Source organism: Peromyscus californicus, unplaced genomic scaffold (genome assembly GCF_007827085.1).
Source record: "Peromyscus californicus insignis strain IS unplaced genomic scaffold, ASM782708v3 Scaffold_4__1_contigs__length_199733344, whole genome shotgun sequence".
Taxonomy (NCBI): Eukaryota; Metazoa; Chordata; class Mammalia; order Rodentia; family Cricetidae; genus Peromyscus; species Peromyscus californicus.
In genome coordinates this window covers 199,056,781-199,192,950 of record NW_026294562.1, presented here as the reverse complement: position 1 = coordinate 199,192,950, position 136,170 = coordinate 199,056,781, and the positions used below count along the sequence as shown (strand labels likewise).

At 40.5% G+C, this 136,170-nt stretch overlaps 1 protein-coding gene and 2 long non-coding RNA genes across 4 annotated transcripts; 1 reads left to right on the top strand and 2 right to left on the bottom strand.

The window, feature by feature from the left end:
* Nucleotides 1-6,480: 6,480 nt before the first annotated feature.
* On the bottom strand, nucleotides 6,481-50,161 carry LOC128094448 (uncharacterized). Its single transcript, XR_008212965.1, has 5 exons — nucleotides 50,030-50,161; nucleotides 46,446-46,529; nucleotides 14,833-14,943; nucleotides 7,796-8,001; nucleotides 6,481-7,453 (listed from the first exon to the last, which is right to left on the bottom strand). It is a non-coding gene; the product is annotated as an uncharacterized LOC128094448 (long non-coding RNA).
* Nucleotides 50,162-52,351: 2,190 nt separating this feature from the next.
* LOC128094444 (zinc finger protein 120-like) lies at nucleotides 52,352-71,330 on the top strand. 2 transcript variants are annotated; one of them, XM_052712839.1, is made up of 5 exons: nucleotides 52,402-52,475; nucleotides 54,949-55,258; nucleotides 63,472-63,598; nucleotides 63,799-63,859; nucleotides 64,990-71,330. In XM_052712839.1, the coding sequence occupies exons 3-5, from the start codon at nucleotides 63,565-63,567 to the stop codon at nucleotides 65,945-65,947; spliced, it is 1,053 nt and encodes a 350-aa protein (XP_052568799.1). In that variant the 5' UTR covers nucleotides 52,402-52,475; nucleotides 54,949-55,258; nucleotides 63,472-63,564; the 3' UTR covers nucleotides 65,948-71,330. The 2 variants fall into 2 exon arrangements, with proteins under 2 accessions (XP_052568798.1, XP_052568799.1); XM_052712838.1 differs by lacking the exon at nucleotides 54,949-55,258 and having other exon boundaries at nucleotides 52,352-52,475.
* On the bottom strand, nucleotides 69,748-105,312 carry LOC128094449 (uncharacterized). The gene is made up of 3 exons (XR_008212966.1): nucleotides 97,261-105,312; nucleotides 95,854-96,102; nucleotides 69,748-79,708 (listed from the first exon to the last, which is right to left on the bottom strand). It is a non-coding gene; the product is annotated as an uncharacterized LOC128094449 (long non-coding RNA).
* Between the last annotated feature and the right edge of the window lie 30,858 nt (nucleotides 105,313-136,170).

Below are 136,170 nucleotides of genomic sequence, written 5' to 3'. Positions count from 1 at the left end.
GTTTTAAAAACACAAAACAAATATTTTAACCCCATCAATCACTTAAGCAGCAAAAACCGAAAACATGAAGATAGCAGCAGCAACGTGGAAACACAAATATGTCAAGAAATGAGAAGTGACCCTCTAAGATCAAGAAGGGAAATCTAAAACGGTCTCTCCACAGAAACTTCCCCAACCAACAAAAGCTAAAGGAACTCATAAAATTATACAGTAAATTTTCAGGCTCTAGACAGATAGTTCAGTCTCAATTTGCTATGTATAAGTGTTGTAGGTTGTTTTGCTTATTTGGGGGGGCCCAACTCCCATCTCCCAAATATATCACACATGAAGGTTTAACGTAATTATAAACGTCCGTCCTTAGTTTGGTTTGTTTCCTACCAGCTTTTCTTAACTTATCCCTTCTACCTTTTGCCTTTGTGCTTTAACCTTTCTCTTTCTCCTGTAAATTTTACTTTCACTCTTATTCCTTGGCTGGCTGTGTGGCTGTGTGACTGGCACCTACCATACTCCTCAACTTGTTCTCTTATTGTTTCTCCTTTTCCTTGCAGATTTTTCCTTTCATTTTTTCTCTCTGCCTACCAGCACTGTCTATCCTTTCTCCTGTCTTGCTCTTGGAGACTTGTGTCCTTATTAGACCATAATGTCTTTTAGACAAGCAAAGTATCACAGCTTCACATAAACAAATGCAACATAGAAGAATGCAACACATCTTTGCATCACTAAACAAGTGTTCCACAGCATAAACAAAAGTAAGTACCCTAAAGTAATATTCTACAATGAGCGAGGAAATGAAAACTTTTCCAAACCAAATGCAAAATAACAGATTTTTAAAGAAGCAGTATGTGATTTGTTTTATGCACTTAAAGCTCTAATTGCTTTAATGAGTCACAAGTTTATCCCCAGATTCTGTATGTGTTTGTGGGTGAGAGACAATGTCTTCCCTGTATATACAAGTGACATAGAAGAAAAGAGGGGGTCAGATCCCCTGGATCTGGAGTACCAGGTGGATATGAGCCTCCCAACTTGGATATTGGGATATGGACTCAAGTTATCCCAAAGAAGAATACATGCTGTGACAACTGCCCAGCCACAGTGTACTTTTTATGCAATACAATAAAAGTCTTTCATGGATTAACAACAAAACCCAGATAAGCCAAGAAGTAAATAAATAATCCATGGAAACATGATGCATCAATATTAAGAGGTTATGTATGGTAAATTTACAGCATGAATTGAATACAATTCAAAGAAAATTCTCAATTTATCATAGCATTCCTGATTCCAATGCCATATGCAAAGTAGAAACACTTAGAATGCACAGTAGGATTATGAAAAAATAATACACATAGTGATACCATGTGACTTTTATAGGAAAAGTGTGATCTTGACCAATGTTACCCAACTACCTATAATTCTATGTGTATAGAAATTAACATAGACTAACACATAACACAAAATTAACTCCAAGTGACCCTTAAACTGTTATGTTCTGGACAATCCAGCTACTGATATTTCTTTCAAACATAGAGCCACCAAATGATAGAGGTCTCTTGGCAAGTGGAGGCAATATCATACTATGGCTGTGCAAACTCTCATGTCCTCTTGTGGGTATCAGGCAAACAAAGTGCCACTGATGCCAAATCACAAAACAGTGTAGAAGAACAATTCAGTGTCTATTTCCTGGCACATGATGTGGAATCTGCCCTATTCACCTGCCCAACACCATGCAAACTTGAAATATCTCTACAAGTCAGAAACTGCTTTTGTCCCCTGGAACTGGAATACCCTGAATCATGTAGTGACTGGTATCAGAAAATTTAAAACATTCTAATCACATACTGCTGAAGGATGATCCTCAACACTTCTTTCTACCAGTTGTTAAATCATCTGTAATTTTTATAAGACAAACATGAAAGTTGAGTGCAATGCTCAGAACTTGGAGAAAACAAGACCTTCAGTTTTCCAATCTGACTTTCCACTACACACTAAAAGCAAAGTCGATATGTGCACACGAGACATATACATTACAAATATCAGTTTCCCATAGGCAGGGTGGTAGAGCCTACCCTCCCCATAGAATCTACATTCAGGGAGTCTCAGAGAAGGGCCACTGCCCAGTCACCATATGGACCAACAGAATCACAATCTGGCTAATGGCCCATCCCACTCATAGAAGCTCTGACAGCTCAGCAGAACTGCTCCTCTTGGTCTGGGGTCAGTGTTTCCCACAATCACCATGACATGGCTTGTGGTCTCCCTCATAGGTCCTTAAAGCAGAGCCAGAAGAGAGTTCTAGAAAGAATTTGCAAGCTACCTCTCACTGGTATTCCTAATTGCTAAGCCTTGCCAAGTTCCCACATTAGCTAAGGCCACCCAGCTGGGACTCAGAACAGTAGCAACTCCCCAATTGGGTAATCAAAGATCAAATGACACAGACATCAGAGGCCCTCGCAGCTCTGCCCTTCCACCCTAGGGACAAGACAGGACCCTAATCTGGGAAATTTGTCTTTTAGTAGAAATTCTTCCAGTCTCTCAGAGCAATTTCTGTTCCTCTCCCAAGGCACCCAGTTTTTTCTGCAGAAATTCCAATACACACTGACTGTCCAGTGGAGCCAACCCTTTGCTTCATAGCTCAAAGTCCTGTGGCCAAACATAGGTCTCATTCAAAAAATAACAATTCTTACTGTGTAACTGCTGTTAAGGAAAAACAGGCCAGGAATTACAAAACAATGAGTTATCAATAGTAGGGCTTGTAGGAAGGAAGGAGACTGTCGGCATGATATAGTCATAAACTGAACGAATTATTTTGAAAACTTGAAACAGATTCAATGGCCATGTGTCCCAGGACTAGGGATTAGTATGAGATCCACACAAAGATTACACGCATCTTTTATTTTTCCCTGAGGCTATACATCTTAAACAAGGAAAATAACTGTCTGTTAGGCAGGGCCACAATATTTTACTCAGGTCTTCTTCTTTTTTTTTTTTTTTTTTTTTTTTTTTAAGATTTATTTATTATGTATACAGCATGTGTGCTTGCAGGCCAGAAGAGGGCACCAGATCTTGTTACAGATGGTTGTGAGCCACCATGTGGTTGCTGGGAATTGAACTCAGGACCTCTGGAAGAGCAGTCAGTGCTCTTAACCTCTGAGCTATCTCCCCAGCCCCGCTACTCAGGTCTTCTATACTGGTTGAAACACTGGAACTACAGCAATTTCATTTCATGGTAAGGTCAATCCTTTATCCAGATTATTGAATGCTCTGGTCTATGGTCCCCAAGAAATGGCCAGTGAGGACATTTATGAATCATCTAAAATTGATTGTATGACTCCACATTGATAATCTCAACTACTGTTGAAGCAGGAAAGCTCTCACCTGTCCTTCCCCTGCATTTCTACACTTTCACTACATCAGTTTTAAAGTTTATGAGTGAACTCAATTCTTTTTTTTTTTTTGGTTTTTCGAGACAGGTTTCTCTGTGTAGCTTTGCGGCTTTCCTGGAACTCACTTTGGAGACCAGGCTGGCCTCAAACTCACAGAGATCCGCCTGCCTCTGCCTCCCGAGTGCTGGGATTAAAGGCATGCATCACCACCACCCAGCCATGAACTCAATTCTTGCACAGGTCCATCTTCATTTGTTATGTCCCCCAAAAAAGATGGAGAGACTGGTGGACATTTATTAATCACCTGGACCATTTTTACTTCCCACTGGGCTGATGAGGCCCAGCCTGGAAGGAGTTGCAGGATGGTTCTTCCAGCACTGGGCAGCAGAGGCAGGATTAAGTGTTCAATGAAATTCATAATTGCATAACATGAGTCAAGCATATACTACAGGAGACATTCTTCTAGAGAGAACTCAATAATCAATAACACTTAAAAGAAAAGGAGCAAAACTACTAATGACCTAGAATCATTAGAGAACAGAAACAAGTAGAGATAAGAGCAGTAATGCACTTGAAGAAAATGTTAAAAAAAATAATATTACCATTGGGCAGTGGTGGTGCACACCTTTAATCCCAGCACTTGAGAGGCAGAGCCAGGTGGATCTCTGTGAGTTTGAGGCCAGCCTGGTCTAAAGAGTGAGATCCAGGACAAGCACCAAAAACTACACAGAGAAACCCTGTCTTGAAAATAACAAAAAAGAAACCAAAACAAAAAATAATAATAAGTGATATTTTAAAATGATAAAAATAATGTATTTTTAAGATAAAAAATTTAGCTACATTGACTTCAAAAATAGTAGGACCTTCTCTAGTAGAGGGAATGTCATTTATAAGAGATAGATTGATTGATTTTGCACACATTCACTTGTGAGCTGCTGAGATCTATAACCTGACACACAGTTACAGTCAATGGCCTTTTCCTCAAACCTCTGAGCTGACATAACTGTGTCAAGCAGGATTGAACATATCTGCATAGCAGAGTTTGCCTAATTGAAAAAATCAATTTGAGAAGTTTACCTTCCCTAATTGTACACAAAAAAATCTGGTCTGTCTTCATTCACAAGTCATCAATTGGTACATGCTGGGAAATTACAAAATCACTCCCCCTGCTACAATCAGGTTCATTTTCGTAGTGGTGACTCCAGCAACTCATTGCCTACCATATTTCCTTCTATTCTGGTCTTAAGGTAGAAACCATGCTCTACATGCAGATCCATTTTCTTTTACTGCAATGGATATTCAATTCCATGACTCAAATGGATAACTTTGAAACCCCAGAGGTGATACAATCATTTGATTTAAGATTTTGGAGGTCTGCATCTGGCTACTCACTCCCACGCAGCCTGGGGAGGACTCACTACACTGGCCACCTTGGCTCAACAGGCAGTTCCTCCAAAGTCTGGGGAGAGGGGGACCTCACTCACCATGGCCATTCACTGCTTCCCATCTGGGGACAGCAGCCCTTTGCTTACCATGGACGGCACATTCTCTACCAACAGCAGAGGCCATGGCCAAGTGTACACAAGCCCCCTTCCAACTTCCTCAGCAGAGGAGCTGAGCCAGAAGCCTGGTGTAGCTGGAGAGTTTCTCTTCAGGTCCCGCCAAGCCCCCATAGTCCCACAGTCCACTTATAAAATAAACACACAGATGCTTATATTATTTAAACTGTTTGGCCTAATGGCTCAGGCTTCTAGCTAGTTGTTCTTATATCTTAAATTAACCCATTTCTATTAATCTATAAATTGCCACATGGCTTATGGCTACCTGTATCTTAACATTTTCTCATGGCAGCAGCTGGCAGCATCTCTGCCTCAGCCTTCCACTTCCCAGACTTCTCTCTCTTTGTCCCACCTATACTTCCTGCCTGGATACTGGCCAATTAGTGTTTTACTTATCAATCAATCATCCACAGCAGCCTGGTACTGGAAGAACCCTCCCATCTGACTGATGGGTTCTCTTGAGTCCTGATTGGCTATTGAGACCTGAATGACAGGCCCTGGTGAGCTGAAGGAACACAGCAGAGTGCTTCCAAGCCCTGGCTTCCACCAGAAGCACAGATCTATCCCAAATGGGCTGAAGATATGTGTCAAATTCAACAGCAAGTCTCTTGCTAATGTAAACCAATGGATTTGGTTTTCAAAGGACAAATGCAAATTCAGAAGGAGGCTAATTGGACAATGATGCATAAGAGGAACATAGGATAACTTGAGAACATTATAAACTGTAGCTAGAATTTTCCTGACTTGCCCACAGTCAGGACAAATCTCTCTCACCTGCCAGTCCCACTGCCGCTCATACCCAACCAAGAAAACACAGAGACTTATATTGCTTACAAACTGTATGGCCATGGCAGGCTTCTTGCTAACTGTTCTTATATCTTAAATTAATCCATTTCTATAAATCTATACCTTGCCATGTGGCTCGAGGCTTACCAGCATCTTCACATGCTGCTTGTCATAGTGGTGGCTGGCAGTGACTCCTTCACTCAGCCTTCCACTTCCCAGAATTCTCCTTTCTCCTTGTCCCATCTACTTCCTGCCTGGCCACTGGCCAATCAGTGTTTTATTTATTGACCAATCAGAGCAATTTGACATACAGACCATACCACAGCAATAAACAAAGTCACTTTGTAGACCAGGCTGGCCTCAAAGTCACAGAGATTCACCTGCCTCTGCCTCTTGGGTCATGGGATCAAAGGCATGCGCCACCATCACCCAGCCAGACCTGACATTTCAATGGGGACATGTCAATCTTCTGGCCAAGGAACCTGGTCTATGGAACCCAAGAAATGGCCACTCAGGACATTTATACATCACCTATAACTAATTTACTGATTGCATATTGGTAATCCAAACTGCAGAGAAAACTAGAAAATTTTAATGCTCCTTACTGTTCCTCAATTTCTGTACTGTGACCAGCTTGTAATGTGGGGACAATGAATTCACATTCTTATAGCAATAACGCCCATGCTACCACCACCCGTTCACCATGTCCAAGCGAGGGGCTGTGGATCAAAAAAACAGAGACAAAGACAGCGTGTCATTCGCCACAGCAGAATGCTGAATGCCGTTTATTGAAAGATGAGGAAACCTTAAATACAGGCTTACAGCACAATGGGAGAACCCCAGAGGGCAGAAATTCGCTACCAAATGTTCTACATTCTTGCATCTAAGCTGTTAACACCCAATATGCAGGATACACAAACAAGGAACTTCACTCAAGCATTCAGGAGGGTGGATACCGGCAGGGAATTAGCATAGGGAGGACATCTGGTCAAGGCCGGCAAGCAGGCAAACAGTTTACTCAAATATGGGGAGCCAGGGCCCTACAGGTCCCCCCTTTTTACTAAAAAAATGAGCTTCTGATTTAGATTGTGTGGGACGTCAGCAGGTCACCTTACCTGTAATGGAGACACCTGCCCAGGCCACACAGGTGCTCTGGGTTATGTTGATGATGCCCCCCAAGCATTACTAGTCTCTGAATACTCATTATCATACAGACTCAACCATGTGAGCTGTAGAGTAACTGTTGCCAAAGATCTCAAAGTGGCGCTGGGCTTGCAATCTGTTCGACACAGAAAAGACCAATAGAAGTCCTAACTCACCCATAGCCAGGAGACGAAAGGCAATTGAGCCATTCCCTTCCTTTGAGCCTTATGCAAATTGGAGTCCTCATAAGATGGTATCCCAAAAGCAAATGGAACTTGAGTTTTATAAATTTTACAACTTACAAAGCCAATTCAAATGTATATAACTGTTGAATTAAATTTATCATGCCCAATAGAATGAAAGATTAACTAACTGCGGTAGCTACTTTTGCTGCCAGGGTCTCCATTGTGCTAGCTGTAGTAATCAATTATGAAATAGCAATCCCAGAAACAAAAGCAGCAGTGGCAACAGCGATGTCAGATTCTCTTCTGGATCGTGTGGGCATCCACTGGCATGGACTCCAGGAACAGGAACCACCAAGGCCCATTTTTCTTGATCCCAGCACGACTTAAGCTGGCAGCTCTGTAAAAGAACAACTAAGAACCATAAAGGAAAAACAAACAGCACACAAGGAGCAGAACTAATGGTCTCAATAATGGCTACATTCAGGCTCACAAATTTTAAAGGTATCATCAAAGGAGGCTAGATGAATTTCAGGAGGCCAATAAATGTTTCACAAAGCCACTCCTGAAAAGTAGGGGTACTACACCAGCTTGAAGAGGATTGCAAAATGTGAAAAAAGCTTAGCTGGCATGCTAGTGTTAACAAATAGAGGTCAGTGACCTTCATGGTTGTCCTTAAACTCCAAGGTGTCTGGGTGACACGTTCTTAAACATGCTTGAAAGAGCAGTTACTATACATTACCTTCTGGAGAATCCAACCGCATGGCTACAGTTCCTAGGCTTACATTAATGCTTGCCAAGGCTGGCCATATTGGGCTCTCAATACCCATTGGCATCAGAAGGGGAAAGTTCTTCACAAAGGCCCAATAGGTCTCTGCCATGTTGGGATTCAGCAGCAGCCACAGGGCACATGCAGTGCTCAGGAACCCAAAGAGGGACCTCATTGTCCTGTGGAAAGACCAAAACAGATCCCTGGGCCCACACCAACACTGGATCGGGTCACCTCCAAGTGCCAGTAGAAAGATCCTTCCATCGCACCAGAGGATGATTTGCAACAGGAGCCCTCCAGTGCTTATATGTAGCAGATACACCAGTAGAGTCCACTGATAAAAAATTTAAATATATAAAACAAGGGAAAGAGTAGAATATGGAGAGATGAGCCCCTAGCTCCCCCTTTTTACTTTAGCAATATATGTTTTTAAGGTACGATGGCAGCGTTCTACTATAGCCTGTCTGCTAGCTAGAGTTTTCCTGCCTGGCCCACAGTCAGGGAAAATCTCTCTCACCTGCCAGTCCCACAGCCGCTCAGACCCAACCAAGTAAACACAGAGACTTATATTGCTTACAAACTGTATGGCCATGGCAGGCTTCTTGCTAACTGTTCTTATAGCTTAAATTAATCCATTTCTATAAATCTATACTTGGCCACATGGCTCGTGGCTTACCGGCATCTTCACATGCTGCTTGTCATAGTGGCGGCTGGCAGTGACTCCTTCCCTCAGCCTTCCACTTCCCAGCTTTATTCTCCTCCTTTTCCCACCTATACTTCCTGCCTAGCCAATGGCCAATGGTGTTTTATTTATGTACCAATCAGCAACACATTTGCCATATAGAACATCCCACAGCACTTCCCCCCTTTTTTTTTTCAAAAAAGGAAGGTTTTAACCTTAACAAAGTAAAATTACATATAATTTGGGAATTTGGGCATAGATTCTCTTACTACTTCCTGCTGGAGGGGGGCGCTGTATCTTATAGGGACACAACGAAAATTTTAGGATTATGGAATAGTCCATGAGGCCGTATTGTCTAAGCCAGTTGCCTTCAAAACATTCTGGATGTTGGATCATCTGGGCCATGGTGCCATCGGAGACCTTTCAGGGGGTCTTGGCTGGTCAAACCTGATGTATCTTAATCTGGAACAAATCCATAGCCCCTGGCTGTCTGTGGGAACAAAAGCAGAGTCTCCTTTCCAAAGCAACACATCCTTACATCCAAATTTTGAAGTCAAGGTATCTTTAAAATATACATATTGATTTAACTCAACATCTTTTACAATCAAATGTTTTTCTGCAGTTAAAAATCCCAAAGACAACACAATCCAGATTCTCTGTGTAATATTCATCTTTGCATGGCTTATTTTTTATATTAACTTTACTGTCTCTTTAAAGACTTTATTTTTCAAAACTATGTATTTGTTTATATAACTGTGTTTATCACCTTTTTTGTCTCTTTCAAGCCTACATATATTTTAAACACATTGTAAACTATTACATCTGAATCTGTCTTATTGTGAATCTATTGCTTTAAACTGCAGCAGTTGTGGCTGCTGGCTCCGCCCACCTCAGCTTCCCAACATGGCGGTGGTTTACCGCCAGCTCTGGGAGCTATCATGGGTCTCTATGCTTTTATCCAAGCAGCATGTAGCTCAGAAACCTCTTTTTTTGTTTTGTACTAGCAAAGGCTAAATCCACCACACAGCTTAATGTGCCACTTGCAGAGGCCTCATTCCCACCATACTGCAGGTCGAGAGAGCGTGCACACTAGGAACCCACCAGTAGCTCAAACCAGCAGCTGCCGCTCATTTGAGAAAGACAATTAGGATGCTGTTTTTAGCTCCGTTTTAGAATCTTTTCTCAGGTTTTAGGTGGAAGCTCTTGCCAACATGTTGGGCGCCATTTGTAGCTAGAGTTTTCCTGCCTGGCCCACAGTCAGGGAAAATCTCTCTCACCTGCCAGTCCCACAGCCGCTCAGACCCAACCAAGTAAACACAGAGACTTATATTGCTTACAAACTGTATGGCCATGGCAGGCTTCTTGCTAACTGTTCTTATAGCTTAAATTAATCCATTTCTATAAATCTATACTTTGCCACATGGCTCGTGGCTTACCGGCATCTTCACATGCTGCTTGTCATAGTGGCGGCTGGCAGTGTCTCTGACTCAGCCTTCTACTTCCCAACTTTATTCTCCTCCTTTTCCCACCTATACTTCCTGCCTAGCCAATGGCCAATCAGTGTTTTATTTATGTACCAATCAGCAACACATTTGCCATATAGAACATCCCACAGCACCTGTCCTTGAGGATTATAAGGAATACCAGTCTTATTAATGATAGAAAAATCTTGGCAGAATTTTGAAAATCCTGTACTGCTGTAGGCGGGACCATTATCAGTTTTTATGCATTTTGGCACTCCCATGTAAGCAAAAGCATGAAGACAGTGATTCTTTACATCTTTAACCTTTTCCCCTGAATGGGCAGAATCAAAAATTAGGGAGGAATATGTATCAATAGACACATGGACATATTGTAATTTTCCAAAGGAAGGCACATGTGTGATGTCCATTTTCCACACATGATTAGGTAAAAGTCCTCGGGGATTAACTCCTAAATGAGGAACAGGTAAAAACTCAGCACAAATAGGACATGATTTAACTATCTGGATGGCTTGTTCCCGGGTTATGCCCATATGATGATGAAGAGATCCAGCATTAAGATGATAATGTTGATGCAACTGAGTAGCCTTATCAAAGCAGAATAAACTAATGTGACAGCCATACGAGTAATGGCGTCAGCCCTCTGATTACTTTCACTTAGAGGTCCAGGCAATTGAGTATGAGCTCTAATATGGCCCACATAAAGGTTATGTGAGTGGGACCATATAAGCCCTTGCACTTGCAGTAAATATTCATGAATGGGAGAAATGGATGGTATGTAGGCTGCTGTCTCCAAAGGCATAACTGCATGTGCCACATATTGGCTATCAGTATAAATATTTAGAAGCTCATCAGAAAACATCTGTAAAGCAAGCAACAGTGCCTCCATACCTCTGCCATCTGGGCAGAAATGCCCTAAACTTTCATTCTCTTCACTATGTTACCAGAAACTACCACAGCAAAACCATGTGAAGGCCATACCACATGGGCCTGAGGAATAGGACTCATCTGTACTATTTTGGGAAATATAACAGGATGCAATTTTAAGAACTGACACACATCATTGGAGGGGTAGTGAGTATCAAACCGACCCTGCATGGAGCATGTCAATATGGTCCAATCATTATCATTAGCTTGCAACCATGCTATTTGAGATTGGGTGTATGGGGTCACCACAGTATCTGGCTCCTTACCAAAAGTTTGAACAATGATCTTGAGTCCCTTAAATATAATCTGAGCAACAGCCTGAGGATAAGGAGTAATGGTTTTTGCTGGAGAAGCTGGGGAATGTACCCATAGTATAGGACCTGTTTGCCAAAACACTCCAGTAGGAGAATGGGAAAAACAAAATATCAAATACAATAAGGGAGAAGAAAGATCTATATATTGCATGTGAGCCTGATCCAGGGCCTCTTGCACACATTGTAGGGCTGTACGCCCTTCAACTGTTAATTCATGGGGAGATAAAGGGTCAGGGTTGCCCTTTAAGACATCATACAAAGGACAAAGTTGACCTGTTGGAATCTTTAAAGTGGACTGAAGCAATTAAATATCTCCCAGAAAGGTTTGGAAATCATTAAGTGTGCGTAGCTGATCCATATTCAGAGTAATCTTTTGTGGACGTATGCCTGTGCCCAACAATTCATGACCTAAAAAATGATAGGGAAAGGATACCTGTACCTTTTCTGGGGTTATTTGTAAATTAACCAGGCTAAGAAACTCTTGTAATTTAGAAAAGGCATCAAAAACAATTTTTTTATTTAGCAGCTGATAACATATCATCCATAAAGTGAATTATATAAACATCTGGAAAATCTTTTCGAACTGGAGCTATGGCCAAAGACACATAAATTTGACATATGGTAGGGCTATTGGCCATTCCTTGGGGCAAGACCACCCACTGATATCTCTGATAAGGTTCTTTGAGATTTTCAGATGGAATACTAAATGCAAAGCGAGGACTGTCCCCGGGATGCAAAGGAATGGTGAAGAAACAATCTCTCAAGTCAGCCACAATTAAATGCCAATGTTTAGGAATTGCCACAGGGGCAGGCAAGCCAGGCTTTGTTGCTCCCATGAGAAGCATGGTTTTATTTACAGCTCTAAGATCCTGTAATAGCCTCCATTTTCCTGACTTTTTAATAAAAAATATAGGTGTGTTCCAAGGTGAAGTGGAAGGAATGATATGTCCAGCATCTAACTGTTCTTTAACTAATGCATTTGCAGCCTCCGACTTTTCTTTAGTAAGGGGCCACTGTTCCACCCATACAGGGTCATCACTTTTCCAAGTGATTTTTATTGGTTGTATAATCGAAGGCTGCTGTATAGTGACCCCTATGGAAAAGACCCTAATCCTCTAGTATCTGCAGAACATCTAGTAATACAGCTTTTGTCTGCCACAGGTAGTGGATCTCCTTGCAAATTTTCCCTAAACCTCTGCCCGGGCAGTAGCCCTGATTCTTCAGCATCTGTTGTACAGGCTGTGTAATAAGCACTGCTCCCATACTGTCTAACACATCCCATCCCCACAAGTTCACTGGAATGTCAGGTAACACAAAGGGTTGAAAAGTTCCTGCATGACCTTCCTCATTCTTCCAATTTAAGAGTAGCCTGCTCTGTAATGGCATCTGAGCTGTGCCAATACCTTGTAGGTTAGAGGTGGAATTTTTAAGGGGCCAACCTTTGGGCCAATGTTTTATAGAGATAACTGAAGTGTCAGCATCAGTATCTAAAAGACCCTGAAAATTACGATCATTAATTTTTAAATTTAGCATGGGTCTTTGTTCTAATGTGGAAACCCAGCAGGCTAGAGGGCCTGTAGAGCCAAACCCACCCTCACCTCTATGTGGTTTAAGAAAAGGATTATTAGTTTGGAAGCGAGGCATCAAAAACAATTGTGCTATGCAAGCACCCTGGGGAATAATTGTCACCCCCTTACCAGCCTCAACCATGATTCTAATTTCACCTTCAGAGTCTTCATCTATCACTCCTGGAATTACTCTAATACCTTGCATAAGAGCACTGCTCCTGCCCAAAATCAGGCCTAAAGACCCTGCAGGTAGTGGGCCCATGACTCCAGTACCGAGATCCTGGGGGCCCATCTGAGGTGTTAATACTGCGCTGGCAGAGGCGCAGAGGTCCAATCCTGCGCTTCCAGGGGTGCCTCTGAGAAGGTCTTGGAAAGAAAGGGATTCCTTCAAGGAATGAACTGAATGGGATGGTGGGAAACTGAAGTTGGGACAGGTGTATCCAGGGCTCTGTACACCTGGCTGTGGGGGGTCCAGAGGGGACCCCGCTGCCCATTTCCCAAAGGTGGTAATGGATTTCCCTGAGCATCGACCTTAGATCAGCACTCCTTACTCCAGTGACAGCCCTTTTGACATCGGGGGCAAAGTCCCCGTGTCTTTGCCACTGCTTGGGCTTGAGGACAATTTTTCTTAACATGACCTTGCTGGCCGTATCCAAAACAGGTTTTTTGGTGGGCTCCTGCAGAATTATTGCCCCTTATGGCTGAAGCCATTACCTATCCCATGATGTTAAACCTGTCTATATTTCTATGTAACTTAAGATAATCATTTAAGCTCTTATTTTTATGAGGCCTAATGGCCTCCTTACAATATTTATTGGCATTTTCAAAGGCCAATTGCTTTACTATTGGCATGGCTTGATCAACATCCCCAAATACTCTCCCTGCTAATTGAAGCAGGCGATCTACAAATTCTGCAAGTGGTTCTGATGACCCCTGAATGACTTTAGACAGTTGTTCACCAGCAGGTTTATTAGGCAGCCCTTTCCATGCTCTGGTAGCAGCTACGCTAATCTGTGAATAAATTGCAGGATCATACAAAATCTGTACTTGTACAGTGGCATACTGCCCTGTACCTGTGAACATCTCAAGATTACGAGCCGGAAAGCCTGCAGCGGCATTTCTATTAGCTGCAGTTTGGCAATGTTCTTGAAACTCACTCCTCCAAATTAAATAATCCCCCCCAGAGAAAGCAGCATGACACAACTGCATCCAATCGCTAGGGGTACAATTTAAGGCAGAAAAAGATTCAAGTATAGCGGTGGTAAAAGAAGCATATGGCCCATATGACATTACAGCTTCCTTAAGCTGTTTGATGCTTTTAAAATCTAGAGGATTGTGTTCCCTTTGAATCTGACCTTCAGCATTTTAAGTCTCTATAACTGGGTAAGCAACTCCCCCCGGAAACCCCTCTATGGGTGCAGAAGGAAGGACCTCCTTGTTGCAGAAGTTAGGGTTACGGGCTGGAGGTCTATCCTTGTAAGAATTTTTCTGTGATTTCCCTCTTAATCATCTAGTATTTTTTTTCTAATCTGACTTCTACATCATCACCCTCTGAAGATGACTCTGCAGAATCAGAAGACAACTCTGCAGAATCAGAAGACGACTCTGCTGAATCAGAAACATTGGAAGTTTGAAGGGATCTGAGAGCCTCCTCTATCTGAGACTCCTCCAACACAGCTTTAGCTTTAGTTAATTATTCTTGAACTTTAATATCACCACTAAGCAATGCATCTTTAACCAAGCACCACAAAGAAAAAGTAGCTAAGATATGGAATCAGGCCCTTCTCTATGCAGATATTTTTGTAAGTCAATCTTAACCTGTTCCCAATCTGATATATTAAATCCTCCAGAGACCAGAAACCAAGTACTGACATTCTGGAGGATTTGAACAAAATCTTTAGCTGTCTTGCCCTTAATGATTGTGCCTTGCTGCCTCAGCAGTCCAATTAATTGTTCCAGAAGTGACTGCGAGCTAGCTGCACCCATTTCAATTCACCCTTATCTTTTCTTTTTTCTTTAAATTGCTGGCCAGCCTTACCTTTCAGGTGTCCATCAGCTTGTCCCTTCTTTCTCGGACCTTGGTGTGACCTCCATTTGTAGCGATAATGCCCACGCTACCACCACCCATTCACCATGTCTGAACAAGGGGCTGTGGATCGAAAAGACAGAGACAAAGACAGCGAGTCATTCACCAGAGCAGAATGCCAAATGCTGTTTACTGAAAGAGGGAGGAAACTGTAGTGGGTAGCCATTCCAGCTTTGATCTGGAAGTTCCAACCCCCATTGAGACTTCGGCAACTGTCGTGCCTACAAGGTGGGGCCAAGGGAGGCGCCTGGAGACCTGAGATCTGGATGGGCCTGCGCTCTCTCTCTCGGTTCTGGGACCCTGGACAGTGGAGGTGGTCCAAGCAGAGCTCCAGAGAGCACTGCTGGACTGCAATACACCTTCCCCAGACCCCACAACCTACCTATCCCTTAACTTGTAAGTTACACCATTAAATAAATCTCCTTTTAGCTATGTGGAGTGGCCTTAATAATTTCACCAATATCTGGCACTCACGTGGGGCAAATTCCAAAGGCCTGGGTGGCTCCCACCCTCAGCCTCCTCCCCGGCTAGCGAGTACCTAAACCTGCCTGCAAAATTCCATATAATCAAGGAACGCCTACACGGTTCCATTCCTGAAAAAGGGAGCAGCCAGTCTGGTCTCAGTTCCCTAGTTAGCCCCAAGACCAGCGAAAGAGGCACTCCCCCGCTTCCTGAGTGCCAGCTCCAGCTCCCGCCATCTTGACTCCAGCAAGCTGCAGTCAGCCAAGATCACCAGCAGGCCCTGCTTTGGAGTTGTACCAATGCCACCTGCTGGCTGAAAAGTGCTACTACACCCCCCCAAAACACGAAAGGTAAGCATACTGTTTCAAGTAAAAGTACTTGATAATTTTACACCTTAAAATTGACTAACAAATTTTGAGTAATTCTTGTAATATGGCCGACAACATTACCTCACAAGAATTTGAAAACCTTTTTGCCTGTATGATGATGACATCTTCCTGGAAATATATGACCTTCCTAAGGCATATCTGGCCTGTACCATTTTGGCATTCATCGTAATAATTCACACAGTGTTCAAACACTGTTTTAATAACAAGAACAAAGATGAGTCATTATTGGGACTGATACAGGCTTTAAAAAATAGCAATGAAAGCTTACAAAAAAAGATTCTCTCTCTGGAATCTGCTAACCAGGATTTACAGGCTTTAAAAGATAGCAATGAAAGCTTACAGAAAAGATTCTCTCTCGGGAATCTGCTAACCAGGATTTACAGGCTTTAAAAGATAGCAATGAAAACTTACAGAAAAGATTCTCGGGAATCTGCTAACCAGGATTTACAGGCTTTCAAAAATAGCAATGAAGGCTTACAGAAAAAGATTCTCTCTCTGGAATCTGCTTTAAAAGATAGCAATGAAGAATTACAGAAAAAGATTCTTTCTCTGGAATCTGCTTGTACCAAAAATTGATCTTATTGAAAATAAATGTGAATATTTCATGGACAGAACACTAACTCTCCGGACACTATATAAGGAAGAAAAATTATCATTAATTGATAAGATAAGGTCCATGGATTCATGTGTTTCTGAGGAACATAAAAACTTGTATGATTCCATGAGAAATCTGGAGTCCCTTGCCAGAGAGGAGGTTCACTCCCTAGAACAGACCCTAGGTGCTCATTTGCAAGCCTTAGAAGAAACTCTCAGTAAACATGACAAGGGACCTAATAAGCAATGCACCTCTAAGCCAAGCTGAAATGTGCTTTTTAAATGATCTATGTGTAAAACAGAGAATTAAAAGATAATAAAATTTCATAAGAAATCATAAATGTTCTGATGCACAGTAATACCTTTTGAAATTCTGTAATAATAATGTAAACTGGCAAATCATTTCATATATTCTCAATAACTGGGTTATTTACTTTGTTAATTTCACCCATTTAAAATTATTTGAACTATGTTTGTTTGTATATACCTGTGCCATCACGTGTGTGTGGCAGTGAGAGGACAACGTAAAGATGTCTTATCTACTTCCCTTATTTGAGTTCTAGAGATAACACCCAGGTAGTCATCTGGCTGCAAGTGACCTCAATGACACTTATTTGGGTTTAAAATTATTTATGTATGTGCCAGGGTGAGAGTGTGCATATGCCACAGCCTGAGTGTAGAAATAAGTGAAATATTTGTAGGAGTAATTTGAGTCTTCCAGGGATTGAATTAAGGTCATTAGGTTTAACAGCCACCAACTTCACCCACTGAAACAATTCTATGGCAATAGATTGTGGTTCTGAGAAAGTGTTAGGAACTTTCTCAGTGTTTAAGATTAAAGTGTTTAATCCGCAGAATCATATGGTAATATTTTATTTGTACTGAAATGTGATTTTATTTGTATGTTAATAAATAAAGTTGCCTGGGGGGTCAGAGCTAATAGTAAGCCATAGTGGAGCTGGGTGTTCGTGGTGCATGCCTTTAATCCCAGCACTTGGTAGGCAAAGCTAGGTAGATCTCTGTATGGTCAAGGATACAGCCAGCATTGTAGACACATGCCTTTAATCTCAATACCAACCATAGAAGACCTGGAGATCTGTGACGAGGCGGTCATGTGTTTGGGTTTACAACCAATGAGAAGGCAGAACAGAAAGTCTTTATAAAGAAAAACACACAGGAAGTAGGTCTCTCTTGGCTGAAGAGGATCGCTGAAGCAGGAAGTGTAGATGTAACCAACTGTCTTTTTAAATAAGAAACACAGAACCAATGCAAAGAAGAAAGCCAAGAGGTCAGAGCAAAGAGCTAAAACCTTACCCTTCCTCCTGCGGTGGTCCTACCTCTGAACCAGAGCTACGTTCTGTTTTAAAGTCTTTATATATAGTTTCTGTTCTGCCTTCTCATTGGTTGTTAACCCAACCACATGACCGCCTCGTCATGGCCTGTCTGTAAAGGCCTCCAGGTTTTCTATGATTGGTATTGAGATTAAAGGCATGTGTATCCAATACTGGCTGTATCCCTGAACACACAGAGACTTACCTAGCTCTGCCTACCAAGTGCTGGGATTACAAGTGTACACCACCACTGCTGCTTTCCTATGGCTTGCTAATAGCTCTGACCTTGGGCAACTTTATTTATTAACATACAAATAACATTTTAGTACAAATAAAATATCACCATAAGGAAGGGTAAGGCTCTTAGCTCTGACCTCTTGGGCTTTTATCTTTACATTGGCTCTGTGTTTCTAATTTAATAAGACGGTTACTTCTTCAGAAACAATTAACACAATCTAAAGAAAAAGAAAACAAGAGATAGCAGTATATCATTTCCATTTGCAAATAGGCTCTATTAATTCAAATTGTCCTGTTTTCCTCTATCATGAGATGACAACATGTTTATAATCTGAAAAGAAGGCAACATTTTACCAATGTAGTATTTCAACTAATTTTGTTTGAGGACCACTGAGACAGCTAAGTGAGAAATGTCTGTGCAAGGGTGTGACTTGACATTGATAACCATATAAAGAGGACCACAAGTAGACCCCACAAAGATACCTTTTGGTCTCCACATGTCTGTCATGGCCTAAAAACCCAAAATCACATCACACACACACACACACACACACACACACACACACCCCAGAAATTGGTTTTGTTTGTTTTGTTTTCTTTTGTTGTTAATAAATCTCAATGCCATTACATTATCTGGCATCTCTGGATAATCCCCTGGAAGGCAGTACTTCAAGATGAAGTGCCAAATGGGAAATAAATGCAGACATGAAGAAGCATGGAACTTCAAATAATATATACATATCAATATAACACCAAGCTATGTTATGAAATATTGGTGTAGACCACATGGTGACCATAGCTGCTTGACAAATTTCCAGCATTTCAATATTACAGACAGATTATACTTTTCCAGCACTGTTTTACTTTCATTTTTTAATGATTCTCACTATTAATGACTTTCCCTTTGGGAAATTTTGTGCAGGTTTTGGTAAAGGATAAAAATGTATACAATGATATACTCTGTAAACAAATAATTCTTTAGAAAAAATCCCTGTCACAATGGACAGAGCAATTCCATAGTGCCCTTCTAATTACACCAAGAACAGGATAGGTAGAGATATACTAGGCACACCTGATCCTAATGATAAAAAGCTTACTATTCAGATCCAGAGCCTGATGCAATTAAGGGCAAGAGTTCAGTTAATAAATATAGAGAAATTAGAATGGTATGGTATAATGTGAAAATAATAAGACATTATGATCTTCCCTTTAGGGAGTATTATAAGGGGAATAGGCCCATATAGTAAGAAAAAGAAATTGTAGTAGTTCTGCTCCCCAGAAATAGTCATTTTCCCAAGGTCAGGTATTTGGTTAAGGGTCGCCATTCCCTCAGGGGCTTGAGGAAAGTTCCCAGTTGCTAAAGCACTCATTCTCCCTATCTGTGGCAGGAAACACTTTTGGTCCCTTGTTTAACATATGGCTGGTGCCTATGGTCAAGGTTAAGGCTAGCTTCCTTAACCCATGATGATTTCAAGCCACACACAAGCTCACAAGCCCTCTTCTCTCCTGTTGAATCCTAAATGCAACTATAGAGTACAAAAAGTGTCTTCTTTCAATTAAATGCAGCCATCTGTTCACCCTCACATCATGTCAGTCTCCTCCTTCTCTCTCACCCCTGCTGACTCCACATATTGTCTTTGGGACCTGAACACCCTCGCCCCAAGCTGGTCTCCAGCAAAATATACAATTCATTGCTGGTTATCCTACATTATTACATATCTACCAGACAGATAAAAATGATGCTTTGGATACACACATGTGGTATTTAATGTTTCTTATATTTTATTCTATTAGGAATTTTAACACTAACATGGTTCAAGCATGTTGAAAAAACAGCACACATTGGGGGTACATCATCTACCCTAGGACTTGTACTCAGGAGGCTGAGACATAAGGACCATGGGTTCAAATGTATCCCTGACTAAATATGGATATCCAAGCCAGACTAACAAACAAATAACCTCTCAAGGGAATTTGTGAAATGATGAAAACCAAAACCAGCAACAATCTCTTACAGACATAGCCGGGTTTTTTTTTTGGTTATTGTGCATAAAGATTCTATGAACATAGTTGAGTAAGTGTTCTTGGGGCCGGATAGAGTAGCATCTTTTGGGTATATGCCCAAAAGGATGGAATATGAGATAGATCAATTCCCAATTCTCTCAGGAACCACCATATTGATTTCAAAGCTGTACAAGTTTGCACTCCCACCAGGAATGGAGGAGTGTTCCCCTTACTGCACTCCACATCCATTTCAGCATGATGCATTTCTTGTGTTATTGATGTTAGCTATTATGACAGGTATAAGAAAAATCTCAAAACAGTTTTTATTTGCACATCCCTGATGGCTAAGCATGTTGAAAATTTCTTTAAGTGTTTCTCTGCCATTTTAGATTCCTCTGTTAAGAATTCTGTGATTAGATCTGTACCCCACTTATATTGGGTTATTTGGCTTGTTCATGTCTAGATTCCTGAGTTCTTTATTATCCTGAGTGAAGCAACTGAGCACCACATAGACAGACATGAAATGTACTCACTAATAAGTGGATATTAGCTGTTAAGTAAAGAATAATTACAGTATAACCCACAATCCCACAAAGGATAAGTAACAAGGGCAGCTGTAGGGAGGGATACACAGATCTCCCTAGAAAGAGGGAATAGAATTGATTTTGTGGGTGGATGGGGGGCAGAACCAGGTCTTATCACATAAGGAAGGGATTAACAGAGGGAGAGAATACAGGGAGACTTGATTGCAAGAGGGGAGATTTTAGGAAGCAATGTGGAAAACTAATGCAGTAGAAACTTCCTGGAAGTCTTGGGTGTGACTGAATGAGTACTCCAAGAAAGTGAGAATACAGCACCTATATTGGCCATCTTCTTTAGCCACACAAGGATGGATCCCAGTGGTAGGACTGGGACACCAACCCAGTCACACAATCATTGACCAGTAGCTGCATTCCTGCTGAGCCACACCTGGCCTAGCTCTAGAACATAGCACTTAGCCCTAATCCATCCTTTAATCATTACCTGTTGTTTCTCTAGCTGCCCTATGTGATTCTTGTATGAGAGTCTCCTAAGGATACAAAGCCTATGCAAAACTTGGATCAGGAAACCTCGAAAACCATGGTACCTGAGAAATCAAGGAATTTGCACTTGGCATTGTATCTTTGGGAGCTCCTTTCAGATTATTTTGAGCATATGGAAATTAACTGGCTAAACTGTAATAGAGAGAAATAAAAATACCCAGGGTGAAAGGAAAATACCTCAGTCCGTCCAGGCTGGATCTCCCCTGCAGCCATGAAAGGCTAGATTCATTCTTAAGATGCCTCTGGGTCTTCTTTCCATGGATCCGAGTGAACCCACACTCCTGTGCCGCAAGAAACAGTGACATTGACCCACAGTGGTGTGTCTGCAAGGTATGCTGGGGCAATAGCAGTTTAAAGCTTGTATAATTGCCAATGAATGACTGGTGTAAATTGAGGACTAGCCACAAGAGGGAGCCCATGCCTAACACTGCCTGGATAGACAGGAACTGGATGTTGAATGGCTCAGTGAATTAGGGAAAACCATATACAATCTACCAAAAAGAAAAATAGTCAATGAAATGATTCCTAACTATATTCTAGAATAATCAGAGAATGGTGCCTAGCCAAACTGTTATCAGAGGGGATTCTTCCAGCAGCTGATTGAAGCAGATGAAAATATCCTCATAAAACAGTAGCTGGTGTTGCTAGAGTTTTCCTGCCTGGCCCACAGTCAGGATAAATCTCTCTCACCTGCCAGTCCCACAGCCGCTCAGACCCAACCAAGTAAACACAGAGACTTATACTGGTTGCAAACTGTATGGCCGTGGCAGGCTTCTTGCTAACTGTTCTTACAGCTTAAATTAATCCATTTCCATTAATCTATACCTTGCCACATGGCTCGTGGCTTACCGGCATCTTCACATGCTGTTTCTCATCGTGGCGGCTGGCAGTGTCTCTCTGACTCAGCCTTCCACTTCCTAGCTTTATTCTCCTCCTTGTCCCGCCTACACTTCCTGCCTAGCCAATGGCCAGTGTTTTATTTATTGACTAATTAGCAACACATTTGCCATACAGAACATCCCACAGCAAGCTGGAGCTCTGGGAACCCTGCTGAAGATGGGAGGAGGAGGCACTGTAGGAGCCCGAAGGGTCAAGGACACAGGAGAACATAGCCCAGAGAATCAACTCTAAGCAGGAATCACAGTAGCTCTCAGAACATGAAGCAGCAATCGTGGTGCCTCCATGGATCTATGGCAGGTCTTATGCATATATGCTATGGTTGTTTAGATTGGTGTTGTTTAGGACTCCGAACAATGTGTGTGTGTGTGTGTGTGTGTGTGTGTGTGTGTGTGTGTGTGTGTGTCTGACTCTTTTCTTTGCTCTTGGGACACTTTTCTGAGAGGATGACAGGGTTTTAACCATCTTAGAGAAGGGTCAGACAGGGGGCAGCAGGCCCTGGGAAACCCACCAGAGGATGTGATGCCCCTAGACCCAGACAATTAAGAGACACATAAAAAATGACTTACAGACATTTCTTGACACAAACTAAAATATATGATAGATTACTTACTGTAGCTGTTAGAGGGAACAAGTTTCCTACAGAGAAGAAATGGAATGTCTAATTGTCAGAGAAAATGCGTCTGCCCAACACCAGCACACTTGAAGTATCTTGGCAGCTCAGAACTTTTCTCTCCTGGAACTAAACTTCCTTGAAATCCAGTAAACTGTATATCAGAAATTTAAAAACATTCCAATCACATATTTCTGAAGGATGATCCCAACCATTTCCTTTCTACCAGTTTCTAAATTATTTGTCACATTTTTAAGACAAACTTGAAAGTGGAAAGCAATGCTCAGAACTTCTGGAAACCAGAAGCATCAGTTTTCAAATCTGTCTTCCCATTGCACATTAAAATAAACGCCTATGTGTGCACATTGGACACATATATTTCAAGCATTATGCTCTTTCATAACCAGGGTGACAGCATCCCCTCCTCTCCAGGGAATACACATCCAAGAATGCTCAGAAGAGAAAGATTATTGCCTAGTTCACCAAATGGACCAAGAGAACCAACCACATTCTGACTCACATTACTTCCCATTCCCAGCAGCTCTGACAGGTCAATAGAAGCGCTCCTCCAGGATTAGAGTCAGTGGCCTCTACATTCCCCATGATAAGGCTTCTGGTTTCCCTCACAGCTACTTACATCAGAACCAGAGGAGAATCCTGGAAAGAACCTGCAGCTTACCTCCCACTGCTACTACTAATTGCAAGGCCTTCCCAGAGCCACACATTATCTAAACTCACCCAGCAGGGCCTCAGGACATTAGCAGCTCCCCTACTAGGTGATCAAAGGACTCAGATATCACAGGCCTTCCCAGCTCTGCCCTTCTACCCTATGGACAAACAGGGTCCTAATCTGGGGAATTTCTATTTTAGAAGAAATTGTTCCAGTCTCCCAGAGCACTTTCTGTTTCTCTTGCAAAGGAACAGAACCTTTAGGTGAACATCCCGCTACACACTCAATGTCCAGTGCAGCCACCCATTGCCTCATAGCTGGGAAGTCCTGTAGCCAAACATAGGTCACATTCAAACAGTAACTGTTGTTAAAGCAAAAAGAGCCCATCAATTAGAAAACAATGAGGGATCAAGAAAGGGCCTGTAGGCAGGAAAGACACTGTGGACATGATGTAGTTATAATGTCAAAGAATCCTTTTGAAAAGTTGAAACAGGCTTCATGGCCATGTGCTCCAGGGATTTGTTTGAGAGGATTTCTCATACCTTTCCTCTCAGGCTGGACATCTTAAATCAGGAAAATCCAGTCCTGTTAGTCAGGGCCACAACATTTTACCCAGACCTCCAATTTTGGTTGAACTAGTGTAAGGGCAGTGATTTGGTTTCACAATAAGGTCAGTCCTTTATCCAAATTCTTTATTGCCCTGGTCTGTGGGTCCCAACACATGACCAGTCAGACACTTATGATCACCTAAAATTGATGACGTGACTCCCAATTGCTAATCTCCACTGCTGTCACATCAGGAAAGCCCTCACCCTCCTGGCTGCTCCTCCCTGTCTGCACTGTCACTGCACCTGCTTCAGTGTTGTCAGGGAACTCAGTCCTTGCTCAGGTCCCTCTCTTCATCTGTAACTGCCTAGTAAAGGCCAGAGATAGTGGAGGACACTCATTCACTGGTCTAATTTTCCTTCTCATGGACTAGTCAAGGACCAGCAATGAAGATTTCTTTCATCCTTCTTTCTGCCTCTCCATTTCTGCACTGTCACACTACACCAGATTCAAAGTTGTTTGATTACCTCAATTTTTGCAAAGGTCCCTCTTCTTTTGTATGAGCCCAATAAAAGCCAGAGTGATTGGAGGACACCCATTAGCTCATAAAGTCCCAGCCTGGAAGTCACATGACTGTCTTCTCAGCACTGGACAGCAGAGGCAGGATTAGGTGTTCAAAGCAATTCTCAATTTTATACCAGGAGGCAAGCCGAAGCTACAGAAGACATTACTCGACACAGATATAAATAATCAACAACACTAGAGAATGGAAACAATGATATTATTGACTGAGAAATATTGGAGAAAAGAAACAAACAGAAAATAGAACAGCAATGCATTTAAAAAAATGAAATTTTAAAAAGTGATAACAATAATTGACTTTATAAAATGATAAATATAATTTATTGTAGCTAGAGTTTTCCTGTCTGGCCCACAGTCAGGACAAATCTCTCTCACCTGCCAGTCCCACAGCCGCGCAGACCCGACCAAATAAACACAGAGACTTATATTGCTTACAAACTGTATGGCCGTGGCAGGCTTCTTGCTAACTGTTCTTACAGCTTAAGTTAATCCATTTCTATAAATCTATACTTTGCCACATGGCTCGTGGCTTACCGGCATCTTCACATGCTGTTTGTCATCATGGCGGCTGGCAGTGTCTCTCTCTGACTCAGCCCTCCACTTTCCAGCTTTATTCTCCTCCTTGTCCTTCCTATACTTCCTGCCTGGCCACTGGCCAATCAGTGATTTATTTATTGACCAATCAGCAACACACTTGACATACAGACCACCCCACAGCAATTTATTCTTAAAATAAAAAACTTACCTATATTGTCATTGGAAAAGACTAGGTCCTAACATAGTAGAGGAAATGCCATTAATAAGAGGTAGACTGACCTTTCCCATAGGCACATGTTGGCTGCTGAGATCAGTAATCAGATACAAAAAAAGTTACAATCGAATGGACTGTTTCTCAGTCCTTTTTTGCTGACTTAACTGTGTCAAACAGGGTTGAACATATCTGCATTGGAGAGTTCCCTGTTGTGAAATTCAATATTCTTTGGCTCAAATTAATAATCACAAACTGTACCTCACCGATCTGGTGTTCATTCACATGATATGGATTAAAAAGGCTGGGAAATTATAAAATCACTCCTCCTTACACAATCAGGACCTTATTCATAATGGTGACTCCAGCAGTTGATCACCTGCCCTATTTCAACATAAACTAGTTACAACATAAACTATTCCTCTTCATCTGATCTGAAGGCAGAAGCCTAGCTCCACATGCAAATCCTTTTCCTGTGACGGTAATGGAGAGTCGATTACATGACTTAAATGGATAATTTTAAAACTCTGAGGTGGTACAGTTATTTAATTTAAGAATGTTGAAGGTGTAATATAGAGGACAGCAAGGACTATGGTGATATTTTATTTGTATTAAAATGTTATTTGTATGTTAATAAATAAAGTTGCCCAGGGTCAGAGCTATTAGCAAGCCATAGCAAAGCAGGGCAGTGGTGACATACGCTTGTAATCCCAGCACTTGGTAGACAGAGGTAGGTAAGTCTCTGTGTGTTCAGGGATACAGCCAGTATTGGATACACATGCCTTTAATCTCAATACCAATCATAGAAAACCTGGAGGCCTATACAGACAGGCCGTGACGAGGCAGTCATATGGTTGGGTTTACAACCAATGAGAAGGCAGAACAGGAACTCTATATAAAGACTTTAACACAAAAAGTGGTTCTGGTTAGGAGAGGTAGGACCACCGCAGAAGGAAGGGTAAGGTTTTAGCTCTTAGCTCGGACCTCTAGGCTTTCTTCTTTGCATTGGTTCTGTGTTTCTTATTTAAAAAGACGGTTGGTTACATCTACATTTGGCACCCAACGTAACAAGAATCCATTAAAAACCTCTTGGCTTGTAGGGCGGTGGTGGCGCACGCCTTTAATTCCAGCACTCGGGAGGCAGAGCCAGGTGGATCTCTGTGAGTTCGAGGCCAGCCTGGGCTACCAAGTGAGTTCCAGGAAAGGTGCAAAGCTACACAGAGAAACCCTGTCTCGAAAGAAAAAAAAAAAAGAAAGAAAGAAAAACAACAACAACAAAAACCTCTTGGCTTGGCTTGGCGGCAGGTCCTGTTTCTGGCCTGGGCAGCCCAGCTGCCTAGCTCGGGTCCAGGTCTGACTGACCTGCAGCTGGAGCTACTTGCAACTGCTACAAACAATTCAGGCCTGCCCTGTGGAACAGGGCCCCTGCCTGTAAAGCCAAGGCTTGACTCAGCTCAAGCGGCTATGCTTTCTCTCTCTCTCTCTCTGGATTCACACCTCGAACACCAGGTGGCTGTTTTGAAATTCCCTCGTATTCTACTGTTCTACGCAGACTTGGTAAGTCAATTAACATATCTATTTAAAACAGATTTTTTTTCTACATTAAAAAAATGGGCTTTATGTGTACATTGGAAGAAAATTGGGCTTTGAAATTTTAGGCACTCTGACAATGGAACAACTGTATGAGATGATTAATATTGATCAAATTATTCAGTTCATTACTCTTCTTGTCCTCGACCTGCAGTATGGCGGGAATGAGGCCTCTGCAAGTGGCACATTAAGCTGCATGGTGGATTTAGCCTTTGCTAGTACAAAACAAAAAAAGAGGTTTCTGGGCTACACACTGCTTGGATAAAAGCATAGAGACCCATGATAGCTCCCAGAGCTGGTGGTAAATGTACCACCGCCATGTTGGGAAGCTGAGGTGGGCGGAACCAGCAGCCACAGCTGCTGCAGTTTAAAGCAATAGATTCACAATACGAGATTCAGATGTAATAGTTTACAATGTGTGTAAAATATACGTAGGCTTGAAAGAGACAAAAAAGGTGATATATGGTGATATATATAGTTATATAAACAAATACATAGTTTTAAAAAGTAAAGTCTTTAAAGAGACAGTAAAATTAATATAAAAAATAAGCCACGTAAAGATGAATATTACACAGAGAATCTGGATTGTGTTGTCTTTGGGATTCTTAACTGCAGAGAGAGATTTGATTGTAAAGGAAGCTGAATTAAACCAATACACATATTTTAAAGATATCTTGACTTCAAAATTTGGATGTAAGGATATGTTGCTTTGGAAAGGAGACTCTGCTTTTGTTCCCACAGAAAGCCAAAGGCTATGGATTTGTTCCAGATTAAGATACATCAGGTTTGACCCTCCAAGACCCCCTGAAAGGTCTCTGATGACACCATGGCCCAGATGATCCAACATCCAGAACGGTTTGAAGGCAACTAACTGGCTCACACAATACAGCCTCATGGAGTATTTTCTTTGTGTCCCCATAAGATACAGTGCCCCGCTCCAGCAGGAAGTAGTAAGAGAAGCTACGCACAAATTCCCAAAATGTAATTTTACTTTTTTAAAGTTAAAACTTTCCTTTTTGAAAAAAAAGAAAGAAAAGGGGAAGTGCTGAGGAATGGTCTGTATGTCAAGTGTGTTGCTGATTGGTTGGTAAATAAATCACTGATTGGCCAGTGGCCAGGCAGGAAGCATAGGTGGGACAAGGAGGAGAATAAAGCTTGAAAGTGGAAGGCTGAGTCAGAGAGACACTGCCAGTCGCCTTGATGACAAACAGCATATGAAGATGCCAGTAAGCTATGAGCCACGTGGCAAGGTATAGATTTATAGAAATGGATTAATTTAAGCTGTAAGAACAGTTAGGAAGAAGCCTGCCACGGCCATACAGTTTGTAAGCAATATAAGTCTCTGTGTTTACTTGGTTGTGTCTGAGTGGCTGTGGGACTAGCGGGTGAGAGAGATTTGTCCTGACTATGGGCCAGGCAGGAAAACTCTAGCTACAAAATACTCCCTGTTTTTATTTTTGTTAGCTAATATATATTTCCTTTTTGGGTCTCTGAGGGAGTTGAAGATTAGTTAGTTATAGTTGAAGATTAGTTAGGATAGAAGTGAATTAGATACAATAGGATAGATAATGAAATTATTTTCTCTGAATTTGTCAAATACAAATGAACTAGACATTGTTTAGGTATTTATTACTTGTATATATTGTATATAGTTATTGTACTTTTGTATATAGTTTTCTTATGTTAGTTATAAGCTTTTTCCTTTTTTCTTTTTATTAAAATAGAAAAGGGGAAATATGGTGATATTTTATTTGTACTAAAAAGTTATTGGTATGTTAATAAATAAATTGCCCAGGGTTATAGCTATTAGCAAGTCATAGGAAAGCAGAGCAGTGGTGGCGTACACTTGTAATCCCAGCACTTGGCCAGCAGAGCTAGTTTCTGTGTGTTCAGGGATACAGCCAGTATTGGATACACATGCCTTTAATCTCAATACCAATCATAGAAAACCTGGAGGCCTATACAGACAGGCCGTGATGAGGCAGTCATATGGTTGAGTTTACAACCAATGAGAAGGCAGAACAGGAACTCTATATAAAGACTTTAACACAGAAAGTGGTTCTGGTTTGGAGAGGTAGGACCACCGCAGGAGGAAGGGTAAGGTTTTAGCTCTTAGCTCTGACCTCTTGGCTTTCTTCTTTGCATTGGATCTGTGTTTCTTCTTTAAAAAGACGGTTGGTTACATCTATAAAGGACATTGCCCAGGAGAGCAACAGGCTGGAGTCAAGGCCACCTGAGTCAACATAGGAGAGCTTATCTCAGAAACATTTTTTCTAAAAGGCTGAAAATGTAGCTGTTCTAGATTTAATATGCCACCCAACTGAGAAATTATTCTACACACTTACAAGATTAACAAAGAATCAAAGAATCACTTTATTGATACTATGCATGACTAATGTTCAAAGGGAAGCCAGCCTAGACAGACTTTGCATTTCACATATACTGTCATCCTTACTTTCTTTTGGGTTCATTGTTGCAAGTCACCAGAAAGTGTAATGGAATTCGGCTACTATGAGAAACGCGATTACTTGGAAAGGTCAAGGACTTTTCCAAAGGTCAAGTCATGGCTTAAGAGGTCTTGGTGATATTTTACCTTTTGTATATATATTAGCCAGTTCCTACAATGATTTTCTTGTATGTTATGTGTGCTTCCAAAAACTTCTTTGCCTAGCATCCTAGGCATAGTCTTGTTTCTTGTGCAAATGAACACAGACCCTCCTTTCTATCACAGCCCAAATGGCATTCCTGAGCAATTGACTCAGAACAAAGGGATTTTTGCATACCAGGTGCAAAGTAGCTTTGAGACAGATTTCCTGGCTCCCACCAAAGTTACCCCACCCTGTCAGCATATGGCGACACAGGAAAATAGAGGGAGTTTTATTTGAGTAATTTACAGAGTTGTTTACCTAACCACCTGTAAGACTGTAGAGTTTGAGCACATTTATGATAGACTTATATGAATATATTATGAGTACATAAATTCCCTTTCTGACTTATTCCAGGCCTTATCTGACACCACCACCTCCTCTATTCACTCCTCTTTTGGGTTGCAAATGAAGCTGGCTATCATGGCTCTGGTAGGGAGCTTGGAAGCTTTTGCTTTGGATTGTAAGATCAGGCTGCTGATAGAGAGAGACCAGCTGGATCAGCAGCAGTGTCTACCTTGCTCTGTGTTGTGAGTGTACTTTATAGATCTCAGTCCATAGTAAATATTACCTGGCCTCTTGCCTCAGTGTCCCACATTATAGTTGCCTTGGCCCTTCATAGTCTCACCTGTTCCTGAAGACCTGCCTCCATAACCCTTTGTACACTTAGTCCTTGGATGATGTTGAAACCCTTAAAACTCCATCCTCTGCCTTGGATGTTCTGTGATCAGAGGGTTGGGACACCATGACTGGCTTGGGTGACTTCTTATTCAACATTACAGAGTATCATGGTATGAACATGTAGACACACAAAAGGTAAAATTTTAAAAGTGAGTAAAAAGAAGGTTTATAAAAGCAACCACAGTGGCAGGTAATGGTGGTTGATCACACTGTATCCTCAGTCAGGATCCAGAGTGATAAATGTTAGTCATTATTACATAATACAGTAACAAAACCATGGAATGAATTGGTGATATCATTTCTGGAAGGAGAGGAGGCTTCACATCTCAATGAACTTAATATACAAACTAATCTTTCATATGCACACCCTAGAGAATAACATCATCTAGATAAGCCTGGGGAGAGAGAGCCGTGGAAGGGCATGCCCGCTTTTTAGGCTGGGACACCATCGCAGGCTGGTGACATAATAAGAACATAATGCTTACAGGTGACCCTGAAGAAGTTTCACTTGGCTGATTCTAGATCTTTTCAGGTTGAAAATCAGTATTAACCATCACACAAAACTAATAAAATTTCCTGTGTAGATAGAGAAAATGTTCCTTTTTTAGTGGTATATCAAGTATCAATGAACCATGTTGGAGGCCAAAGTATATAAAACCTTTTGAGTATGGACTTATTCCTTCCCCAGATGTAAGCAACAATTTTCTGAGGATTGCCAGGGCAGAATTATGAACCTCATGTAGAGTAAGGCACCGTGCAGAACTCTTCTGACCCATGCTTTTACCTTATTAAATCAGAACCCCACACAAGCCTCCTCAGGAACTGACTGATAAATCTTGTTACCAAAGAAAAAGAGAGAAAGAAAGACAGAGAGACACTGAGAAGAGAGATACACACAAACATAAGGAGAGAGGGGCTGCCTAAATATTCACTGAAATGGAACTTACAGAGTAACCAAAACTGGAAAAAGGCCCTGTATCAATTCTTAAGTGTGGCTCTCCTTCACAAGACTACACTTTCCCACAGTTCTTTCTTTCTACTAATATCTGTGCTAAATCTATGATAAACATCTCCTTTTATCTAGGTATGGTCACAAGAGGCAGAGGCAGATAGATCTCTGCAAGAACCAGGCCTAGCCTATTTACCACATAGTAAGTTCCAAGCCAGAAAGGATTAGAAAGTGAGACTGTGACTTAAAACAGACTCAGTCCAAAAAGCTCTACTTAATAAACTTTAGGGCTGTGAAAATGATATAACAGACAAAGTAATAGCCATGCAACTAGCTATCCCTTTAGTTCTACATTATAAAGATAGTTGCCAGGCAGTGGTGGTGCATGCCTTTAATCCCAGCCCTTGGGAGGTAGAGGCAGGTGGATGTCTGTGAATTTGAGGTCAGCCTGGGCTACAGAGTGAGTTCCAGGAAAGGCACAAAGCTACACACAAAGAAACCTCATCTCAAAACAAACAAACAATCCCAAAAAGAACTGAAAACTCAAACAAACAAACAAACAAATAAACAAAGACAGTTGCAACCATGCATGCCTATAATCCAATGCTTTTAATTCAAAATAAAAGGTAGACAGAAGAAATCCTGCAAGCCTGTTTACATGTGATAGCAAACTAGAGACCCTGTCTCAAATACTCTGAAGGGAAATGACCAACACCCAAAATTGTTCTCTGACTTCTACACCCAAGCCATGACACACACACACCTTCCCACAAATAAGTGAGCACATATATACAAACAGTCATAAGTAAATAAATAATATTTATTTATTTATTATTATTATCATTATCCAATTATTACAATTGAATGATATGGCACACACCTTTTATTCCAATTCTTGGTTGGCAGAGGCCGGCAGCATTCTGGGAATTTGGGGCCAACCTTGTCCACATTCTGAGTTCAAGGACAATTAGAGATACATAGAGAGAGCCTGTCTCAAAATAAAATTGCAACTCTGATTTGTATTGACTCATCCTGAAATCCTTTTTGAAATACACTCAAGTGTCCCAGCTTAAACCTGAGCAGAGTCCTGAGTTTCAAGACAATATTTCTTAGTTTCAGGGATGAGCCACTGCTCTTTGTGAAATCATTCACAGAAATGGATATAGCAAAGTAGGATAACCAGGCAGACCTCCTTGAATTCAAGTCAGATTTGTCTATGTAGGGAATATGACAGTAATACATTTCTCAATAAAACACACACACACACACACACACACACACACACACACACACTCACAAATAAAGTTGAATACAGTTTTGTTTTTTGTTTAACACATTAGAAATCTCCAGTTGGCCTAAAACTCACAGTCTATAGTATAATGAAAAATATATGCTGAATATTTTGTAATAATTCCAGTAAACATTTTATTCTATATCATGCACTAAATATTCCAAGCAGGACAATTTTCTATATAAGAGGGAGCTTCCAAACAATTTTCTTTATATTTATATAAATTTCAAGAGAACTGGAAGTGGGAAAACTTTTATATTGTTTACATTCCCATGTGGTTTTCCTCCACCCAATTATTCTCTGAAATCAATATCTATTTTTCTTAAACTCTTTCTAATTACAAACATTTTAACTGCTTTATTTGTAAATTGAGATATTTGTTTGTTTGTTTGGTTGGTTTTGGTTTTTTGAGGCAGGGTTTCTCTGCGTAGTTTTGGTGCCTGTCCTTGATCTTGCTATATAGACCAGACTGGCCTCGAACTCACAGAGATCCACCTGGCTCTGCCTCCCAAGTGCTGGGATTAAAAGTGTGTCCACTACTGCCCGACTGGGCAGTTTGTTTTAATGCTAAGCCTCCAACTGTGGAAGCTGTAACAATACTCTTTAAAGCAAATATTCAAGCTACCAGTTACCCAATGAAATTTTAAGAATGTCTTTCAAAAACATTTAGAAAATTTCCAAGTATTGTATTGAATTTTTTGGAATACCACTTTATTTTTAATTTTACTGGGGTCAAAAAATAAAAGGAGGTTGTTGACACACAATTATGCTATTATTTATTGTGCTATTAGCACAAGGAGTGAAGTAGCTGTTATTGTATGTTACAGGAAATAAAGAATGACCATAGTGGATTACTAGAATTTTGACTAATACCACATGAGCAATACACAAGCCTATGCATAATGTGATTCTATCAAAAGTAAAATTAGCAGTGTTTCTTATAATATTTCCTCTCTAAAGGGTAATGAATCATGTGCTGCCTTAGTTAGGGTTTCTATTTTTGTGAAGAGACACCTGGACCATGGCAATATTAATAAAGAAAAAACATTTAATTGAGGTGGCTTACATTTTCAGAGGTTTTGTCCATTATCATCATGGTGCAACATGGGAGTATGCAAGCAGAAATGGTGCTGGAGAAGGAGCAGGGCATTATATATCTTCACATGCAGGCAATAGGGAATGGACTTGGACACTGGACATGGTTTGAGACCACAAAGCCCAACCCTGCAGTGACACACCACCTCCTGTAGCTAGAGTTTTCCTGCCTGGCCCACAGTCAGGACAAATCTCTCTCACCTGCCAGTCCCACAGCTGCTCAGACCCAACCAAGTAAACGCAGAGACTTATATTGCTTACAAACTGTATGGCCGTGGCAGGCTTCTTCCTAACTGTTCTTACAGCTTAAATTAATCCATTTCTATAAATCTATACCTTGCCACGTGGCTCATGGCTTACCGGCATCTTCATATGCTGTTTGTCATCGTGGCGGCTGGCAGTGTCTCTCTGACTCAGCCTTCCACTTCCCAGCTTTATTCTCCTCCTTGTCCCACCTATACTTCCTGCCTGGCCACTGGCCAATCAGTGATTTATTTATTGACCAATCAGCAACACACTTGACATACAGACCATCCCACAGGACTTCCCCTTTTCTTTTTTTTCCCCTTTTTTTTTCAAAAAGGAAGGTTTTAACCTTATCAAAGTAAAATTACATATAATTTGGGAATTTGGGCATAGCTTCTCTTACTACTTCCTGCTGGAGAGGGGCACTGTATCTTATGGGGCCACAAAGAAAATTTTAGAATTATGGAATATTCCATGAGGCTGTATTGTCTGAGCCAGATGCCTTCAAACCATTCTGAATGTTGGATCATCTGGGCCATGGTGTCATCTGAGACCTTTCAGGGGGTCTTGGTTGGTCAAACTTGATGTATATTAATATGGAACAAATCCATAGCCTTTGCCTATCTGTGGGAACAAAAGCAGAGTCTTCTTTCCAAAGCAACACATCCTTACATCCAAATTTTGAAGTCAAGGTATCTTTAAAATATACATATTGGTTTAACTCAACATCTTTTAGGATCAAATGTTTTTTTGCAGTTAAAAATCCCAAAGACAACACAATCCAGATTCTCTGTGTAATATTCATCTTTATGTGGCATATTTTTTATATTAATTTTACTGTCTCTTTAAACACTTTACTTTTTAAAACTATGTATTTGTTTATATAACTATATATATCACCATATATCACCTTTTTTGTCTCTTTCAAGCCTACATGTATTTTACACACATTGTAAACTATTACATCTGAATCTGTATTATTGTGAATCTATTGCTTTAAACTGCAGCAGCTGTGGCTGCTGGCTCCACCCACCTCAGCTTCCCAACATGGCGGTGGTACGTTTTCCACCAGCTCTGGGAGCTATCGTGGGTCTCTATGCTTTTATCCAAGCAGCATGTAGCTCATAAACCTCTTTTTTTGTTTTGTACTAGCAAAGGCTAAATCCACCATGCAGCTTAATGTGCCACTTGCAGAGGCCTCATTCCCTCCATACTGCAGGTCAAGAGAGCGTGCACGCTAGGACCCACCAGTAGCTCAAACCAGCAGCTGCCGCTTATTTGATAGAGACAATTAGGAAGGTGTTTTTAGCTCCGTTTAAGAATCTTTTCTCAGGTTTTAGGTGGAAACTCTTGCCAACTTGTTGGGCGCCATTTGTAGCTAGAGTTGTCCTGATTGTGGGCCAGGCAGGAAAATTCTAGCTACAGCCTCCAACAAGGACATACCTATTGCAAACACAGCTACACCTCATAACAGTGCTACTCCCTATAAGCTTATGAGTGGTCAATTACATTCAGACTACCACAGGTACTAAGTATTACTCTTCACAAGAAAGTATTTTATGTCCTCCTCTGTGAGGAAACAGTGAACCCATACTGTTGAGAAAGACTAAATGTAAGGTGGTATTGTGTTCCCCAAAATATTGTGTACCCTAATTAATTTATCTGGGGTCAGAGAACAGACAGCCACTAGATACAGAGGCTAGAAAATGGTGGCACTCACGCCTTTAATCTGAGCATTCCAGAGGGAGAAATCCATCTGGGATCTCTGTGAGTTCAAGGCCACATTGGAAAGAGCCAGGCATGGTGATACATGCCTTTAATCCCAGGGAGTGAGTCTTTAATCTCAGGGAGTGATGGTAGAAGGCAGAAAGATATATAAGGCATGACGACCAGAAACTAGAAGCATTTGGCTGGTTAAGCATTTGGCTGGTTAAGCATTTGGCTGGTTAAGCTTTTAAGTTTTGAGCAGCACAGTTCAGCTAAAAGCCATTTGGATATGAGGACACAGAGGCTTCCAGTCTGAGGAAACAAGATCAGCTGAGAAGTTGGCCAGGTGAGGTTAGCTGTGGCTTGTTCTGGTTCTCTGATCTTCCAGTTCACCCCAATACCTGGCTCAGGTTTGATTTTATTAATAAGAACTTTTAAGATTCCTGCTACATAAATGTATAAGCTTGTTTCTACACCATAATTTATTAGACCATGAAATATTTGGTGGGGCCCACCTAAGGCCCCATGATAGATTACATGAGGTATTCTGCTTCCATTAACCCAATGTGTGAATAATGACAAAGTTGCTCTTTGTACTTGAATTGAACAGGAAGGCTAGTGAGGCACTTCTTAAATACAAGGCTTATTTTCTGAGATGCCTGTTCTAATAACTTTGCTTCTAATAACTTGTACAGGTTAAATTTTATTTTATCCATTTTTTTCAGGTGCCTAATGAAAAGCCATATCATTACTAATTCCAAGGCGTCTTGGTGTCTTATTTGTTATCCATGGTCAAACGCATATGTGAACCAGAAGCTTAATTATATAGAGCATAGTCCTCACTGAAAGGGTATCAGCTGAACTGCTCTAATTCTTGTTTCCTCGTGCCTTATATATCATTCTCCACCTAGCCATGTCACTTCCTGGGATTAAATGCATGTTAGCTTCCTAGTACTGGGATTAAAGTTGTGTGCCTTCATGGCCTGGCTCTGTTTCCAGTGTAGCCTTGGACTAAGAGAGAACCATAAGGATCTCTGCCTCTGGAGTCATAGGACTAAGGGTGTGCCACTACTGTCTGGTCTCTGTATCTAATCTAGAGGCTGGCTCTGTCCTCTAATACCCAGACAAGTTAATTAGGGTACACAATATATCACTACATTTCCCCATTTCTCTTTATTATTTCTAGAATGTTGAAAGTTGCTTACTGTGAGACCAAAATGAGCCATCTTAGAAATAAGACCAAAATGCTTTCACCCAAAAACTAAGGCCTAAGATTTCTCCTTCTAGGAATAGGCCAATAGTTACTGAAACAAGTCAGTCCAGATTCCAGAAACCAAGAATTGTAAAAGTACAGAGTCACAAGGTAGTCATGGGGTAATGACTGCTAGACTATAGAATGTTCCAACCCTGGTTTCCAGGGTAACTGACCATAAAAATGTCCCCACCTGAGGGCAGCCAATGAGCAATGGTGGCGGGCAACCACCCCCTTAGAAGGTAGATTAAGCCATGATTTCTAGAAAGCCCCTAGAAGTGAGCCAATCAGAATTGTACCCGTACTAGCACCCCTAAATGATGTAACCTTGTGATTTTTCCCTTTAAAAACTGAGCTTACAGACAGGCGGGCACTTTCTCCAGCCTCCACTGCATTGGATGTATTGGACAAAGTCCATGCCTAGGCTTGTATTGCTTTTGGATAACCAGAATTAAACCTTGCTTTTGCATTCCGGTATGCTCATCTTTGGTGGTCTCTCTGGGGGTCACGATCTGGGCACAACACTTACAATGCATTTCTTGTTTACTTAGGTAATATTATATCCTTCTGGGGTATTTGATAGAGTTGAAGATTAGATAGTTGTAATTTTCCTTAATTAATGATAAAAGATAAATTACATATGAAACTTAGACTCACAAAAATAGGATCGATAGAATATTTTCTTTAATTTTGAAAATATGAATGGACTAGTCATTGTAACTGTGATTCTTGCTTGATAACTGTATGCTGTATGTAATTTTCAATTGTTAAAGTTAAAGTTTACTGTGGTACAACCTTCCTTTTTGGTTAGACAGGAAAAAGGAAGTGCTGTGGGATGGTCTTTATGTATGCTGTGAATATGTGTTACTATGATTGGTTAATAAAGAAGCTGCTCTGGCCCATGATGAGTCAGGTTATAGACAAGTGGAAAATCCAAGACAGAGACAGGAAGAAGAAAGGCAGAGGTCGGGGAGACACCATCCTGCTGTCCAGGGAACAACATGAAATGGAACACAGGTAAAGCCATGAAATACAAGGTGACATACAGATTAATAGAAATGGGCAGAGTTAGTTAGCAAGAAGCTTGAGCCATTGGCCATAGCCACACAGTTTGTTATTAATATAAGCCTCTGAGTGATTACTTTATAAGTGGCTGCAGGACCTTGGGCCAGGTTGGACAGGACAAAGGAAGACTTCCTGCTACAATAGCCTTAGACACCCATGCAAATTAACCCTGACAAATAACTGTTATTCAAAATATGAGGACTAAGGAGTTGCCTCAGACAATAAAGGCTGTTTCAACTAATATGGTGATATTTTATTTGTATTAAAATGTTATTTTTATGTTAATAAATAAAGTTGACCGGGGGTCAGAGCTACTAGCAAGCCATAGGAAAGCAGGGCAGTGGTGGCGTACGCTTGTAATTCTAGCACTTGGTAGGCAGAGCTGGGTAAGTCTCTGTGTGTTCAGGGATACAGCCATTATTGGATACACATGCCTTTAATCTTAATACCAATCATGGAAAACCTGGAGGCTTATACAGACAGGCCGTGAGGTGGCAGTCATGTGGTTGGGTTAACAACCAATGAGAAGGCAGGACAGGAACTCTATATAAAGACTTTAACACAGGGGTAGCTCTGGTTCGGAGAGGTAGGACCACCGCAGGAGGAAGGGTAAGGTTTTAGCTCTTAGCTCTGACCTCTTGGCTTTCTTCTTTGCATTGGTTCTGTTTCTTACTTAATAAGAAGGTTGGTTAAATCTACATTTGGCCCCCAACGTGACAAGAATTCATTAAAAACCGATTGGCTTGGCTTGGCGGCAGGTCCGGTTTCCGGCCTGGGCGGCCCGGCTGCCTAGCTCGGGCCCAGGCCTGACTGACCCACAGCTGGAGCTACTTGCAACTGCTACAAACAACTAAGGCCTGCCCTGCCAAATAGGGCCCCAGCCTGTAAAGCCAAGGCTTGACTCGGCTCAAACGGCTACGCTTTCTCTCTCTCTCTCTCTCTCTCTCTCTCTCTCTCTCTCTCTCTCTCTCTCTCTGTATTCACACCTTGAACACCAGGTGGCTGTTTTGAAATTCCATCAGATTTCTACTGTTCTACCCAGACTTGGTAAGTCAATTAACATATCTATTTAAAAGAGAATTTTTTTCTACATTTAAAAAAAAATGGGCTTTATGTGTACATTGGAAGAAAATTGGGCTTTGTTTGAAATTTTAGGCACTCTGACAATGGAACAACTATATGAAAAGATTAATATTGATCGAATTATTCAGTTTATTACTTTTCTTATCCTCATTTTACTATTTAAAAAGATAGTCAACTTAAGTGCCAGGATAACAGTCTTAGAAAAATCTGTTAAACCTGTAAAAATGAATTATAGAAAAATTCAAATTCAGACAGAAGAAATAAATAGTGAAGTTGTTTCAAAATTGGATCATAAGGTTACAGAAAGAAAGCCAGTTTTCACACAATTACCCTTAATTTATCCAGTAGCCGTACAACAGCTACCTGATGAAGAGAATGAACAAAATACTTGGGTTCCAGTTAAAATGTTAGACTTACGAAGATTTAAGGAGGCAATAGCATCTTATGGCATGCACTCCCCATATGTAAAGCAAATGTTAAACACCTGGTCAACTTGTAATAGGATTATACCAAAGGACTGGCGGGAATTGGCACAGGCTGTTCTTGAACCCTGACAAAATCTCCAGTGGAAAATGTGGTTCAATAATGAGGCTAAAAATATAGAAAGACAATGGAGGGATAGCGGAATACAAGTCTGCCAGGATCAGCTTATTGGAGAAGGCCAATATGCTTCAGTACAAACACAATGTTCATATGATGTCCAAACCCTAATTCTATGTCGAATGGCAGCTTTGAATGCATGGGACAGAGTTGAAGAACCAGGAAAAAAAAACTGAGTCATTTACAAAGGTTATACAGGGTCCCAAAGAATCTCTCACAGATTTCTTACAAAGATTGACTTCAGCAGTACAAAAAATTGTCCTGAATTCAGAGGCTAGTCAGATAACAATTGAATCTTTAGCCTTTGAGAATGCAAATGCAGCGTGCAAAAGAATAATCAGGTCGTTAAAGGCAAGATCTGCACCTTTGGAAGATTGGATTAGAGATACAGTTAATGTAGAGGCTTATGACCATGATGATATGTGGGTAGGAAAAGCAATTTCAAAAGGTTTGAGCAATGTTAGATGTTTTGGATGTGGAAAGCAAGGACATTTGAAAAGGGATTGTAAACAGGCCATTCCTAGAAATAATGTTTCTTTAAGGAACACTGGCAACAGAATGCCCCTTTCTTCTGGAGTATGCAGAAGGTGTGGTAAGGGAAAACACTGGACCAACGAATGTAGATCAACAAGGGACAGACAGGGTAACCCTCTGCCTCGAGCATCGGGCAACTCCCAGAGGGGCCTCAGGCAGGCCCCCACAGTAAATCCAGTTCAAATCTTTCCTGCAGTTGTAGAGGAAACCCCTATTCAAAGCAACTAAATAACCAAATGTCAATTGGAATAAATCATGTTAGTCGAGATGATGAAACAGAGAAAATAGGAAATACAGGAAAAAACATAAAAAAAAATTTTGGCAAACTTCTATTAATGAACAAAGACCAAAACTAACAACAAAAATAAATGGTGTTTTGTTGTCTGGTCTGGTAGACACAGGTGCTGACATTTCAATAATTGCACCAGAATTTTGGCATTCAACTTGGCCTCTTCAGGAGGTAAACATTCAACTCTTAGGAATTGGGACATTATCTCGAGTGAAACAAAGTGCAAGACGGCTTGAATGTATAGGTCCAGAAGGACAGAAAGGAAAATTAAAACCATATATGGCTAACATAGCTATGAACCTGTGGGGTCGAGACTTGTTACAACAATGGAATACTCAGATTAAAATCCCTCCAATCTCAGAAACAAATCATAAATTAGTACATGTTTCTGAAAGAAATATTAAAAGATATTATTCTAATGAGTGCTCACCAATCATCCATGTCATACAAGAACAGGACACAACAACTGATAATTTTCCAAAAACACTAACAGCTCTACCTTTAAAATGGTCAACAGACAAGCCTGTATGGGTTCAGCAATGGCCTTTAACAACAGAGAAACTCCAGGCTGTATAAGAGCTGGTGGAAGAACAGTTAAATGCTCATCATATTGAAGAATCAACCAGCCCTTGGAATTCTCCTGTATTTGTTATTAAAAAAAAAATCTGGAAAATGGAGAATGGTAACAGACCTTAGAGCAATTAACAAAGTAATTCAGCCAATGGGCTCTTTACAATCTGGAATTCCTTTGCCTACTCTGTTAACAAAAGGATGGCCTCTCATAGTTATTGATTTAAAAGACTGTTTCTTTTCAATACCCTTACAAGAAAAAGACAGAGAAAGATTTGCTTTCACAGTGCCTACTTATAATAATTCTCAACCGGTTAAAAGATTTCAATGGAGGGTTCTCCCACAGGGAATGTTGAATAGCCCAACTTTGTGCCAATATTTTGTAAAACAGCCATTAGAAGTGGTACGTAAAAACTTTCCTAAATATGTAATTTATCATTATATGGATGATATTTTATTAGCTGATTCAAATGCAGATACTTTAGAAAGAATGTTTGAAACAGTAAAGAAAATTTTGCCTTGCTGGGGATTACAAATTGCTTCAGAAAAGATACAAAGAGGACATTCTATTAATTATTTAGGATATAAAATAGAACTTCAAAAAATTAGACCTCAAAAAAGTGCAAATTAGGAGAGATCGACTACAGACTCTTAATGACTTTCAAAGATTATTTGGAGACATTTCTCATCTAAGAACTATTGTTGGGGTAAAAAATGATGAACTGAATAATTTGTTTAAAACCTTAGAAGGTGATAAGGACTTGAATAGTCCAAGAGAATTATCACCTGAAGCTGAGAAAGAATTGGCCTTGGTAGAAAAGAAAATACATGAAGGGCACGAAGATCGTATTGATCCAAAGTTGGATTGCATTTTGGTTATTTTACCTTCTAGGCATTCCCCAACAGGAATATTAATGCAAAGGGAAGCTATTATATTGGAATGGATATTTTTACCAAATAAACGAAATAAAAAATTAAAAACTTATGGGGAAAAAATCTCTGACTTGATTTGGAAAGGAAAATTGAGACTTCGTCAATTAGCAGGAATAGACCCAGCAGAAATTGTCATACCTTTAACTAAGGAGGACATTGAAAAATTATGGATAGAAAAGGAAGCTTGGCAAAAAGCTTGTAGTAATTTTTTGGGAGAAATTAACAGCAAATATCCCAAAAGCAGTAAAATTGATCTTATAAAGAGAGCTGATTGGATCTTGCCTCGAATTGTGAGGAAAAAAACCCATATCTGGAGTTCGTACATTTTATATAGATGCCAACAAACAAGGAAAGGCAGGTTACAAATCAGAAAATTTAAGTAAAGTGGTTCAAAGTCCTTATAATTCAGTTCAAAAATCAGAATTGTATGCTATTCTGTTGGTATTAATGGAATTTTCAGAACCTCTCAATATAGTAAATGACTCTCACTATGCTGAAAGAGTAGTATTACATATTGAGACTGCAGAATTTATCCACGATGCTTCAGAATTAACTTCATTATTTATTCAATTGCAAGATACAATCAGAAAAAGGAGTCATCCTTTATATATAACTCACATCCGATCCCATACTGGTCTGCCAGGCCCTCTAGCACAAGGCAATGATGAGATTCATAAATTATTGATAGGAAATGTGCTGGAGGCCTCAGAATTTCATAAAAAACATCATGTCAATAGTAAAGGTTTAAAAAAGGAATTTTCCATAACCTGGCAACAAGCCAAAGAAATAGTAAAGAAATGTCCTACTTGTTCCTTCTACAATCAAACGCCATTACCAGCAGAATGTAACCCAAAGGGTACTCAGAGGAATGAAATCTGGCAGATGGATGTGTTCCACTTTGCAGAATTTGGAAAACTGAAATATGTACACCACACTATCGATACTTATTCAGGATTTCAATGGGCAACTTCTTTGAGTTCTGAAAAAGCTGATTCTGTAATCACTCATTTGCTAGAAGTTATGGCCATTATGGGTATACCTGCACAAATCAAAACTGATAATGCTCCATCATATGTCTCTGTTAAAATGAAACAGTTTTTTTGCTTATTATAATATAAACCATGTTACAGGTATATCACATAATCCTACAGGTCAAGCAGTTATAGAAAGATCAAACAGAACTCTAAAGGATATGCTAAATAAACAAAAAGGAGTAACAAAAACCCCCAGAAATAGACTACATAATGCTCTATTAACTTTGAATTTTCTCAATGCCAATGAGAAAGGAACAACAGCTGCAGAGAGATATTGGATAATAGAAAAAACTACAGAATTAAATCAACCTATATACTTTAAGGATGTGCTGATCTCAGAATGGAAACCAGGATATGTGTTACATTGGGGATGAGGTTTTGCTTTTATTTCTACAGGAGAAGATAAGCTGTGGGTACCATCAAAATTGATAAAGGTTCAATTTGAACAAGAGAGACCTCTTAATTAGAGGAGGTGATAGTTCATCAACTATCGTAAACATCCAATTTAAACTAACTTACACCAGTAACACATGCCTTTTCATTTAATCAAATAACTTGTCGAAAAGGAACATCCCCAAAAAACCTTGGGGAAAGGTTTTTGTTTTTATCTTTTAGGAGAATGAAGGTTAAGGAATTTGAAGAACACTGGACAAATGAGACAACTGAATAAAAGGGACAAATCATCTATCCTAAAAAACAGAGTGAAATGGCGTATAGGTATGTTATCTAAAAAAAAATTTATGTCTTCCTAAATGTTTGTTCTGCTTTTCTTTAAAGATTTAACACTATTAAACTTCTAATAGTCCCAGTTCAATTAAAATTTAAAGCTGACTTTGGAGTTGGAGAATGGCTCTCTCCTTCTTTAAACTCAAGCATGTTGTTAAAAGGAAAATGCAAACTCCCTGTATCATGCCAGAAGAAAAGAGCCATCTTCTGCTATGGGACAGGAGAAAAGCCAAATTCATTAAGGGACTATTCTATTACTAATCTCAACTCTTTGATTCTATTCTGATTCTTTAAATTTTTCTTAAAGTATGAATTTTATATTTATAAAATTTACAAGATTAATATATATAGATATATATATACATTTTAAACTTTGTTAAGATATAAATGGTCATATAGAGTACTAACTAATTCTAAAAAGTTGCATATATAGTCTTTGTGTTCGAGTCTCTTATCAGTTTTTTGCAGGAAATCACGGTCAGGCCTAACATCAACTGAAGTCTCCAGGAAGAAGATGGGGCCCCACAACAACAACAATTCCACGTGGATAATAATAACATCACTAAGCTGACAAACATCATCTACAGATCAGCTTTGAACTACAAAGTGCTCAGAGCAATTTTCAGAGAGCTAGCTGAGATGATCCAGTCTCAAAGACTACTTGAATAAGGATTTGAGATAAACCCTGAATTTTGGCATTATACACAGACTGGATAATGAAGGATATATTTACCTTTCCTAGAATTTGACAATTAACCTAAAATTTTTTCTTTCAGGATAAAGATACCTTCGCCCATACCCAGCAGGAAGCAATTTCAAGAATACGACGCCCACATTCCCAAAGAGGTGGTGTGGGGTGGTTGGTTTTTTTGATCTTTTAATGGGTTTTGGGTCTGGGATAATTTTCATTGATTAGGGGGGTTGGTTACAAGTTGTTGTCAAGGATTAGGAAAAAGTCTAAGCAAAGGATATTAGATTTAAGGTTCTTGTTTAAAAAAAAAAAGAAAGAAGAAGAAAAAGACAATTACTAGTTTTAAATACTTTACATTGGATTGGATTGGTTTATATTGCATACAAATTATATATATTGAAATTGATATTGTTAGAAAATGCTTTATGTATATTTCTAATTGTACTGTTCATTTAACAATGTAATGCAATTTTCTGATCCTTGAATGTTATTATTACCAACTATTAGGATATAAAGAAATGAAAGTTAGTAGTTAGACATTACAATGGAACTTGTAGTCATATTAGATATGTTTTAAAAACTGAGCAGATATATTTTAGACAGGTCATCTTCAAAACCTTCAGAGATCTACAGAATATGGCATTTAAAATGTTTTAATAACTTAGAAAATTTTTCTTTTTTGAGACATGTTGGCTCCTGGCAGTACCAATCTACTTCAGAGAAAATATGGGCATTGAAGAAACTGCATATGAAGTTAACTTTCATTGTGGCAAAAGTTAGCCACTGGACAACGAAGTATCCTCGAATCAACTGCTGAGAAAATGGACAGACAGGACATGAAACAAAGGACTACCGATTCTTGCCAAAACAAGTGTGGTTATGGCTTTATCAAAAGGCATCTTCTGAGGCCAGGACAATATGGCACCATCCCTGAAGTGGCCTTCGCAATTCGGAAAAGGTACAGTGCCCTTTTCTTCGAAGGCAGTTGAACAGGCAGTGGACCGATGGCCTCTGATGTGCAATGGAACAGCAGCTGAAACAGTTATTCTTGAAGAGTAACTAAGCTCACGCCTCTCAATAGTAGACTGGCATTTGATAGAGGGATGTGGAGAAGAATGGGATGCTGAGATGAAGCCATATATACACAGCCAAGAAGAATGGACAGCTGAATTAAAAAACCATCAACAATTTCCAGAATTTAAAATCCTGAATCATGACATGACACTAGTGGGATTCAGGTGTTTCTGGTACATGGACTGCTCTCACCCAATGTGAGGTCGAACTGTTGACCTTGTGTACATCCTACTTCACAAATGAGTCTGTAAAATACACTGAAGATGATGCCCCAACACTGCGGAGAAACCTCAGATGATTGTCCAGGCAGCTGGCTGTTTCTGTCAACTCACAATTTTTTGGGTCTCTGAGGGAGTTGAAGATTAGTCAGTTATAGTTGAAGGTTAGTTAGTTATAGTTGAAGATTAATTAGGATAGAAAGTGAATTAGATACATTTTGGACTTACCAAAATAGGATAGATAATGAAATTATTTTCTTTGAATTTGTCAAATAAAATGGACTAGACATTGTTCAGGTATTTATTACTTGTATATATTGTATATAGTTATTGTACTTTTGTATATATTTTTTCTTTTGTTAGTTATAACTTTTTTCTTTTTATTAAAATAGAAAAGGGGAAATATGGTGATATTTTATTTGTATTAAAATGTTATTTTTATGTTAATAAATAAAGTTGCCCGGGGGTCAGAGCTATTAGCAAGCCATAGGAAAGCAGGGCAGTGGTGGCATACGCTTGTAATTCTAGCACTTGGTAGGCAGAGCTGGGTAAGTCTCTGTGTGTTCAGGGATACAGCCATTATTGGATACACATGCCTTTAATCTTAATACCAATCATGGAAAACCTGGAGGCTTATACAGACAGGCCGTGAGGAGGCGGTCATGTGGTTGGGTTAACAACCAATGAGAAGGCAGGACAGGAACTCTATATAAAGACTTTAACACAGGGGTAGCTCTGGTTCGGAGAGGTAGGACCACCGCAGGAGGAAGGGTAAGGTTTTAGCTCTTAGCTCTGACCTCTTGGCTTTCTTCTTTGCATTGGTTCTGTGTTTCCTATTTAATAAGAAGGTTGGTTACATCTACAAACTAAGGCTAAAGATTAGTTTGATCCATAAGACCCATATGTAAGAAGGAAACAATGTCCCATAGCTGTCCTAGGCCTCCAAAAATAAACTGTGTAAAATGTGTGTGTGCAAACTGTAGAATATTGAGCACATGCATTTAAATAACAAGACAAGTTGTGTGTGTTTGTTCTTTCATTCCCCTAATGATAGCACATTTTCTGGTACCCTATAGACATTACTCCTAATATCTGCTCCATTAATTTACACTCAATCCTTCTTACAAACTCTCTTACCTTAAATGGCTTTTCTGAATCTTATTCAGAGGCCTCCGTAAGACTTTAATCAGCCCATTTAAGTTCCAATATTCAACTTGCTCTCTAGTGAACAAAAAAAAGTCATATTAATGAACTCCTAGACATTTTCACTCCTCAGTATTCCTAATTTTTAATTTTTCTTTGTATTTTGCATGCGTATTCATATAAAGATGCAAATTGTGTATGGTGGGCAATGTTTATGAGTGGGCAAGAGGACAACTTTGGGTGTCATTTCTCTGGTGTCATCCTGAGATATGATTTAGAAATAAAGATCAAAGTGTATGATAGCTGGAGCAGATACTACCCACATCCAAAGCATCCTTCTCTTTTTTATACCTCTGAACAAACTCATCAAGCTTGGTTAAAAGCCAAACTTAACAAAATACAGACATACTAGATACTAGATGCTTTCGTAATCAAATATTGCAGGGTCTTGGAAAGAGGGTCAAATTACTTGAAAAGAGTAATTCTAAAAGATAAACTAATTGTGAGGATTTATTTGTTTATTTTGATATTTTGTTTGCTTTCATTTTCACTACACAGCCTAAGCTTGCTCTTAACTCATAGTCCTTGTCCTGTTTGGCTTTTCTTCAACATGACATAAGCCAGCATTACTTGGGAAGAGGAACCTCTAGTATAGGGTGTTTTCTTGATTAATGATTTATAAGGTAGGGCCCAGCCCACTGTGGACCTGTACTACTCTTGGGAAGGGAATTACAAATTCCAACATTAAATCATTTTTATTTAAAATTCCATTTTCTAGGCTCTATCTCCAAATTTAGCCAAATTTAGTTACCATTACTCCACATTTGTTGAGTTTTTGTTTTAAAATTCCCCATATCATGCTCCCCCTCAAGTGTGTGAATGGCACAAGGGATATGACCAAAAGCCCTCAGTCTCCACAGACTCTGTTATACAGCTTTCATTGGCTGAACCACTTTCAAGTCCAAGTCTACAAGAAGCAGTAAACGTAGCTCTTCTGATCTAACACTAACTTTTTACAATTGATAGAAGTACATGACTTATAACCTCAGCACTCTCAACCTGACAGGAGAGCTGCCATGAATCAGTGGCCTCCCTGGGCTAGATAATAAAACAACAAAACAATTCCATTCAGGATTGTAAGGGCAGGCCGAAGACTTTCAAGTCCTTTGCAGCAAGAAAAAAATCACATTTGAGGTATCATTTTTTTGTTCCAACTTTCTTCTCTGTTGCTGTGATTAAATTATCTTACCAAAAGGTAATGAACAGAATTCTTTGATTGATACCATAGATCACAGTCCATCCTTGTGGCAGCATAGGATAAAATCTCAAGCTAATAAATGAAGACAGAACATGAGGAAACATTGCTACCTAGCTTGGTCTCTTGCTTTGCCACTGTCTTTCTTGTGCTAAACTAGTTCTCTTGTCCAGTCCAGGCCCACTTGGTTAGAGATATTGACAACTCAGTGGAAGAGTTTCAAACATCAATCGTAATCAACACAATCTCTCTCAGAGATAGTAATCAGATATTCTGATCTAGGCACACCCTAAATTGATGTTCCCTCAGATGACTCTAGGCTGTGTCATGTTGACAGTTCATGCTAATTAGGAAAAAGAGACAATATATATTATTGTATATGAGAAGGTTTTCAAGATCTAAAGCCACTATATGATTTATATCCAGTACTTAAGCAGCAAAACCACAGATATGTGAACCTTGAATACAGTTCCTCGTGATGTGCTGACCCCCCAACTATAAAACTATTCTCACTGCTAGTTCATAACTATATTTTTGATAATGTCAGGAATTAAAATATAATTAACTGTCTATGCTTTCTGATGTCTTAGGCCAGTCCTGCGATAGGGTCATTTGATCTCCCAAAGGGAGCCATGATCTTGAGTGTTGAGAACCACTGCTCTAAACTGATATAAACAAAGAGATTAAAAAAATAAAGAGCATTAAGGAAAAAATGGAATGAAATTCTGAAACTGGGAAACATTCATAAATAGAATAAATTACAGTAATGCATTTAAAGAAAATATATTTTAAAATTATACCAATAATTGATGTTTTATAATGATAAAAATAATTGGAAGGGCAATTAGGTATACTGATGATGAAAGGGAGGAGGTAATATCCTGGTAGAGAGAATACCATTAATAAGAGACTTTATGACTTTGTTCCATGTAAAGTGTTAGCTACTGAGTGTTGCAAGCTAATGCATGGAATTACAGCCAATGACTTGATTCTCAAACATCTGAGTGAACTGTGTCAGCCAGGATTGCATATGTCTACATAAGGAGAGTTCCCTAATTGGAAATGCAATACATAGTAATTCAGGCTATCTTCCCAAAACTGTATGTCCACCAATTCAGTCAGTCTTCATTTACATGGAAGGAAATAGTACATGCAGCAAAATTACAGAGAAAGTCATTCACCTGCCCCATCAGTCTTCTTTGTAATGGAGACCCCTGCAGCTAGCTCACTGCCTTCAACTTCAATCTGTGACCAAGCTATTGTCTAGTCTGTTTCCCCCTGCAGTGTACAGAGTACACTGTTCCTCTTCTTCTGGTCTGAAGGCTAAAGCCATGACCCATACACAAATCCTTTCCCTGTACTGAAATGGACAGTCCATTATGTGACTCAATCTGGCAACTTTAGAACTCTGTGGTGCTGCAGATGTAAAATACAAGATTTAGGGTGGTTAGTCAGGATGACAACAACGGCATTACAGGGTTCAAGTCTACCTCAATCAACATGGAAGACCTTGACTCAAAACTGCTTTCCAAAAAGTCTGGAGAGGCCGCTGTTCTAGAATTAATATACCTTTATGGCACACCAGGACTTAATGTTGGTTGTGACCATGCAATGTTCACTTTAGCAGCATTTAGAGTCTGTTTTTTGAATGAGTGGATGGGCCTTTGTGCTGGTTGGAAATCAGGGCTGTCTCCTTTGTTATGGGAATGTAACTGGTTAATCCTGGGGAACAAACAATTACACCTTATCATACTAATTTCTAACCGCCATGGTTAGCATACTACTTATCTTTGTGGTATTTGTGATGCAGTCATCCTTTACCTAAATTCTATTGTGAATTAATGTCTCCTAAGAACTGGTAAAACCTTGTACCATCAAGTTCCACTTTACACATGAGATACTGTTTACAAACTCCACAGAATTAACTCCAGATGGATCCGAAACTTAAATGTGAAGAGTTCACATTGCACTACTTTTGGAAGATAGGAGAGGGACCGGGGCTCTCTGAGTTTGGCAAATCGGTGTTTTATAGCAACAACATAAGCACTAAGGCTGTCCCCATTTCACAGTGATGTCAACAACAAGGTTATTTCAAACCACAGTCCCACTCCCAATGCTCTGCACAGATGCAGACAGCAGAGTGAACTTGCACACAGGCTGCCAGCCAGCTCAGGAATTGCAAAGGCCCTGCAGGACAGGCAAGAACCTGCGGAACTCTCCATCCAGCTGCTGACTCCCACCCAGCCAGGGGAGGACCCACCACACTGGCTCCTATGACTCAACTGGCCACTCCTCCCAGTTTGGGGATAGGCCCCTAGCTCACCATATCGTGGTTTTCCAGCTGGCCCATGCTCTCTGCTCAGCTCCCTGCAGCAGCACTCTCATCACAGCACACAAAACCACTGGCGCCAGCTTCTCTTCAAAGCCAAGCCTGAAGCTGGTCACCGGAAGGACCCTGTACAAATTCTGACTGGCAGGTCGCCTGGAGGGCCTGATTGGCTAGTGAGGCCTGAGTGACAAGAGCACCTCCCATAGGGTTACACTGTGCTTAAAGATACAGCACAAAGATTCCTGATCCTGCCTTCCACCCCAGACCCAGACCTTCTCTGAACCAGCAGAGAGATGCATTTCAATGGCACCTGCCCCTGGCTCTAATGCTCTCTTCCTGCCCTCCATAAGCCCTTCCCCTTCATCCTCCTGGACACAATGTGGACAGCTAGCTTGTACACCCCACAATACTACTATGTGGACTGGAGTAATTCCCTGTCACACAGGAGGATGGATACCCAGAATATTAACAACTAAAGAGAGATTTAAGCACACAAAAGGAGATGTTTGTTAGGTGGCTTCACGCTGAGTTCAGGTGAATTCAATGTACTTTTTATCTGCTTCTCACAGGGACTTCAGACAACTAGGAAAGGAAAGCAGGAACTACATCACAAAAAAGATAATAGGTCTTTCTCCCATTAGAAAGCTGGATGATGGCTCCATTGCTTAAGGAGTTTTATTTGTGAAGTTCAGAGCAAAGTGTTGGTAAATTGAAAGCAATAAGGAGTAGTCTTCATGGAAAGTTGAATACTTAGGGAATAATGGAACCAGGAAGAATCCATTTATGAGCACCATTGTTAGCCAGCACATCTTCCTCAGTGAGCAAGTAAAAAACAAAACAAAAAAAAAACCCAAAACACAACTTTATTATTCAAGCTTCTCTATATGAACAAAACTGGTAAATTGAATCTCTCCATGTATGTACAAAATTGATTTAACAGAATGTATTACAAGCTGTGTTCCAGGTATTCCAACAATATCTGCCTACCAATGGAAATTTGAAGAGTCCAGTAGTAGTAGTTCAGTTCATGAGGAATGAACTCGGTAGAAAAAAAAATCAACGGAAGTTTAAGATCGACCTTCAATACGGATTGCAGCTCCTTTTGTAGCTTACATATATAAAGCATATTAAAGGAGGAACCTCTCTCTGTCTCTGTCTCTGTCTTTCTCTCTCTGTCTCTCTGTCTCTCTCTCTCTCTCTGTCTCTCTCTCTCTCTGTCTCTCTCTGTCTCTCTCTCTCTGTCTCTCTCTGTCTCTCTCTGTCTCTCTCTCTCTCTCTCTCTCTCTGTCTCTCTCTCTCTCTCTCTCTCTCTCTCTCCTTCCTTGCCCTAGCACTGATGACCAAGTTCATTCCTTTACTATCATTACAGCCTACTTCCTTGGTATTTTGGTGTATACTGAAGAGCAACTGAAATATCTAGTCTCATGAACTGAACAACTACTGGACTCTTCAAATTTCCATTGGTAGGCAGACATTGTTGGACTACCTGGACTACAGCTTATAAGACAGTCTATTAAATCAACTTTGTACATACATGGAGAGATTCAATCTACCAGTTTTGTTCATGTAGAGAAGTTTGAACAATACAATTATGTTTTTTTTTTTCACTTGACCACTGAGGAAAATGTGCTGGCTAACAACAGTTCTCACAAATGCATTCTTCCTTGCTCCATTATTCCCTAAGTATTCAACCATCCAGGAAGACTACTCTTTATTATTATTTAATTTGCCAACACTTTGCTATGAACTTCATGAATAAAACTCCTTAAGCAATGGAGCCATCATCCAGCTTTCTAATGGGAGAAAGACCTATTATCTTTTTTGTGATGTAGTTCCTGCTTTCCTTTCCTAGTTGTCTGAAGTCCCTGTGAGAAGCAGATAAAAGGTACATTGAATTCACCTGAACTCAGCGTGAAGCCACCTAACAAACATCTCCTTTTGTGTGCTTAAATCTCTCTTTAGTTGTTAATATTCTGGGTATCCATCCTCCTGTGTGACAGGTAATTACTCCAGTCCACATAGTAGTATTGTGGGGTGTACAAGCTAGCTGTCCACATTGTGTCCAGGAGGATGAAGGGGAAGGGCTTATGGAGGGCAGGAAGAGAGCATTAGAGCCAGGGGCAGGTGCCATTGAAATGCATCTCTCTGCTGGTTCAGAGAAGGTCTGGGTCTGGGGTGGAAGGCAGGATCAGGAATCTTTGTGCTGTATCTTTAAGCACAGTGTAACCCTATGGGAGGTGCTCTTGTCACTCAGGCCTCACTAGCCAATCAGGCCCTCCAGGCGACCTGCCAGTCAGAATTTGTACAGGGTCCTTCCGGTGACCAGCTTCAGGCTTGGCTTTGAAGAGAAGCTGGCGCCAGTGGTTTTGTGTGCTGTGATGAGAGTGCTGCTGCAGGGAGCTGAGCAGAGAGCATGGGCCAGCTGGAAAACCACGATATGGTGAGCTAGGGGCCTATCCCCAAACTGGGAGGAGTGGCCAGTTGAGTCATAGGAGCCAGTGTGGTGGGTCCTCCCCTGGCTGGGTGGGAGTCAGCAGCTGGATGGAGAGTTCCGCAGGTTCTTGCCTGTCCTGCAGGGCCTTTGCAATTCCTGAGCTGGCTGGCAGCCTGTGTGCAAGTTCACTCTGCTGTCTGCATCTGTGCAGAGCATTGGGAGTGGGACTGTGGTTTGAAATAACCTTGTTGTTGACATCACTGTGAAATGGGGACAGCCTTAGTGCTTATGTTGTTGCTATAAAACACCGATTTGCCAAACTCAGAGAGCCCCGGTCCCTCTCCTATCTTCCAAAAGTAGTGCAATGTGAACTCTTCACATTTAAGTTTCGGATCCATCTGGAGTTAATTCTGTGGAGTTTGTAAACAGTATCTCATGTGTAAAGTGGAACTTGATGGTACAAGGTTTTACCAGTTCTTAGGAGACATTAATTCACAATAGAATTTAGGTAAAGGATGACTGCATCACAAATACCACAAAGATAAGTAGTATGCTAACCATGGCGGTTAGAAATTAGTATGATAAGGTGTAATTGTTTGTTCCCCAGGATTAACCAGTTACATTCCCATAACAAAGGAGACAGCCCTGATTTCCAACCAGCACAAAGGCCCATCCACTCATTCAAAAAACAGACTCTAAATGCTGCTAAAGTGAACATTGCATGGTCACAACCAACATTAAGTCCTGGTGTGCCGTAAAGGTATATTAATTCTAGAACAGGGGCCTCTCCAGGCTTTTTAAAAATAGTTTTGAGTCGAGGTCTTCCATGCTGATTGATGTGGTCTTGAACCCTGTATGTAGCCCCACAGGACATTGCCGTTGTTGTCATCCTGACAAATCACACTAAATCTTGTATTTTACATCTACAGCACCACAGAGTTCTAAAGTTGCCAGATTGAGTCACATAATGGACTGTCCATTTCAGAACAGGGAAAGGATTTGTGTATGGGGCATGGCTTCTCCCCTCAGACCAGAAGTAGAGGAACAGTGTACTCTGTACACTGCAGGGGGAAACAGACTAGACAATAGCTTGGTCACAGATTGAAGTTGAAGGCAGTGAGCTAGCTGCAGGGGTCTCCATTACAAAGAAGACTGATGGGGCAGGTGAGTGACTCTCTGTAATTTTGCTGCATGTACTATTTACTTCCATGTAAATGAGGACAGACTGAATTGGTGGGCATACAGTTTTGGGAAGATAGCCTGGATTACTATGTATTGCATTTCCAATTAGGGAACTCTCCTATGTAGACGTGTGCAATCCTGGCTGACACAGTTCACTCAGATGTTTGAGAATCAAGTCATTGGCTGTAATTCCATGCATTAGCTTGCAACACTCAGTAGCTAACACTTTACATGGAACAAAGTCATAAAGTCTCTTATTAATGGTATTCTCTCTACCAGGGTATTACCTCCTCCCTTTCATCATCAGTATACCTAATTGCCCTTCCAATTATTTTTATCATTATAAAACATCAATTATTGGTATAATTTTAAAATATATTTTCTTTAAATGCATTACTGTAATTTATTCTATTTATGAATGTTTCCCAGTTTCAGAATTTCATTCCATTTTTTTGCATCATTTTAAAAATTCATTCTTTAAATGTATTATTGTAATTTTTTTCTATTTATCAATGTTTCCCAGTTTCAGAATTTCATTCCATTTTTTCCTTAATACTCTTTATTTTTTTAATCTATTTGTTTATATCAGTTTAGAGCAGTGGTCCCCAACATTGGGGATCATGGCTCCCTTTGGAAGATCAAATGACACTCTCACAGGACCTTCAGAAAGCACAGACAGATATCTATACTTTAATTCCTAGCAGTAGCAAAAATATAATTATGAACTTGGAGCAAAAATCATTTTATATTTGGGGGTTTATCACATCATGAGGAAGTGTATTAAAGGGTCACAGCATTAGGTAGGTTGAGACCCACAGGTTTAAATAAGTGTCTCTTGTAGTTCAGGCTTGCCTCACACTATATTAATGAGAATTGCTTTAAACACCTACTCTTGCCTCTGCTGCCCAGTGGTGGAAAGACAGTCCTGAAACTCCTTCCCAACTGGACCTTGACTGGTTTGTGGAAGTCAAAAATAGAGCAGAGAATGAGCATCCTTGAACTCCTGTAGATTTTGTTGTGAATTTACAAATAAAGCCTGTGTAAGAGTTGAGTTCACTGGCCTACTGTAAAGCAGGTGTAGTCACAACAGAGAAAGGAATGGGCAAGAAAGAGCATGAAAGCTTTCCTGCTATGACTGTAGTTGACATTAGCAATGAGTAATTAGGTAATCCATTTTAGATGATCAATAAATGTTTTGACCAGCCATTTCTTGAGTCCATAGACCAGGCTGTCTAGACTCTGGATAAAAAACTAAATTTTCTTTCTTTCTTCCTTCCTTCCTTTCTTTCTTTTTAAGATTTATTTATTTATTATGTATACAGTGTTCTATCTGCACACCAGAAGAGGACACCAGACCTCATTACATATAGTTAGGAGCCACCATGTAGTTGCTGGGAATTGAACTGAGGACCAGGACCTTTGAAAGAACAGCCAGTACTCTTATCCTCTGAGCCATCTCTCCAGCCCCCAGAACTGAATTTTCATAAAACCAAATGACTGTAGTTATACCAGTTCAACCTAAGTAGAAGAACCTGATAAAATGATGTGTCCCTGCCTAATATGAGTGTGTATTCCAGGTTTAAGAAATATACCCAGAGAGAAATGATGTGAGTAGTACTTGGTGTGCTCTAATACAAACCCATACTCTCTGGAGCACATGGCCATAAAGCCTGTTGCAACTTTTTACCAGAATTATTTGGGATTATAAGTATTTTACTTCTACTGTATTACTTCCTGCCTCCAACCCCTCCCATAGACCCTTGTGTTTTAATCCATGGCCTCTTTTTGTTTAACTACAGATAGTTTTTAAATGTGACCTGTGTTTGTTTGGTTGAAGGACCTCACAGCTATGAAGTACAGGGCTGGCTACACTGGACATTGAGTGTGTAATGGAATGTGCACACATAGGACCCTGTGCCTTGGAAGAGGAACAGAAAGGGTTCTGGGAGGTTAGAAGGCTTTTCTAAACTACAAAATTTTCAGATTAGGGTCCTGTGCAACCAGCCATAGTGTGGAAGGACCAAGCTTGGAAAGGTTTTGCTCTCTGAGTCATTAGATCTCTGTTTACCCAGTAGCTAAACTGCTAGTGTCCTGAAGCCCAGCTGGGTGGTCCTAGCTAATGAGGGACTCTGAGAAGGCTTAGCAATCAGGAGTCCCAATAGGAGGTAGTTTACAGGTTCTTTTCAGAATTCTTTTCTTGTTCTGCTGTAGGGAGCTGTAAGGAAGACCACAAGCCATACCATGATGAGTTTGCAGGCCACCGTCCCTAGACCAGGAAGAGCAGGTTGGCTGAGCTGTCAAAGCTGCTTGGTCTGGGATGGACCATGAGCCAGAATGGGGTTCTGTTTGTCCCTGTGGTGACCTGTGTAGTGTCCCTTGGCCTCTGAGCTTTGTTGAATATGGATTCCCTATGGAGGTGAAGGCTTTGCCATCTGGGCATGGGAAACCATGAGCTTGTAACATCATTGCCTCCTGCTAGGTAATCGAGTCTTGCCTCATTCTGTGTAAATGAGAATTGCTTTGAACACCTAATCCTGCCTCTGCTGCCCAGTGCTGGGTAGACAGTCCCACAACATCTTCCATCTTTGCCTTGACTGATCAGTGAGAAGGAAAACTAAACCAGTTAATGAGTGACCTCCAATCTCTGTAGCTTTTAGCGAGGACTTATAAATGAAGAGGGACCTGTGCAAGAATTGAGTGCATAGACCAACTTTAAAGCTGGTAGAGTCACAGTGCAGAAAGGGAGAGGCAGGATGGTTGTTGAGAGCTTTTGTACTTCAACATTACTTGAGATTAGCAATGTAGAATTAGGAAATCAATTTTAGATGCTCCATAAATGTCCTGATTGGCCATTTCTTGGGCTCCACAGACAAGGGCAATCAAGAATCTGGATAAAAGACTGACTTTATCATGAAACCAAATTGCTATATTTACAGTTGTTCAGTCAAGATAAATCTAGGTCAAATGTGGCCCTGCTTAACAGGACTATTATTTTTCTGGTTTTTTATGTAGCCCCTTAGATAAAAAGCTTGAGAAATCTTTGATGTGCTCTAATACAGATTGCTAGACTCTGGAGCACATGGCCAAAAAGCCTGTTTAAAATTTTCAAAATATTTTTTGAGATTATAACTACATCATATCCACATTCTCTTTCCTGTCTCCAAGCCCCACCATGAGCCCTCATCTTTTTCTAGTTCATGGCCTGTTCTTCTGTAACAACAGCTACACAGTAACAGGACTGTGTAAATGTGACCTGTGTTTGGTTGCAGGACTCCCAGCTAGGAGGCAATGGGTTGGCTGCACTCCACATTGAGTGTGTACAGGAATGTGCACACAAAGAATACTTTGCTTTGGATGAGGAACAGGATGCACTCTAGCAGAGTTGAAGAATATCTACTAAAATACATTCTTTCTAGACTAGGGTCCTATCTATTGAGTTGAAGTGTAGAGCTGGAAGGACTGTGTTGTCGGAGTCATTTGATCTCCGATCAACCAGCAGGGTACCTGCTAATATTCTGAGGCCCAGATGGGTGGCCCTAGCCTTTCACGGACTCTGGGAAGTCTTAGCAATGAGACTAGTGGCAGGTAGCTTGTGGGTTCTTTCTAGGCTTCTCTTCTGCGTCTGTTGTAGTGAATTGCAAAGAAGAAGACAAGCTATACCATGGTGAGTGTAGGGTGTTCAGAGAAGGTCTGCTGAGCTGACATTTCTGCTGGGGTTTGGATGGACCATGAACCAGACTGTGGTTCTGCTCACCCATGTGGTGACCTGGGCAGTCATCCTTGTCCTCTGAGCCTACCTGTGTATAGATTTCCTGGATAGGGAGAGAAACTGCAGTCCTGGCTGTTTGGATATGATGCTTGTAATATCACTGTCCAGTGTGCACACACAGGTATGTTTTTGGTGTGCAGTGGGAAGACAGATTGGAAAACTGAAAATCTGGTTTCTAGAACTTCTGATTATTACATTTTACTTTCAAGATTGTCTTATAAATGTTTCAAATAGTTTAGAAACTGGTAGGAAGATGGTGATGTGGATTGTCATTCAGCAATACATGATTAGAAAGCATCTAACTTTCTGCCACCATCAGCTGCAATGGTGTGCTTCAGTGTCATTTACTTCCAAGGGACAAAAGGAATTTCCCAGCTGCAGAGGTTTCTTAGGTGTGCATCTTGTTGAGCACGTAGATAGGGCAGAATCCACATCTTTTACCATAATCCACGTGACAGGAAGCCAACTTTAAATTATTCTACTGTCATTTTGAGATTGGGCATCAGTGGGGCTTTGTTTACCTGAAACCAAAAGAAGGCATAAGGGCTACAGAGCCACAGCAGGTAATCACCTCCATTTGCAGAGAGAGCTCTAGAGCATGGGGACCCGGTATGTAGAAAAAGTATCAGTAGCTGGGGGGTCAGAAACAACAATTTAAGGGTCATTTTGTGTTAATTTCATGAAAGGTATGAACTCTATGTTTGTATAACTTCTATACACATAGAATCATAGGTAGCAGGGTAACATTGGTCAAGATCATACTTTTCCTGGCTAAGTTTCGTTTCATCTTTAGATTAATAGTTGACTTTATTTTCCTTCCTTTGTTCTTGGCTTTTTCTCCTTATCTCCAGTATTATTTCACGAATATTGTTCACATTCTTGATTGTTGTAGAATTGTTTTAAGTATAGAAGTCATATTAAATCAATCTGTGTACAATTTTTCATAATCCCATTGATTATTCTGATTGTTTCCACTGTGAATGTTGCTTTGTAATCAGCATTCCTCCTATAAATTGTTGGGCATTGTTGTTGGATTGTATTCACTACCTAGTGTGGTTGTGCAGAGAGAGAGAGAGAGAGAGAGAGAGAGAGAGAGAGAGAGAGAGAGAGACTACTAGGAGAAGAGAAAATAGCTAAAAGCTAAAATCCAGCTGGAGCTGGAGAATTTTTCTCCAGCTCCCACCACCAAGTCCCGCCAGTCCCAGAGCCCACTTATAAAACAAGCACACAGACTCTTACATTATTTAAACTGCTTGGCCATTAGCTCAGGCCTATCATTGTCTAGCTCTCACTCTTATATTCAGCCCATATCTATTAATCTTTACTTTGCCACGTGGCTTGTGGCTTACCGGTACTTTACATCTTCCTTGTCTTGGCGGTGGCTCCAGTCGGTCTCCCTTTCCTTCCTCCTTCCTCAATTCTCCTCTCTCCTTGTCCCACCTATACTTCCTGCCTGATCACTGGCCAATCAGTGCTTTATTTATATTGAGCGATATCCACAGCACTTCCCCTTTTTTTTCTTTTTCAAAAAGGAAGGGTTTAACTTCAACATAGTAATATTACATATAACAAAATAATTATCGAGTAAGAATTATAGTTACAATATAAAAGATATCTATCTTATATTTGTGAGTTTAAGGTTTTATATCTAACTTACCTTTTATCATAACTAAGGAAAATTGTAAGTATCTAGTCTTCAACCATATCAAAGACCTCAGAAGGATATAATACTACCTGAGAAATAGGAGAAGGATGCAAGCAACTTTCGGGAGTCTTGTAGGGTAGACAGAGACAGCTGACAGCCTGGACAGTCATTCAAAGTTCTCTTGTAAAGTTGGGGCATCTGTCTTTAGCCCTCAGGCCTAGAGTCTCTTATTCACTTTTCTCTGTGTCCTGCAGAATGTCTGGCAGTTTCCTCTGCAAAGCAGGAACCTGAAGGACCATTTTGTCAAGCAAAGTTCAGTGGTCACCTTTCTATGGGTCCTGCATGTCCAGTTGATCAATCAGTCCAGGCAAGAACAGTTTTTTGCCCAAATGGCTATTTTTGTCAAGGTAACTCCATATGGAGTGTCTTCGATGCCCATATTCCTCTCTGAAGTAAATCGGTGCTGTCAGGAGCAGACATGTCTCGCTGTCCAGAAAGTCTAAATTTTTAAAACATTTTAAATGCCATATTCTGTAGGTCTTTGAAGTGTTTGAAAACTACCTATCTATCTGAAATATATCTATGTATACCTAGAAGACTTAACTAACATGGCTACAAATATGATTATCATAGATGACTATTAATCTATTTTTTAATTATCCATTACAATTTTAAATGAGTTACATAAACATAATACCTCAAACAAGAATAGAAATATATATACAGTATAACAAAATTAAGGTTAAATTTGTATCAATAAACTAAAATCTATAGCAATGTAAAACATTTTAAACAAGTTGTTACTCTTTAAAAGTAGGTTCCTTAATCTACCCTTTCATCCTATCATATCTAAACTATCCCCTTTTTTTCTTCAGAAAGAGATTGTATTTATAATCAACCTGCTTTAAATAAAAATATTGGTTTTTCTCCGTCCCACATCAGAGGGCTCTTCTGATTTGGGACACAAGAATCTTTTAACCATTTTTTTTAAGCAATATGTCTGGGTTTAGAGGGGGAGTGAGCCAATTCCATCTCTAAAGCCAGCTTGGTATATTTGGGAATTTGGGCATAGCTTCTCTTACTACTTCCTGCTGGAGGGGGGGGGGGCGCTGTATCTTATGGGGACACAAAGAAAATTTTAAGATTATGGAGTAGTGCATGAGGGTGTATCGTCTGAGCCAGTTGCCTGAAACCATTTTGGATGTTGGATCATCTGGGTCATGGTGTCATTGGAGACCTTTCAGGGGGTCATGGCTGGTCAAACCTGATGTATCTTAATCTGGAAAAAATCCATAGCCTCTGGCTTTCTGTGGAAACAAAAGCAGAGACTCTTTTCCAAAGCAACATATCCTTATATCCAAATTTTGAAGTCAAGGTACCTTTAAAATTTACATTTTGGCATAACTCAACAGCTTTTACAATCAAATGTTTTTCTTCAGTTACGAATATCAAAGACAACATAATCCAGATTCTCTGTGTGATAGCCATCTTTACATGGCTTATTACCTTTAATGTTTCTTTAAAGACTTTATTTTTAAAAACTATCTATTTGTTTATATAACTGTATATATTTTTTTTTTCTCTCTTTTAAGCCTACGTACATTTTACACACATTGTAAACTATTCCATCTGAATCAGTCTTATTGTGAACCTATTGCTTTGAACTAGAGCATTCTAAGACTGAAACAGGGCTGTGGCTGCTGGCTCCGCCCACTTCAGTTTCCCAACATGGTGGTGGTCCGTTTTCCGCCAGCTCTGGGAGCCGTAACTCTCAGAAATAATGGGTCTACGCTTTTATCAAAGTAGCGTGTAGCCCAGAAACCTCTTGTTTGTATATATATATATATATACAAACTTTACTAGTATATATATATATATATATATATATATATATATATATATATATACTAGTAAAGACTACATCTACCACACAGCGTAATGTGCTGCTGGCAGACTATTTCCGCCATACTGCTGGTCAGGAACCTGCCAGTAGTTCAAACCCACGTTTTGCAGCATCTAGCTGCCGTATGAGACATGAAGCAGGAACCTGGTTTTGGCTCTGTTTAGAATTGGTTATTAAATATTCTCAGGTTTAAGGTGGAAACTCAAGCCGTTGGGCGCCATTTGTAGCTGGAGAATTTTTCTCCAGCTCCCACCACCAAGTCCCGCCAGTCCCAGAGCCCACTTATAAAACAAACACACAGACTCTTACATTATTTAAACTGCTTGGCCATTAGCTCAGGCCTATCATTGTCTAGCTCTCACTCTTATATTCAGCCCATTTCTATTAATCTTTACTTTGCCACGTGGCTTGTGGCTTACCGGTACTTTACATCTTCCTTGTCTTGGCGGTGGCTCCCGCCGGTCTCCCTTTCCTTCCTCCTTCCTCAATTCTCCTCTCTCCTTGTCCCACCTATACTTCCTGCCTGATCACTGGCCAATTGGTGCTTTATTTATATCGAGTGATATCCACAGCATCCAGCTGCATGTTCCAGCTTGTGATGATTCAGGCCTGAACTCTGGCTTCCTTAAGCTCCGACCATGTGAGTTGGTGATATGGGCGCAAACAGATCCAGCTGCATATAACCGCTCATAGCTACCATTGAGTGCAGCTCTGACCATGTCAGCTGGATCCATAGCTCCGACCAGGCCTGGGGCCTGTAACCCCTCGCCTGTGAGGCCACCAATGGTTTTTTAATAAATTCTTGCCACGTGAGCACCAAATGTAGACAAAATTAAAGTGTTATTAAATAAGAAACACAGAGCCAAATACAGAGTTAATAGTCAAAGAGATCAGAACAAGAGCCATGACGAGCTTTAACTTACCACCAGCAGCAGCTTCCCCCGAGAGAGCTTCTGATGTCTGACTTGTCTTTTTATTTCCTTTCGGCTTTGCCTTCTTATTGACTCTGAACCCAACCACATGACTTCCTCATCACTGCCTGTCTATACAGACCTCCAGGTCTCTATGTTTGGTACTGGGATTAAAGGTTCATGTCACCATGCTTGGCTGTGTCTTGACCACAGAGAGACTCTGCCTTCCATGTGATCAGATTAAGGGTGTGTGCTACCACCGCCTGACTCTCCTTATGGCTCGTTTTGATCTCCGATCTCCAGGCAACTTTATTTATTAACATACAAATAAAATCACATTTCACCACAAATAAAATATCACCATAGGCTGGCCTCAAATTCAGAGATCCCTTTGACTCTGACTCCAAAGATCTGGGATTAAGCAGTGGGCCCAAATTCCTAGTTGCTTTTGTATTTTTGTTATTGGGCGATGGGCCTGGAATATAGGTTTGAGTAGATGTCAGGCATATGATTTTGTAGTGAGGGTCACCCATAGTTTGAATTTTAAAATTTGGCATAGGGTTCAGTCTGTTTCTCAAGATGGCATGTATCCATATCTTAATACTGCCTGAGCCTTCTGGGTCATTGGATTGCAAGGGCATGACCTTATTCCTGCCTGTTGTTTGTTTTGAAATTTTAAATGAATATGCATATTTTACCTGTATGCATCGATATACACCATGTAAGTAACAGTTGTGATGTGCAACACATGGGTGCTTGGTCCTCAGGGTGATCCAAAGATGGTTTCAGAAACCCTGAAACTGGAATAGTGGATAGTTTTGATCCCCCATGTAAGTACTGGCAATTGAGCCCATCTTTATGCAAGGAGATCAGAAGCTCTTTACTACTAAGCTATCTCCTGCTCTGTGTTGATTATTTATAATCAACATTTATATTGCTAATGTTTTCATCTGTCCTTTTGTAACTGTGTAAACATACCATACTTTTTTAGTAAAATATGATTGATGTTACAGTTTTAGTTGAGACACTTCAGGTTTCTGAAGATGAAAATTGAACTTGAAGGAATACATAACTCTTTGTAGGAACTTCAGTGAAAACCTGTGAGTTCTTTCATTTTTGCTTGTTTGACTGATTTCTGCATGAAAGACAGGGTCTTAATATGTACATCTGGCTGTCCTGGACCTGATTGCATAGACTAGGCTGGCATTCAACTCAGAGGCAGATATACCTGCCTCTGCCTTCAGAGTTCTGAGGTTAAAGTCATGAGCCAATACACCCAGTTTGTCCATCTTATTTTCCATTTTCGTAGTTAGTAATTGCTCATATAATTTCTCTCATGTGTACCCTGCACTGTTGATCTGTTTACTTGTCTATCTGTGTTTGTTAGTAGTCCTTTCTCTTGTAAAAATTACAGAGGTGAACCTTCTATCCATTTTCCTTCTAAAGTGACTTGGTGATTACATTATAATGGCTATGTCATGAAATAAGTGTGGGGAGGGCCAGAATTATATGACTATACTGTCAAAGAAGTACACATTTACAATGTTATCAGTACCATGCTTTCTGTTGTACACCTGTATGGGATATTTTAGAATTCAGTGACCTATGATGACGTGCATATTGACTTCACTTGGGAAGAGTGGACTTTGCTGGATCCTTCCCAGAAGAATCTCTATAAAGATGTGATGCTGGAGACTTACAGGAACCTCACTACTATAGGTAAGTCTAAATTTTTCTTCATATTTTAAAATAAGGGGACAGCAAGTCCTTGATTATTGATGCCCCTCTACAATTTGATTGAAAAGGAGAAGAAAGAGCTGAATAAATCTGGCATGATTCTAAGGTTCAATGAGGATAGTAACTAAAATTTTGCACAATTTTCAATTATATAACATACATTTTCTGGTATTATATTTTAGGATACACTTGGGAAGACCATAATATTAAAGAAAATTGTCAAAGTTCTAGAAGACATGAAAGGTAATTTTCATGTGCAACCTGATGCAAATGTTCCCATAAAGAAGTTGTAATATATCCTGTTTTTATATTTTAAATAAAAGCAACAGTGTAAATCAGCACCATTAAAAGTGCGTCAATAATTGTTACATTCTTACAAAACTGCAAACCTCAATTTTAGGTAGGTGAATTGCATTTGCAAGGCATTCTTTTAAGAAAGAAGTCAAGGAAACAATGTCTTAACTGATATCACAATTTGAATCATAACAACATTAGAGTTATGCTGTAGAACTGTCAGTTCATTTATTTCATAACATTCATATTACAAATGTGTACACATTGAAGATGTGATAAGTATATCTTCAAAACCTTCTATAAGGAAACAATCCATAGTAAAGCTGGCATTACTCATATACTTGTTGTGACTGTGCTGTTTAGTGACAGTGGCAGTAAGGGTCAAGAGTCAAGGGGCAGTTGTTGTGGAGAAAACTTAATCCCTGTTCCACAAGTTTATGGGGAGAGAATGTCAAGCTGATTTCAATGTGAAAATCTTTTATTTGTTTCTTCCTTTGATAGATATATCATATGGTCACTCTGGATACCAGCCATGAGCATAGGAATATGGAAAGACATAACATACATCTCTCTCAGAACAATTAGAAGATATGTAGCAGTTCCCAGTTTGTGTACACTTGTTTTACTTGATTCAAATATACAAGTAATTGGTTTTTCAGTTTTTTTTGTTAATACATCATCAAACACCACACAAAATTCCTGTGAATACTTGGACTATGTGAATACTTTTGTTTGTCCTAGTTCACCTAGCAAATGTAGTATGACTTACAGGAAAATTGATGAATACAGTAAGGATGGTAAAGCTCTGAGTTTTTCCAGTTTTCTTCACATATGTGAAAAATCTCATATACAAAAAAGATTCTGTAAATATGGATCTTGTAATAAAGGATCTTACCATCAAAGATGCAAAACAACTCTTAATGGAGGGGCACAACATGAGTGTAAGCACAGTGATAAAACCTTATAATCTAATTCCTCTTCACAATTAGATCAAATTGTAAAATTAATTCATACAGATATAAAGATTCAACAATGTATTGTTTGTTGTAAAGATTTCACATGTTTCTTTATCCTTGTAGGCAAGAAAGAAGTCAAACTGTAGAGAGACCTTCTGTACATGCTCAAGGTGTAAATGCCTTTGTATATCCCAGTACTATTCAACTGCATGAAAGACCAAATACTAGAGAGAAGCCTCATAAATGCAATCAATGTGTTAAAGCCTTTGCATATTATGGTCATCTTCAAATTCATAAAAGAACACACACTGGAGAGAAACCCTATGAATGCAGTCAATGTGGTAAAGCCTTTCGATGGCACAGAAGTCTTCAACTGCATGAAAGAACACACACTGGAGAGAAACCCTATGGATGTAGTCAATGTGGTAAAGCCTTTGCACAATACAGTCATCTTCAAAGACATAAAAGAACACACACTGGAGAGAAACCTTATGAATGTAATCAGTGTGGTAAAACGTTTGCTGATCACAGTTGTCTTGGAATACATAAAATGACCCACACTGGAGAGAAATCATATGAATGTAATCAGTGTGGTAAAGCCTTTGCATATTACAGTCGTCTTCAAAGCCATAAAGGAACACATACTGGAGAGAAACCCTATGGATGTAATCAATGTGGTAAAGCCTTTGCACAATACTGTCATCTTCAAAGACATAAAAAAGCCCATACCGGAGAGAAACCCTATGAATGTGCTCAATGTGGTAGAGCTTTTGCATGGCAAAAAAGTCTTCAAATGCATAAAAGAACGCACACTGGGGAGAAACCCTATGAATGCACTCAATGTGGTAAAACCTTTGTATGGCCCAAAAGTCTTGAAATGCATAAAAGAACACATACTGGAGAGAAACCCTATGAATGCACTCAGTGTAGTAAAGTCTTTGCACAACATAGTATTCTTCAAGTGCATAAAAGAACACATACTGGAGAGAAACCTTATGAATGTAAGCAATGTGGTAAAGCCTTTGCAGATTATAGTTGTCTTAAAAGGCACAGAAAAACACACTGTAGAGAAATTCTGTGAATGTTTTCAGTGTTGTAAAGCCTTTACAGATCACTATAGTCTCCAAATACATGAAAGAGCCCATACTGTAATCAGTGTGGTAAAGGCTTTGCAGATCACAATAGTCTTCAAATACACGAAAGAACCCACATTGGAGAGAAACCCTATGTATGCAATCCATTTGGTAAAGCCTTTGAATGTCACAACACTTCAATGTCATAAAAGAACACATACTGGCGAGAAACCCTATGAATGTAATCAGTGTTGTTAATCCTTTACATATCACAGTATTCTTCAATGCCATAAAGGAACACATACTGGGAAGAAACCCTATGTATGCAATCAGTGTGGTAAAGCCTTTGAATGCCACAGTACTCTTCATATGCATAAAATAATTCATACTGGAGAGAAACCCTGTGAATATAATGATTGTGGTAAAGCCTTTGCACAACACAGTAATCTTCAAAGTCATAAAAGAACACATACTGGGGAGAAAGCCTATGAATGTAAGCAGTGTGGTAAAGCCTTTGCATATTACAATCTTCTTCAATGCCATAAAAGGGCACATACTGGGGAGAAACCCTATTAATGCAATCAGTGGGGTAAAGCCTTTGTGCACCACAGTACTCTTCAAAGGCATAAAAGGACCCATACTGGAGAGATACCCAATGAATGTAATGATTGTTGGTAAGCCTTTGCATGTCTCAATACTCTTCAAATGCATAAAAGAACATACTGGAAAGAAGCCCTGTGTTTGTAATCAATGTAGTAAAGCCTTTAAATGTCACAGTAGTCTTCACAGGCATAAAAGAACACTTAGTGGAGAGGAAATCTATGAATGAAATCAGTGCAGTCAAGCTTTTTTATGTGACAGTAGTCACTGAAAACATGAAAGATCCTTTACCGCAGAGAAACCCTTTGTATGTAGTCAGTGTGGTAAATCCTTTCTATGTCATAGTACTCTTCAAATGCTTAAAATAGTACACATTGGAGAGAAAGCCTTTGAATGTAATCTGTTAAAGCCTTTGCATGTATCAGGAATCTTCAAAATCATGAGAAAAAATCAAGTTGCAGAGAAACCCTCCAGTCAGTGTGGTAAAGTTTAGCACTTTATACATTAGTAAAACTTTTTGTGTGCAATCTATCTGTTTAAGCCTTTATATATTGTAATAGTCTGTGACCATGTGAAAAAGCTACTGAGGCTTTCTCTTTATATTTTTAATTAAAAAATTTTTCTTTCCTTTTATATACCAAGCCCTGTTCCCCCTCTCTCTCCTCTTCCCCCTGCCCCACCTCCCCTTATCCCACACCCATCCCTTTCTCATAGCGGGTAAGGCCTCTCTTAGGTAGTCAACACAGGATGGCTTACCAAGTTGGTGCTTGACCTAGCCCTCCCATCCTGCATCAGAGTTGAATAAGGTATCCCACCATAGAGAATGGGCTCTAAAAAGCCAGTTCATGTACCCAGGATAAGTCCTGGTCACATTGACAGTGGACGCAGAAACATACCAAGCCACATAACTGGCACCCATATTTAGATGATGTAGGGCAGTCCCATGCAGGCTCCCCAGCTGCCAGTCCAGAGTCCATGAGCTCCTGCTAGTTGGGTTCAACTATCTGTCGTTTTTTCCCATCATGATGCTGAACCCTATGGTGATATTTTATTTGTATTAAAATGCTATTTGTATGTTAATAAATAAAGTTGCCTGGGGTCAGAGCTATTAGCAAGCCATAGGAAAGCAGGGCAATGGTGGCATATGCTTGTAATCCCAGCACTTGGTAGGCAGAGCTAGGTAAGTCTCTGTGTGTTCAGGGATACAGCCAGCATTGGATACACATGCCTTTAATCTCAATACCAATCATGGAAAACCTGGAGGTCTATACAGACAGGCCATGATGAGGCAGTCATGTGGTTGGGTTTACAACCAATGAGAAGGCAGAACAGAAATTCTATATAAGGACTTTAACACAGAAAGTAGCTCTGGTTCAGAGAGGTAGGACCACCACAGGAGGAAGGGTAAGGTTTTAGCTCTTAGCTCTGACCTCTTGGCTTTCTTCTTTGCATTGGTTCTGTGCTTCTTATTTAATAAGAAGGTTGGTTACATCTATATAACCCCCCTTGCTCCTATAATCCTTCCTTCTTCTCTTCAACTGAACTGTGCCTTTATGTCACTTGTGTGAGGTTTCTCCAACTTCTTTATGTAGACACTTAGTGGTATATACTTTCCTCTTAACACTGCTTTCATAGTGTCCCATAAGTTTGGGTATGTTGTGAATTTACCTCTGATGAATTCTGGGAAATATTTAATTTCTTTATTTATTTCTTCCTTGACCTAGTGATAATTCATTTGAGGATTTTTCAGCTTCCATGAGTTTGTAGGTTTTCTGCATTTTGTGTTGTTGAATTCTGACTTTAATCCATCATAGTCCGATAAGATACAGGGGTTTATTCCAATTTTTTTGTTTATGTTGAGATTTCTTTGGCTATTGACTGTGTGGCCAGTTTTGGAGAAAGTTCCATGGGATGTTGAAAAGAATGTATATTTTTTGTGTTTCAGTGAAATGTTCTACAGATGTCTGATCAATCTGTTTGAGCCAACATCTGTTAGTTCCCTTATATCTCTGTTATATTTCTGTCTCGCAGACCTGTCCAGTGGAGAGAGAGTTGTTTAAGTATCCCAGTATTAACATGTATGGTTTTTAACATGTGATTTAAGCTTTAGTAATGTTTCTTTTACAAATGTAGGTGCCCTTATATTTTGGGCATAAATGTTCAGAATTGAGACTTCATCTTGATGGATTTTTCCTGTGATAAAAATGAAATGCCCTTCTCCATCCCTTTTGATTGACTTCAGTTTGAAATCTATTTTATTAGATATTAGAATAGCTACACCAGCTTCTTTCTTAGGACCATTTGATTGGAAAATCTTTACTCTGAGGTAATGTCTGTTTTGAAGTTGAGGTATGTTTCTTGTTTGCAGCAGAAGGATGGATCCTGTTTTTGTAACCATTCTATTAGCCTGTGTCTTTTTTAGGGAAAATTAATTCATTGATATAAAGGGATATTAGTGACCAGTGATTGTTAATTCATGTTATTTTTTTGGTTGTAGTGTATGTGTGTGTTTCCCTTCTTTGGGATTTGCTAGCATGAGTTTATCTATTGCCTGTGATTTTGGGGTTGCTGCTAACTTCCTTGGGTTGGAGTTTTCCTTCTAGTACTTTCAGTAGGGCTGGATTTGTGGATATGTAATGTTTAAATCTGGCTTTGTCATGGAATGTCTTATGTTCTCCATCTATGGTGATTGAAAGCTTTGCTGGGTATAGTAGTCTGTGCTAGCATCCATGTTCTCATAGTGTCTGCAGAACATCTGTGAAAGAACTTTTGGCTTTGACAGTTTCCATTGAGAAGTCAGGTGTAATTCTGACAGGTCTGCCATTACATGTTACTTGATCTTTTTCCGTTGCTGCTCTTAATATTCTTTCTTTATTCTGTATGTTTAGTGTTTTGAGTATTATGTGGCATGTGGACATTTTTTGTGATCTAGTCTATTTGGTGTTATGTATGTTTCTTGTCCCATCAAAGGCATAGTTTTCTTTATGTTGGGAAAGTTTTCTTCAATGAGTTTGTTGAATGTTTTCTGTGCCTTTGAGCTGGAATTCTTCTCCTTCTTCTATCCCTATTATTCTTATGGTTGGTCTTTCTATGGTGTCCCAAATTTCCTGGATGGTTTTTGTTAAAAATTTGGTGGATTTAACATTTTCTTTGATGGATGAATCTGTTCCATCTTATTCTCATTACCTAAGATTCTCTCTGATATTTCTTATTTTTTTTTTTTTTTTTTTTTTTTTTGGTTTTTTGAGACAGGGTTTCTCTGTGTAGCTTTGTGCCTTTCCTGGAACTCACTTGGTAGCCCAGGCTGGCCTGGAACTCACAGAGATCCGCCTGGCTCTGCCTCCCAAGTGCTGGGATTAAAGGCGTGCGCCACCACCGCCCGACTTTTTTTTTCCATTTCTCATATTCTCTCGATTAAGCTTGCATCTGTAGTTTCTGTTTGTTTACTCAGATTTTTGTTTTCCACAATTCCTTCAGTTTTTGTTTATTGCCTCTATTTCAATTTGAAGTCTTGAACTGTTTCCTTCACATGTTGATTGTTTTTTCTTCAGTTTCTTGAGTTTCTTTAAGAGAGTTCTTGTTTTCCTCCAAATTTTTGTTTGTCTTTTCCTCTATTCTTTTAAGAAAATTTTTATTTCTTCTTTCAAGGCCTCTATCATCTACATAAACTTGTTTTTAAGGTCTCTTATTTCTGGATCATCTGCTTTGGGAGGTTCAGGTCTTGCTGTTGAAGGATCACTAGGTTCTGGTGGTAGCGTATTGCTCTTTACCTTTTTATCGTGTTCTTACACTGCTGTCTATCCATTTCTTCCTTTGACCCATACAGGTGGTACTCCAGGTCACTCTTCTTCCAATTGGTGCGGGGGGGGGGGGGGGCTGTGGCTCCTGTGGTTGCTCTTCTTCCCAATTAGTGCAGGAGGGGCATATGGCTCTGGTGGTCACTGGTGCCCCAGGGGATCCTTGGTAATGGGGTGGGGGAAAAGGGCTGCTACCAGGTCTCTGGGAATGCACTGACTTGGGTGGGGCAAGGAATGTACCCATGGGTCCTAAAGGCTAGAGAACTAAGCTGTCCAGTCCAACAATCTGGGTCTTACCTCTTCCCCAACTGGTACATGGAAGGGGGTCCTATGGCTCTTGTGGACACGGCTGCCAATGGGGATGGTTGGTGGGGAAGGAGGCTGCTGTTCTTTCTTTTGGGCTGCCCCGGTAGGGGGAGGGGCTAGAGAACTGTGCTGACCAGTCTGGAGATTGAGCCTTACCTGTTCCTCATCGGTACAGGGGAGCATATGACTTAGGAGGTCCATGGTGTCATTGGGGTTGGTTGGCGTGGCGAGAAAGAACTTCTTAATATAAAGTATTTGGTAAGTTCATTAGACAACACAATTATAATCAGTTTCCTGAGAGTATTCTATAGAAAAAAAATTCGACAGTGTCAACAATAACAGATTGATCGCCATCTTTACATTGTGTGCACCAGCAATCTCATGAAAAAGTGATTTTATAACTATGTGAAGCCCTATGTGTAGGGTAAATTGTCCAGCCAGAGAAACATACCCTGAAAATAGAGCCAGTGAAATACACACACTTTGGCCCTGAAACCAGAGCCAAAAAAACTGCCTGATAGTCTTAGCAACAGCAGCTGAAACATGATCTGGAGATGAGCTGGACCAATGAGAGGCAGCCATGTCACACCAGCTGATGTATATTCATCAGACCTCCCCCCAGAGTGGGGTGGAGGGTATATAAGGCTTGCCTCTTCCTGAATAAACTGAGCTTGTTATTTTGACATTCTCCCAGAGTCTGTGTGGTTTGATTCTGCGCCTACTTGGCCCCCACCCCTAAAGGGAACAACAGCAAAGGACCCTGCTACATCCGGTGCCAAAACTCGGGACATTTGGTCTGTTTGTCTCCCTTTACTCATGTGTGGCGCTGGTTGAGAAGCCCCCTTGAGCGGTATATTTCGGTGAATAGGCCCCTCTACGTTGTGTAAATTCGGTCCCTTCAGCAGGTAAATGCTGGGACCCCCACTTTCTTCTTTCTGTTTGTCTTGTTGTGAGTCTGTCTGCACGGTAGGGTGACATATACTTTTGTTCAGGCTTGCCTAGTGTTTCAATATAAGGGCTGGTCCCTCAGGAAACAACAGCCACCATCTGAGAATTTTTAGTTGTATATATGTATGTATATGTTTGTGAATGCATGCATGTGCTTGTGGGTTGTGATGCCTGGAGAGCTGGATGAGTAGTTGGTAGTGCTTGTTCCATAGATCTTTTCAGAGAACATGTGGAAACCTGATCTGTGGATAAAAATTCTGTTCCTGGCCAGAAAAAGGGAAGTGGCCTCAGGAGTAACCCTCTAATTGTTTGTTATGCCCATTTTGTTGACTATAATTGCTGGCCTAAAGTCATCCTCTACTGAGGCCCACAATAAACACTACCAGAAACAATGTAACACCAACTTATCTTTTGCCTTGTTTCCATCCATGACTGTTATTTCCTCTGCCTCTGCTGTCAGGGAGAGGCACAAGAATAGATGTAAAGTGAAGGAAAGGGATGGAAAGAGAGAGGAAATGCTTTCTGCAGCATCTAAGCCTATACAGCCTATACCGGCAGCCCTTCTCTCACCCATCCCTAGCAGCACCAATGATCACTGGAGTCATATGCCCCCCTGCATCAATTAGGAACAGGTAAAGCCCAATCTCTGGACTGGTAAGCACAGTTCTCTAGCCCTAAGCCCTAGCCAGTATAGCCCCAGAGAAAGGGCAGCAGCCTCTTCCCCCTACCCCTATGGAACCACATTTCATTGGAGACATGTGACCCACTTCCATTCACTGATTGGGGAAGAGGTAAGACCCCAATTGCTGGACTACAAGGCCCAGTTATCTAGCACCTAGACCCTGGTGGCACATTCCATGACCCATCCCCCAGCCAGTGCAGCCCCAGGGACTGGGCAGCATCCCCCTTCCCACCAACCCCCTCAGCAACCATCCTGGGTAGCACCAGAGGCCACTGGAGCCATATGCCCCTCCTGCACCAATTGGAAGAGTTACCTGGAGTTGCACCTGTACAGATTAAAGGAAGAAATGGGTAGACAGCAGTGTAAAAACATATTAAACAACATAAAGATCAATAAGGTACACTAGAACCTAGTGATTCATAAACAGCAAGACCTGAACAGCTCAAAGAAGATGAGCTGGAAGAGGTCCTAAAAACAACATTATGAAGATGATAGATACCCTAAAAGAAATGAAAAATTTATTTAAAAGAATGGGAAAAAAGACAAAAAAAAAAGGAGGAAATCAAGAAAACTCTTAAAGAAACTAAAGAAACCCAAGGGGGAAAAAAACAAACACATGAAGGAAACAGTTCAACTTGAAACTACCACAAAATTATTTTTATTCTTGCCTCCTCCCCCCAGCTCTGTTGTTCCCTGTGTGAGTGAATGTCATCTGTGTAGGGGTACACTTGAAAACCAGAAGATGAAGTTGGATCCCCTGGAACTGGAGTATAAGAGGTTGTGAGCTAACCATACCTGGGTTATTTAGCAGAACCTGTGTCTCCTTGGAAGACCAGTGATCACTCTTAACTTCTGAGCTATTTCTCCAGATCCACAAAATTTTGATATATTATATATTTATGTTTAATATCTGTGCTTTCCAGCTCAAGTTTTCTCTGGTCCTGCCCAGCCCTGGGGTCAAGACAAATCTCTCCCACCTGTGGCCCCCAGCTGCTTATGAAATAATCACTCAGAGGCTTAATATTATTTACAAACTTATGGCCATGGCCTATGGCTCAAGCTTCTTGCTAGCTAGCTCTTATAACTAAACTCATTCCATTTCTATTAATCTACATGTTGGCACACATTCCAAGGCTTTACCTTTGTGCCATTACATGCTGCTCCCTGGGTGGCAGAATGGCTTCTCTCTGCCTCTCCATTCTCTTCCTGTCTATCTGCGGATTTTATCCTACCTCTAAGCTGCCTTGCCATAGGCCAATACAGCTTTATTTATCAACCAATCAGAGCAACACATATTCCCAGTGTATAGTAAGACATCCCACAGCACTTCCCCCTTTCTGTCTAATCAAAATGGAAGGTTTTAACTTTAACATAGTAAAATTAGATAAAATAGAACAGTTATCAAGCAATAATTACAGTTACAATATCTAGTCAATTTGTACTTGGCAAAATTAAAAAAAATATGCTATTCTATATTTGTGAGTTGAAGTTTTTATATCTAATTTATCTTTTATCATAACCAAAAAAAATTATAACTATCTAGTCTTCAACTACATCAAAGACCTCATAAGGATATAATATCACCTAAGTAAACAGGAAATGCATTGTAAGCAACTTCCAAAATTCTGGAAATGACAGAGGCAGCTGCCTGCTCAGAACCAAGTAAACACACAGAGAGGCTTATATCAATTACAAATTGCATAGCCATGGCCTATGGCTCAAGCTTCTTGCTAGCTCTTACATCTTAAATTAACCCATTTCTATTAATCTATATTTTACCATGTGTTCCATGGCTTACTGGTCTGCTGGCATGTTGTTCCTTGGACAGCAGGCTGGCGTCTCTCTGCCTCTCCCTTCTCTATCTGCTTGGATTTTCACCTGGCTCTAAGCTGCCTTGCCATAGGCCAATGCAGCTTTATTTATCAACCAATCAGAGCAACAGATATTCATAGTGTAGAGAAAGACATCTCACAGCAGTGCTTTATTCAGAAATAGCAGCCTCTTCACTAAAAGCATGACCATTAATCTCACTGGAAATTAACACTCAACTATGGCAATAGAGTCTATGGAGAAAGTTCAGGAATGTCTGGAGACCAGATGGCAAGAGGGCTGAAAAGTTTGTTGCTTGTGTGCTACACCCCAGATGTATTTGGATTCTTCATTTATTCCTGTCTTTTATTTTTTGGCCTTAAGATAAAACCTGTAGATGTAACCGTCTTTTAAAATGAGAAACACAGAGCTGATTTCAGAGTTAAAAAGCCCAAGAGGTCAGAGCAATAACTAAGAGCTAAAAACCTTACCCTTCACTGCTGCTGCTGTCCTCCTCAGCCAGAGAACTACTTTCTGTGTGTCTGTCTTCTTATAGACTTTTTGTTCTGCCTTCTCATTGGTTGTAAACCCAACCACATAACCTCCTCATCACTGCCCATCTATACAGACCTCCAGATCTTCTATGGTTGGTATTGAGATTAAAGGTGTGTGTCTCCATGCTGGTGGTATCCTTGAACACACAGAGATCTGCCTGTCATGTGATCAGGATTAAGAGCGGGTGCTACCACTGCCAGAATTCTGCTACGGCTTGCTATTAGTTCTGACCCCCAGGCAACTTTATTTATTAACATACAAATAAAATCACATTTCAGTACAAATAAAATATTACCATAAAAACCAAAGACCTTATAAATGCAAGGCAATTACTCTACTACCAATCTATGTACAAGCCCTATAAAATAAGTCAATTTTACAAACAAAAATAAGTCGATTGAGGCACTTGAGAAAAGCTGTCAGGATATATTCAAAACTAAGTGGGGCTTAAGCAGGAAAGGGCAAAGAGGAGGTGGCAATTATCACTCTGCAATCATTAGCCACTTCAGCTGACTTCTAGAAACATGGTTATCTGTCAACTGCTAGCTACATCCACCATTATCCACATGAGAGGTCTGGGTAACCTACTAATTGAAAACATTACAAACCAGTCACACACTGTGCTCAGGACCCACAGGTGAGTAAGGCAAAACTAGCCTATTCTCCATCCTCAGGATATGAGGATAGACAAAGAAATCAAATATTCTAACTGACAAACTTAGATCACACCGAGTCTCAAACAGTTTCTTGTGCATCTACAGAGGCCCATGCCTTGTCTGCATTAGAGCCAACTCAGAGAAAGGTGACAGTTCACTGGGATGACCAAAAACAAAGACCAGAAAAAAACCTTTGCCCTGCTTCTCTGGCTGCTGAGCTCTAAAAAGCCCTGCTGTGTCAGTACCTGTCTCAGGACCCATGGTGTCATTTCCCCAAAAAATTTACTCTCTGACTCACCTCCAATCTCAGAAGTCAGATTTGTTCATGGGTCTTGTATAATATATCAGAGACCAGCCTTAATATTATACGTCCCAGGGCCTTAGGAGAAAAAATTATGAACGGCGAGGACTATTTTGGGGAAGTAGAATCTCAGCACACTGAGCCTATTTGCTTTAATTCCTCTGAGATAACATCATCCTATTTACACAGCTTCAGTTCTGTTCTTGTGCCTAGCTCCTTTCTTGCCTGATTTCTCTCTATATTTATCTACTGCTTCCTCTAAGTTCTATCTTAATTCTTTTGTCTTGATTCTGCCTCATCTAGGTCCTTTTCATCTTGTTCTTACCCAGCTAGTACTTCCCCATCTGACTCTTCCTCATCTTCCATCTATCTCATCCACACATTCTCTTTAATCAAAATCCTCCTTCTCTCTCTCCATTCTCCATCTCTAAGTTCTCCATATTTCTCCCAAAGCAACAGCAATCCCCTGGTAGAAGAAGGTCATAAGGCTTGAATTCTATGGGGTCATAAAGATAGGTCAGAATTTCCCTCAGGCAGTGACCACCAGGCTTTCTTTTACAATCCAAAATGGGAGTGGTAAAAGAGGTCAACTAAGTGTTAATGACTGGTTAGTATATCAAAAAGGGGATCTATGTGCTCAGTGTACGTCCTGAAAAATGGTTAGGTAAGAAGTTAGGGGTCTATAAAGTTAGTAAGGCTATAAGGAAGGAGGGTCCGAGCTAAATTGTGTAAAGCTATTATTTAAGGTTCACCTGGCCTAGGCAGTGTCTCCTTGTGGAATCTACCTTAAATGAGGAGACTAGCATGTGGTGGTCTGGACTTGTTATTTCTGTTACTCCTTGAAAGTGGCTAAGGGAGATAACTGATTCCAGTGCTGAAAGGAGAGAAATGGATGGACTGGGGGGAAGGAAGCCTTTCCTGAAGCTATTCTCCAAATACCTTGAATGTATATGTCCAGAGAGTGATCAGTCCACACTGTTAGCACTTCTTAGGGAAAAATCATTTGGGAAAACTATGAAGGCACACATGATTTTCATAACAGAAGACAGCTGATATATAACAAGCCAAATAACACCAAAAGCTCCTTGGAATTTAACTTCTTCTGAAGGAATTCCTTGATCCCTTCAGGTAGTGGCTTTGCTATAACCAGCTGAGTTCTTATAATATTTTACTATGACCTGTACCACAGGGGGAACTGAAAAAGAATAATGCAGTCATCATGAAGAAACTCTTCCTCAGTATAGTCTAAGATTTACCATGGAAAAAGAACAAAGGATTAGCCTCAACTCTCATGTCCCCTCTCCGTTCTATGGCTTGCACAGGCACACTTTCCATTGAGTCATGTGTACTCTGCTTGAGGCTAGATTCACCACCAGTGTTCTGCCACTTCCTCAACACTGTTGAGAGAAAACTCAATTTTTTAGTATCAAAAGGGATTCCTTTCCACTTCTAGGAGGGTTTTCTCAAATATGCTTTTTCGCAGGCAGGTATAATCAGCATGAGTCAATACAAATCACAGTTGGAATTTTATTTATTTTGAGATAGGGTCTGTCTATGTATCTTTGGCTTTCCAGGAACTCAAAATGTAGATGAGGCTGGCCTCAAACTCATAGAAATCTTCCTACCTCTGCTTCCCAAATATTAGAATAAAAAGAGTGTGCCACTTCATCCACTTGTATTTTATTAATAATTTACTTATGACTGTATGTTTGTGCTCATTTATGTATGGGAAGGTATGCATGGGTGTTGTAGTATGGGTGTAAAAATCAGAGAACTACCTTGGTTGTTGGTCCTTTCCCTTCATCATGTTTGAGACATTCTCTAGATTTATATCATATACCCATATCCTTGCAGGCTTTCTCCTCTCTGTCTCCTATCTTGCCTTAAAAGCATTGAATTATAAGCACACACCATTGCAACTGGCTTTCTAATGCAGATGTAAAGGGATAACTCAGGTTCTTACTTCCAAGGTGAGGACTTTATCTGCTAACCCATCTTCTCACCCTAGAACTTTATTAAGTTAAGACTTTTGGATTGGGACACAGTCTCATTTTCTAAACCTGTCTGGCCTAGAATTCACTATGAATTACGTAATCTAGGCCTGGAGTTTACAGAGCTACAACTGCCTCTCAAATCTTGGAGTAATGGTATGTACCATTGCCACCACGCCTGACTAAAAAAAAAAATACATGTTTATTGTGAATTTCGTATAAATGTTAGTAGAAATAAAGGATGTTGGGAAAGTGTGGTCTTATGAGGGAGAGACACATTTAAGAATTAAGTATATATTAGTATTTATTAAAGACATAATATGTATTATGTAGTGTGGTATATTTTGAATCAAGGTCATGTGGGATTATAAATAAGGCCCTGTCTTAAACCAGGAGAACAAATCAAAATTAGGTCTTTTTAAGATGGGCATTACTTTGGAAGTGACTATATCAAAGAGCATATTGTCAAATTGTTATCTACCTGCCTTTTCCTTCCTATAGCTGGGTATAATGGCATTTGCTACCATGCTTGACAATATTTATTGTATGAGTACAAGTGGCAGACACATGAAATGACTTTAAGAGGTATTGTGTTGTCACAATTTTCCAATGCTCCATTTTTGTATGTTATTTAGTTTTGTTCTTTTTTTCCAATGAGCACAAGCATGTGTGTTCGGGCATTGATTATGTAGCACATGCTTTAAAACTCACAATGATCTTCCTGCCTTTGTGTCTGGAGTGTTGATATTGTAAGAATACACTACCACATATACTTTGAAAATTAAGTTTTATGGTGCAAGTTGTCTTTTATGTTTTTTGTTGTTGTTGCTTTTTTATTTTATTTGTTTTTTACAAATCTAATTCCAGTCATTATTTTATGTTCATGGTGTTTTTCTTGCATGCATGTCTTTGTAATCCATTCATGCTTAGTGACCAGGGAGGCCAGGAGATGGTTTCAGAACCCTTGGAACTGCAATTTCAGATAGTAGTGAGCTCCTATATGTAGTGGAAATGGAATCTGGGTTCTCTGAAAGAATCTTCAGTGTAGCTGGAGAGTTTCTCTCCAGGTCCCGCCAAGCCCCCGCAGTTCCGCAGCCCATTTATAAAATAACCACTCAGATGCTTATATTACTTATAAACTGTATGGCCATGGTAGGCTTGTTGTTATCTATTTCCTCTATCTTTAATTAACCCATTTCTATAAGTCTGTACCTTGCCATGTGGCACATGGCTTACCAGTATCCTTACATCTTCTTTCTCCTTGAGGTGACTGGCCGCGTCTCCTGACTCAACCTAACACTTCCTAGACTTCTCCTCTCTGCTTGTCCCACCTATAGTATACTTCCTGCCTGGCTACTGGCCAATCAGCGTTTTATTTATCAATCAAAGCAACACATTTTCACAGCATATAGAACATCCCACAGTACTTCCCCTTTTCTTTTTTTTCAAAAACAAAGGTTTTTAACTTTAACATAGTAAAATTACATATAACAAAACAATTATCAAGCAAGAATTATAGTTACAATATCTACTCTATTTATAATATCTAGTCTATTTGTATTTGGCAAAATTAAAGAAGATATCTAATCTATCCTATATTTGTGAATCTAAGGTTTCATATCTAACTTATCTTTTATCATAACTAAGGAAAATTATAGCTATCTAGTCTTCAACCACATCAAAGATCTCAGAAGGATATAATATTACCTGAGAAATGGTAGAAGGACACAAGCAACTTTTGGGAGTCTTGCGAGAGTAGACAGAGAAAACTGGCAGCCTAGACAGTCATCCAAAGTTCTTCTGTAAAGTTGGGGCTTCTGTCTTCAGCCCACAGGCCTAGATTCTCTCAGTCACTTCGCTCTGTATCCTGTAGAATGTCTGGCAGTTTCCTCTGCATAGCAGGAACCTGAAGGAAGGACCATTTTGCCAAGCAAAGTTCAGTGGCCACCTTCCTATGGGTCTTGCATGTCCAGTTGATACATTTTTTCAAGCAGTCCAGTCAAGAACAGTTTCTTACCCAAACGGCTATTTTTCCAAGAAGAAGATAAACTCCATACGAAGTATCTTCAATGCTCATCCTCCTCTCTGAAGTAAATTGGTGCTGCCAGGAGCAGACATGTCTCACTGTCCAGAAAGTTTAAATTTTTAAAATATTTTAAATGTCATATTCTGTAGGTCTTTGAAGTGTTTGAAGATTACCTACCTAATTGAATTATATCTATATATACCTAGAAAACTTAACTTGACTATAAGTTTGACCATCATAGAAGACTAATTATTAATCTGTATTTTTAATTATCCATTACAATCTAAATGAGTTACACAAACATAATACCTCAAACAAGAGTAGAAATATACATACAGTAAAACAAAATTAACTTTAAATTTGTATCAATAAACTAAAATCTATAACAATGTAAAACATTTTTTAAACAAGTTGTTGCTCTTTAAAAGTAGGTTCAATAATTTACCCTTTTATCCTATCATATCTATATCTTATCCCCCTTTTTTCTTTAGAAAGAGATTGAATTTATAATCAATCTGCTTTAAATAAAAATATTGGTTTTTCTCTGTCCCACTCCAGAGGGCTTTTTTGATATGGGACAGAAAAATCTCTCAACCTTTTTTTTTTTTAGCAATATGCTTGGGTTTAGAGAAGTGAGCAAATTTCATCTCCAAAGCTAGCTTTATATGTTTGGGAATTTGGGCATATCTTTTCATACTACTTCCTGTTGGATGAAGGCACTGTATTCTTATGGGGACAAAAAGAAAATTTTAGGATTATGGAGTAGTCTGTGAGGCTGTCTTGTCTGAGCCAGTTGCCTTGAAACCATTCTGGATATTGTATCATGTGGGCCATGGTGTCATCGGAGACCTGTCGGGGGTCTTGGCTGGTCAAACCTGATGTATCTTAATCCAGAACAAATCCATAGCCTCTTGATTTCTGTGGAAACAAAAGCAGAGCCTCCTTTCCAAAGCAACATATCCTTACATCCAAATTTTGAAGTCAAGGTACCTTTAAAATATACATATTGGTTTAATTCAACTGACTTTACAATCAAATGTCTCTCTGCAGTTAAAAATTCCAAAGACAGCACAATCCAGAATCTCTGTGTGATATCCATCTTTACATGGCTTATTTTTTATGTTACTTTTACTTTTTTTTAAAAGACTTTATTTTTGAAAACTATCTATTATTTTATATAACTGCATATATTCCTTTTTGTCTCTGTTCCAAGCCTACATACATTTTTACACACAATGTAAACTATTTCATCTGAATCTGCCATATTGTGAACCTATTGCTTTAAACTGTAGCATTTTTAAGACCGAAACGGCTGCTGTGGTTGCTGGTTTCCCCCACCTCAGCTTCTCAACATGGCAGTGGTACATTTACCACCAGCTCTGGGAGCCATCAACTCTCAGAAGCAGTGGGTCTATGCTTCTATCAAAGCAGCGTGTAGCACAGAAACCTCTTTTTTTTTTTGGTACTAGCAAAGGCTAAATTCACCATGCATCATGTTGCACGGTTTATAGAAACCTCTGTGTAATTTGATGGGAATAGATCAAGCACACATGCCACAAACCTGCCATAGAGTAGCTGAAGCCCACATGTTGCGGCATCTTGCCACTCAAATGAGACATGTGTCCGGCTCCTTTTAGGCTCCTTTTAGAATTAATAAGTATTTTAAGGTTTCAGGTGGAAATTCAAGTCATTGGGTGTCATTTGTAGCTGAAGAGTTTCTCTCCAGGTCCTGCCAAGTCCCCGCAGTCCCGCAGCCCATTTATAAAATAACCACTCAGACACTTATATATTACTTATAAACTTTATGGTCATGGCAGGTTTCTTGTTATCTAGTTCCTCTATCTTTAATTAACCCATTTCTATAAATCTGTACCTTGCCATGTGGCACATGGCTTACCAGTATCCTTATATCTTGTTTCTCCTTGAGGTGACTTGCTGGTCTCCTGACTCAGCCTTACATTTCCCAGACTTCTCCTCTCTGCTTGTCCCACCTATACTCTACTTCATGCCTGGCTACTGACCAATCAGCATTTTATTTATCAATCAATCAAATCAACACATTTTCACAGCATACATAACATCACACAGCACTTCAGTACTCTTAAATGCTAAGGTATTTTTCAATCCAAGTTTTCTGCTCTTGATCTCTGTGAGTTTGAGGCCATCCTGGTCTGCAGAGCGAGATCCAGGACAGGCACCAAAACTACACAGAGAAACCCTATCTCGAAACCCGCCCCCCTGAAAAAAAGTGGAATTCTCCTTCAGGTAAGAGAATTAGCCCCAGGCAGGGATGAGTTCCTTAATAGTTTATCCAGTACAATGTGGTCAGCCCTCAAACCATATACATCAAACTAACAAAAGTAGATTCAGCAGGGTGTAATCATATATTCAGTGTACTTGTTCATACATATTTAACAAAGAAGAGGTTGAATGGAAGTATGTGGAAAGTGCAGTTGAAGATTTTTTTGGTTCTGTCTGGCTCCTGCAGCTGCTTGGCTCCCCTTTGGGGAATCAAACCCTGGTCTCTCGAGTGACAGGTGGGGACACTTTCTTATTTAGACAAAATGGGCCGATGTAGTGGATAGTTGTTCCAACTTTGACCTGGAAGTACTACCCCCATTGAGGCTTTTGGTAACTGTCATGCCTATGAGGAGGGGCTGAGACAGGAACCCTTAAGACCTGAGATGCAGATGTGCCTGCTCTCTTGGTTCCTGGATCCTGGACGCTAGAGTTAGATCAAGCAGAGCTCCCCAGAGAACACCGCTGGACGGCACTTCACCTCTTCTTGCCCTGTAACCTATGCCATTACTTGTAAGTTACCCCACAAAATAAACCTACCTTTTAACTATGTGGAGTTGCCTTAATAATTCCACCAATATGAAAGGAATGGAGGGAGGATAAAAAAAAATTGGGAAAGTGATGGATCTTTCCATTTAAAATGTATAGAAACAAATTTTAAATAAAAAAGAGGGGCTAGAGTGCATGGGGCTTGCCAGAGCACAGGGCAGACAGGCACTCTTAGAGATCTGACCTGGAAATGCAGGGCAGCACAGGGCTTGGGGAGTGTACCATCAGCCATGGAGGCTTGCAGTGGAGGGAAATGGGAATATGGATGCTGCCAGCCAGTTCTGCAAAAGGCACAGTGTTAAACTCAAGAAATCTTGTGAGCAGAGCGGAGTAGGGCATGGATGGGCTCTCAAAGGGCCAGTGGGGCTGTGGGAATGGCCCACCCACACGTTGTGGCACCACGTGTTATGAAGGCCCACACAGGTGTAAATACATATTAATTTATTAAGGGATGCAATGCAAAATTAGACTCACTAATACAATGCAGTGTAGGCATGCTGCTGATCTACTGCTGATGCAACTTCTGTTATCTGCTGTTTTATCCAGAGGATATTATGGTAATATTTTATTTGTGCTGAAATGTGATTTTATTTGTATGTTAATAAATAAAGTTGCCTGGGGGCCAGATTTAAAAGCAAGCCATTTAGCAGAATTTTGGTGGTGGTGGCACACACCCTTAATCTGATCACATGGCAGGCAGAATCTCTGTGTGTTCAAGGACACAGCGAAGCAGTGACCAGAACCTTTAATCTCAGTACGAACCATAGAGACCTGGAGGTCTGTGTAGACAGGCAGTGATAAGAAAATCATGTAGTTGGGTTTAAAGCCAATGAGAAGGTAGAACAGAACAGCAATAAAAAGATGGGTCACACAGGAGAAGATCTCTCTCAGAGGAAGGATGGCAGTGACTAGTAAGCTAAAGGCTTCACTAGTGCTCTGATCTTCTGGGCTGTTAACTTTGCTCTGTGTTTCTTATTTAATAAGACCATTTAGAATTACATCTACAGGATAGAGGACCAATTTCAAGGCACTCTTCACTGCTGGCTCCAGCTCCCCAAGAGAGAGCATGAGAGAGCATGTAACCTCTTTCTCTCTTTGTTCTTAAGTTGTCATGTACACAGAGAAGACCATTCCTTAGGACTCATAACCCCCAAAAGTCAGTGGCTGGAGGGATCAAAATCTCACAAAAGTTACAGCTGTACCTGTGTCTACAAGACCTTCAATGACAATGTCATTTATTCATATTTTTAATTTTGTCTTTGTTCATTTGTAGAAGTTTGCCAAAATTTGTTTTGTAGCCTCTCCTGAATTTTTTGTTCTCTCTTCTATAGCTGTTCTATCATTCAGAGCTATTGAAAGCTATTTGGGCCGGGCAGTGGTGGCACACACCTTTAATCCCAGCACTCAGGGGGCAGAGACAGGCAGATCTCTGTGAGTTTGAGGTGAGCCTGGGCTACAGAGCAAGTTCTGTGAAAAGCACCAAAGCTACACAGAATTAGGAGTCTATAATGTTAGTATAAATATCACTAAGGCTGTATAAGAAAGGAGGGTCTGATCTTAATTTTGCTGAAGAATGCATTTGTGAGAACTGTTGTTAGCCAGCACATTTCCTCAGTTGAAGACTAGATAATTATAATTATAGTTTTTCTTAGTTATGACAAAAGGTATATTAGATATAAAACTTTAGACTCACAAAAATAAGACAGATGATAGAATACTTTCTTTAGGTTTGGCAAATACAAAGAGACTAGCTATTGTAACTGTAATTTTTGCTTGATAACTGGTTTTTTTTTTTGTTTTTTGGTTTTTTTTTTTTTTTTTTTTTTTTTTTTTTTTTTTTTTTTGGTTTTTTGAGACAGAGTTTCTCTGTGTAGCTTTGTGCCTTTCCTGGATCTCGCTCTGTAGACCAGGCTGGCCTCAAACTCACAAAGATCCGCCTGCCTCTGCCTCCTGAGTGCTGGGATTAAAGGCACGTGCCACCACTGCCTGGCTTGATAACTGTTTTGTTATATGTAATTTTACTATGTTGAAGTTAAAACCTTCCTTTTTGATTACAGAAAAGGGAAAATGCTGTGGGATGGTCTTTCTGTGAATATGTGTTGCTACGATTGGTTAATAAAGAAGGTGTTTTGGCTTATGGCAAGACAGGATAAAGCCAGGCAGAAAATCCAAAAGAGATATACAGAGAAGAAAGGTGGGGTTGGGGCAGATGCTGTGAGCCACCAGGGAAACAAGATGTAATAGAATATAGGTAAAACCATGAGACATGTGGTGATACATAGATTAATAGAAATGGGTTAATTAAAGATGAAAGTGCTAGTTAGCAAGAAGCCTGAGCCACATACCAAACAGTTTTTAGATGATATAAGCCTTTGTGTGTTTATTTGGGACCAAGTGACTGTGGGACACAGGAAAACTTTTGGCTACAAATTCAAGTGTTTCCAACAGGTGCAACCTTTTATGGTTTTAATAAAGATTCAAAATTGTTCTTCTAAACCACTATTAAATGCAAAATTTTTTTATGCATCCTCTCCTCATAGTAGACAAAGTAGTCCAAGCATCATACTTTGCACCTATTCCTTTTATGGCTACCAGAACAGATGAGTTCTCTACAGTCAGAAGTTTTCAGAACAGGCAGTTACATCATACAAACTAAGAATACAAAAATTATACAAAACACATATCCTGTTTTCTTTAAATACTAATACTATTTTTGAAAGTTTCTTTGTATGTTTATATGTTTTTTTGTGTGTTTGTATGTGTCTATGTATGTATTTGTGTGTAGTGTGTGGTTTCTATGTGTGCTTGTGTGTAGAAGTAACCATCTTATTCAATAAGAAACACAGAACCAATGCAAAGAAGAAAGCCAAGGGGTCAGAGCAATAGCTAAGAGCTAAAAACCTTACCCTTCCTATCGCGGTGGTCCTAACTCCCTGAAAAAGAGCTACTTCCTGTGTGTCTGTCTTTATAAAGACATTCTGTTCTGCCTTCTCAGACTTGTGTAATTGTTTTTCAAGCATATAAGAACTTGTTTACTACCGAATCATCCTAGGTCAACTTCATGTCTGGGAAGATTTTAGTGCTTAAAATAATTTCATCTGCAATTTTTTTTTGGTTGAGTCTTTGTATGGTTTGGATATCCAGGTAACTGCAGCCTCATAAAAAGAATTTGGCAATGTTCCTTCTGTTTCTATTGTGTGGAACAATTTGAGGAGTATTGATATTAGTTCTTCTTTGAGAGTCTAGTATAAATCTGTGCTGAAACCATCTGGCCCTGGACTTTTTTTGGTTAGGAGACTTTTAATGACTGCTTCTGTTTCCTTAAGTTTAGTCAAAAGTTTTCTCTGGTCCCACCTGGCCCCACACAGTCAAGACAAATCTCTCTCACCCACAGTCCTGCAGCCACTCAGACCTAAGTAAACACACAGAGCTGGCAGGTGACAAGGAAGCCCTTAAACTTCAAAAAATACAGAGTACGTGTACTAGCAAATAATCTCTTTAACTGTGAAAATTCCACGTGGTGCCAAGTTGAGAGTTCCTCCTATGAAACTCTCGAGAGCTGCAGATTACAATACCTACATTACACAAGTTTTACTTAAAATTTCATTTTCTAGGTTCCATCTCCTAACTGCTATCATTCAGATGTTGTTGAGTAAGTTGTAGTAAGCTCTTTTTGCAATCCTGACAATCAGGTAAATTTGGTTACAATTACTCCACACTTGCTGAGTTTTTGTTCTTAAATCTCCCATATCAATCCCCTGCCCTCAAATGTGTGAATGGCACAATGGATGTGAACAAATGCCCTCAGTTTCTGCAGCCTCTGTTATATAGCTTCATTGGCTGAAACACTTTCTATTCTAAGTCTACAAGAAGCAGTAAACCTAGTTCTTTGGATCTGATGCCAACTTTTAACTATTCAGAGGACTTCCTGGTATATAACCTCAGCACTCAGAAGCTGGGTGGAAAACTGCCATAAATCAGTCCCCACCTGGGCTAGATAATAAAACAACAACAAAATTCCTTTCAGGATAGTAAGAGCAGGCCTAGGAATTTCAAGTCCCTGAAAAACTCTTAAACCTCAGGTTTAAGTGGCATGAGCTTTACAACATGTTAACTAGATCACTCTGGTTCCTGTATGGGAAATAACTATGTAGCAAAAAGGGGGAAAAAAACCACCCAGAGGCTCTAACAGAGGAGGAGGTGGCAGTGAGGATGAAAATCATCTATTCTAGGTGATGGGAAGGGTTTAACCTGAAGTATAATCCCAGGACAGAAATAAAGTTTTGTGTATAGGGAAGATTCTAGTTTGATACTTTCAACAATAGGGAAATAAGTCTTTGAGTGATTTCACCAGTAGATGAGGACAAGCTGTAAAGTTATTTCAAGGGTAACTATTTGATCAGATGAGTATGAAAAGGAACTTTGCAAATATCAGATATAACAGAAACCCTTTAAAAAGACTGGACATATAAACCTGAAATACAAAGCACTGGAATGATTGAGAATTAGTGTCACACCACTTGTTATAGTTTCTCAAAGGTACCAGCTTAGTGTCATCCTCACTCTAGCATCAGGCAACTGACACTCTACTCAAAAATCACACTGCATACACACACAAGAGTTGTTTTCAGCAAATACAACAATCATAACTTTCCTGTAACTTGTATAACTGAAGCCCTTAAGAATGTTACATTAATACTTGTTAATCTAGCTAAATAGAAATTAGTTTAAGACTATCTTAAACTGTCAAAGTGGACCATCCCAATGTTTGCATCACAAAATAGAAATTCAATAAAATATTACTCAACACCAATTTCTCACAAAAATAAAACAGAAATGTACTGGAGTTGAGACATTATGAATACAGATTATGGATATGCTCCAGCACTTCAAAACTGTAGGAAGGAGGATTGTGTATTCAAGGCCAGCATGGGCCACTGTTTCAAAAAGATCAAAAAATGAAAGCATTACTGAGCAGCTGGTGAGAAAGCTCAGAGAGTAGAGGGGCTTGATGCCAAGCCTGGCCTGAGTTTGATCCCCAGGCACTACATGATAGGAGAAAGAGAACTTCTGACCTCTACACATGCCCCCTATACACAAATATGCAACAGCAACTTAAAAAAAATAAAAGAACTATGGATGCTGAGGCAGGAGGATTAAGACTGGGTAAGGCTACTACAATGAAACCCTGTGTCAACAAAAAACCAATACAAAAAAATCAGACTACTTATATTTCAGTCTCACTCTGTTGATTACAAAATATTTCCTGTGTTTTTTAATTCAAACTCACCTAAAAAGATTTAATGAATGTAATTTTGTGTTGTTTTAAAGCATAATTTTTATGGAAATAAAAGTATTTCTATTTTCACTAGACCAAAAATACTTATTAGTCAAATTACTGAAATACAAATATTTCAATGCTGTGGGATGTTCTGTATGGCAAATGTGTTGCTCTGATTGGTTGATAAATAAATCACTGATTGGCCTGTGGCCAGGCAGGAAGTATAGGCGGGACAAGGAGGAGAATAAAGCTGGGAAGTGGAAGGCTGAGTCAGAGAGACACTGCCAGCCGCCAAGATGACAAACAGCATGTGAAGATGCCAGTAAGCCACGAGTCATGTGGCAAGGTATAGATTTATAGAAATGGATTAATTTAAGCTGTAAGAACAGTTAGCAAGAAGTCTGCCATGGCCATACAGTTTGTAACCAATATAAGTCTCTGTGTTTACTTGGTCGGGTCTGAGCGGCTGTGGGACTGGCAGGTGAGAGAAATTTGTCCTGACTGTGGGCCAAGCAGGAAAACTCTAGCTACAAAATCTTAATTTCTGTACCAAAATTTCAACTCCTTTGTTAAAATGTAATGAAGAACCTTTATCCTAAGAAGGGGGAGGTGGCTTCTTCCTAGAAAAAAAATTTCTGTATGCTTTAACATTGGAATATTTTTTTAAATGTAAAACACTAGCATGTAACAACTTGGCTGAGAGGTATACTTGTACATGGTTCTATAATGTCTACAATCCTAACTTTGACATTACAAATTATTTAGGTAAAAATTAACCACTGAGAAAAGTTTAATAAAGGTATTATAAGGATCAAAGCCAAGTTTTAATCTAATTCATTCCATAGTAAACCATACCAAATAAGTTTTCAATTTGCCTCACTTCTGAGTTTAGGACTTACCAGCACAGAGAGAATTTCCAGACTCCCCTATCAGTAGTTTTCCATTTTATATTTTCTTTGTAAATTGTAATAATAGAGATACTATTTATGCTATTAATTCAGTGCCAACATGAGGGTCAAATGTATCTCAGCAGTCTCTATTGTTAATTCAAAACCCTGTTTAAATGACCTCGATAAGCATAAGGCCACACTGAATACTATTATAAAAAGATCCAGACATTATTAAGTTATATATAGAAAACTTAAATTATTTCCAGTGATCAGTACTAATTTTCCAAGATGTTAGTGTGTTACACAAAGGTTCTCAGTTCCTTTTGATGTTTGGGGTTTCTCTTTAGACTTCACCAGCTATGCTTGTATCATCCAGAATGCTTCTGACCAGTTTGACAGGATTTCAGATTCTCTGATGACACATGCTCAACAAACTCATTAAATATATTAACAGATGAGAACACATTTCCAAAATGGGTGGGATAAAAAACATCATATAGCTAGAAACTTGAAAATACTTAGAAGCAATACCTACTCTCTAAAACATGCAGTTTTTATCTCCTAAAAACAATTTTTAATTTTAAGTAATGAAATATGTAATTTATTCAAGTCCCACAAATTCAGGAACTAATAAATATTCAACTGAGATATTTCTCAACTAAAAAAATGGCATCTAAAGCTGGGGGTGATAGTGGTACATGCCTTTGATACCAGTACTCAGGAGGCAGAGGAAGGTAGAGCTCTGTGAATTTGAGGCCAGCCTGGCCTACAGAGTGAGTTCCAGGACAGCCAGGACTGTTTAACAGAGAATCCCTGTCTTGAAACAACAATAACAACAACAAAAAATTCTACTGATTTTATAGCCAGGCAGTGGTGGTGCACACCTTTAATCTCAGCACTTGGGGGGCAGAGGCAGGTGGATCTCTGTGAGTTCAAGGCCAGCTTAGTCTACAAAGTGAGTTCCAGAACAGCTAGGATTGTTACACAGAGAAACCTTGTCTCGAAAAATCACACACAAAAAAAATTGCATCTGCCACATACTCCAAATGTACTTCTTCACACTAATTCCTGAAGGATAGGAATAGATACTCCAAGACTGAAGTTCTGTGAGTAGATTTATGGAAACCCTAAAAGACATCACAGCTTTCTCTCCTATATTATTTTTACTATTCTAAGTTTCTTGTTCAAGTTTTCTAAACTTGTAAGGATCCCCTCAAGACTTTCTTTTCTTTTTGAACACAATGAAAATAAAAACAGATCCAGAAACTGTGGATCATTCTTCTAATCCCATAACTGAGTAGGCTGACGTAGTGGGGTAATCATATAACAAGAAAGAAAGGAAGGAAGGAGGAAGGAAGGAAGGAAAAAAAAAGTATATATTACATATACATGTATAATAAACTTCAAAGATATACCGAGTTTTAGACTAAAGAGTGATTTTATGAGAATCAGGTGGGTCTCTGTGGGTTTAAGCCAGTCTGTTCTTCAATATCAATATCCATTCCAGCCAGTTCTATACTAAGAACCAAATTCTGAATTTAAAAAAAATGATTATTTTATCGTGTTTCATTCCTGTTGTAAAGGACTATGGAAGTATGAATTTTAGGTATCTGTTATATTCTAGGAGAAGACAGATACATGGTGGAAGCAAATTACAAAGTGAGGTATAATTTAGCAAATGATTGAGTTTGAAAAATGACTAACAAACTGCTTGCAAATGGAATCACTCAACAAGTATACACATGAAAAGGAAACAAGACAAGTACTTATGAGTTCACTTATCAAGGAAAATAAAAATTTTTAAAAATACAAAATTGTAAGCAACTAAACCACCACTAGGCCCAATGATCCAGTCAAAAATTCTGTTACTGTTCCTTTCGCAGGACAGGTAAATATGTCCAAGATCTCCAACCTAACTCTCCAACAGAGACATGTTTTTGACTAATTTCCCTATATAATAATTAACCCAACGATAACTTTCTATGAATGGCTAGGAAGCCATTAAGAACATTACCACTGTTCTTTCTTTCAACATGCCACAATTACAGATAATGGATTATGAGATTACTAGAGATACTGAGACCCTGGGAGGACAGATAGCCAGAGTCCAATGTTTATCAACTGTACTCAAAGCACACACCATTGCCTATACCTATAAAGTTACCAAGTTTAAAAACTGCTGTTTGATGTGATTGGTAGGATATCTAGATTTGACTATACTTGCTTCACCACATGGAACTTATTTCATTGAATAAAGGAGAGCATTTGGCTTTTTGTATACATCATGTTGCCTTTTTGGCATATAATTCCTTATGATTATTTTGGGCTTGTTTAATAAACTTCATTTTAGGAGAAACTATGACAACAAGCTACAGAGATGACTATCACACCAACTAAGGAACAAATCAACTATGCATGATTCTGGCAGACACATCTGTGCAAACTGTGATTGAAAAAATTACTTTGGGAATCATTTCATCTCCATGACAGCACCTTAGACTAGGAATAGTGTATTCCAGATTCTTGGTTCAGCCCATGGCATTATTGCCATTTCTACCAAAAGAGAAGGTCTATAGAAATCGGTCATACACCAGAGTAGGATGGCTCTAAAGACTCAATAGACTTCCTGATGCTTTATATTTATCATTTGCTTTTTCATAATGTTAACATTCAAAAAACTGAGAAACAATGTTGGATGCTAATTATTAAGATTACTGGACTCTTAGTTGCTGTTGTTTTTTATTAGTAAAAGACGAAATACCTCTCTCATGGCTTTGAACCACATTCCCCTACTTGACACTGATCAGGTTAGGATGATGCTATACAATGATTGGCTTAGCTCAGAGTCCTACAGATCCAACCCTACTATGACTCCCTTTACAACATTTTTGTTTGAAAGTGATTGCATTTCCTTTTATTTCTAAATATGTTTTAAACTTGGTGCATACAAAACCTGGAAAAAATATAAATTTGAGAAAATGCATGTATGTCAGAGGGATCACAACAATATCCTGTGATCTATACTGTTTCAACCATTTGGCTTAATAATGATATGTTTTAGTGCTTAAGATTTATTTTCCCACATTATTTGTCTATGAATAATTTGAATATATATTGTATGCATTCTCCTTTTCCTGTTGTGGCCCGAATTTGAAAATTGCTGTAAAATTGTTCATTCTTATACGTGGTTTCCATCAGCACTGTGTATGCCTCAAGGACTAGGGGATGGAATATAATAAGCACAGAAAAAAAGGGGCTTTTGTTTTGTTTTTTCTTCTTTGTATTACATTTTTTCAATTATTTTACATACTGACCAGTTTCTTCTCCTTCCTCTCATCCCATCCCCTCCCTCCATCTCCCCCCATCAACTCCTCCTCCATCTTCTTTCCAAAATGGGCAGGCCTCCCATAGGAGTCAATGAAGTATGGCACATCAAGCTGAGTAAGGAACCAGCTCCTCCACCTGCATCAAGGCTGAAAGAGGCAATCCAGCATGTGGAATAGGTTCCCAAAAGCCAACTCAAGTGCCAGGGACAGGTCCTGATCTCACTGCTAAGAGCCCCACAAACACATCATGCTACACACCTGTCACATACATGCGGAGGGCCTAGATCGGTCCCATGCAGGGTCCCTAGCTGTTGGTCCAGAATCTATGAGTTCCCACAAGCCCAGGTCAGCTGTCTCTGTAGATTTCCCTGTAATGACTTTGATCCCCCTGGCTCCTCCTCCCTGTCTTTACCTGGACTTCTGGAGCTTGTCCAGTGTTTTGCTGTGGCTCTCTGCATCTACTTCTATCAGTTACTGGATGAAGGCTCTCTGATGACAATTAGGGTAGTTACCAATCTGATTACAGGAGATGGTCTCTTCAAGCACCCTCTCCACTATTGCTAGGAGTCTTAGCTGGGGTCATCCTTGTAGATTCCTGTGCGTTTTTCTGGTACCAGGTTTCTCTCTAACCCCAAAATTGCCCCCATCAAGATATCTTTTTCATTACTCTCTCCTTCCATCTGCCCCCAACATGCCCAACACAATCCCCCATGTCCACATCTCCCTACACACTCCCCACCCCCAGTTTACCCAGGAGATCTCTTCTACTATACTTAGCAAAACTTCCAATCACTATAGATGGTGAAAACAAGCTATTTCATAACACAACCAGATTTAAACAACCTATCCACAAATCCACCCTATGGAAAGTACTAGAAGGAAAATTCCAATGCAAGGAAGTTAGCTGCACCCACAAAAACACAGGCAGTTGATAATCTCACACCAGCAAACCCAAAGAAAGGAAACACACACACACACACACACACACACACACACACACACACACACACACACACACTCTATCACCACCACCACCAAAACCAATGAATAACAAGAATTAACTATCAATGGTCATTAAAATTTCTTAATATCAATAGACTCAATTTGCCAATAAAAAGACACAGGTGAACAGAATGGATATGAAAACAAGATCCATCCTGCTGCTGCATACAAGAAACACATGTGAACTTGAAAGGCAGACATTACCTCATAGTAAATGGTTAGAAAAAGATTTTCCAATCAAATGGACACATGAAGCAAGCCAGTATGCCTATCCCAAATCTAACAAAATAGACTTCAAACTAAAATTAATCAAAAGAGATGGAGAAGGATATTTCATATTTCATCAAAAGAAAAACGATCAGGATAAAGTCTCAATGTTCAACATCTATGCCCAAATACAAGGACACCCACATTTGTAAAAGAAACATTACTAAAACTTAAATCACACATCAAATCCCATACATTAATAGTGGGAGACTTCATCACCCCACTCTCACCAATGGACAGGTCTGTCAGACAGAACCTTAACAGAGAAAAAAACATAATTAACAGATATGACTCAAATGGACTTAACAGACATCTACAGAACATTTTACCCAAACACAAAAGAATATACCTTCTTCTCAGCACTTCATGAAATCTTCTCTAAAATTGACCACATACTCAGTCACACACACACACAAAAAAAAACTCAACAGATACAAAAAAATTTGGAATAACCCTCTATTGGATCACCATGGTAAAAGTTAGAGTTCAAGAACAACACAAACTACAGAAAGCCTACAAACTCATGGAAACTGAACAACTCTCAAATAAACTACTACTGGGTCAAAGAAGAAATAAAGAAAGAAATTAATTCATTCAATGAAATGAATTCATAACATATCCATACTTAAGGGACACTCTGAAAGCAGTGCTAAGAGGAAAGTTCATAGCATTAAGTGCCTACACAAAGAATTTCAATTAATCTCACACTAGTGACTTCACAGCACACCTGAAAGCTCTAGAATAAAAAGAAATGTATTGTTTAGTAAAATCTTCAACTCTACCAAAGCACTTCTTGTTCCTCACCCAATTACAGGGTGTTATGTGTGCACATCCCATTACACACTCAATGTTCTCTGCAGCCAATACTTTACTTCATAGCTGGGAGGTTCTGCAGCCAAACACAGGTCACATTCAAACAGTAACAGTTATTAAACAAAAAGAGGCCATGGATTAGAACACAATGAAGGGCCTATGGGAGGACTTGGAGGCAGGAAAAAGATAGTGGAAATAATGTAATTTTAATTCCCCCAAATTATGTTAAAAAGTTAAAACAGGCCAGGTGGTAGTGGTGCATGCCTTTAATCCCAGCACTGGGGAGGCAGAGACAGGTGGATCTCTGTCCTTTCCAGGCCAGCCTGATCTTTGTCCTTTCCAGGCCAGCCTGATCTACAGAGTTCCAACATACGCTCCAAAGCTACAGAAAAATCCTGTCTTGAAAAATCAAAAAAATAGTTGAAACAGGCTTTATGGTCATGTGCTCCAGAGACTAGGGAATTGTATTAGAGTACACAAAATACTATTTGCATAATTTCTCTCAGGGTATATATCTTAAACCTGGAAAACACAGTCAAGTTCAGCAGGGCTGCACTATTTTATCCAGTTCTACTATTTTGCTTGAACTAGTGTAATTACAGTAATTTGGTTCCATGAAAATTCAGTTCTTTATCCAGATTCTTGATTGCCTAGTCTGTGAAACTGAGAAATGGCCAGTCAAGACATTTATGGAAAATCTAAACTTGATTACCTTAATACTCATTGCTAATGTCAACTACTGTCACAGCAGGAAAGCCTTTACCCTCTCCTTGCCCATCCCTTTCTGTGTTTTGTGACTACACCTGCTTTACAGTGGGTCAGTGAATTCATTCTTACCCAGGTCCTACTTCATTTGTAAATTCACAGTAAAATCTAGAGAACTTGGAGGATACTCATTCACTGATCTATTTTTCCTTTCCACAGACCAGCCAAGTCCCAGCCTGGAAGTATTTACAGGGCTGTCTTCCCAGCACTGGGCAGCAAAGGCAGATTAGGTGTTCAAAGCAATTCTCAATTGTATGTGTGAGACATGCCTGAGCTACAGAAGACCTTGATCTAAACCAGTGGTTCTCAACCCTCCTAATGCTGTGACTCTTTAATACAGTTCCTCATGATGTGGTGACCCCTCAACTATAAAATTATTATCACTGCTATTTCATAACTATAATTTTGCTGCTTTATGAATTGTAATATAAATATGAGTGTTTTCTGATGGTCTTAGGACAGTCTTGTAATATGGTCATTTGATCCCTCAAAGGGAGCTGTGACCCCCAACCCCCAGGTTGAAAACCACTGCTCTAAACTGATATAAATAAAATAAATAGCACTTAAGAAAAAAAATGGAATGAAATTCTTAAACTGGGAAATATTTGAAAATAGAAACAGAGATTATTAGAGCAGTAATGCATTTAAAGAAAATGCAATTTTAAAAATGATACCAATAATTGAGGGTTTTAAATGACAAAATATCTGGAAGAACACTTAGCTATACTGACTTTGAAACAGAATAGGCACTTCCCTGGTAGAGAGCATGTCATTAATAATAAACTGTGAATTATTCCCATGTAAAATGTTAGCTATTGAGTAGTGTAAGCTGACAGATTTACAGCCAATGGCCTTTGTCTCAAACCTCTGAGCTGACTTAACTGTGTCAACCAGAATTGCACATATCTGCATAGGAGAATATCCCAATTAGAAACTGCATACTCCATAATTCAAGCTACCCCTCCTAAATTGTACAACAACCAATTCTGTCTGTCTTCATTTACACAGAAGGAATTAATACATGCAGGAAAATTACAGAAAAAGTCACTCACCCTGCCCCATCAGTCCTTCTTTCTAATGGAGACCCCTGCAGCTCACTGCTTTCAACTTCAGTCTGTGATCAAGCTATTGTCTAGTCTGTTTTCCCCTGCAGTGTACAGAGTACACTGTTCCTCTTCTTCTGGTCTGAAGGGAGAAGCCATGCTCCACACATAAATTCGTTTTCTGTTACTGCAATGGACAGTCTACTATGTCACTCAAATTGGTAACTGTAGAACTCTTTGGTGCTGCAGACCTGTAATCTGAGAATTTAGGGTTGTTAGTGAAGAGGAAAGGAAGGGTAATGCCCTATAAGGCTACTGACAGGGTTCAAGTCCACCTCAATCTCTATCGGAGACCTTGACTCAAAACTGCTTTTCAAAAAGACTGGAGAGGCAACTGTTCTAGAATTAATGTATCTTCATGGCACACCAGGACTTAATGTTGGTTGTGACTCTTTAACGGTCCCTTGAGCAGCATTGAGAGGCCTGTTTTTTTTTTTTTTTTTTTTTTTTTTTTTTGGTTTTTCGAGACAGGGTTTCTCTGTGTAGCTTTGCGCCTTTCCTGGAACTCGCTTTGGAGACCAGGCTGGCCTCGAACTCACAGAGATCCGCCTGGCTCTGCCTCCCGAGTGCTGGGATTAAAGGCGTGCGCCACCACCGCCCGGCTGAGAGGCCTGTTTTTTAATGGAGGGATGGTCCTTTCTGCTGGTTGAAAATTAGGGTTGTCTCCTTCGTTATGAAAATGTAGCTTTATACCTGGTTAATCCTGCTTAACACACATTTCTATCTTACCATACTATTCTCTACCAGGCATGGTTAGTATATTACTTATCTTTGGGGTATTTAGGATGGAGCCCTCCCTTACCTAAATTCTACTTTGTAACTTAGTGTCTTCTAAAAATGGGTAAATCCCTATGCTATCAATTCTATTATAATAAATTCTACTCTTCTGCATCACAATTTAGCAGTGGAGTGTTACTTTACACAGGAAATACTGTTTACAAGCTCCACAAAATTAACTCCGGAGAGACCCTAGACCTAAATGTTAAGTGTTAAAACCTCAGAACTTCTGGAAGATCCTTGAAAGACTAGGTCTCTCTGAGTTTGGCAAACCTGCCTTCCATGTTGAAAATACAAGCACTACTGGTGCCGGCATTTCACAGTGACCTCAACAACAAGGATATTTCTAAGCACAGTCTTGCTCCCAATGCTCTGTAGACGCAGCCAGCAGAGTGAGGTTATTCAGAGGTTGTCGCCCCGGCCCAGGAAGTTGCAAGGACCACACAGGACCAGCAGGAATATGCCAAACTCTGTGTCCAGCCACTGGCTCTCATTTATCCAGGCAAGGACCCACCACACCAGCTCCCACGGCTCAGCCACCTTCCCCACCCAGTCTGGGGACAGCAGCCCCTCACTCACCATTCCCAGCGACTCCTCCCCGCCTGAGGACAGTGGCCTATCACTAACAAAGGCCAGCCACTCCTCCCTATCTGTGGAGAGCTGGCCCTCCCTCACCAAGATGCAGCTGCTGAGATGACCCACGCTCTCCCCACGATGGAGGCCTAGGCACAACACACACGACAATTTCCGACTTCCACAAGAGAGGAGCTGTGAGCTAGAAGCCTTGCTCCCGGAAGTACCTTCCCATTTGACTGCCGGGTCCACTGGAGGCTCTGATTGGATAGTGAAGACTGAGTGACAGAACCAGCGAGCTGACAGGACAAAGCACAGTAGTTCCCAGCCCTGACTTCCAATGTAAGGACAGACTATCCTGAGTTGGCTGAAGATTTGTGCCAAATTCAACTGCAAGTCTCTCGTTAATGTGAACCAATGGGTTCAGTTTTAAAAAGAAGTATACAAATTCAGAACGAGGCTAATTAGACAATTTTGCACAAGAGGAACACAGGGTCACTCAAGGACATTATAAACAAAGTCCACAGTGGCCTTGGGACTAAAAACCACAGCCCCATTTGTAGAAGGAGGTGGGTTCTCAGGATCTTAAGCCACCCCTCCCCAAATACCCTGGCCCCAGACCTTTACCAGTTCTCCCAAGCATATTCCAGATTTTAGAGAAGGAGCTCTGTTTCTTTCTCAATACATCGGGGTCTTGGAAAAACCTTCCATGGCCTAGGGAGGTTGCAAACTCAAAGAGGCCTAGTTTCAAGTGTCTTCTAGAAGTTCTGCACTTTAAATTTGACATTTAGATGTAACATTCATTTGGAGTTAATTTTGTGGAGGTTATAATGACATCTCATATACTGGGTAGCACCAATTGCTAAGCAGTGATGTAGAAGAGTATAATTGGTAATATAAAGGATTTACCAATGTGTAAGAGATAGTCACACAAAGTAGAATTTAGCTAAAGGAGCCCTGCCTCTAAAATAACCCGAAGATAAGTAGTATGTTAACCAGGGCTGTTAGAGATTAGGATGCTAGGATAGAAACTTTCATTCACCTTTTATGTATTGGTTATTGTACTGTTATTGGTCACATGTCTGTAATCAAAACAGGTAATGGGATGCTGATCTATGGACTAGACAGAGAGATCCTCTGTGTAAAGATCTCTCTATAGTAAACTGGGGCATCATAGTTTTAAGAGGGATTTTTAGTTATGTTGTATTGGCGACTGTACACATCAAATCATTGATGTCTCATTATGTATTTGCTATTTCTTTGTATTGCCAACATACACCCACTAAAACCAAAAGCATGGTTATAGTAGTGATGCCATATATTATATGAAGACTGTCTTGTGTTTTCTCTAAGGTTTACTTTATCAGATTGTACCTAGAAAATAGTAATTTATTTCATTATCTTATACACAGTTTCTAATTCAGCTGTCTTTTATTTAGTTCTTGTTGCTCAGCACTATCTTAAGACAAACAATTGGCACCTTCCTACGATCAGCTGTGCCTGCTTACAGAGGATGGCCACCACCAGGTTTGCTGACTATTAATATTCCATCATAGAAGGAGATATCCCCTCCTTCTGAGTGTACAGCCTCTTTCCCAACCAACTGCATACAATTCAACTCTAATGACATTTGATCATGTGGTTTGGGGGAGGAGCTAGAGTACATAGCCTGGAAATACTTGGGAGGAGGTGGTTTCTGCATTTGCACCTATGAGAAAGTCATCTTAAAAAGGAATTTACCTTGAGTGCTATCAGATTTATCTCCTTTGTACACTAAGAAATGTAATGTAATGCTAGAGTATATGGGCAGAGAGAAGATGAGTTCCACATATGCAGCTATGGGAGAGTCATAGTACATACTGGGTGGAGACATTCCTGTGTGGCTGCTTTTGGGTAACTTAGAGTATCTGTTGCTGTGAAGATACACCATGATTTCAGCAACTCTTATAAAGGAAAACATTTCATTGGGGCTAGATTACCTTTTCAGAGGGTTTAGCCCATATCATCATGGCAGGAAGCATGGTGGCATGCAGGCAGACATAGTGCTGGAAAAAGAACTGAAAGTTCTACATCCAGATTGGTAGGCAGCAAGTAGTGACTCTGTCACTCTTCCTCCAAAAAGGCCACACCTACTCCAACAATGCCATACCTCCTATTAGTGCCACTCCATATGGGACTATGGAGGCCATTTTTATTAAAACGATCACAGTATCCAAACTCTTGTATCTCCTCAACCATGTTCAGTAAGTAAGCTCAATGATCTAATTGGTTCCCCAGGGTGGACTTCAGTAAAACTGTATTTTCATTTTCACTGGGACTTATGGGGATGAGATAGACATTGCCTTGTCCACCCCTACCAGCGAGAAAATTCTTACAACAGATCATAAATATATTTGTTAATGTTCCTATGTCTCACAGAATTAGAAAAAGGAACTGGTACATAAAGCATGTTAGGAGGGTGTAAACATGGAAATGACCTTAGAAAAGGACTTAGATATATGAAGATGATAATGACTGCATAGCTCTGGAGTAAAAAAGATGGAAAAGCTTTGCAAACTTATGAAGGTCTGAGTAAGTTGTTTAAAGTACATAAAGGTTGAAATTTAGAAATCATATATTGTATTAAAGTTGGCAAGGTCAGATATCAACTGTTTCAAGGACTGGCTGAAATGTGTGTCAAAAAAAGCTTATTGAGTTATGTTTGGCTACTGAAATAGTACACAGTAGTTAAAAGTACCAAAATGGTGTAAAACTGATCTCCTGAGTGTTTCATAATCATTCTTGGAGGCTATGCTGATATGTTTAGAGAGACTAAAAGGGGGAATATTTCTCCCCTTTCCCTACAAGGTCAATGAGATCTCTGGGGACTAAGGTCATTGATCGCTTGTCTTATTCATGGAGACCATGGAGACACCACTTAATGAATTTGAAACATTTTCCAGTCTACAAAAAGGAGAACCAAATGTGGGAAAGATTTACTCAAGGCTTCAAAGGAAGCCACAGCACAAAGAGCAAAGACTTTGATTTATCCTCACATTGATGGACAACTAGTAAAAGAATGGCTAGAAGAGTCTGAGGTTCTTCTCAAATCCAAGTGACCCCTGAAGACTAGTTGTTCAACTGGCCTTGACAGCAAAGAAAGAAAGATTAATTTTAGCTACCTGCATAGTCTTCAACACTCAGCAGGAAAGTTTAAGCAAAGACTAAGAATTGGTCACAACCCAAGGGATCACACTCCAGAGATATTAGATATAAGTGTACATGAAATGTTATTTAGACAACCAAACTCACTGATATTTTCTTCTTCACAAAAAGATGTTGCCCAGATTTGAGAAATCAGATCTTAGATCAGTGAACACCTGCCCACATCCAAGGAAAACAAGTTCATAGTTTTTTTTTTTTAACCCCCAAATTAAATGATGCTAAATAACTCTTCTCTCCCTATCCAGAAGCCACATGGGAAGGGCATCATGCTGACTTTGGGGTGATGAAACAGCCATGAAGAGGTGTGAAAGATAATTTTGGGTTCATCACTCTGGAGACCAACTGTAGAGGTCAAAGGGAAGCATCTATTAGTTGGGGGATACTATAATCCCATCAATAATGTCTTGTTGACTTTGTACATTTTAGTCCTTACCAGACACCAGGAAAAGAATTCCTTTCCTGTCTATTTCCAAGCATTTCATCTTTACATGAGGACCTCTGGAAAGGTATCCCAATACTGCCACCTGGTATCCCAAATTCAGCTGGAAGAAGTCAGATCAGTCATTGCTCCAATCCCATCACAGCAGTTAGGATTACCTCTTCAGAGGAGGTTAAATAAGAACTGGAGGTAGAAATCAACTAGGCAGTTTAGGATAAAAACCCCCAAAGAAAAGAAACTAGTTGCTTTCTTGACTAAAAGCCAGGAATGTCATGGGACTCTTACCAGTTTCATCCTTGACAGAGGCCAAAGATACCAAAAGTGATTTTGGGAGCTCGGGTCTCTGATGCTATGTGATTCTGGGGGACTTAGGAAGCAGGTAAGTTAAAAGTGGTAATGAAGGCCAATTATGAGAAAACGGTCCTTGGTCTAGAGAATAAAATCTCTGTGCCAGGTAAAGACCTAACCTTTCAATAGGGATAGGTCAATCTTCTGGCCAAGGAACCTAGTCTGTGGAGCCCAAAAAATGGCCACTCAGGACATTTATCAGTCACCTATAATTGGTTAACAGATAGCACATTGGAAACCCAAACTGCAGACAAAACTGGAATATTTTAAGGGTCCTTCCCACATCTTCCTTTCTGTACCATGACCATAACAGCTTGTAATGTGTGAACAATGAATTTCCATTCTTACACAAGCAACTCCGCATTGCCACTCCACAATAAAAACCTGGGATGCACTAGGATGCTCATTCTTCTGTCTCTTTTGCCTTCTTGCTGAGCAGTCAAGGCCCTGACTGGAATGACTGACACACTTGAGCTTGGAGGTGGGAAATGGACAGTGGAAATGATATAATTAAAATCCCTCCAAAAATAAGAAATTGAAACAGGCGTTATGGCCATGTGCTCCAGAGACTAGAGATTTGTAATAGAACACACCAAGGTTTACTCACACCTTTTCTCTCAGGCTGAACATCTTAAACCTGGAAAACAACAGTCCTGTTAGACAGGGTCACACCATTTTATCTAGATCTTCTATTTTGGTTGAACTAGAGAAACTACTGTAATTTGGTTTCATGAAAGTTCAGTTCTTTATCCAGATTCATAATTGCCTGGTCTGTGGGCAGTCAGGAAACTTATTGACCATCTAACATTGATTACTTCAGTACTCATCACCAATGTCAACTACTGTCACAGCAGGAAAGCTTTCACCCTCTTCTTGCCCATCCATTTCTGTGTTGTGACTATACCTGATTAAAGTTGGTCAGTGAACTCAATTATTGCACAAATCTGTCTTCATTTGTAAGTTCCCAATAAAAGCCAGAGAGATTGGAGGATTTTCATTCACTGGTCTCTTTTTCCTTCTCACTAACCAATCATGGCCCAGACTAGAAGGAGTGGCAGGACTGTCTTCGCAGCCCAGAGTCGGGGTTAAATGGCCAAAACAATTCTTAATTATATAGTGTGAGGAAAGGCTGAGCTACAGAAGAAATAGTACATGGTGGGAAATTATAAATGACTAACCCTGCCACAATCAGGTCCAATTTTATAATGGTAACTCCAGCAGCTGACTGCTTATTCTTTTTTCCCTGTACTACACACAAGAAATTATTCTTCCTATACTGCTCTGAATGCAGAAGACATGCTCCACATGTAAACCCTTTTCCAGTGACTGCAATGGATAGTTAACTACAGGACTCAAAAAGGTAATTTTAAAACTCAGTGAGGGTACAGCCCTTTAAGAATTTAGTTGGATTAATCAAGAGGACAGTAAAGGCATTGCCCTGGGAAGCAACAGACTGGGATCAAGGCCACCAGAGTCAACATAAGAGAACTTGTCTCAGAAACATTTTCTTAATGGCTGGAGGGACAGATGTTCTAGAATTAATATGTCTTCTGTAGATGTAACCAACCATCTTATTAAATAAGAAACACAGAACCAATGCAAAGAAGAAAGCCAAGAGATCAGAGCTAAGAGCCTTACCCGCCTGCTACAGCTAGCCTCTTAAGCCAAGAGACCTCTCCGAAAGATAGCTAGTTCCTGTCTGTTTGTCTTTATATAGAGTTTCTGTTCTGCCTTCTCATTGGTTGTAAAACCAACCACATGACTGCCTCGTCTGTTGTACAGCCCTCCAAGTCTTCTATGGTATTGAGATTAAAGGCGTGTGTCTCCAATGCTGGCTGTATCCTTGACCACACAGAGATCTGCCTGCCTCTGACTCCTGAGTGTTGGGATTAAAGGTGTGCTCCACCAACGGCCAGCTTTTGCTATGGCTCTAATAGCTCTGACCCCCCAGGCAACTATATTTATTAATATACAATTAAAATCACATTTCAGTACAAATAAAATACCACCATATTTCCCCTTTTCTATTTTAATAAAAAGAAAAAAGGAAAAAGGTTATAACTAACATAAAAAACTATATACAAAAGTACAATAACTATAGACAAATATATACAAGTAATAAATACCTAAACAATGTCTAGTCCATTTGTATTTGACAAATTCAGAGAAAATAATTCCATTATCTATCCAATTTTGGTAAGTCCAAAATGTACCTAATTCACTTTCTATATCCTAACTAGTCTTCAACTATAACTAACCAAACTTCAACTATAAATAACTAATCTTCAACTCCCTCAGAGACCCAAGAAGGAAATAATATTAGCTAACAAAAATAAAAACAGGAAGTGCATGCAAGCAACTTCCAAAAAATTTGTGAGTTGACAGAAACAGACAGCTGCCTGCACAGTCACCTGAGGTTTCTCCGCAGTGTTCGGGCATCATCTTCAGCCTATAGGATTGGCATATCTGACAGACTTATTTGTGAAGCAGGATATACACAAGGTCACTAGTTGGACCTCACATTGGGTGAGAGCAGTCCATGTACCAGAAACACCTGAATTCCACTAGTGTCATGTCATGATTCAGGATTTTAAATTCTGGAAATTGTTGATGGTTTTTGAATTCAGCTATCCATCCTTCTTGGCTGTATATATATGGCTTCATCTTAGCATCCCATTCTTCTCCACATCCCTCTATTAAATGCCAGTCTACTATTGAGAGGCGTGAGCTTAGTTACTCTTCAAGAATAACTGTTTCAGCTGCCGTTCCATTGCACATCAGAAGCCATCAGCCCACTGCCTATTCAGCTGCCTTCGAAGAAAAGGGCACTGTACCTTTTCCAGATTGCGAAGGCCACTTCAGGGAAGGTGCCATATTGTCCTGGCCTCAGAAAATGCCTTTTGATAAAGCCATAACCACACTTGTTTTGGCAAGAATCGGTAGTCCTTTGCTTCATGTCCTGTCTGTCCATTTTGTCCTGTTGATTCGAGGATACTTTGTTGTCCAGTGACTAACTTTTGCCACAATGAAAGTTAACTCCATATACAGTTTTTTCAATGCCCATATTTTCTCTGAAGTAGATTGGTACTGCCAGGAGCCGACATGTCTCATAGTCATAACAAAAAAGAAAAATTTTCTAAGTTATTAAAATATTTAAAATGCCATATTCTGTAGATCTCTGAAGGGTTTGAAGATGACCTATCTATCTAAAATATATCTGCTCAATTTTTAAAACAATCTAATATGACTACACGTTCTATTGTAATGTCTAACTACTAACTTTCATTTCTTTATATCCTAATAGTTGGTAATAATAACATTCAAGGATCAGAAATTTGCATTACATTGTTAAATGAATGGTATAAGTACAATTGGAAATATACACATAGCATTTTCTAACAATATCAATATCAATATATATAATTTGTATACAATATAAAACAATACAATCCAATGTAAAGTATTTAAAACTAGTAATTGTCTTTTTCTTTTCTTTTTTTTTTTAAACAAGAACCTTAAATCTAATCTCCTTTGCTTAGCCTTTCTCCTAACCCTTGACAACAACTTGTAACCAACCCCCCTAAACAATGAAAATTATCCCAGACCCAAAACCCATTAAAAGACCAAAAAACCACCCGCCCCATACCACCTCTTTGGGAATGTGGGCGTTGTATTCTTAAAATTGCTTCCTGCTGGGTATGGGCAAAGTTATCTTTATCCTGAAAGAAAAATTTTAGGTTAATTGTCAAATTCTAGGAAAGGCAACTATATCCTTCATTATCAAGTCTGTGTATAATGCCAAAGTTCAGGGTTTATCTCAAATCCTTATTCAAGTAGTCTTTGAGACTGGATCATCTCAGCTAGTCATCTCAAAATTGCTCTGAGCACTTTGTAGTTCAAAGCTGATCTGTAGATGATGTTTGTCAGCTTAATGACATTATTATTGTCCATGTAGAATTGTTGTTGTGGGGCCCCACCTTCTTCCTGGAGACTTCAGTTGATGTTAGGCCTGACCGTGATTTCCTGCAAAAAACTGATAAGAGACTCGAACACAAAGACATATATATGCAGCTAATTGAAGCCTTTTTTCTAGAATTAGTTAGTACTCTTAACAAAGTTTAAAATGTATATATATATATATTAATCTTGTAAATTCTGATATAAAATTCATACTTTAAGAAAAGTTTAAAGAATCAAAATAGAATCAAAGAGTTGAGATTAGTAATAGAATAGCCCCTTAATTAATTTGGCTTTTCTCCTGTCCCATAGCAGAAGATGGCTCTTTTCTTCTGGCATGATACAGGGAGTTTGCATTTTCCTTTTAACAACATGCTTGAGTTTAAAGAAGGAGAGAGCCATTCTCTAACTCCAAAGTCAGCTTTAAATTTTAATTGAACTGGGACTATTAGAAGACCAATAGTGTTAGATCTTTAGAGAAGAGCAGAAACAAACATTTAGGAAGACATAAAAATTTTTTAGATGATATACCCATCCATTTCACTCTGTTTCCTGAGATAGATGATTTGTCCCTTTTCTTCAGTTGTATCATTTGTCCAGTGTTCTTCAAATTCCTTAACCTTCATTCTCCTAAAAGACAAAAACCTTTCCCCAAGACTAATTTTGGGGATGTTCCTTTTTGGCAAGTTATTATCTGATTAAATGAAAAGACATGTGTTACTGGTATAAGTTAGTTTAAATTGGATGTTCATACTGTTTGATGAACTATCACCTCCTCTAATTAAGAGGTCTCTCTTGTTCAAATCGAACCTTTATCAATTTTGATGGTACCCACAGCTTATCTTCTCCTGCAGAAACAAAAGCAAAACCTCATCCCCAACGTAACACATATCCTAGTTTCCATTCTGAGGTCAGCACATCCTTAAAGTATATAGGCTGATTTAATTCTGTAGTTTTTTTCTATTATCCAATGTCTCTCTGCAGCTCTTGTTCCTTTCTCATTGGCATTGAGAAAATTCAAAGTTAATAGAGCATTATGCAGTCTATTTCTAGGGGTTTTTGTTACCCCTTTCTGTTTATTTATCATATCCTTTAGAGTTCTGTTTGATCTTTCTATAACTGCTTGACCTGTAGGATTATGTGGTATATCTGTAATATACTTTATATTGTAATAAGCAAAAAACTGTTTCATTTTAACAGAGACATATGATGGAGCATTGTCAGTTTTGGTTTGTGCAGATATACCCATGATGGCCATAACTTCTAGCAAATGAGTGATTACAGAATCAGCTTTTCAGTACTCAAAGCAGTTGCCCATTGAAATCCTGAATAAGTATCAATGGTATGGTGTACATATTTCAATTTTCCAAATTCTGCAAAGTGAAACACGTCCGTCTGCCAGATTTCATTCCTCTGAGTACCCTTTGGGTTACATCCTGCTGGTAATGGCATTTGATTGTAGAAGGAACAAGTAGGACATTTCTTTACTATTTCTTTGGCTTGTTGCCAGACCCTCCAGGTCTTCTATGGTATTGAGATTAAAGGCGTGTGTCTCCAATGCTGGCTGTATCCTTGGCCACACAGAGATCTACCTAGCTCTGCCTACCAAGTTCTGGGATTAAAGGTGTGCACCACCAACGCCCAGCTTTTGCTATGGCTCTAATAGCTCTGACCCCCAGGCAACTTTATTTATTAACATACAATTAAAATCACATTTCAGTACAAATAAAATACCACCATAAGAAATCACTCTACATACTTAAATGATCAATAAACAAAAATCTCTTAGTAACAACGTGCATCCATCTCTAGCTAATGCTAAATGAGGGCCCAGCCAGAACAGACTGGGCATTCCATATTTGATACCATCCTGAAGTCTCTTTTAGGATCAGACTGTAGATTTATTTTGAACAATTTAAATAGGGTCAGGGGACTGCAAGTGTAGCCACTTAGGCAGATGAATATTTACAGAGAAAATCGGTCTTTTAGATCATACATTATAATCTACATTCAAAAGATGTATCAATACATTTAAAAGATGTATCCTTACCTTTAATTCTCACACACACAAAGGGCAGAGAACACAAATACAGAAAACATCAAGGAAGTGTCACCTATCAGTCTTGTGGGTACTGTTCTTAGATGACTAGTTTCTGCTGAGCTGTTTGAACCTCAGAAAAGGGCTGTTTTTCACTTCTGAGCATGCTGCAGCAGAGGAAGCGCACAGGTGCTTCCACACAGGACCAGAAGGAGCTAATTTTAACTAGCCCCATCTACTGTCTGTCTCATGGTTGAGACATCACTGTAGAGAATTCTATATTTTTAAGCTTTATTTTTATTTTATGAATATGGTGTTTGCCTGCTAGTATCTGCAGCACCTTCAGAGGCCAGAAGAGGGCATCAGAACCCTTGGAACTGGTGTTAGAGGCCATGGTTAACTACCAGATAATTTCTGGAAATGGACCCTGTGTCCTCTGTAACAGCACCCATTGCTCTTAACTTATAAGCCATCACTCTAGCTGCTTTTCTGTTTAAAATTTATTTGAATACATTTTAATTAAAATATATTATATCACTCTCCCCCTTCCTTGTCTTCACTGCATTCTTTCACAAATTCTTCCCTTCCAATTTCTTCCTTGTTAAGCATGTGTGATTAAGTATGCACAAATATATAAATAAAACCTGCTGTGTTAATTTCTGTTGGTTGTGTGTATATGGTTAAGAGCTGAACACACAGCATTAGATAAGCAATTAGGGAGCTCTTCTCTACCTGAGGCTAATTCTCTCACCTGCTTGTACAGACCCTCTGGAAATCAGTATGGTGGTTTCCCAGAAAATTGGGGATCAATCTACCTGAAGACCCAACTATACCACTCTTGCACATATAGCCAAAGGATGCTCAATCATACCACAAGGACACATGCTCAGCTATGTTCATAGCAGCTTTATTTGTCATAACCAGAACCTGGAAACAACTTAGATGCCCCTCAATTGAAGAATGGATAAAGAAAATGTGGTACATATACACAATGGAGTACTACTCAGCTATTAAAAACAATGACATCAGGAAATGTGAAGGTGGATGAATGGAACTAGAAGAAGTCATTCTGATTGAGGTAATTCAGACCCAGAAAGACAAACATGGTATGTACTCACTCATAAGTGACTATTAGCTGTAAAGTAAATGATAACTATGCTACAATCCACAGCCCCAGAGAGGCTAGGTAACAAGGAGGACTCAAAGGGGGACAGGGGTGCATGCGTTTCCATGGGAAGTGGAAATAGAAGAGATCTCTTGAGTTGTCTGCAGGCCATTAGGGATGGGAACATGAGGAATCAGGTTGAGGGGTAGATGAAGGGGAGAATACTGAAAATGATGACTATAAAGGGGGAGAGCATTTCAGTTTTAGGTGGAAACCTGATGAAAGGGAATCTCCCACAAATCTACAAGGATGGCCCCAGCTAAGATGCCTAGCAATAGTGGATAGGTAGCCTGAATTGGCTGTTTCCTGTAATCAGATGGTAACTACACCAATTATCATTGGAAAGCCTTTGTCCAGCAATTGATGGAAACAGATGCAGATATTCACAGCCAAGCACTGAGATGAGCTTGGGTAATCCTGTTGAAGAGAGGGAGGGAGGATTGTATGAGCCAAGAGGGTCATGGTCATCACAAGGGAAATTACATAAGCAACATGGAGTTCACAGACTGTGGACTGCTGGCTAGGGATTCTGCATGGGACTTGTCTAGAACCTCTGCATATGTATGACAGTTGGGTGGCTGGGTCTACTTGTGGGACTTCTTAGCAATGGGAGCATGGCCTGTTCCTAAAATTTTGGCTGGCTTTGGGGAACCTGTTCCTAATGCTGGATTGCCTTGTCTTATTTAATACAAGGAGAGGAGCTTAGTCCTATCTCAACTTGATATGCTATGCTTTGTTGGCATCCATGGGAGGCCTGCCCCTTTCTGAACCGAGGTGGAGGAGAGGTGGATTTTGGAAGCAGGTAGAGGGAAGGTGGGACAGGGAATGGGAGGAGATGGGAGGGGAAGCTGTGGTCTGGATGTAAATAAATATAAAAAGTTTTATTAATAATATAAATAAATTATGAATAAGAAATAAAGAAATCCAATTACATTCAAAATCATATGAAAATGGTGTCATGTGTCTTTTCTAATGCACAGGACTTTCTGTATTAACACAAGTGCTATTCACCCATCTTGACCAAAGCAAAGGGCCCTGAAATGTGTACCTAGAGGTTGCAGAAGGCAAAGAACCTGGTAAGTTGGGATGAAGCAATGGCACAGGTGAGATGTCCAAAGTAAGGCAAAATTCCATCCTGTAGTGGAGTGACACAAGCTCTTCATTAGAAAAGTAGAAAGAATTCCTGAAATTTTCATGTAAAATAATGCACTCAAGATGTATCACATAGTTTATATTAGATGACCTCAGCCTTATTTCATGTGAACAATGTTGATTTGAAATCTAGAATCTCAATGTAATTGGCAAATATGTGAGGGTCTATTCAGTGCTCCTCTGAGTATCTGTGTTTCTGGGTCTTCATGCCTATTTTAAATAGTTATGGTAGCTATCACTACAAAACAATTTGAGGCAGTCCCTGCAAGCTGGCAAGCAGGTGAGAGACCTGAGTCCAGACTGCACCCTCACCACCACCCACTAGACCTTGTCCCTCCAAGACCCATTCCGCTGCCCAACCCCATGCACCTGAACATTCTCCCTGTGGACAGCCCTCCCCTGAAACCCAAGCAGATTGCATTGGCACAGGTGTAAACTGCACCAATTGGCAGAACAGGTACAGGCACAACCTACACCAGTTGGGACAACAGACTATATAGCTACAGGCATGATTCACAGCAGTTGGAAGAACAGATGAGTAAATACCAGTGTAAGAATACACTCAACAACCTGAAGAGCTATATGGCACCACCAGAACCCAATGATTCTACAACAGCAAGACCTGAACATTACAATGCTGTAGAAACAGAAGAAAATGCCCTTTAAAATAACTTTATGAAGATAATAGAGACCCTTAAAAAGGAAATAAAAATCCCCTTAAAGAAATCAAGGGAAAGACAAACAAAAAAATTGGAGGAATTCAATAAATCCCTTAAAGAAAGCAAAGAAACTCAAGGAAGAAGCAATCAGACAGGTGAAGGAAACAATTCAAGACCTGAAAATTGAAAAAGAAGCAATAAAGAAAACACAATTTGAAGAATTTTGGAAATCAAAAACCTGGGTAAGCAAACAGGAACTACAGATGCAAGCATCATCAACAGAATACAAGAGATGAAAGAGACAATATTAGTCATTGAAGATACAATAGAGGAAATAGTTTCATCAATCAAAGAAAATGTAAAGTCCAATAAATTCATAACACAAAACACTGAGGAAATCTGGGACACTGTGAAAAGACCAAATCTAAGAATAATAGGTATAGGAGAAGAATCCCAGGTCAAAGGCACACAAAACATATTTAACAAAATCATAGAAGAAATTGTTCCCAATCTAAAGAAGGACCCATAAAGTTAAAAGAAGCTAACAGAACACCAAATAGGCTAGACAAAAAAAGTCACCTCGACACATAATAATCAAAACACTAAACATACAGAATAAAGAAAGGATATTAAAAACTGCAAAGAGAAAAGGCCAAGTGACATACAAAGGCAGATTTATCAGAATTACACATGACTTCTCAATAAAATTGTAAATTCCAGAAGGTCCTAGAAAGATGTTTTGCAGACACTAAAGGACCATGGATGCCAGCCCAGATGACTATACCCAGTAAAACTTTCAATCACCATAGATGGAAAAAACAAGAAATTTCATGACAAAATCAGATTTAAACAATACCTATCCACAAATAAAGCCCTTCAGAAAGTACTAGAAGGAAAATTCCAAGCCAAAGAAGTTAGCCACATCCATGAAAACACAGGTAATAGATAATTTCACATCAGCAAAACCGAAAGAAGGGAAACACACAGACTACCACCACCATCACCCAAAACAAATATTAACAGAAAATAGCAGTCACTGGTCATTAACATCTCTTAATATCAATGGACTCAATTCACCAATAAAAAGACACAGGCTAATAGGGTAAGTGCAAAAACAGGATCCATCCTTCTGCTGAATACAAGAAACATACCTCAACTTCAAAGACAGACATTATCTCAGAGTAAAGGGTTAGGAAAAATTTTTCTAATCAAATGGACATAAGAAGTAAGCCAGTGTGGCTATCCTAATACCTAACACAATAGACTTCAAACTAAAATTAATTAAAAGAGATGGAGAAGGACATTTCATTTTCATCAAATAAAAAAAATCAGCCAAGATGAACTCTCAATTCTGACTATGCCCCAAATGCAAGGGCACCCACATTTATAAAAGAAACATTACTAAAACTTAAATCACACATCAAACCCCACACATTACTCTCACACCCCACACTCCACTTTCAGCGATGGACAGGCCTGCCAGGCAGAAACTTACAAAGAAACATGGGAACTAGCAAATGTTATGACTCAAATGGACTTAATAGACATCTATAGAACATTTCACTCAAACACAAAAGAATATACCTTCTCAGCACATCATGGAACCTTCTCTAAAACTGACCACATACTCGGTCATAAAGCAAATCTCAACAGATACAAAAAAAAAATAGAATAACCCCCTGTATCTTATCAGATCACTACAAGTGAAAGTTAGAGTTCAAGAACAACACAAACTACGGAAAGTCTACAAACTCATGGAAAATGAACAACTCTCAACTGAATTACCACTATGTCAAGGAAGAAATAAAGAAATCAAAGGCTTCCTAGAATTCATATGAAAATGAATCCACAACGTATGCATACTCATGGAACACTATGAAAAGAGTGCTAAGAGGATAGTTCATAGCACTAAGTGCCTACGTAAAGAATTTGGAAAAATCCCACACTAGCGACTTATAGTACACCTAAAAGCTCTAGAAGAAAAAGAAAAAGAAGCAAACTCACCCAGGAGGAGTAGACAGCAGGAAATAATCAAACTCTGGGTTGAAATCAATAAAATAGAAACAAAGAGAATAATACAAAGAATCAATGAAACAGAGTTGGTTCTTTGAGAAAATCAACAAGACAGACAAACCCTTACTGAAACTAACCAAAAGGCAGAGAGAGATATCCAAACTAACAAAATCAGAAAATAAAAAGCGGACATAACAACAGACACTGAGGAAATCAAGATAATCTTTAGGTCATACTTCAAAAACCTGTACTCGACAAAATTGAAATTTTTTTTTTTAAAAATGGACTATTTTCTGGATAGGTACCACATAACAAAATTAAATCAAGACCAGCTAAACAATTTAAATAGACCTATTGATAGGAATTCCAAACATGCCCCCATGGTTGCACATGCCCAGTAGGGCACTTAGTCATTTCTGCCTAGTCATTTTTGGGTCATATGCCCTACATAACCCAGGACCCTCGGCGGCATAGTTGCATAATCACATGGCACAACCAAGTGATCTATGCACATGTGTGGAGTAGCCATGTGGGCCTGTGTACGCAAGTGCAAGCTGGCCCTTAAAAAACAAGTCCCATGTTCCTCCGCCCCCTTCACACACATGTTCTTTCAGCAGGCTTGATCACGTCTATCCCTTTCTCCTTGTCTTAATAAAACTCTTGTTAGTGGATTCTGTCATGTTTAATGACTTCTCCTCGCAAGAGTGTTGATAAAAACCATCATTTGGTGCTGTGACTCAACAGGCTCTTCTGGACACTTTGCACTTGGAAACCTGTACCAGGGAAGTCTGCTCCATCCACGACAGTCCACTGTCCATTTGCCTGGCTGCAGGATCCTGCACACACCACCAGCTACTTTGATTGATGAGTCCCCATTTTTCAGCCAGCATAAACAGTCTCTTGGATCCATGGGGATGACTGTTGAGAGTCCAGTACCCCACTGGTGTCCTTGAAACTGGGGGTACCCCCAGCAATGGTCTTCACTGGCTATGGTTGGTCCCTATGGAAGGCTATAATTTCTAGCCATCTCCCACGTCTGCAGCTTGAGATATAATTCTTGCAGTCAGACCCTTGTCTTCAGGCACATCCTCAGGCCGTGTAAGGGCGACACATTTTTCTGGCTTGATGAAGCAGTAAGTGCTGTCGGACTCCTGGGGAGTCCTTGCCTTCTCAGACCGTAGGCCCCTGCCTTACGTCTGATGCCTTAGGGATGCCTGGGGCCTTGGCTTGGAATCACATTTTTTTTTTTTGTCTCTCTGCTGCAGACATGGGAAATAAGGCTTCCAACCCCATCTGTCCTACCTCTCCTGTAGGATGTAGATGTAACCAACCGTCTTATTAAATAAGAAACACAGAACCAATGCAAAGAAGAAAGCCAAGAGGTCAGAGCTAAGAGCTAAAACCTTACCCTTCCTCCTGCGGTGGTCCTACCTCTCCGAAAGAGAGCTACTTCCTGTGTTAAAGTCTTTATATAGACTTTCGGTTCTGCCTTCTCATTGGTTGTAAACCCAACCACATGACTGCCTCATCACTGCCTGTCTGTATAGACCTCCAGGTCTTCTATGGTTGGTATTGAGATTAAAGGCATGTGTCTCCAATGCTGGCTGTATCCCTGAACACATAGAGATCTACCTATCTCTGCCTACCAAGTGCTGGGATTACAAGCGTATGCCACCACCGCCCAGCTTTCCTATGGCTTGCTAATAGCTCTGACCCCCGGGCAACTTTATTTATTAACATACAAATAACATTTTAGTACAAAATAAAATATCACCATATTAAGATGCATTCTTGAAGCTTTAAAACTTCTCAGCTTAATGCCTTGCTTAAAGATTCCTAAGCTTGTCCATCTCTGTACTAAGAGATGGCCCTAATATGCCTTAGAGAATAGCAAAAAATGGCTGCTGAGCAGTTCCTTAGACCCTGATATTTTACAAGAATTATCTAACTTCTGCCATGAACAGGCAAATGGAAAGAGTTGCCCTATATCATAGCTTTTTTCTATTTAAGTTCTAAACCATCTCTTCTGAATTCCTTCTCTCCTGCCCATATGCTCTTAGCTATGCCTGAACCAGACAATTCCCTGACTCCAGAATCTCTAGCTCGAGATCCTGCCTATTCGACTTTCTGCTCCCATCCCTGCTCCCAGGGCACTTGTTCCTTTGGCTCCTCCTCTGACTTCCTCCTCCTCTTCAACAGTGGCTGCTTCCAAAGGCTCCAACCTTTATGCCTCCTACTACCTACACTCGGACTGCTAAAGGGTCTGATCCCAGCCGTTCAAACCTGCCAACCATTCTCCCTTTGCAAGAAGTGGCCAGCGTAGATGGACTGATTAAGGTACATTTCCCATTCTGTCTTGCAGAACTGTCTCAAATAGAAAAGAAACTGGGTTCTTATACCTCTAATTTCTGCTTCCTTTATTAAACAATTTCAATATATTACTCAATCTTATAGTCTCACCTTTCATGACATATATATGATACTTGCTAATAATCTACTTCCTGAGGAGCGCAGGTGGGTTGGGGAGCAGGCTAGGACACATGCAGATGGAGTTCACCAAACTAAGCCCATACACCCTTCAGGGGCTGAGACAGTTCCTGATCAGGGCCCACATTGGGATTATAACACTCAGGGTGGGTCTCTAGCCAGGGATAGGTTTATTACCTGCCTCTTGGCAGGCCTCTGTAAGGCTGCCCTAAAACCAGTAAATTATGAAAAACTAGAAATGATAATTCAAGATCAGGATGAAAATCCATCTCATTTCTTAGAACAGCTCACTAAGGCCCTCCTTCAATATACTAGCCTAGATCCTGAAAGCCCAGAGGGCAGGCAGCTCCTTATGTCCCACTTTATCTCACAGAGCATCCCCGACATAAGAGTGAAACTTAAAAGCTTAGAGGAAGACCCTTTGACCCACAGGTAGAAGTGATAGCGGTGGCATTTAAGGTGTACCATGGAAGAGATGAAAAAGCCCCAAAAAGAACCTGCCAGATGCTGGCCCATGCTGTCCATCCAGCTCCCCAAAACTGCCAGGTCCCTATTTCAAGTGCAGGAAAGATAGCCATTGGGCCCGGGCTTGCACCACCACCCCACAGGAGGCACCAATAGGGCCTTGCCCAAATTGTTGCCAAAAGGGTCACTGGTCAGCTGACTGTCCTAATGCACCCAGCAGCATAGGAACACCAGATGAAGACCACCTGCTGGCTAACTTTCTAGGCTTGGTTTTCAGCAATGATTGATGCTGCCCAGGTCCTGCCCTGGCCACTTCCATCTCACATAGGGAACCCAGGGTAGCAATAATAGTATCTGGGTGACCCATCTCCTTCCTTCTGGACACCAGAGCTCCCTATTCTGTCCTGAGAGAGTTTTGGGGCCCTACTTCTCTTTCTTGTCTCCCTATTGTTGGGGTTGGGAGACAGCCTTATCTACCTCACCAGACCCCACCACTTAATTGTATTTTCAGAGGCATCCCTCTTACACATACATTCTTAGTGTTGCCAACCTACCCTGTGTCTCTAATGGGAAGGGATTTTCTAGCTAAGGCAGGAGCATCCTTTTCATTTGCTCCCCACATTCGCCTCACCCCAGACTCGCCAGCAGCTCCCCTTCTTCTTCTCCTAGCCACTCACTCTACTGAATCTAACAGTTCCTTTCCCTTGTCAGCCTCTTAGGTAGGCTCAAAAGTCTGGGACACCCAGAACCCTTCTATTACTAGGCACCATCAGCCTATTACTTACCAGTTACAGAACCCTACCTGCTGCAGGCTGCAGGAATATATCATAAGAACTCAGCTTGTTATGGCAAAGTCACTACCTGGAGGAATCAGGGAATTCCTCCAGAGGAAGCCAAATCCCAAGGAGTTTTTGGTGTTACTTGGCTTGTTATATATCAGCTGTCTTCTGTTATGAAAATCATGTGTGCCTTCATAGTTTTCCCAATTGACTTTTCCCTAAGAAGGGCTAACAGTGTGGACTGATCACTCTCTGGACATACGCATTCTAAGAATTTGGAGAACAGCCTCAGGAAAGGCTTTCTCTGGAATCAGATATCTCCCTTGGCCACTTTCAAGGACTAGCAGTAATAACAGTTCACATGCAAATCTCCTGATTTAAGGTAAATTCCACAAGGAGACACCACCTAGGTCAGGTGGACATTAAGTAATAGCTTTACACAATTCAGTTCGGACCCTCCTTTCTTACAGCCTTACTAACTTTATAGACCTCTAACTCCTTACTTAACCACTTCTAGGAATATTTAGATAACCTTCTGCGCTGACAGCTATGCTCAGCCAGAACTCCAGTTCAAGCCTCCCTGTAATTATCATCATTGGCAGCATCCAGCCAGGTCCATCCCCAGATGGAGGAAAGTACCTTATCAGAGATACCTCTGTACTCTCTAAGAACAGACTTAAGCATCCAGACTACCTGTTTGAGAAAGCCTGGAGGATGTGCCAATTAAGCCTTACTTCCTCCTTTCCCAAACCTTACCTCTAGTTCCAGATCTCCCTTTAACTATCACCAGAGGCATCTAGCTGTACAGGTTGCCTAGCAACCAAGCACACTTTCCCCCATCCTGCAGAAAAACGGCAGATAGTTTGGACAGATAGGAGCCACAGGAAAAAAGAAGACAGTTTTATTTTCTCCCATTGACCTAGCAACTTACAGATTCTTAACATTTTCTACTAATCACGTTTAAGACTATAGTTGAGCACATAAGATCCCTCTTCTTAGATATTACCCGAATTCAGCCTTTAGTTAATTCATTTCCCCATTGGTCACTTCCCTTTGGGGTTGCAAATGATATTTAACAGTTATTGCCTCCCTATGTGATTCTTATCACCCCTCCGTTTGACCCTGGAAGCCTGGCTTTCTATACCAGGACTTCCAGGGCACGGAGAGACAGAGAAGAGAAAAGAGAATGGAAGAATTAGACAGGTAAGAACTTGAGAGGGACAAACTGAGATGGGGAAGAATTAGATTGAAGGGCTAGAGGAGAGCACCAGAGGAATGAGATGGAAGATAAGGAAGAGTCAGATGGAGAAGTACTAGTGGGTAAGAACAAGATGAAAAGGACCTAGATGAAGCAGAATTAAGACAAGAGAATTAAGATAGAACTTAGAGGAAGCAGTAGATAAATATAGAGAGAAATCAGCCAAGAAAGGAGCTAGACATGAGAACAGAACTGAAGCTGGGTATAAAGGATGTTATGCCAGAGGAATTAAAGCAAGTGGACTGTAGAGCTCGGTGTGATGAGATTCTGTTTCCTGAAAATAGTCCTCACCATTAGTACTTCTCTCTCCTGAGCCCCTGGGATGTATAATATTAAGGCTGGTCCCTCTAATATTATACAAGACCTACCATTTATATTACCCAAGCTCAGTACTCTCTCTCGCTCCAGAGCCTAAGAGGACTTAAGCCTACCATTTCTGACCTTCTCAGGAAAAAGCTGCTATGCCCAACCTCTTTGCCTTTTAACACCCCTATACTTGCAGTTAAAATGTCTAATGGAACCTACCACCTGGTTCAAGACCTCCAGCTCATTAATTCTGCAGTGTTCCCTCTCCATATGATAGTGTCTAACCCTTATACTCTCCTGTCCACTGTCCCTTCAGGAACCTCTCACTTCTCAGTTCTAGACCTCAAGGATGCCTTCTTTTCTATTCCTCTCAGTCCTCAGTCACAAAATATCTTTGCTTTCACCTGGACTGACCCTGACACTCACCTGTCCACACAGCTGACCTGGACTGTTCTGCCACAAGGATTCAGAGACAGTCCACACCTATTTGGTCAGACTCTGGCCTCTGACCTGCTTTCTCTGTCTCTCTCTGGCTCTAAACTAATACAGTATGTAGATGACATTCTGCTCTGCAGCCCATCCTTACAAGTTAGCCAAACTAATACCTCTGCTCTCCTAAATTTCTTATCCAGCCGAGATTACAGGGTATCCCCTTCTAAAGTTCAGCTGTCCACTCCCCAGGTCACCTATTTGGGTCTAACCATTACTCCAACCCACAAGGCTATTACTGCAGATAGAAAGCATCTAATCCAATCTCTTACAGTCACTTCTACTAAACTGGAGATTCTGTCTTTCCTAAGACTATCTGGCTTCCTACAGTCTTGGGTTCCATCTTTTTCTCTCCTTGCTCACTCCTTATATAAGGCAGCTCAGGGCTCCCCACATGAGCCCCTCCTTCATCCCATTACCAAATCTTTCCAGAAGCTCCAACAGGCTCTTCTCCAGGTCCCAGCGCTTCACCTCCCAGACTTAACCTGTCCCTTCTCCCTCTATGTAGCAGAGGAGGGATTTGCCCTTGGAGATCTAGGGCATCAGCTGGGACCCTCCTTTGCACTGTAGCATATCTGTCAAAGAAGCTAGACCTTACCAGTCAGGGATAGCAACTTTGTATTTGTGCTTTAGCAGCTGCTGAGCTCCTTATTCAGGAATCAAAGAAGCTAACCTTTGGTTCACCTATTACTGTCTTCTCTCACCATAACCTGTTCCATCTCTTAACTTAAAAAGGCTTACAGACTTTACCTCCTTCCTGGATTCTTTCTCTCCAGGTGTTATCACTAAAAGATGCCACACTTACTTTTCAGACCTGTCCACCCCTTAATATTTCAAGCCTCCTCCCTCAACCTAATGCTAACTATTTTCCTTCTCATTCCTGCACTGAAACCTTGGAGGAACTATTACCTCACCCTTCACACATACAGTAGGGCACATTGTCTCAGGCTACTTATACCTGGAACACAGATGGCAGCTCCTTTTTACATGAAGGGACCTGTAAAGTGGGCTATGCAATAGTGTCAGATACTGAGGTAATAGAAGCACAGCATTTCCTGCACACACCACTAACCAACAGGCTGAGCTGATAGCTCTCACCCATGCCTTCCAGTTGGCACAGGGGCAATCTCTAAATGTTTACACAGACTCTAAATATGCTTTTCACATCCTCCTGTCCCATGCTGCTATATGGAGGGACAGGAGGATATATGAGGAGCATGGCCTCCTCACAGCAAAAGGGGGATCCATATCTAATTCAGGCCAAATAATGGCCATGCTGGAGGCTTCCCACCTCCCCAAGGCTATAGGAATTTTCCACTGCCGGTCTCATCAGACCAATAGCTCCATCATCTCTAAGGGAAATAACCAGGCTGACCAGACAGCCAGGACAGTGGCCCTCTAGGGCCAAATCTCACCCCACCTACCACAGGAAATCCATATAGTGCAGCTCACACCCTCACAGGGAACTCCTGACACTAGGCAACTTCTTTCCTATCTACACCAGCTCTTTCACCCTAATAGTCTTGTTCTGTCTCAAAGCCCACCTGCACCCCACCTCTGAGGACTTACAGTTCTTAAGAACTATTACTGCCTCTTGTGAGATTTGTCAAAAAAACAGATTGCAAGTACCAAGTACAGAAGTCAGCCTTTTCCCACCCACCAGGCTAGAGGTTCCCTTTCAGGGACTGACTGGCAGCTCGATTTTACCCATATGCACACCGTCAGGAAAATTAAATATCTCCTCATGATGGTGGGCTCATTTTCAAATTGGGCGGGGGCATAACCTGTTTCTAATAAGTGGGCTCAAACAGTTGCAGATCTCCTTCTCTGAGAAATTATTCCTCAGTTTGGGATTCCTGCTTCCCTTCAGTCTAACCATGGTCCAGAGTTCACCTCCCAGGTTTCCGAGATGCTAGCTAAGGCTCTTAACATTCCTTGGCATTTTCATATCCCATATCGTCCTCAATCCTCAGGAAAGATAGAGCATACCAACTTGTCTTTAGAATATATTCTTACTAAGATGTCACAGGAACTTCACCTCAACTGGGTAAGACTATTGCCTCTAGCTCTTTTCAGGCTCAGGACTCTTCCTAAAAAGCCTCTTTCAATTTCTCCATTTGAACTAATGTATGGAAGGCCGGTTCTAACACCAGGTCTTCTATCCAACCCTTCAACCATTCCAGATAGCCTGTTAACTCCCCTGCTGTGTCACCTAAGGTCTATCCTGTGGAACTTCTCAGACCATTCCTTAACTCAGCCATGTGACAGTCCTTGCCCACCCCCAATCCACATTGGGGATCAGGTTCTTCTTTCCCCTCCAGGCCAGTGCCCTTCACCCCTTTCTCCTAAGTGGCAGGGACCCTTCACGGTAATTCTTGTGACCCCTACAGCTGCTAAACTTGAGGACTTTCCTCACTGGGTCCACCTATCTCATCTGAAACATTTTATCTCACCTCCATCCCAGAAAAATTACACTTCACATACAGCAACACGGACAGGGCCCTGTTTTTTCAAGCTCCAGAGGACATCAGGATCTACTGCCTTGTCACCAATTCCAGAGGAGCAAGGTATCATCCCATAAGCTTAGAGCTGGAGGCAAAAGGACCCCCCAAAATATCCAGGCAGTAAGGAAAAAACAAAACAAACAAACAAACAAATAAAAACCCAGTAATAATTCAAAAGTGTTTACACTCCCAGACCCAAAAGTGTCTGGGCTCTGCAAAAACAGACTGTAATGTAACAGCCTATTACTGTTGAATGCTCTCAGCAATTCATCACCTGTTTCTCCTGAATGCTAAACTAATAAAGGAAACAGGTGCCTTAAATAAACTTCCTCTAATAAAGCTTACCTCAGGTAAAAATTAAGCAGAGTATTAAACATCACAATGGTCACTAATTTTCTCATGGCTGCTTCTTAACATGTTCAAAATTTTTCCCAAGCTTCACAAACCAGCTTAAATTCATCTAGACAGGCTGGATCTACTTCAGATAAATGCCAACTCCCCAGGTCTGGGAACACTTCAAATAAAATTAAATAATAATGATTCTTTTTCTCTGAGCTTTTTCTGTGTCACCAGTATGCTGTCAACAAAAAAGTTCCAAGCCCTAAAGGATGGACAACTCCAGGGCAATGGACGACAGACAGCCCATCATCCCAGGACTTCAGAAGCTCCCCTCCCTATTCCCCCCAAGAGTCAACTGACACCCACCAAGTCAGCTGGAAGCAGTGGATACTGCAGTGGGGGGGGTAGCCACCTGAGGCATGGGGGGAGCAGAGGGGGGGTGCCGGTATAGGCTTGTGTGCTGCCACAATCATTTCCTCTCTTTTTCCATTCCTATCCTTTACTTTATGCCTATTCTCATCCATCTCCTTGTCAGCAGAGGCAGAGAAAGTATCAGTCATGGACAGAATGAAGGTGATAGATAAGTTGGTGTTACATTGTTCCTGGTAGTGCTTATTGTGGGCCTTAATGATTTCCTCAGTACAGGAGGACTTTAGACCAGTGATTATAGCCAACAAAGTGAGCATAAAGAACAACTGGAGGGTTACTCCTGAGTCCGCTTCCCTTTTTCTGGCCAGGAACAGAACTCTCATCCAAAGATCAGGTTTCCACATGTTCTCTGGAGGAGCAGCATGCACTCTTAACTGCTGAGCCATCTCTCCAAGCATCACAATCCACAAGCACATGCATGCACACATGAACACACACACACACACACACACACACACACACACACACACACACACACAACTAAAAGCAGTCAGACCGTGGCTCCATTTCCTGAGGGACCAGCCCTTATATGGAAACACCAGGTGAGTCTGAACAAAAGAATGTGCCACCCTATTGTACAGACAGACTCACAAACAAGACAAACAAAAGAAGAAAGTGGGGGTCCTAGCATGTACCTGCTGAAGGCACAATGTACAGGGGCCTACTCACTGAAATACACTGCTCAAGGGGGTGCTCAACCAGTGCTGTGCATGAGGAAAGGGAGACAAACAGACCCTGTTCAAGTACCAAATGTCCCAGGTTTTGGCACCAGATGTGGCAGGGTCCTGTGCTGTTGTTCCCTTTGGGGGAGGGGGCCAAGGAGGTGCAGAGTCAATGACACAGACTCCAGGAGAATGCTGAAACAACAACCTCAGTTTATTCAGGAAGAGACAAGCCTTATATACCCTCCACCTCACCCTCAGGGAAGGTCTGATAAATATGCATCTGCTGATGTGACATGGCTGCCTCTCATTGGTCCTGGTCATGTCCAGATCATGTCTCAGCTGCTGTTGCTAAGGCCCTTAGGCAGACCCAGATTGGCTCTCAGAAAGTATCTTTTTTTACTGGTTTGGGCCAGCTGGCCCTCAAGCCTGTTAGGGATGAGTCATCCCACACTCACCTAAGTCTCACTTAAGCCTACACAATAAACTTACATTCTATAAACCTTACTTAAGTCTTAGTTACATTCTGTAAGTCTACTTTATAACATCTAGAAGAGATCTCTTCACTATTATCACTTTACATATAACATAACTAACTTAACACTAAAGCAAACATCTAATCAATATTTCTTAATATCTAGAAAAGATTTTTTCAGCTAAATTATTAACAAGACCAGAAGTACGCAAATCATTTCTAAAGTTCTGAGTTTATAGTAAAGTTCAGAGTTTAAAAGTTTTTGAACATTTGAAACAAGATTTGTCATTGACTCTTTCAAAACTAGGATTTAGTAAGTTCTGTTGCTATGGAATTGTAACTTGTTGCTAGAGAACTATAACATTTTCAGAACAAAAGCCGCTCCCCAAAGTCACCTTTCCCACCTACACTCTCTCAGCTGTTCCAGAACCAGCAGAGATGCTCAACAACAAACAGTTTCTAACCAGAGGCTGTCCCTTCACCCAAATTCATAAGAGCTTTCCTGTGTCATAATTTAGACAAACGTTTCTGTTACAGCACAACTTTCAGTTTGTTCTAAAAAAAAAAAGAAAAGAAACCTCACTTCAGGCTAAGGATGAAATTCCTATTAAATCTATCTTGATACTCCATTTCCCAGAAAGTCTTTTTGGTACACTAATAGCCTTCCAGTTCCCTATACAGGGTTTTACCTTTACTACCTGAGATTTTTCTTTTCTAAGCTTGCTTTAGAATACCTGTGCCACATTTAACAGGTATATCTCTCTAATTAAACCTTTCATCTGCCCAGTTCCTGAGCTTTACATCTGTTTGTCCCTGCATTCAGGCTGTGGCTTATTGCCTGAGGCAAAACCTTTTGGGCTTCACTCTGGGTAAGTGAGGGAAACTGAAAGCATTTGTTTCAGAAAGGTCCTTTCTCTGATAGAAAAGAAAGCTTCTCTCCTGGATAGCCCCCTGTTCTTTCCCGGCCTGGCTCCTTTCCCCATAGTGTCTCTGATGTGGCTGCAAATGAAGTACAGTTTTACTGCTTCACCCAGCAGCCCCTCCCGTTAGGGAGGTATCTGCCTGCCTCTGCAGAGGGATTTCTGGCTGCTTTTTCTCCTGGCTTTAAAAGACAGAGCTTAGAAGAGAGGTTTTTGAAAACTCAAGCCCTGCCTCCCTCATTGCAGGAAGGATTTTTCAAGCTTAGAGAGGTTTTGTCCTTTCCTGAAAGGTTTGTTGTTTTTCCTTAGAGCTAATCACAGGTGATTTTCCTATAGAGGTACAGGTAAATCTAATTTTACCCTTACAGAAAGAGAAACTCAGACAGAAAGTTCTGAAACGCTTTTTGAAAGATATTTCCTCTGACTCTTTCCCAAGATTTTGTATTCATAGCCCCATAGTTTCTCTGTCTAGTTGCTTATCTTTATGCTAAATTTTCTTCCTAATATTCCTACATTATATTTCTATTTCCTATCTAACTCTAAATTTCTTCCTCTCCTACTCCCATCCCCAATACCTATCCAGGCACATATCCACACCTCCACTGTTGTCCTGCTCCTCACTCTGTGTAGAGAGGTTCATAGGAATGTGCTGGGAGCCCAGTGGATTCTGAGCACTGTAGGTGAATTCTCTATCATCAACTTCTATGTGGGAAAGTTCCAAGATGCCAGACACTGGCATCTGGGAAGGATTCTGGGTTTTTTCCCTTCTGGTACCAGCTCAGTGATGCAGAAGGGTTGCTATCAGTCTCATACACCAGGCCTGGCCTTCTAGGAAAGACAGTAATAGGCCAGGGTTTAGGAGTCTGGGAGCTGAGGAAGAAACACATAGTAAGGTGATTATGATGGTTCATACCGTGAAATCAACAGGATCTAGAATCTTGTAGCAGACAAACTTTGTGCTTGCATGTGAGGGAGTTTTTAGACTGGGTTAAATGAGGAAGACCTGCACTAAATATGTGTGGCAGTATTCCATGGGTTAGACTTCTGACTGACGACAAAGCAGAAAATTAGGTAAGCACCAGTATTGATATTTCTCTGCTCCTGGCTAGTGTGCAATGTGACCAGCTGCCTCATGCTCCTGCTGTGATACCTTCCCACCCTGATGGACTCTCCTCAAACATATGTTGTTCTATCAGCAACATCATCAGACTAATCAACATAACTAGTACAGTGGTAACCCTGAAATCTGTTTCTCCACAGCTTCCTGCACTGATGACAAGCAGAGAGTGGCCCACATTTCAAGGACTTAGGCTCGAAAAATCTCTCCCTGCCTCTTCTCCCAGAAGAAGTATATCTTTGAGAGCTCTATTCTCATTGCTAGGTTTCAATGTGGACACTTCCCACTTCCTTGCATTTCTTTTATCTTTCATCCTAAAAAAAAAAAAAAAAAAAAAAAAAAAAGCCAAAAACAATGTCTGGACCAATGACTCCATAGTTGAGCACTTTATGCTCTTCCAGAAGAATCAGGTTCAATTTTCACAATCCACATGGCAGGTCCTAATCATCTGTGACTCAAATCATGGAGGATCTGATGCTCTCATACATCCATGTGGCGCAAACATATAGCTATAGGCAAGACCACTCAAACTCATAAACAAATAAAAACTGTTTAGGCTAGGCATAGTGGATCATGCCTATAATCCTAGCACTAGGGAGGTAGAGGCAAAAGTATCTCCTGTAGGAGACTACATTGTAGTAGTTACATAGTAAGTTCAAGGCAGATGAGGCTAAACCGGGAGACTAGTCTCAAAAAACTAAAGCCAAACAACTATTTTGTCTTTTTCTTTTTCCCTGTTGCACTAGATGCTGGTTATACAAGGATATTTTCACACAAGTATATAATGGGCTTTGAATGTCCCTCCCTCCTCCCCTCTCTTTCCTCATCTTGTCCCTGTCATGTTCATATCTGCCATGACCATTTCACTTATACTTTCATTTTATATGCACATGAAAGATTTTATATATCTATGTAAATGAGAATGAGAGAAAACATGGGATTTGTCTTTTGAGACTTACTGAGTTTGATTAATGTAACAATCTTCAGTTTTATGCACTCTCCTGAAGATGAAAACTTATTTTGTGTTCTTTTCAAATATTTATTACATTTGGCTCCATGCATGCACCCCTTAAATTCCATCTCTCAGGAGGCAGGCTGATCCCTCCATGGCCACTTCCATGTCAATCAGGATTACACAGTGAGATGTTGTCTCAAAGGAAATTATTACATTTATTTATTTACTTATTTTTGTGGGGGTTGGGTGGGGACAGGTGTGCCATGGCATAGATAGGAGATCAGAGGACAATTTGGTAGGAGTTAGCTCTCTCCATTCACAACAGGAGTCCCAGGGATTGACTTCAGGTAATCAGGATTGGCATCAAGTGTCTTTACCCATTGAGCCAAATGGCTGGCTTCACATTCTCCTTCTCCATTTCTCTGATTTCATAACTTAGCTATAGCGAAAAGTTCCATAACTTAGGGGTAGTGAGTAGTTCTGCAATGAACAATGATATGCCCCCTCCATCTTCCACCACCTCTGCAAATCCCACGCCCCTCGGCCATCTCCACCACCTCTGCAGGCTCCTCTTCCCTCCCGTGCATCCCCACCCAGTATTTTTTTACTCTAAAATCTAAATGTGTGTTGTAATAGGTTTTGTTCAGTTTACCAACCTTACACTTTCCTTGTAACATATTACTCCAAAATTTAAAGTATGATTTAAAAAACAAACAACTGGTTAGTCGGTCTGTAGGGTTTTCAAAATATTCTTTCCCATTGTTCTTATGAACCATTCCTGGCTTGTTAGGACCTCTAAGGATTAGCAAAAATGAGGAAACTCTGGTTGCTAACTTACATAATTATGTCTTTAAAAAAAATGTTTTGAGGAGAGACAGGAATTAAAGTTCATAATTAAAGAGATTATTAAATATCATGTGCAAATTTCAGTGACATAGTCACACCTCTTGGGAAGAGTTTCTGGCTTACATTTTGTTATTTTTACTTTTTTTTTTGGCTTACTCTGTCTTTTCTGAAACAGCATCTGGCTGTGCTGTGCTGCCCAGGCTGGTCTTGAACACTGAGTCAGGCAAACCTCCACCGCTCCCTCCTTCCTGCTCGCTAGGATTATAGGTATGCACCACACCTAGCTTGAGCAACTTTTTACAGTGTTCTTTGCAATGGAAAACCGTCACCTGCCAGTCCTGCAGCCACTTAGACCCAACTGAGTAAACACACAGATGTCAAGTGTCCTGCTCTATGTCTCTCTGCCTTACTGCTTTGAAACAGGGTCTCTTGCTGATCCTGGAGCTGAGATGATGGCTAGCAGGCCCCAGAAAGCCTCCCCCATCTCAGTGCTAGGATTACAGGTGTATGTAACCTCTCTCAGCTTTTTATATATGAATGGTGGGGATTCAAATTCAGGTCCTCATGATTGTGCATCAAGCATTCTTACCCACTGGGACATTTCCCCAGTCTGTCCTGAAGGGAATTATATAAGGAAGACAAATGTGAGCACAACTTGGGACCATAGCAAGAAAATGGAACCAGTCTAGATGTCCATCTACAGAGGAGTGGGTAATGAAAATGTGGTACATATGCACAATGGAATATTAATCAATTTCAAAGAAAAATAAAATTGTGAAATTAGAAGAAAAATGGTGGTCCTGAAAAATATAAACTGAGGTGTCCAAAACTCATAAGACAAAAAACAGTCATCACATATTATCTTTCATATATGGATGAACCTTATTTTTCCAGACAACATCCCTCACTGAACTGACTGCCCATCAAGCACCAGTGATCCATTTGACTTCGTCCCTACCCTACAACAGTAGCCACACTCAAGTCTTCCAAATACCCATTTTTCAAGAGTGCATTAGGGTTCTTTAGAGGAATGGAACCAATAGGATGTGTGTGTGTGTGTGTGTGTGTGTGTGTGTGTATGTGTGTAAGAAAGAGAATGACAGAGAGAGAGAGAGAGAGAGAGAGAGAGAGAGAGAGAGAGAGATGCTAAGTCAGCTTGCTTTGAAATGGTAACAATAATTTTCTCACACCGAGAAAGCTGAGAATCTGGTAGATGCTTGGCACTCCCATTCAGGTACCCCAAACCAGGAGGGTTCCTCAAGAATGACTGATCTTTTGTCGGAGATGGAAGCCTGGGGATGCTGGTTCTGACAGCAGTGAAGGAACCAGAAACAGCAGCAATGAGATAAAGTTATTCAGCAGTTAAAGGGGAGACCAAGTCAGCAAAAGGAAAATGATCTTCCTTCTGTCATGCCCCTTTATCTGGGCTGCTACCAAAAGGTAATTAAGACAGCTCCTCAGTTGAGGCTTCCCTCTCAGGTCATGCTAATCTGTGGCAAGTTGACATCAAAACCAACCATCATACAGACCTACTATGTACACTAACACCAGGTCTAGCATCTTTTGTTGGAAAGCATGGTCATGGGATCCAGAGACCCCACAATGATGGTTGGGACCACATTTGTGTTGATTATGAAGAGAAAAGATGTATCTGCCCATCTGAGAACTTGCATTCCCTCCTGACAGAAGGAGATTCCTCCTACATTGACTTTACCTGGGATCCCATCACTGACTCTCTTGCCACAAGGAAGGGAATTTGCTTTTGCAAATCCTAGAGAGTCCAGAACTCTGAAGCCTAAGGAGCTGGTGGAGGATGCTCTTTTCTATGCACACATGATACACATGAAGAACAGGACCTTACTCTCTTGGTAGTCTCAAATCAAGTCTAGGAACAACTCAGCCTCAGCAAATACTGAGACTGACTTTGTGTATAGTGCTATTTTTATTTACACCCATGGAGCTCACTGCTCATTTAAACACTATGCAGAAGGTGACTACTTCCAGTTTTCTGTCTGGACAAGCCTTTAACCATTTAAGGATTCTAGTCACGTCACCTCCAGTCTCTGGTGACGGTGCAGGGACCAGTGATTGGCAAGACCCTATCTCACCACCACTTCCAGGAGCACATAATATTCAACTTCTCCTTTGATGTTTGATAGCTTCTCTCACAATCTGGCTTTCTATTGGGCTTCATTAACCCAACCCCACATCTGTCACTTCTTCCCCAACAGAACTCATGACGGGCTCCAGTCCTGGAAGGTGCAGAATTCTGGTCCTGCTGCTGCTGCCCCTGCTGTGAACTGGTGAGTAGGCTGAGGGGAAAGGGATAGTATGGACAGCTGCTGTCGCTAAGACCCTTTGTTCCCCCGGGTCTCTGCAGGAGAATGCAGAGCTCTAGGTGCATGTGTCAGTGGTAGTACAAGGGGGTCTGTGTGTGCTGGTGCCCTGCTTCTTCTTCTACCCAACCTCTTCTACCATTCTACATGGCCTGGTTCCAGGATGGGGATGACATGATCCTGTGATTACAAACAACCCAAACAAAACAGTGGAGACAGAGACCCAGGGAAGATTCCATTCATCTGGGAACATCAAGACCAACAACAATGATATGCAAGTGTCTCTGGGAAATACTGACTTGTAGACCCACAGAAGTTGAGTAGCTAGGTCATATTCAGGGAATATCTATGTCTAGTTATCTAAGGAACCTCTGTATTGACTTTGATAGTGTTTGAATTAGTTTCTGGTCTCACCAGAAGTGCATACGGATTTGCTTTATTCTGCATCCTTGACAGCATTTGTTGTTATTTGTGTTCTTAATGACTGCCATTCAGAGAGAGCAGGGTAGACTCTCAGTGTAGTTCACTTGTGTTTCTCTAATAGCTGCTGAGGTTGACATTTTTCTTGGGTTGATATTTTTTTTTGGGAATGCATACTTCATCTTCGAAGAACTGACTGTTAATTTCATTCTGGCTGCTTTTTTTTTTTTTTTTAAGAATGCCTCTTCCAAGATGCATTCACCCTGCCACCTCCATCCATATCACCTTCATCTGAGAAGCATCCTCCTCCTCCTCCTCCAGACCTCAGATCATCCCTCACTGAGCTGGAGGGATATGGCTTCCTACTGAGCTTCTGGCAAGCAGCAAGACACTGTGAATAGGGCAAACACAGTCGCCCCTCCAGTTCTGAAATGATCCTTCTAGGTCAAATTGGGTCTAAACTAGGGATAACTAGGAAGAAGACTGGATGGACATGGAGGAGTCTATAGCTGTGGTCCAGGTTTGAACATAGGATCTGGCTCGGTATGTGGCCTAGGGGAAGAAAAGGACAGAGTGGTGATGAAAGACAGGAACCTCCTAGAACTTGCTGACTCCACCCAGTGTCTACAGGCTTATAGAGTATTGAGGTAGGGGGTGCTTTCTATGATAAGGCAGGGGAAATGAGAGCTGTATTTAGTAGGAGTGCAGTTTCCATTTCCTTAGAGAAGGAGCACAGCCCAATGCTTGCACAATATCATGAAAGGAATCCTCTTGCCTGAACCATTAATGAAAATGGAAGAGAGCAAATTTTGAATGTTTATTTTATCACCATCAGTAAAAAGTTTGAAATAGAAGGAAAATAGATCAGGAGAAAATATTATTGGCTGTGTCTCCATGAGACACTGATTGTGGGACAGGTGAGGTAACTTTAGAACAGTGGTTGAGGAGGGGGGGACTGTCTCTTTCATCTGTTTTAAGCCCTTTGCTCATGACGAATCCCATCATAGTCCCAGAGAGGGAAGTCTGTTTCCACGGGTGCCATTGCTGAAGAAGAGCCTGAATTTGAGGTTCTGTGGAGCATTTGCTTGGAAAGACAGGACCCTGCTTCAGAGTGAGGATTGGGGGCATATGTGCCTTCAAAACACCGATGTCTATGGGGACTAGGAAGATGGGGATGCTGTTTTCTGATAGGTTGTCCACAGGACTCCTGGGACTTTGCTCCACAAAAACTGTTTAAACAGTCACCCCCTCCAAAACACACACACACACACACACACACACACACACACACACACACACACACACACACACTGCTCACAGACTATAATGACCAATCCCATTCTCCCAGTACTCACAGCTGAACAGTTCTCTCTGAACAGGTCAGCTGAACACTTTGGAGTATCACTTTGCAGATGAGGTTGATATCATGGCCCTGAGGCCATAGGCTGAAGGTGAGCTCTGAGGAATGGAGAACCCCAGGCTTCTTAGAGTTGAGGTCAGCCCCTGTCCAGAGAAGAAGGTGAAAGGACTGCTTCCCTGGCAGGACCCTGGAAGGTTGCATCTTGGGTGTTCTGGGTGGCCAGACTGCAGGGGCTTCAGGGAAAAGATGGCAGATCTCTGCTAGGACTAAAGAGTGGAGAAAAGGTACCTTGACTCTAGGGAGTGGATAGACCCCTACTGTAACACTGAAAAGGACAAAACTGTCCCCAGATTCTCTATTCCTTCTGGCCATACTGCCCTAAGACCAGAGCAAAGCAAAGACCAGCAATATGTCAGTTCTTATATGTGGTCTCCACAATCTAACTTATCTCCTCAGGTCCCAGCCCACCTATTATCCTCAAGTGCAGCTTCTTATCTGTGTAAGGATATTTCTGCCAACTGTGCATGTGGAAGAGCTTCCTGTGTCCTCCATTCTGGTACCTTTGATACTCAGGTAGTAGTTGTTGGGACATGTTGGGCTAGATATGTGTTTTAGACACAGAGTAGAGGGTGAGCAGCCGATGTGAATCTGGAGTCAGAAAAAATTATGGCTAGTCACATGAACACATGAACACATTCATCAACATTTAGCCAAAAGTCAGCAGCCTGGCTGATGTCACAGGGGCATGAGTTTAGCAAGAACTACTTGTAACAGCTCTGTGCACTGAGCATCAGATCCCCTCCTCCCACTCAAAGGTGGCATAACCATTGCAACTCAACCATGGACTTGAGGGGTCATGGGAGCCAACAGATTACCCTGTGAATTTCTTTTGAAAGTATTTTGTGTGGAATTGCATCCTAAAATTACATATAGGAACTGTAGCTCAGTTGGTAGGGTGCTTGCCAAGCATGTCTGAGGCCTTGGGTTTGGTCCCTACTGCATAAACCAGGTGTCGAGATGAAAGCTCATTCATACAACACTAACAAGCAAAAAAAAAAAATGGATCTAGGCCTTAGTGCGCAACTTTAATTGCAGCACTTGGGAGACGGAGGTAGGTTTCTATGAATTTGAAGCCAGCATGCACCATTGTCTGTGTAACAAGTTCTAAGAGAGCCAGGGCTACACAGTGAGACCCTGTCTTAAAAAACAAAAGCAGCTGTGTAGGTTGCCAAGGTCATGAAATATGTCTGAAATCTTGGCACAGGAGGCTAAAACAGGAAAATTGTGAGTTTGAGGTCAGCCTGTGCTATATAGTGAGATGATCTAAACACCCAACACCCCCCCCCCCCCCCCCGCCACACACACACAGAGGCCTCTGAAGATGCCTTGGTCAGTGAGTGTTTATCATTCAAGCAAGAAGACCAGTTTGATCATTAGCTCACAGGTTACAGAACCGAGGCACTGATGCTCAATTGGAATCTCAGTGCTACTGGGAAGAGGCATGCTGTGGTTCATCATCTCCAACAGTGGCAGTCTAGCACACACACACATAGGGGTACAAGCCACTACTCATACTTGGAGATTGGAGGACAATTTTCACTGGTCAGTTCTCTCCTTCCATCATAATGGTCCCAGTGATGGAACCTGGGTCATCAGGCTTGGCAACAAGAGTCTTCACCCACTGAGTCATCTCACCGGCCCTAAAACCAAGAGTTTACTGAATATTTGGAAGATCTAACATTCATCAGTGGTGGCTATCAGCTGAGGCCCAGCAAGAACTGAACACCTCCACAGTGCTGCAATGCACACTCCATGCTGCAGCCTCCTTCTGTGATCCAAAGCCTCTGCGCCAGTCCCACAGTAGTGCCCAGTAATTTCCTTATGCTGACAAGCTTCATTCATTCTCAAAATTCCTTGTTCATGTTTGTATTTAATCTTGGTGTTTTTGGGCCAACCAAGCAAAATCCCACAGTCTACAAGTTCTTTCTCCTTTCCTCCTCCCCTCTCTCTGTGCCTCTCCTTTCTCTTTCTGCCTATATTTCCCTTCATATTTAAAATTTTAATTGTCAAGAGTCAAAGTCATTTGAAAGCAGGAAGACAGAAAGTCCGCTGGCTCCCCCTCCTGGAACAGACAAAGTCAGCATTTGGGAACATTTTTCAACCATTCAATTCTGTAGTTGGCATTCCTTTTGGGAACTGTAGATATGTTCAACTCAGCCTCCCACAAAACTGGATAGAATTCCATCTTCTGATGCAGCAATCTGCTAAATTCACACAGCAAGTGCAATGGTTTTCCAAATCCGGCCCCATTCCCACCCTCCCAGTTCCTCCCATGAGGCCGTTTTGGATTTTCAGGGCTGTCTTGTCTTTGTTTTTACTATTCCTGTTGCTGCCTTTTATTCCCTTTTCTTATTTAGGACATCTTCTAGTAACTCATTACAATGTTAACTATAATCATACTAGTAGCCTTGTTCTCCTTCACTCCTCTTTCATCTTAGAGGAAAAGAAAAGAGGGAGGGAGAGGGAGACAGAATCTGAGACTGTAGATTGAGCATTTTATTTCACTGGGGACCTGAAAATGCAGAGCCACTTGCCAAAAATTTCAGTTCATGGTTGTATTGAGTAGGCAAGCAGATTTTCAAAATAATTAATTTTATTCTGTTATTAATTTAGTATGTGTGTATAGTGTGTGTGTACATATTCAGTGGAAGCCAGAGGCCAATCATCTCCCTCTATCTCTCTCAACCTTATTTTACTTATCCAACTTATTGAGAATTTAGTAGATTCATGTCGTGTTTCAATCAGGCCCACCCCCCATTCCCATTAACTAAACTGTAATAGAGAGTAAATAAATTTGCCCTAGGCAATGGGAAAGTGCTTCAGTCCTTCAAGGCTGGACCCCCTGTAGCCAGGAAAGGCTAGATTCATTCCTAAGATGCCTCTGAGTCTTCATTCCATGGATCTGAGTAAACCCACACACCCATGTTGTTACCACTCCTCAGTTACACTCCTTGTTAGCTATCTTCTCTGGAGCTGTGGGTTGTAGTTTGGTTATCATTTGCTTTACATCTAGTATCCACTTATGAGTGAGTACATACCATGTTTGTCCTTCAGAGTCTGGGTTACCTCACTCAGGATGATATTTTCTAGTTTCATCCATTTGCCCACAAATTTTATGATGCCATTGTTCTGTTTTTTTATTTTTTAAATTTTTTGTTTTTTTCAATACACAGTTTCTCAGTAGCGTTGAAGCCTGTCCTGAAACTTGCTCTGTAGATCAGGCTGGCCTCAAACTCACTGAGATCTGCCTGCCTCTACCTCCTGAGTGCTGGGATTAAAGGAGTGTGCCACCACTGCCCCGGCGACGTCATTGTTTTTTACTGATGAGCAGTACTCCATAGTGTATATGTACCACATTTTCTTAATACATTCTTCAGTTGAAGGGCATCTAGGTTGTTTCCAGGTTCTGGCTATTATGAGTAATGCTGCTATGAACACAGCTGAGCATGTGTCCTTGTGGTATAATTCAGCATTCCTTGGGTATATGATCAAGAATTGTATAGCTGGGTGCTGTGGATGATTGATTGATAATAAAACGCTGATTGGCCAGTAGCCAGACAGGAAGTATAGGTGGGACAAAGAGAGAGGAGAGGTCTGGAAAGTGGAAGGCTGAGACAGACAGATGCTGCCAGCCGTCACCATGAGAAGATGTTAAGATACCGGTAAGCCACGAGCCATGTGGCAGCTTATAGATTAATAGAAATGGGTTAATTTAAGATATAAGAACAGCTAGCTAGAAGCCTGAGCCATTAGGCCAAACAGTTTAAATAATATAAGCATTTGTGTGTTTATTTTATAAGTGGACTGTGGGACTTCATGGGCTTGGCGGGACCCGGAGAGAAACTCTCCAGCTACGGCTGGGTCTTGTGGAAGATTGCCAATTTTCTGAGAAACCGCAATGCTGATTTCCAAAGGGGCTGTACAAGTTTGCACTCCCACCAACAGTGGAGGAATGTTCTGCTTGCTCCACATCCTCTCCAACATAAGCTGTCTTCAGTGTTTTTGATCTTAGCTATTCTGACAGGTATAAGATGGTACCTCAGAGTCATTTTGATTTTCATTTCCCCAATGATTAAGGATGTTGAGCAATTCCTTAAATGTCTTTTGGCCATTAAAGATTCTTCTGTTGAGAATTCTCTGTTTAGCTCTGTAACCCATTTTTTTAATTGGATTGTTCAGTATTTTGATGTCTAGTTTCTTGAATTCTTTGTATATTTAGAGATCAGCACTATGTCAGATGTGGGGTTGGTGAAGGTCTTTTCCCATTCTGTAGGCTGTTGTTTTGTCATATTTACCATGTCCTTTGCCCTACAAAAGCTTCTCAGTTTCCACAAGTCCCATTTATTAATTGTTGCTCTCAGTTTCTGTGCTACTGGTGTTATATTTAGGAAATAGTCTCCTGTGTGCTGTGGGATGGTCTGTATGTCAAATGTGTTGCTGATTGGTCAATGAATAAATCACTGATTGGTCAGTGGCCAGGCAGGAATATAGGCGGGACTAACAGAGAGGAGAATTGAGAGAACAGGAAGCTGGGTGAGGGAGACACTGTCAGCTGCCATCAGGACAAGGAAGATGTAAAGTACCTGTAAGCCACAAGCCACGTGGCAAGGTATAGATTAATAGAAATGGATTAATTTAAGCTGTAAGAACAGTTAGCAAGAAGCCTGCCACGGCCATACAGTTTGTAACCAATATAAGTCTCTGTGTTTATTTGGTTGGGTCTGAATGACTATGGGACTGGCAGGTGTCAGAGATTTGTCCTGACTGTGGGCCAGGCAGGAAAACTTTAGCTACAAATGGCGCCCAACGTGTTGGCAAGAGTTTCCACCTAAAACCTGAGTAAAAAGATTCTAAAACGGAGCTAAAAACAGCTCCTAGTTGTCTCTTTTAAGCTAGCGGCAGCCTGCGTGTTTGAGCTACTATGGCGGGTTCCTGGCGTGCATGCTCGACCTGCAGTATGGCGGGAATGAGGCCTCTGCAAGTGGCACATTAAGCTGTGTGGTGGATTTAGCCTTTGCTAGTACAAAACAAAACAACAAAAAAAGAGGTTTCTGGGCTATACGCTGCTTTGATAGAAGCATAGACCCACTATTTCTGAGAGTTGATGGCTCCCAGAGCTGGCGGAAAACGTATCACCGCCATGTTGGGAAGCTGAAGTGGGCAGAGCCAGCAGTGCCAGCGCCATTTCAGGCTTAGAAGGCTGCAGTTCAAAGCAATAGGCTCAAGCTAATATAAAAAAATAAGCCATGTAAAGATGGATACCACACAAAGAATCTGGATTATGTTCTCTTTGATATTCGTAACTAAAGAAAAACATTTGATTACAAAAGCTGTTGAGTTATGCCAAAATGTATATTTTAAAGGTACCTTGACTTCAAAATTTGGATATAAGGATATGTTGCTTTGGAAAGGAGGCTCTGCTTTTGTTTCCACAGAAAGTCAGAGGCTATGGATTTGTTCCAGATTAAGATACATCAGGTTTGACCAGCCAAGACCACCTGAAAGGTCTCCGATGACACCATGGCCCAGATGATCCAACATCCAGAACCGTTTCAAGGCAACTGGCTCAGACGATACTCCCTCATGGACTACTCCATAATCCTAAAATATTCTTTGTGTCCCCATAAGATACAGCGCCCCCCTCCAGCAGGAAGTAGTAAGAGAAGCTACGCCCAAATTCCCAAATATACCAAGCTGACTTTGGAGATGTGTAAAGGTTAAAACCTTCCTTTTT

Bases quoted from the DNA above. Each gene is read 5' to 3' on its own strand.
- LOC128094444 (XM_052712838.1), top strand. From the start codon at position 52,449: ATGGGCCAGCTGGAAAACCACGATATG. The intron at 63,599-63,798 runs GTAAGTCTAAAT...ATTATATTTTAG, and splicing joins CAGGAACCTCACTACTATAG to GATACACTTGGGAAGACCAT. The intron at 63,860-64,989 runs GTAATTTTCATG...TTATCCTTGTAG, and splicing joins AGTTCTAGAAGACATGAAAG to GCAAGAAAGAAGTCAAACTG.